The 144,179-nt window shown below is 35.2% G+C and overlaps 1 protein-coding gene and 1 non-coding gene across 4 annotated transcripts; both read left to right on the forward strand.

The window, feature by feature from the left end:
- Window positions 1–9,809: 9,809 nt before the first annotated feature.
- LOC114353651 (uncharacterized) lies at window positions 9,810–120,004 on the forward strand. 3 transcript variants are annotated; one of them, XM_028305713.1, is made up of 6 exons: window positions 9,810–10,176; window positions 20,479–20,961; window positions 91,488–91,533; window positions 97,477–97,603; window positions 117,130–117,239; window positions 117,968–120,004. In XM_028305713.1, exons 2-6 carry the CDS (start codon window positions 20,858–20,860, stop codon window positions 118,316–118,318), a joined length of 738 nt encoding a protein of 245 aa, XP_028161514.1. In that variant the 5' UTR covers window positions 9,810–10,176; window positions 20,479–20,857; the 3' UTR covers window positions 118,319–120,004. The 3 variants fall into 3 exon arrangements, with proteins under 3 accessions (XP_028161514.1, XP_028161515.1, XP_028161516.1); XM_028305714.1 differs by having other exon boundaries at window positions 9,810–10,025; XM_028305715.1 differs by lacking the exons at window positions 9,810–10,176; window positions 20,479–20,961 and adding an exon at window positions 81,476–81,905.
- An 18,977-nt stretch (window positions 120,005–138,981) lies between these two features.
- TRNAF-GAA (transfer RNA phenylalanine (anticodon GAA)) lies at window positions 138,982–139,054 on the forward strand. The gene has a single exon. It is a non-coding gene; the product is annotated as a tRNA-Phe (tRNA).
- The last annotated feature ends 5,125 nt before the right edge of the window (window positions 139,055–144,179 follow it).

The raw sequence follows: 144,179 nt of genomic DNA on the forward strand, positions 1-144,179 counted from the left end.
AATTGGCATTGGATTTCAAAGGCCCTAAGGTACATAATAATATTCTAAATCGATGATAATGAGGAAGGGGTCTCTTGATGATAAAAAAGACAAAAATGTTTGGAATATTAACTACCTACCTACTCTTAAAGCTTGAAAATTAGGCTGAGTGATTGAGTTTTCTTCCTACACTTGCCCTGGCTTCTTTTTTCTATATTCTTAGCGCTCCTGCACACAACGCCGCTACCGCGCCGCCCGGGCGCCCCCACGCCGCCCCCGCGCCGTCGCCGCGCCTTTACACTGTTCATACGCACCGAGTAAAACCGCTGCCGCGCCGCCACCGCGCCATCAAAGCATAATTTCGCCCGCGGCGTGGTGGCGGCGCGGCAGCGGTGTTCACGCGGCGCGTATAAACAGAGCAAAGGCGCGGCTACGGCGCGTCGGCGGCGCGGTAGCGGCGGCAGCGCGGTACCTAGCGGCGTTGTGTGCAGGAGCGTTTAGGCTGGGTTGCACCATCTTACTTTAACTTTGACAAACGTCAAAAATCTGTCAAACTAAATAAAAAAAACACCGGTTATCGTTAAAGTTACGGTCAAAGTTATGGTGCAACCCAGCCTTACACTTTTATCATTTTCACGTAAAAATTCACGCGCTAGGTTTTAAGTAATACTCGTATATCAAGAATTTGGAGAACACTCCTGCCTAGCGACAATCATACACAGAACTATGTTGCATTCATCATAGAGGATCATTGAGGATTCCTTGTCATTTTGCAGATAAAAGTGTATACAGAACTGATAATAATTTATACAGTGCAATAACTAAAATAACTTGTCACGCGGCGTCGCATGATTATGTGATTGATCTGATTATAAGTGTGTTATTATTAGATAATCAATATCAAAGATAAGTCATCAGGTAGGTATGACTGAGGTACGCTGACTTGGAACATTGATAGTAATAAACGAATTTAAGATTTCAAAATTCTTTTGGTTTTTGTTACAGAAAATATTGTCATGTTCAAGCTACGGAACCAAATAGTAATCTATCATCATCATCATTTCAGCCATAGGACGTCCAATGCTGAACGAACATAGGCCTCCCCCTAATGACCATGTAAAATTTGTAGTAACCATGTAAAATTCTATCAGTACTATGTAATTTACTATTACTTTTGCCTGTATAACGAAAAGAAGAACGTTTCGTATCCCCTTCGAACACAGAAATCAATCGTGTAGTCGATACAAACGCGTGTACAAATCGTTAACAAATGAATCGATTTGTCTCGCGCCGCGTCCTGATTGATGGCGGCGCGCGCGCACCCTCGGATTTGGGGCGTGAAGGGTGAATGAATATTAATGTGCCCTTAGAATAAACCCGCAGCTGGCAAATGTTTGAATCAGCGTTAGAACAAGCGTTTGGGTGTTTGATCAAACGTTTGTGATGGTGTGGCTAAGAAATCTTTTGGCCAATTTTAAAAGCAGTTTGTAACCTGATGGTACTCCACTCAATCGATTTAATATAAGATTCAGGACCAATATCAGACAGGGGTACTACTATTAAGATTTATTCCAGATTAAATAGTCTGGCTGTTTTGGTGACAATAGATGTGTATAAGCTCACTAGATGTGATCTAGTCACACAGAGATAGCCATATCCGTACTTTATTTGACTTACACAAGAAGTTTCAGAGACTTTTTAGGGCCACGGTATTGACCATATCATTTTACATCACAGTAATAAGCCTTGAATAAATAAACTCTTAACTAGTACTAATTAAAAATCATATTAGCAAACCATAAATTAATCTGTTAAGAATCGAGACAATTATCCTTTAATTTGTGCCAAAGTACCGTAGCTGATTGTCAGTCCGTAGCAAGATGTAGCCAAAACGTCGTAGTAATTTATTGGGCTACGAAATTTGAGACACGTAGCTTTATCTTGAAAGTTTCCGTAGTAAACAATTTTGCTTTCATAATATATTTTTTTATGCATAACAAGGCAGGTATTTGACCACAATCGCACCTGATGTTAAGTGGGATGCAGTCTAGGATGGTACATATCTGCCCTGTATGTGCCTATTCACTCTCGCCTTGAAGAGGCCCGGATTATAGTTTTTGGGAAAGACAGCAGCAGGCAACGAATTCCAGTCCCTAGCTGTTCGCATTATAAAAGAGTCATCGAAACGCTTAGTGCGAGCTGGTGGAATGTCAACAATATAGGGATGGTACGCTAACCTGCGTCTGGTTCCCCGATGATGGAAGGGCTGGTGGAATTAATTCGTGTAAATCAAAGAATTAAAAAAAAAGTTATATCTATACATAATAAACTATCGTCGGTTAAGTTCTATCACCACGTAAGTAATTTTTTGGCGGTTTTGACATTTTGATGCCATTTGCTAGAGAATAGAAAGACGCGTCGCTTCGTACAATCTCCTGAAAAGTTGCTAAAACTGACTTACGTGGGTATAGAACTTAAACGACGCTATGTATAATTACGAGTAACATCGACTAACATGTAAAAGAGCCAGGGACCTGTGTACGAAAGTGAAGTCAAGTAAACCTAGACGGTCATTAAAACTTAAGGGGCAAGTACTGACTCGTCGAGCGAATCCGAAGGCACAGCTAGGTCCATAAAAATAATGTCAATTATAAATAATATTTCTGCAGCTAGGGTTCCTTATGTGCGGTGCAAAGTTTAATATTACAAGCTTTTTATTACTTTCACATGTCTGGTGTCTGTCGTCAAATCTTGCAACTTAAAATTGACCCACTTCCCGGTTTCCTATTGAGCTGAAATTTTGCATACATGTGTAAGTCCGATGACAATGCAATATTATGGTACCATTGAGCTGGTCTGATGATGGAGTCGGGAGGTGGCCATAGGAACTCCTAAACAAAACGGCGGAAACTCATCGAGTTTGGGTTCGTTGGATTTGTCTTTTCGAGCACTTTAGTGTTAGATAACGTCCAGGGTCCTGAGATTAAGATATAACTAAAAAGTGTAAAATAAAATTATAATAAAAATAAACTTTTTAAAAACAAGCTTTTATTCTGAATTTCGAAAGCTTGTAGCGCAAACAGAGAAAAAGAGGAATAAATTCCATGCGCGATACAAACTTTCGAAATTCAGAATAAAAGCTTGTTTTTAAAAAGTTTATTTTTATTATAAATTTTTTAAGAATGTTTTTAACTTAAAAGTTTTTGTCATGATAGGTACCTACTACTGTCTGAAAAATAGTTGCAACTCTTTAACGATATTTAAGAACATAATTAAAATAGTTGGTATTTTGTATAACAAGGAGTAAAGGTAAGATGTCATAATTAAATAGTAAGTAGTAGATAAATCATAATCATAGGCAAAATCCAATGAAGTGACATGTTTTTCTGGGGCGTTATAACTATGAGTTAAACTTTTTTTTGAGATAAACAATATGGAAAGTAAATAAAATTGAGTAAAATTATACACAACATATTGGGAAACTATCATATTCAAATATCAGATAATACATAAAATAAACATACCTAGGTACTTCTAAATTTGTTTCTTTTAACCGTATCTACTTATACCTAATGATGTAGATAGATTTAAACCTTAAAGATGTACCTACCTACGATTCGGACTTTCCCTTTTCCACCGCGGAACCTTAGCGCGGTTGATTTTGGCGTGGAACTGGCTGTAAATAATACAGCGAACGATCTTTTTATCAAGATCTTTTAGTTAAGTGGCCTGTCGCGGCCAGCGTATCGGATTTCTGTTTATAGCTACTGCAGAAGCCGAGTGAGATGTCCCAAGATCAGATCCCGGATAAGACAAAAGCATTATCAAGCCAGTTGTTTGGTTGTGTACTTAGGATGTTTTCCTCGCGGTTTTCTTTTGCAGTTTATGATTCATGGTTGTGTTTAAATGGACTTGTTTAGATGGAGTTTTAAATCGATGCATGAGTTAAGTAGTCATGGAACATCATTAAGTTTTCGTTTCGATTTTCCTTTCGATGATTCGATAGCTACGATTAAAAATCCTTTTGTTAAACGTAACCATCACTATCAATAGGAAAAATTGGCAATAAAGGCCCTCGCCCACGGCGACGCCGCGACGTTTTCTAGCGATGGAGCCGCGCTGCTGCATGCTGTAGCGCGGTAGTAGCGCCACGTAGCGCGTTGGCATCACTTCTAAAGTGCGTTGCAAATGCGATTAACGTGCGTTAGCAGCGATGCTTTCGCTCGTTTACGAAACGCGCACAAAAAGTCGCCGTGGGCGAGGGCCCTAACAGTTTCAGAGATAAAAATAGGCACAATTTATTACGTAGGTCATCATCACCATTTCAGCCACAGGTCGTCCACTGCTGAACATAGGCCTTCCCCCAATGACTTCCACATCGCACGGTTGGTTGCGGCCTGCATCCAGCGCCTTCCTGCTACCTTTATCAGGTCGTTGTAAATATGAAATTTTTGTAAATTACTAAATTTACAAAAATGTTACATTATAATAGTACATAGAACTGATGTTGTAAGTCTAAGATAGTTTCATTCATATAGTTAAATTAAAAAGCTAATGTGAGATGTCAATAAGTAAACCGTTTTACCATAGAACCATACTTAAATGCAAGTGTACGTCTCATTTTTATGTCTCTCTCGTGTCTATGTTCTCATTTCTCACTCGCTCATAGTATCCAGTTAGAAAACAATTCGTTGCACTTCTTTGAACGCTTGAATGGTTAAGGAGCCAGACTGAATAACGGCCTAAAAACAAACAAGCAGCAATTGTTTTACATCGATGTTACTCATCTGCTAACAAGGATGGCCTGAGCTCATTCATGAGGCACAGTGGGTGCAATTCTTACCTTTATAACAAAGGAGCAAGCATTGTAAGTATTTGGAAACCTTGTTGAATTGGGTGCTATGCAGGTGAGGATAAAAGTGAAAAGTCACAGTTAGACGCATTTACGTTGTTTGGAACAATTTCTGTAACTTGTTTAAATCTTTCAATGGTAACGTCATTGGGTGATTGTTATTGTGTTGAAAGAGAACAAAATGATTGTTTGCGCTACTGGATTGTAATGAAATCAATGGTTACGGTTTCGGATTTTTCGGATTTTGGTGGGAGCAAATGTTGGTGTGAGGCCACTTTATGTCTATTATGTTAAAAGCGAACGCTATATTTATTCTAGTTGTTTCTTAGGTTGGATGTCGAGTTTTTATTTTAGGTAAAAAATATATTTAAACTTCAAGTTTTATGAAAAGTGCATTATCATTATCAACATTCATCATTTTAGCTAAATTTACAGGACGTCTACTGCTGAACACAGGCTTCCCACAGTTTAAATCTGTCTATTATTCTACTATTTTAATTTATGCATTGTATAATATCCTCGTATGTATAAGTATATTATTACCAGCACAGATAGAAATCGAACCGATACCTAAAGCTGTAAGCACGATATTTGTGGGTGAAAATTACTTCAAACGAATGATACTGAGGTACACCCTGCTCGGTCGTAACAGCTTCATTAGTACCTGAATAAAGCCACAATGTCTACACCTAAGTGCAAATAAAGTGCCCCCATGGGTTTTTTCTTATATTTTTATGCGATTTTAAAATGCAGAGATATTTAAGAGTGACCGTATATTTATTCTAGTTCACTTAGTTGCTGCCTGCTGCTGTCTTTTCCGAACATTATAATCTGGGCATTTTCAAGGCGAGAATGAATATTGAATAGGCACTCTACATGGCAGATAACCATCCTAGACTGCGTCTACCTTCTGGCGATTTTTGTCCAGTTTTGTTGTTAAGATAAATTAATAAAATTCTCTCGTTAAATACGAGAATGAATATTGAATAGGCACTCTACATGGCAGATAACCATCCTAGACTGCGTCTACCTTCTGGCGATTTTTGTCCAGTTTTGTTGTTAAGATAAATTAATAAAATTCTCTCGTATTTAATTAATAAATAATTTTAATATTAATAAAAAAAACTATAAGTACGATTCACTTTCTCATTCAAGTTCTATTACTCACTTGGTCGTTCACTTAATTGTAATTCGAGCACCGGGCAGTCAGTCGCTATCCAACCTTTGCCGTGAACGGACGTTTCGAGAGAAGTTTGTGAAGTGTTTTAAAGTGTTTAGTGGTGGAAATAATTACTGTTCGCGAAAGCCAAGGTAAGTTTTTTTTAATATAGCATAAGGAATCTTGTGTTTATAAAAAGTAAATACTTATTATTTACACCCTAGTTGCTTTACTCGTAATTTTATTTTTCTGTTCTCATTTTAGTGTTCTATTTCTTTGTCCCGAAGTGTAGGTACACTATTGTTCTATACGGTAACAGCGCTGAAGTGCGGCCTATCCGGGCGCCGAGTTGTAAACGACGCCATAGCGTGTCCCACTCCTGCGCTCCTTGTGTCCTTACGATATTGCCTTTCTAACTGGGTTAGTATACACCCGAGGTATTGTAACGTAGGATGTGTGAAGTCGTGTAATGAATTGAAAGTACGCTATCAGTTAGGTGGTTATTTGAATANTTTTAATAAAATTTTTTCGTTGTGAGTTGACCTATAGTAAAAGTATGTTAATTTAGAACTAAAAATCTCTACTTAAAGTTATTGACTCTACACTTTATGGTGCTATTTTTTTATTAATTTCATCAAACTATCCATTACATTCAGTAAGCAAAAAAAAACATTTTTTTTTAAAACTAAGCTTTTAAAAAATGCAAATAAAAACAAACATTTTTATTGCCAGCAAGTTTACTGCACTGAATACAAAGTTTGAGGTACAGTCGACGGCACACACATTATAGCATCTTACATTGCATAGGTGTTATTTTGCAACAAACTTGTAGGTACAGTCGGATGTGGTGTACTGTACATTGTTCAGCGACAATACAGCACAGTTGTAAACAGACTGTAAGCGTTGTCCTGGCTCTTCCTGCGTCCTGTTCAGTGGAGATACCGGCTTTGCTGCGAACTGGGTTAACGCTTAGAGTCCTGCATTTTGTTTTGAATTCATACAGGGTGGTTAGAATGCTTTGTTAAATAAAATAATGTAATAAGGACTAATATTTATCAGTGACTCAGGAGCAATAGCGTAACAAGTAAACAAACCGATGCAATTTTTTTTAAATTTATTAATATTAGGTAATATCAGTTATCATAGCCCATATTACAGTACGGCATCACACAAAAAAGAACAATAATACTAACATGAAATAAAATATAAAATGCAGTAAAATTAAAAAAAAAAATAGTTGAATACCGCTTGTAATTCAAGCATTAGATCCATATTAAAGTATGTGAGGAGGCATCTGCGAGTATTAGGATTACTCACCTACCTATTTATTTTGTTCTACCTAAATGTGGTTTATTTGTTTAGTTATTTTAATTAACCATAATTGTAACCTTTAATCATCAGCACAATTTGACAGTAATTACTGAATTAAGTACCAAAGTTTTCCTTTTCATTGATTCGCTTGAATCAGATTTAATTTCCACAAATAATGAATCAGTTTTCCTTAAGCTAAATTTGCCTNTTTGAATAAAATCCTACATGACTTAAAAATAAAAATCTTATTATCAATTTTAGATAACATTATAGAAAGCGCCATAGTTTGTATTAGCACATTTTTTCGTTGTGAGTTGACCTATAGTAAAAGTATGTTAATTTAGAATTAAAAATCTCGACTTAAAATTATTGTCTCTACACTTTATGGTCCTATTTTTTTATTAATTTCATCAAACTATCCATTACATTCAGTGAGCATAAAAAGTATTTTTTATTAAAAAAATCTAAGCTTTTAAAAAATGCAAATAAAAACAAACATTTTTATTGCCAGCAAGTGTACTGCACTGAATACAAAGTTTGAGGTACAGTCGACGGCACACACATTATAGCATCTCACATAGTAATAGGTGTTATTTTGCAACAAACTTGCACAGTCGGATGTGGTGTACTGTACATTGTTCAGCGACAATACAGCACAGTTGTAAACAGACTGTAAGCGTTGTCCTGACTCTTCCTGCGTCCTGTTCAGTGGAGATACCGGCTTTGCTGCGAACTGGGTTAACGCTTAGAGTCCTGCATTTTGTTTTGAATTCATACAGGGTGGTTAGAATGCTTCGAAATTTATTTATCAAAAGCGACTCAGAAGTAAGTGTAAGTTAGTGTAACAAGCAACCAGACCGTTACATTTACTAAATTTTTATTGAAAATGAACTAGCACGGCCCATAATCCTGTATAAAAAGAACTACTATACTACTAACATGAAATAAAATTTACTACAGTATTATTCACAAAATTCAGGCATTAGATCCTGTTTTTACTTTATTAGTATGGAAGTAGGCATCTGTGAGTATTAATTACTCACCTATTTATTTTGTTACCTAAATGTGGTTTATTTGTAAAGCTATTTTAATTAACCATAATTGTAACCTTTAATCATTAGCACAATTTGACAGTAATTACTGAATTAAGTACCAAAGTTTTCCTTTACATTGATTCGCTTGAATCAAATTTAATTTCCACAAATAATTAATTAGTTTTCCTTAAGCTACATTTGCCTAATTAATTGACTTTCAGGAGGTAGGTAGATAGGTACCATCAATTTATGGCGAGTAACAGTTACTTGGTTCATTAATAAATAATTCAGTTCGAAAAACAATAATAAGGTAATGACTAGAAGTTAAACAAAATTTAGGAATTACAAATGTTCTTCTTGAAACTTTACTTCTTAGCTATTTAAATTCACGCGGCAAAATCAGTTGCTGTCAATGAAATAAAAACCCCTTTCAAAATGTTGATAATAATTTGTTCAATATAAACCATACCTTCCTTCCATCATCGGGGAACCAGTCGCAGGTTAGCGTACCATCCCTATATTGTTGACATTCCACCAGCTCGCACTAAGCGTTTCGATGACTCTTTTATAATGCGAACAGCTAGGGACTGGAATTCGTTGCCTGCTGCTGTCTTTCCCGAAAACTATAATCCGGGCCTCTTCAAGGCGAGAGTGAATAAGCACTTACAGGGCAGATATGTACCATCCTAGACTGCATCCCACTTAACATCAGGTGCGATTGTGGTCAAATACAGTAGGACGCCGATTATCCGAACGCCGATTAACCGAATCGCCAATTATCCGAATCGGTCCTAAGCTTAATATAAAAAATTAAAACCCAAGTATTTTTTGTTTTCTATTGGTGTAACAAGTTGGAACTCGCAGGAGTCTAGATATATTTCAACTGAGCGACTTGTAGAACTGTAAACACAGTTATTAAAGTTTATTCTATGTGTGACAGTTCGTTTTTAACATGCTTTTTCTTTATTACCAGTCTATGTCCGATTATCCGAATTTTCGATTATCCGAATCGACCCCGGTCCCAATTAATTCGGATAATCGGCGTTCTACTGTACCTGCCTTGTTATGCATTAAAAAAAAACAGTATTCTGTTACCCACTATTTTTACCTGTACACAATTTGCAATTGAATAGGGCCAATTTTTCAAAATGACAACGCACTTCCGATAGTGCGAATTTGAATATCGCAATAACAATGTCGTACGCACCACAATGGAATACACACACATATTCATCCGCTGTCGCTCTATTTCCCACCCCTAACTCATTCAGACTAATCGCCGCGATTATTCAACAAAAAAAAAATCTAAAATAAACACCATAAAAATTATTAACACGTAAGTATACAGGGTTGTTAAATAATATCCAGAAAAATTACTCATAGTGCTAAATACAGTGAATTATGTGTTCCTGGATGCGTCACTCGTCGCCCGAGCTGTAGGGCGACCGGTCGGGGCGAAAGTCGAGTCCGGCCATACAGTTGGGCCGCGCCGGTACCACGCCACAGTCTCATCTAAGCCTCAGCTATATGCGCACATCCTCCCCATAATAGCCGAATTCCACTCGTCCGGGACCCACGCGCGAAGGTGCGACGCGACCGCGAAACTCGAATCGCGAATACGAATTTTTAAACGTCGAACATTTTTATTTTTTTTCGAAACTGTCAGAAAAGTTGCAGTTGGCGGCAAACGGTAAAGTTGTGTGTTGTGTAAAGTGCATTTAGACGTTGAGCTTGCTAAGATTTTTGTGTGCTATCTCGATGTGCCGAAAGATTCTGTTGTGAAGTGTATTTTTATTTTGTGCTCGTATTTTCATTTGGATTATTTTGCTCCGGAATTTTTGGTTGGTTATTTTTTATTTCTTTTTATTTTTTATTTCTATTTGAAGATGAGTTGAAGCTTAGGGATAACGGTATTTTGTCCACGTTACATGTATGAGGAAAATGAAGTGGCAAGAAAACTGGGAGAGATTATCGTCGCTTCGTTAATATGCTTTGATAAAGTTCCGCTACTTCCTCGATAAAGTTGTTAGTTGGGAATAAAAGAATGAAATGCGACGTTGTATTTATATGTGTTGGAATTTTTCGAGAGTAATCAATGTTGAGCGCGGTTTCAGTTTAATGTGATCAGTGTCCATCAATTTCATTGCGTCGGCAAATGCGATCGCTTTGTATTAACGCGCGCCCACTTAGGCCACACTTGTTCGGACTCGCGGCACTGCTTGCAATAGAAATTACATTCAATAGAGATTAAACAAATACTGAATTCTTTATGAAAAATCGGATTGATTTCGGACCATAATATTAAATTTATTATTCGATGACAAAAAGTAATTTAATTCGTAATCGTACTTATTCAATTTTAAATTGCTTATGATTTTTGATTTATTTATAAACCTTATAATGTATCAATTTAACTCGGTATTAGAATTCTTATTTATTTATTGATAAACCAATTTAAGAAGTAGTTTGCTGCATTAAATCAATTTATGATTGCGTTAAAGTGAAAATTTAAATTATTGGTCACATCGCACTACCTACTATAATTTTTTAAAACTTTTATGTTTAATGTAAAAGTGAAAAGATTTTAGACTGCCGTTTTTTAAAAATACGATGTAATATTTTGTCGTCCAAATGAACTGTATTAAATGCTTAAAAACACTAATCTAATGGAAATGAATTTGAAACTGCTAAAAAGTAAATTTCACATCTTACAGTGACAAAATGTTTGGACCAATCTAGAATTTTCTTGCTAGCTACGAATACACCCTTCGGCCAACTTCTACTTATTACTAAAAATAAGTTTCTGTTAGAAAACATGCTAGTAAGACAATTTCATTAACCAGTACAAAAATAATGGGCTTTTGCAAAATAGTATTTTATTTTTAAGATTGATAAATCACTTAAACGTTAGCTCTAGAATCATATTTTTCAACGTACAGACAATCTACACAAATTTTGCTATATGTATCGACGGGCGCCAGAAGGCGGGTATTAAAGATTAATTTCTAATAGCAACGCGTTAGAAGTGCTCATTCACGTAATAAAATTAATATTAAAATATGTAACAGAGTATACTTTTCACGTCGACACTAGTAAGGTGGTCGGTGGAATTTCATAATATTGGTAGGAGAATATTTTTAACTAGGTAATACAAACTTCATAATATTGGTAGGAGAGAAGTAACTCAATTAAAGTTTACGTAATGTTTTTGATATAAAGATAAAAAGTTAAAAATTAAAGAAGTTTTTAAAGTTTATTGATAAATAAAAAAAAAATCCCTTGTCATTTTAAGGATTCAGGTAAGTATTATAATATCAATACTCAATAATTTCTGCTTAGACATTACCTACCTACTTGCTTGTGTTATTAGAGACTTATATTTTGTAGAAATTTAGGTGAAAAGATGATGATGATGGTCCAAAAAACCTTGATTCAATTTTGTTTATAAATGAGTAACAGTAGTTTCACTGATGGGGTAAAAATGTACATTTTAATTAAACTACTGATACCCATTTGATTTCAATTGATTCTGGGTTTTTATCCATAAATATATGGGCCTTCTTTTAATTCAATTCTTATTGGGACTCAAAAATTCGAAAAAATTCCAAAATTCTTTTTAACAGTTGGGAATGAGTTATTTTCATGAATGATAGGACCAAATCGCTTAAAATTTGTCGATATAATAGTTGCCTATTTAACTAGCTACATATTGCAGAATCTAATGAAAAATTGGTTTTAACCGCCCCGCTTAGTGGTAAGAGAAGTACTTAAGTTCGGATTATTGTCCCAGTTGGGACACAATGACACAAACAAACAAACTCTTCAGTTTTATAATATTAGTATAGATAGTACCTACTTTTAATATAAAATGAACCCATATCTTTTTCGAACATGATTGTATCATACATATACGAGTATTAAGTAACCTAAGTAAATCGATGAAATACACGGTAAATTAATACTATAGAATTGAATTGCAATTTTATTATACAACTGTTTGTTTTCTAAAATAAAATACAATATTAGGTACTGGGATAAGACTCTGAACTTGTGAGTCAAGAGAGTTCATGTAAGATTTTTCACCTCCCTGAAAATCACTCTACAACAAATTTTTATTTTTTTATTCCTTCTGAAATTCTGGGGAATGTGCGTGTATGTTACTGTTACCATCTAGCCCATCTAAACTTTTTAGTTATAGAATACAAAAATTACCAAGATATGAAAAAAACTAATTTTTACATATTTTTGATACACATAGGTGGCTTTATATTGATTTTCAAGTGCCCAATTTTTTTTCCATTAATTGCAATTAATTGTTTCATACAATTTACTACAAAAAATTATATATTATTGTTACGATTTAGGCAGTGTTATAGCTAGGAAGCGGTCCCTCCTACCTACCCGAAGAAAACAGTTGTTTATATCATAGTACGCACCAGATTTACAACTCACAAAATTTTACGTTATAACATGGCATCTTGAAAACATCTACGTTTACTAAGTCGCGTTATGGCGAGTAAAACCATAGTATTTTATAGCTGCAATCCGTAGGGGAGGATGCATTATTATTAAGTTACGTCTCACAGAATGCACCTCCAGAATAATATCAAAGTTGTTTTCTCGTATGTCCTAAAGAATAGTGTTATTGACTTTTACAAAATAACTTTTGGAATAACAACCCCGTCGCAGTCGCAGTTCCACCGTATCTTCATTGTAAAGTTGGGAACTTTGGAAGTATAAGCATTCGGTTTAAAATAGATACGTCTCCGAACTACCTTTAAGAAACAACAGTTTTGCCAAAACGTTCGGACTTTTGTACTCTGAAATACCGTTTAAGTCCAGATTATAGTGAGGTAAAGGTTTGAGAAGAAAGTTTTGTTGGCGTTCGGAAATACGCGATATTTTTGTCAAACATTTCAAAGATACGACTATAGTTTTTGTGAATCATTGTAGTGGTAAATTCTGATTACCCAATCACTTTTTTGATATATTGAGGGACAATAGAGTTGGTAAAAAAGTGATGCTTGAGGTTTCTAATACCTACTATACAAAAACTATGGAGAATCGCATTTTGACATTTGTACTATTTAGGCTGAGTTGCACCTTATTTTAACCGTAACAATAACAATGACCGTTGCTTTTATATGGAGTTTGACAGATTTTTGACGTTTGTCAAAGTTTAAGTAATATGTGGTAATATGGTGCAACTCAGCCTTAAAAATATGGTGTCAACTGCCCCATATCATACAAAGGAGATACATTGGACTTTCCCAGTTTATTTTCCTCCAGTCTTCAGGTCATTGCATCACGCAGTCTTATTGCATAGGTACATACATTAAGTGCACCCAGACATCGTCTTCGTAATGGAAACGCAATTCCAATAAAGCACTTGAAGTCCCCGGTTCCTTTTTCGTCAATAAATTTGGCTAGACCATTGTAATGTATGGGGAGAGACATTACGGGTAATTTATTGTCTGTGCATGCTATTCCTAGTTTATTAAAGATAAGTTTATTCATGTGTGAGATCTAGACTGATGGAATATAAATAGTTTTCTTTTTATATTTTGGACTGGAACCACTGATGTGACGGTCTTGTTTTTGGTAGACTTTCGTTTTCGTGGGAAATTTTGTACAGACGACGGCACGTCAACGTATCCACTGCGGGTTCTTGTGGAGTTTTAATAGGGGCGAGTTTGCAACAAAAAAGGGTAGCCTGATGTGCTGTCGTGTGTACTTTAGGACGTAATCGATCTCAAATTGAATCTTAATCGTGATTTTAGTTTCATGATCTTCGTTACGTCCTAATTACTTATAGAAAGGGCCTAGTTAACTCTTCCACTCAGTGTACGTCGTAACGTATTTTTAATTAGTATAAGAATGTGGACATAAATGATATGGATGAATAATAAGGATATTTAACAGTTTTCATAGCAACATAGGTCCAAGATATTTTGTATAATTTAGCTCACCCAATCCATCATTCGCTTTTTCATAGTTTTCAGTAGTAACATGCAACTGTAGAAAATATTGCAACGTCAGTTTACACTTAACCGTTTCGTTGAGGGTGATAAAAGATAAGAATGAAACTGCATATCAACGCAAAATTCTGGTTACTGCTTAGTAGCTACAAAGATAACAACACAGTGAGCATTTTGTGAAAAGATCCGATTATATGATAAGAAAAATAGTAAATAAAACATTAATCTTAAGAATTGAATTCAATTGTCCAAAATGCGTCCAATTCATATCTACCCATAAGATCTACTTTCGGCAATCACAAGATATGAAGACTGCACTGTACAGTTTCCATTAGATTGTATGTTACTGTCAATTGCAAATATCAGTTACGCCGTGTTTGTCGATTAATCTTGTTGACTGCAGTTATGTCGCGAACTTTTACGTCCAAATGTCAGTTCCTAAACTAGTGATATATGGCAAGTTTGAAATTTTTCGCCGTGTATAGATGGCGCCGTGGAATAGAGAGTCCGCACACTATGCGTTTCGTTGCGACGACGCAAGTGCATTCGTTCAGCGAATTGGCGTGTCGTTGTATGACAAATTACGCATTACAACTTTAGTCTGTAGATTAGTCGCAAATGTGTGTCCGCCCTAAGCAAGCGTAGTTTGTGCGTGCATTTCGTTTGATTAATAAGAAATGAGAGCTGCATTGATTAGTTTGATATCTAGTAGGTACTTTGATACTTTGGGAGCAATATATTTTTGGAAGGATGTATGTGTTTCGCAATAGAACTTTCGATCGGTAAATTGTAGCACTTCTGTTTTGAAGATTTTTGCAATAATAAGTGATATTGTAGATAGAGATCTAAAGTTAGATGAAGAAGTTAATAGCCGCATGCCTGACTGGGGGCGATTCATTAAGGAATTGACTAAAAAGAAAGGGTTACGATTTTACTTCTCAACTATAGGGACTAACTTGAGAGAAGGATGGAGTCAATAAAAATAATAATTGTAAATTCTAATCTATACCTACTCAAAAATAGCCCATGATTTTAAATGTGCCTCAATGAGTTCCTGACCGAATTATGACCGTATAAATATTAATTAAACCATGAGTCAGTAGTATTGACATGTTTTGATCCGTCCAGACGGGACCACCCACTGGGCGGTTTTATGCCAATGCAAATTCGATTAGCATATTAATTTAGTATATTTGTTTAAGTGCGAAAGGTTTAATTTAAGTAGCGATATCGGATCGCGTTTCCAGCTGGGCTATTGGAATATTATGAAGGAGTTTTTGAATTTCCTTTTTTGATTTTTTCAATATTGAATTTTGATCAAATTATGAAAATGTCACTTTAAGGTAAATTGGGTAGGTATATGCCAAAATTTTGTTTGGAAAATTAATAGAAAACATCTGATTAGGTAGTAACACAAAATATTAATTTACTAAGGCTGAGATGTACCACCTAACTTTGACCGTAACTGTAATGGTAATCGGTGCGTTTTGTATGAAGTTTGACAGATTTTTGACGTTTGTCAAATTTAAAGTAAGATGGTGCAACCCAGCCTTATTCTCTTGCGGGATTGAGGGGTTTGAGTTAATTATCAACTAATCAAGCACCTAAGTATAAACAATAAAAAAAGTTACGTATAATCTCGATGTATTTTAAAACTAATTAATTTAATTGTCAGTAACCGTAACCGTAAAAATGAAGTTTTCAAACTGCAAGTTTTGCTTTCATTGAAAAATTTATTCAATATTGAGCATGAATATAAGCAGCAGGTAGATTTAACTCAAAAACTGCTTAAAAGGAAACAAAATTCGAAATCCAAAATCTTTTGACCAAAGTGAAGGCAAACTAACTGCGAATCGGAAATAACAATAACATTACGCGAATTATCGTACAACTGCGCAGGAGTGTCTTGGATAAAGTAGAACTGTATTACAAGCCAATAGGGTTCATAATTAACCTGTAATGTAGCTGATTGTACCACAGTTATGCAGCTACGTGTTTACCATCCAAAACTGCCAAAAACCTCTCAAAAAGTAAAACAACACCTTTCAAAATTTCAAGTCCTTGTTCGGATACAAAATAACATATTTTTGCAATTTCATCTCAACAAATAAGGTCGCTCGGACTTCCTACTCGGTTTTAAAAGGTTAATAGTTATGAGGGATTGTATAGTGACAACGTGATTTTGTCGATAAAATAGATGCGAGATCAGATAACCAATAATATTGAATATCAATGTTGTTGGTTTTGGTAAAATACTGCAGTTACAAATATAGATAACCGTTATTTCTCAATAATAATAAATATTAAGATTAGAAAAACAAAGATCGGTAAAAACTTCTTCGGTCTTACTTCTAAAAGAGTTTTTTTCCTTACATGCAGTAGGTAGAGGAGAATGAACTAAACTAAGGCTAGTGCGTTTTGAATAATACACTTTTTAATTTAATCAAATTCAAACACAATTTTCTGTGTCGCTACCTAACTGTAATTTATTGAATAACTCAGCTGTGAATAACTTTTTACGCTAATTGATTTCGGAACGAATCTCCATTAGCTGCTAATGAGAGAGGAGCCACGATTTCACGGCTCACCTCGGTGCGTCTTTCCATTCTATACATAGCCAGAACGCAAGGGTGTGAAACTAATCGAGTATAGTTTGGATGTGACTTTTTTTACTAAGCTCCTCCAAACTATACACGACTAGTACGCATACGCTGCGTACTGCTCGCGTATAGTTTGTAGTGACTGAGGTCAATTATCTTACTCCAAAATATACATCGTCAGTACGCATACGGACTAATCATGTATGTATTGTAATATGTTCGCGATTACAATAATAATAATAATAAATTTTTATTTCAGAAATAATATTTTCCATAGTGGGTTAGTAGTTACAGGTGTACTTANTTACAATAAGTAATTGGAAGAAAAAAAATTCTATAAAAAATTAAAAAAAAATCTCAAAATTTTTTTTACCTCTTTTTTGTCGATAAAAATAGGTCTAGTTTCATCTATTTTCATATGTACACTTTAACGTGACTCACACTGTATATTTTAAAACTAATTAATTTAATTGTCAGTAACCGTAACCGTAAAAATGTATTATTTATGTATTTATTTATTTATATGGCATACCAACAACATATATATTATACTCTTATGATTAACATTTATGAACATAACATTTCTGATATATATGTCACTTAAGGGTAAGCACAACAAACAAAAAAAAAAAACTAATAATAACAAGAAAAAAAGCGTGCCCTACATCGCAGAACTTAAGTGCTTATGCAATTTATCTTTAAATTTAGGGTGCTTATCGTAAAATACATCTAAATCCCGAACCTAAAAATGAAGTTTTCAAACTGCAAGTTTTGCTTTTATTGAAAAATTTATTCATCATTGAGTATGAATATTGCAGCAGGTAGTTTTAACTCAAAAACTGCTTAAAAGGAAACAAAATTCGAAATCCAAAATCTTTTGACCAAAGTGAAGGCAAACTAACTGCGAATCGGAAATAACAATAACATTACGCGAATTATCGAAAAACTGCGCAGGAGTGTTTTGGATAAAGTAGAACTGTATTACAAGCTAATAAGGTTCAAAATTTAACTGTAATTCAGTTTATTGTACCACAGTTATGCAGCTACGTGTTTACCATCCAAAACTGCCAAAAACCACTCAAAAAGTAAAACAACACCTTTCAAAATTTCAAGTCCTTGTTCGGATACAAAATAACATATTTTTGCAATTTCATCTCAACAAATAAGGTCGCTCGGACTTCCTACTCGATTTTAAAAGGTTAATAGTTATGAGGGATTGTATAGTGACAACGTGATTTTGTCGATAAAATAGATGCGAGATCAGATAACCAATAATATTGAATATCAATGTTGTTGGTTTTGGTAAAATACTGCAATTACAAATATAGATAACCGTTATTTCTCAATAATAATAAATATTAAGATGAGAAAAACAAACATCGGTGAAAACTTCTTTGGTCTTACTTCTAAAAGAGTTTTTTTCCTTACAGTAGGTAGAGTAGAATGAACTAAGGCTAGTGCGTTTTGAATAATACACTTTAATTTAATCAAATTCAAACACAATTTCTGTGTCGCTACCTAACTGTAATTTAATAAATAACTCAACTGTGAATAACTTTTTACGCTAATTGATTTCGGAACGAATCTCCATTAGCTGCTAATGAGAGAGGAGCCACGATTTCACGGCTCACCTCGGTAACGTTAGCCCAAAGACATGTGTAGTTAAATTTAAATGAGCCAAACAGTTGCCTGCGACAATAGGAAGAGAATGCGAGTAGTGTTGTCGACATTTGATATCGATTCATCTAAAATTATCCTAATAAAGAATGATCGATCACAATTAGTTGGTATTGTGAAACCCATCAATCTAAAATTTTTGAATAAATATGTAGTGTAAAAAAATCGAAGTGGTCGAAAGCAATCACAGTAAAATGGGACTCTCCAACAGTAATTTGAAACTGCGTCTCCATAATCGTTTTCATGTTCGATGTACCGATCGATAATATCGATTCTCAGTCGATTTCGGGCATCACTACAAAAGACTGCGTGCGTCTAATCGTTCGGCAAACACCGCGACGGAACGCTGGCGGTGTGGTCTGCAGCCACAAGTGTGAGAAATATTACGAGGATTAAGAGAAGCTGGATGTGGCAGGAAATTCAAGCTCGCTCTATGCCTGGAATTCCAATGCCACTCGAGTTTCTTTGAACCTCGTGTTTGACAAAGTCAACATGACGTTAGTCATGATAAACATCGTATTTGCTATTTTTATCTATAACACAAGTTTCTGTAAAAAAGCTTTAGGATTTTATCAAATAACTAGTTTTTCCAAAGTATTTGCAAGCAAAAGATTCTGTTTATTTCATAAATTCTGAAAGTTGAACTTCAATAAATGAATGCTCTCTGAAATCCTAAACACACCTGTCACATTAGTATAATAATGTGACTTTATACATGTACTGTCAGCCTGGATCCAGATCCAGACTCCAGAGTCCAGACTCTTCTGCGAATTGTGTGATTTTTTCCGAGATCTTGACTTTTTATGAAGTACCTACGTCAACAAAACCGCTTCTAGTTGCGAAATGCGCGCGTTTGCGTCTTCAAAAGTACCTGGGATCCGCACTCAGGACCTTAACCTTTATTTATGTACACTTGGACAGAAATCACCCTTTGCGTCGTCCGCGCCCGCTCCGCGCAAGCGCACAAGAAAGCATTCAAAATGATTTATTGTAAATGGTTTTCTACTTTGTTGGCTAAAATAATAACGCAGCGCCCGGATTGCTGTTCTAAATTCGATATTTTATTGTTACTTTTTTCTTTGCCACACCGATACGTGCTTCTTCGAAAAATTTAATTTGCAGACCCTCTGCTAGCCCATTAGAGTCATGAATGAGTCAGCAATATGGTGATTAGCGGCCGAAACGAAAATTGCAGAAGTCATTAATTAACGCTAAAGAGTTACCTTAGGAATAGTCGTTAAAGTAGCAGCTAAAGACGGCCGAGTTGAATGAGATATCGACAATGCAAATAATAAAAACGTTAAAGGCACAGTAGAGCTTGCGGGTGGCTTTGTGTGCACGCACAATGGCCGACACGTCGAGGCGATTGACGCTTTAACTCCGGAGGTGTCACAAGAATTAGTGGCCCATTATTGCTCCGTAGAAAACGCTGGTCAAGCAGAAAGGAGATAACAATAATTAGCTTGGACGCAACAAAAAGTGACATAAATCCCGCATAATAAGTCCTGCCGAACGCAAAAAACACCGTTTACCTGGATTCCCGATTTTTTGCAGAATCACTGAACGAACGTGGACGATATAATAAACACCTCAATTCCTGGCACGGGCATTGTTTAATGATTTTCTGTTGTGATCTTGCACAATCGTCGGACGGCGTGATTTTTTCGATTTCAACTTGCGAGAAAAATAAAAGTTTTTGTATGTCTTGGTAGCGTTTAAACAAAAGGGGCTCGAGGTTTGTGAAGGTGTGATTTATTTATGACTTTACCTTAAAACCTTTGCTCGCCGACTTTGGGTGGCTTCTAAGATTTCTCGGCGGCTGTTCGCCCCGTGTTTGTGTTCCGATTAAAGCCAATAGCCGATTAACGTTTTGTTTCTTTTGTTGCAGGAACAATATGGAAATGACGCATCTGACCGCTTCACTTCGAGAAGACTGTTAATTCATAACTTTAGACATAAGCCCGCGTTTTAAACAGCCGTTATAAAACAAAGATGCTGGGGTGTGCTCTGAGGAGAGTTGCTTCAGTGTTCCCTTTCGCGCCAAAGGACATTAGCTTCAGCTCGGCTGACGACAGCCGATGCCTAGATAAGTAGATGTTTTAAAGGTAGCACTGTCCAAAAAATTTCGGCCAACAGATCTAAAATTGAAGTTCACAACCTGAAACAAAACTAGTCAAGTTTATAGCAATAGTAAGTTACCAATAGCAGAAGTAGGGAAGAGAACAGAGATATAGTGCGCGCGGTTCTGGAAACGCCACTTCGGTGGTATGCTTTATATTGCCTCTTGGATCGACTGTGCGCTGACTGGTCGCTACGTCACGTGGCTTCCCGGCGCGCGACTGCGGTGCTGGATGCTACTAACTGTATACACGTGAGTACTTTTTTATTTTTCCATGTTTTTCTTATTGTGTTTACATATAATAAGTGTATTATTTGGTGACAATTGAAAACCAGACGAGTAGTCGTTCTTCAGTGGGACAGGGAATGTTTTGAAACAAGCCATATTACATTACATTTATTATCAAGTAATAAAACTTTGGTGTTAATAAATGATTGTTAATACAAAACATTTATGTCACACATATTATTCAGGATTTTACGATGGTATTATTTGCGTAACATCATACTCCTAGTCGACAACTTTAATGACTCTTCCAGTTAATATATTAAGCGTTGGAGATGTAATGTATTTAATGTATTACCAATGTACCAGAGTCATAAAAGATGATACGCAGCCTTTTAGATATTACTCGTATTGGAATTCGGAATGTTAGAATATTCAGTGATTTATACGTGTTTAGAAACGGTTGTTTATGTTATTGAGACGTAAACCTTTTGATAGAGCTCACTATACCTCTTAACTATGATCTAACAAAAAGTCTTGTTATGTCTTCTTCACAATCACAAACGTGTAGATCCTTATGTCTTCACTCGAAAGGCCCTCCGACCTCTGCTTCATGGTCATCAATGTAAAGGGCATAAAACGTGTCTATACGTTCCGTTAAATTCTTCGGGCTGCGCAGGAGTGGCCAGTTACCATTCGATTTACGACTCTCCGTGCTTTTCATTACCCGTTTCTGCCTTTGTAACTCTAAGTGCTTTCGGCAAACGCCACTTTCCTATAATCATCAGCTACGGAAAAGTACTTAAGGGTTATAACTGTGAAAATATTGTTCTTAAATGTCACTGAACTTGTCCTGACGTTTACGCTTCATTTACGGTACTCTATTCTCACGTCTTGGTCAATACTGCAACTTCTGTTATAATAAAAATGCACGATTGTTCAGGGAATTCTGTTTTAACAGACATACAGGTTAAATGAGAACCACCTTATTTGAAGTCGGTTAAAAAAGAAGAAGATCAAGCACACAGACCGCTAGTAGATAATCTTTATATAGGCCCTGCCTACAAATTCTTGCCAGATTAGCAGTAAGTGCTTCTAGATAAATGAAGATAATAGTTCGTTGACTTCGTCGAGTCTTCCTTTTGACCTAATAAGTCGGTCTAGACTTATCAATATTGTTTCACTGTAACCGCGCTGAGCTAACTCAGACATTGGATATTTGGCAACAACACTAAATATTTGTGGACAAGGTTTGTCAAAAACCTCGCGGCAAAGTGTTAAGTCGGCTGGAATGTCACATTATTTAATACAGACCGGCACATCAGCATTGTGATATCTTATGTGGCTGTAATTGAAGGCATTTTGCAACAATATTGTATAGCCTAATATGCTGCTGACTGTATAAAAGACTCCTATAGAGGTAACTTGTGTTACATTAGATGACTATACAATTTGAGCTTTTTTATGATGAGCATTATAAAGGAGTCATTTGTTTAAACGCCTTCTGATTTTATTAACAGCATCAAAACATTAATTCCTAAAATTTTATTTCTGAATCATTTATGTTTCTGTCTGTGAATTCGAATATAAATAACTTAATATTTCATGTAAACAAATACAGACTTACTCACATCTGCGGCTCCACTTTTATTGCCAGATCAAATAAATCGGGCGTTATCGTAAAATAATAAAGTGCCAATGTTTGTAACACTAATATCATCATTAACACTTGCCTTAAATGCATTAGCAGCAAAAAATGTATGGCAATAAACGACGTCACTTTCGGTGAAGAGTGTAAAATCCTTGCCAAGATCATTCTTAGGTTACGAATTTTCTAAAAGGTTTTTAGTTTATTATCTCTTTTAAATCTTTAGGAACACGACTTGTCAATTTAAAGAATTAGTTTTCCATCAAATCCTATCACAAAACTTTATTTATTTCAGATTTTACAATTTATGCTTTAGTATCTAAAATAGTGATCATAAACAATATCTTGTCAAAAATAATAGCCTTGACCGATTCGATCCGCCCACAAAAATTATTCAACTTAACCAAATTGAGAGACAATGGTTAATTAATAATAATAGCCGTCATTGCTAAAGGTTCGGACAAACCAACGCGTGCAGCGATGGCGATGGCGATGGCGACCACTGCGCGTGCAGAAGTTGTTTCACACTGTCGCGACCGCNATAAAGGTTACTAAAAACTTTGTTTGTCACCTGTCATCCGCTTTGCAATGGAGGAAAGTCGAATCTTAACTTCGAACTCCTCCTATGTTCTTCTGATTAAATTCATTGCGGGCCCAATGACAGTTTAACTTTCCCCCAGGACAAACTGGACCTTCACTGGTTGGGTTTTTATTGGCGGTCAAGCTGTAGATCATGGCTACACAGGAGTTGCAGAGGTGGAAACGAGAGGTGGGAATTGTCCCGTATGCACCTATAGGCTTTAGCAGTACTGCAAACAAAATAATGTTTCGAATTCTTGTTTATTGAAAAGTTAAATCAATTCAGATAAAAAAAGCTTGTAATAAAATTGAGATAGATTTTATTCTCAAAATTTCTAAATTATATGGAGCTCAGTACAGGCGCGGATCCAGCCCTCAAAAAAGGTTGTGGGCACAGCCACCAAAAATTAGCAAAGTGAGAGCCAAGTGGTCGGTGGCGGCGGCGTTTTAGTGGAACGGCTGTGTTCCAAATCACGCGCGATTTTTTAAAGGCTCATCAGTCAGCCGTTTTTATCATCAGCCTATGGATCTTATCAATAGATCATAATTAAAACAAGCAAATTAGTGTTGTGGGCATGCCCACAGTGCCCACAACGGTGGATCCGCGCCTGGCTCAGTAGCAATAGTTCCATGCAAGTCAAAATTTAGTGAAAAATAGGTAGGCTGTGTGTGAAATAGAATCGTGAATCCTTGCAACGAATCATGTCAAAATAACATGGAGTAACTAACTTTTTCACACTATTTGACTACGTAATGTAAAATGTATCTAATATGTTATTTATAACAACTGTGTTAAAAGTAATATCGTGCAAATTGCAAGGCAAATAGTCAAGTCTATGTTTAGCAAGTAAAAATGGCAATGCAACAGTATTAGTACATTTTTCGAAATACAGTTGATACTGCGCTTTGCACATTGAACTTCTTACTATTTCTAGCAAATATTGATGTTGTAGGTAACACCACATCAAGGTAAATACTAATTATGTAAGTAATATGAGTACTACCACAGAGTACTGGCGCAGAATAAATACTCGTGATTAGTACTAATGTACGACTAATAGATTTTTTAAAAGGAGTTCTTGGGTTCTCTTTTAAACATCTCAATAAATCTTAAATAAAAAAAAATACATAATAAATTGCCTTCGAACCTTATTATACATAGGTACAAGAAGTTGAGTCTTGCAACTACTTCCATAAGGTACACCGAATAGTCCAGTCAATTTAGACATGAACCCTGCATTAATTCGCATACAGCTGAAAATTGGTACGCATGTTCGGAGCACCATTATAAATTAACTGTGAAAAGTCCCCATCGATCCGACATGTGCTAAAAAAAAAATTCAAGGTCAAACTTAAAAAATACGGGTTTTTGAGATTTTCAGCTAAACGGTAAGTTTTNTAAAAAAGGTTTTAGAAAAAAGTATCAATATCAGAATGTATTTTTATGTAATAAACAAATTATTCTAGTTTTCTCGAGAACCTGCTTCTTCAACTTCATAAATAAAATTGGGATATAATCTGCAGAACAAAATAATTGAGAATGTACATGTCTGCAGCTTTCTCAAAGGCCCTAGAGCAATTCTAAGTATGCCATAAATAAAAACCTAATTAAAGTCATCAAACGTCTCAGTCATTAGTTTAGTGCCACTAGAAACACCTAGTTGATCAAAACTGATGTCTTTTTGTATTTTGGGTTGTTATTAAAGACAAAAAAGATATTTGGACTATTATGTAGGTACTCTGTGGTTTGGGTGCATAATGTAATTTCCTTTGCCTTAAAAAAGTAAATGTCAAGATGACTGTTGCACCAAAAATGAAAATGAAAATTGATTTTGATAGATGTTGTGTTGAGTTCTGTGTAGTTTTGTGCGATTTAACGATAAGAACGACAGTGGTAAAAGGTAATGGGGGCAAATTTTTTCCCTCAAGGAAAAAGATGAATTGGTTATAATCTTACTTGCCCACAAGGATACTGTACGAGCATATCAGCATCGACCGCGACTAGCCGACTGGCCCATGAACCCTGAACGAACGTGCACCGTAGGCACTCTACACCGACGGCACATTGGACTGGACACATTGAATTGTGTACATTATGTAAATCTTGTATATAACAATAGCATAACAGTAATAAACCAGATATCAACGGTCCGCGTTGTGTTTTATTTCCCCCACTGAGGCCAAGAAAGCCTTAGTGCAGTCCTCCTTCCTATCTATCAAACCTTTCTTTAAATCTAATAAAAAGGTATTGTTAGGGCTCTAGGGACTACAAACGAAGCCAGAAATATAGCTTGGTTATGAGTAGCCAATACCTACTACCTATACCGCATGTAATCTTGTCTCATTCTATAATAGGTAATATGGCCGCCTGAATAAACTTGAGTGAAAAAGTGTTTCCACTGTCTCAATTGCATCAAAAGCTCCAAACAAATCATTTTATTCAGTTTCCATTTTGCCGAATAAGCGAGATTGACAATATGCGTGACAGTTGTGGAGACAGTGACAACCTGCACGCGCAGTGATCGCCATCGCGGTCGCGGCAGTGTGAAACAACTTTTGCACGCGCAGTGGTCGCCATCGCCATCGCCATCGCTGCACGCGTTGGTTTGTCCGAACCTTAAATCATAGTGTAGTGAAAAATAAAGAGACTGTGTGTGAAATAGAATCGTGAAACAGAATCCTTGCAATAATCATGTCAAAATAACATGGAGTTACTTCGTTTTCACACTATTTGACTACGTAATGTAAAATGTATCTAATATGTTATTTATAACAACAGTGTAAAAAGTAATATCGTGCAAATTGCAAGGCAAATAGTCAAGTCTATGTTTAGCAAGTAAAAATCGCAATGCAACAGTGTTAGTATATTTTTCGACACACAGTTGATACTGCGCTTTGCACATTGAACTTCTTACTATTGCTAGCAAATATTGATATTGTAGGTAACACCACATCAAGGTAAATACTAATTATGTAAGTAATATGAGTACTACCACAGAGTGCTGGCGCAGAATAAATACTCGTGATTAGTACTAATGTACAACTAATAGATTTTTTAAAAGGAGTTCTTGGGTTCTCTTTTAATCCTTCAAGGCCCGCGAATCTAGGCACAATAGATAATCAATTGTTATGACATTAATTAATGCCGTCTGGGACTCAAGCGGTTAAACATCTCAATAAATCTTAAATAAAAAAAAGTACATAATAAATTGCCTTCGAACCTTAATAAACATAGGTACAAGAAGTTGAGTCTTGCAACTACATAAGGTACACCAAAGGAATTGGACCTGGCTCAGTCTTCGTTGTAAGGAGAGATCCTTGCTACACTGATTTTCAGTCATGCCCAATTCTTCTTTCAAAATCTTCTCTTCTGTTTTCTTTTAGTCGGCAATAACGAGTATAGATAAACTATAACGAACTGTTCCACCCGTGATATTGACAGGGGGCGCCACCGTTAATACTGGATTGCTGGTTCCGATTTTTTCTACGTTGGAAACTAGGTATATGTATTGTATAGTTGAACGATGGTCGCGTTCCCCTGTCAATGTGTTTTGTGGAACAGTTCAGTGTAGTTCATGACATTCTGTAAAAAATACACTTTATAAACATTTTCTTCGTTCAACCATATACGCAAACTTCCTCTTAAGTCGAGGCTGTTTCACGCCTTCGCCGCTCGATCGTGAGGGCCCTTCAAGCACTTCTGTGTCACCCCATCTCGCACTTGACCGTTTTTAACCGAACCGAATGTCAGCTGGAGGTGTAGGTGACTTTGTTTTGAGGGTGGTATCACTTTCATTCCGTTTAAGCTCGAAAGGGGGAACATCAAATCTTATGATTTTCTTTCTTTTATCTAAATATACAGGGTGGAAACGTTAAGTGATCTCACTTGATTATTTCTAAACTATACAAGATATTGAAAAACTGGTTACTGATCCTGAAAGTGCTTCATGAGCTCTATTCAATGGTATCAATTACAGGTTACAGAAAAAACTGGATCTATGTTATCATGGGCTAGTGTCGGCTCATATACCCATTTACCTAAAACCCTTTTATTTAAGATATTTTATGACTCTATGAATGATAGAAACTATACTAAACAAGAATCTTACAGTTTCTTAGCCCACTTTTAGCTTGGTCTACGGGCCAAGTCACTAGATAGAACATTTAAATATGTTTTCTTCCAGCAACTGGGCTCACTCCAGATTCTAGAGTAGATTTTTGTTGATTGGTGTTAAAATTAATAAAAACATTTAAGGTGGGCTCAGTTAGTTGTAGATTTTTTTTAATTCAATTTAGCGACTTGGCCCGTGGACCAAGCTAAAAGTGGGCCAAGTCAATGGAAGACTTCTATACAAATTGCCTTTCGGTTCAATTTTCCTTCTGTGTTCGGGGAAGTCTATTTGCGTGCGGGTAACAATGGAATGAACTAATAGAATAATACCGAACTAAATAAAACTTAAATCGTTACATTTACAATGGTACAATTTATTCCGATTATACCTACGTTAAGAAATCATCGAATGCATGTGGGCAGTATTGTTTGAACTCTAAGGCCAGGCGTCGAGTTACCGATATTACGACAACGTCTAGACGTTGGGAGACCTTTTTTGTTTTGCCTCTCGTCTGTGGGCGGCCTTATTCGTATTAATCATAATCGACGCGAGTTTGTCTGTCGTATTACGGTTGTGTCTAAAATTGGTACTTGATGAGAAATTCAATAGTAGACATGCAATTGACTTTTGACAAAGCTAAAATTTGGTACAAATAAGATATTGTTTTGCTATCGACTATATTTTTCGTCTTTTTCAGCGCACATCGCAGTCATACACACAGTAGAAATTCATATTGTAAGGCTATAAAAGATTTTCTCAGGTCAATTAAGCCTTCTTTTATTGTACGTTACAGCCTTCTTTTATTGTACGAAAGCCGAACTCTCTACCACCACTTTTGTGAAACGTGGAGATAATTAAAAAATGCCTTGTCTCAATATTTATGTAACACTCAGAAAATATCTAATTACTAGTAGAATCACCCTTACAAACCTGGTCTGAATCTTTATTATCTGGAATATGAATTCGTGAATACCATTTGATGTCAGCAAGGTCGATGTAACAAACGGTTAGGTCATGCATTGTTTGATAAATACACAAAAGCTTTAAAAAATCTCGCACCTCGTCTTATTCACGTTTCGAAACTTCAGAATTTCACGAATTTCACACTTAGTTACTTTCATAATTCGTCAAGCGTTGCCAGAAAATATACATTGTAATATGAATAACATGCCAATAATACACCTGCCTACTATTTGTCTATAGATGTTTATTACTCGCAGAAGGTATTAACGCGAGTTCACATGGCTCGTGGTAGCTCGCCATCGCCATGCGACCATTGTGTAGCCGTAGCCTAAGCTTTTGGCTAAGTTATTATGTGTACAAAATGAATCCATATTTACGTATGTGTAGCTTAAGTCTCAAGTAGATTCTACGAGACGTTCAAATAGTGAGTGTCTCTAACCTCATGATTACATATATACTAGTCTTTCCACTTATCAATCACGATTGATTAGTTGGATCTATCTGTATTTTTATTTAGACAAGCATTGTACCACGTGTAAGTAAAAAGTTATTTTTCAGTCTCTAACATTTTACGAAGTAGGTTTTCTTATTTGATTGCAATTAGATGAATTTCAGTCTGTGTCTGGGTCTGATTCAATTTTGTTATTATGTCTGGCCTTCGATTTCTCGTTTTCTAAAGAAACCTCAGTTCAGGCATATTTAATAGCTAAATCGAAATCTATACCGGATTCAAATAATATCTCCGTCAACAATGGAAACATATCCTGCAGTAGTATTACAGAAGTGCGAAGTAACTGTTGCTACCAAACGACCAAGTCCATTGAAATTCATAATGGACCCTAATTATGCGACAGTAATGTATTTAATTATTTGTTCTACTAATAGGTGGTCTTGTGGGAGTACAAACGTCTTTATAGACGAGTTTTTATACAGTATTATTTTATGGTGCTGCAGACACTAATTGTTAGTAAAACATTTTGTACCATGTTTGGTTAGTTGACAAAATAAAACTAGTTTTTAGATTGGTAATGTTTTTGTGTCGTCTGCGCCAATACAAAGCATTAAATGCTTATTAACAAGATTTGAATGAAACAGAAACTAAATTACAATCCCTGAATATATTAAAAACAGTGTAAATGTTAGTCAAGCGTAACAAATTGTAGTGATCCAGAGGTTGACTTACTAAGGTATCTAATTAAATTGGATGTTACTAAAAATACAAAATATGTATGTAGGTGTCTTATGTAGCGCTAAAAATGGTATAATAAGTTCTCAAGCGCATGACATGTAGAGCAACAAAATTCAGTTTCTGTTTAACTGTCAAAGTTTTAAAAATGCGGATGCTCGGTACTTTACACTGGTACAGTACTAGCAACTGGATATAACGCATAAATTACCAAAGCAAGACGCAACAGCCCTTTGTTAAGTTGTCACAGAGCAGGTACAATTGCATTGGAAAGCCACTTTTACCGTGCGTGGGCGCAGCATTTGGGACGCGTTTATTTTTCTATGGCCATTTCTGTGATGTATTGCTTCTGGCACTTTTTATAGGCACAATAGATGTGTAATTGTGGTTTTTAATCGAGTTTGTCATTCGTTACGTTCTAGATTGCTTGATTCTTTGTTAGGTTTTTGAAATGTGTTTTTATAAAAGACGACGGTTACGGTATTATGCTTAAGGTTTTCTCTACATTTATGAAGGTAATTTATATGTTTTTTAATAATCAATTTCCGAGTAGATATAAATATTTTGTCAAGCCATGGATTTATATTGTTACGATATTGTTGGAAAGAAAAAAAGACATCTTCTATCTAACTAAAGAATGTTAGACCTTTGTAACTTAATAGAACTTCATTAAAAGTTAATAACAAATATAAAATCACCCTGTGAAACGAAGATATAAAGATAAAACAGAGTCACTTTATGTTTTAATAAATCCGTCAATAAAACAAACACCATCCGGCATGCGCAAGCGATGTTTGTTTTTCAATAACAACGGATCTGCCGGTCACCGTACATAATCGGGTCCAGGGTTTGACCCCCGGCGGGGCTTGTGTACAAACAATAAGCATCCGTGGGCTCGAACGTGACAATAAATTAATTAGCGTCTCCGATCAGCGTCCGGGCACAATGAAAATAGAAGTAGTAGGTTAACGCCCGTATTCACAAACGATGCTTGCATAAGTGAAGCGGCAAATCTAACGCACAGCGTTGAATAGAGCTCTGTGATTGGTTCGTATGTCACCCTGTGCGTCCACGCGCACTGTGAGACCTCATAGTAGTTTGTGAATACGGGCGTATGTTTATTTTTAAGTAATCGCGCAGGTTCGATTCTCTATAAGAGCTATGTGAGTGATTTTTAGGCTGAGTTGCACCACCTTATTTTAACCGTAACTATAACGATGACCGGTGTTTTTTGTATGGAATTTTGACGTTTGTTAAAGTAAAAGTATGATGGTGCACCCCAGCCATAATAAGAATTTACTTGGCCGAGAACACAAGGTGTGCTATTTTTTTGATGTTAGGTACGTCATAATTTCAATTTAAAGAAGAGTTTGTAAAATCATGCCAAAGATTAAAAAAAATGCAAAATGAAAAAAAGAAGAAGCTTTTAGCAATTATAGTGTCTTGCAATACTTAAACAAGAACTAAACCTACTGCATCTATTTCTCTTGTTCTTGGAACTATATTTTGCTTTCAGAGAAACTTTTCGACGACCTAAGGTTTCTTCTTGTGAATTTGAGAGTGTAAATTTGAATAAAGGCTAAGCCGAAGTTTGGGTCGTTCTAAAAGGTTTTGAATAACATTTGGGATTTTAGATTGAAAAGCCAAAATCGATTAGGTATTTTCCATACGTTTAAATATCGAATACGATAAGAGTTGGTGGATACGAAAAGTTATATGAGTACAATCGAAGTGTTGTTATACCCTTAACCTTGTGAAGAATGAAATTCAGAGAAATTTTCGCACTCGCATGCGAGTTCTTTTGTTTCACCAATCATTACATTGTCGAGAATGTAGTAAACCCCTTGACACACAAAATGTTGGACTTCCTAACCTTTCTGTTAATTAATAATCCCAAATCTATGGGCACTCCTTACTTCCTTGTGTCAGGTGGTCCCACTCAAACCAATGAGAGGGAAGTGAATTTTTTGTGACTTTCAAAGTCCCTTTTGTACAAAAAGGAAGCCATTATCTATGCACCTTTGTATGCTTCTGTATTATTAAAAAGTTCAAAAGATGAAACGATTATTGATCGTTGAACTTTTACTTCAAACGAATACGAGAATCTGTCAAATTAACTCCCGTTGAAAATGCCAATAGAAGAGTTCGTATGTATACAATTTAAACTCTAGGAATAACTGGTATGTAGAGTTTCAACTCATAAGTGCAATGAACCTATACCTACCAAAAGCAGTAAAAAAGGTAATCTCCTACTTTTAGTACCTAATACCTACCTAATAAGGCAAAAATCTAACATGGCAAAGTGTCAAAAAATCTAAAATTGTACCTAATCCAATTAAATCAAAGTTAACTCTCGATTATCAAACCAATCGTTTCCATCTCAAATCCAAGTCAGCCGCGTAATTAGCCGTCTATTATTCGTGTACACATTGTTTATACACAATTAATCCGGGGTTAACGTTTCGGGCTTTAGCAACACGTCAAGGGCCGTCAAAGCTAAGGTTCATTTGTAATTAAACTGCTATTAATTGCGTTCAAAGTGTATAGCACTCGAATTGGGTCAGTTCACAAAATGTGAAAGAGGGTCGTTGGTCGCGACACGGCTTTGGAACGGAGTTCTTATTACCATAGGAACGTATGGTAAAATAGTTTGTTCAGTTTCCAACGTGGTTGTTTATCGTAGAGGTAGAACACACAGGTTTAACTAAGTTCTTTGTGTATGTACTGTCTTTGCATTTTCGATTTAATTCTGTTATTTCAGTATGATGAATTTTTTTTTAGAAATCAAATTAAGACTGAGACTTTGTATAGAGACTCGCCCTCTTTACGGTTTGAATTGAAATATTGAATATGACTGATAGAAATAGTAATTTCTTAAAATAATAAACCCTTCAATAAACCTGTACCTACTATTATTTTAATTCCTAAACATCAGTAATAGAGAGTTTATGGTCTGGATTGAGTTACCATTTTACTATCATTAATGTTAAGTTATCGTTACAGTAATGGGTGTAGTAATCACCTCGCAGATTAGTGTTAGTGAAAGGGTGGTTTACTATAACGTGCGTTTTGTATTAAACGGTTGATTATCTTGTGTAATTCCTTCATCTTATTTGAACACACTGTTAAACTAATAATTAAAAATAATATACTCGTTCTTAATCTCTATCATCACCATCTTACTTTAACTTTAACAAACGTCAAAAATATGTCAAACTTCATACAAATAACAACACCGGCTATCATTAAAGTTAAAGTTAGGGGGTTCAACTCAGGTTCAGTTCTGCTGGCGTAACATTTGGCTTTATTTTGATGCATAACAAGGAGGGTATTTGACCACAATCGCACCTGGTGTTAAGTGGGATGCAGTTTAAGATGGTACATATCTGTCCTGTAAGTGTCTATTCATTCTCACCTTGAAAAGGCCCGAATTATTATGTTGTCTTTTATTAATCTCGATTTTGGTAAGAAATCTTCACCTCCAGACTTCAGAACCTTTAGCGGTACATCATTGATTAAGTTTTGGTGATGAAAGTCCTTATCTTCCATATCTCACGATAACACTTTCCTTAATGCAGGGTTAATAGCGAAATTAAGCGGCTCGTTTTAATTTGGTGTACGTCATAATAGCTGCGCCGGCGCCTTTGATCTGGTCGTCCAATATGCGTAATTGTGGGTTAGTGGTAAACTGTTTGGTTCAAGTAATAAGATGTAGCGGGAGAGCAATCATCTTGATGAAGAAGAAAGTTGTATTTAGTTGGAATTTTCTTTCATCTTTGTCAAAGTTTGGATTTTTGTTACCTGTTGATTTGGATTACCTGTCTGAACCAAAAATTCTAGACTTCTAGTAGATGACTGAAAAATAAGCAAGCAAAGGTTATTGTTTCGTACGAAAGATGTTGTTTTTTATTTACTAATGATGTAAATAGAAGCTCAGCTTTTAATCTGAAGGCAATTCAAATCTTCCATAGCTTTAATTACTTTTCCATGAAACATGAAGAACACCATGCCATTGAAATATGAAATTCACAAGCCTTTACTTAGGTCAATTTTCTTTCGACTTACGCCACCGCTTATGACTATTGGAGTACAGCCCGCTACATCTTTTGACGTATACCACTAACTGCACTTGTTTTTTATACAGCGCAAGTATTTTTAATAAATAGGTATTACATTAACTGGAGGCTGGATTTTAACATACCCCTGATGTCTTATTACAGAGGGCCATCAATGTTGCGCCTCGATTATCCATGAAATATATTCAGCGTTAAGGATTTTAATTACCTACTTTTTTACTCATATTTTAATGCATGTCATGCAACATTTTGGTATTTTGCCATTAAAAAGGTAATGGCTATGTACTTAAGTTTTTTGATTAAGGGACTTTACGGGTATTGTAATAACCTTTACTTTGACATCTCAGTAAATTTTCGTAGCAATCTCAACAACAACAAAAGAAAGTTTTTAGAATTTTCCCGTTCTCTTTTGTTACCCCATTTTGCTTTTTATTGATAAACACAATAGGGTTGTCTATTTAATAAAAATACGACCGATTGAGAGGAAACATCCATTTAATAGTGATCCTTAACACGGTCTAAGGAATTTGAATAACTGATCGGTTAGTAACGAGGGATTAAAGTGTGTCTAAACGGTGGGAGGAATTAAAGGGTCTTTAGTGGAACGGTTATTAAAAAGCGGGAAACGATTATGAATATTTAACGCATAGTTTACAGGCTGTTATTTAACTATACCCTGCTTTCTTGTTAGAAAACGGGCATATGTTGAACGTAGTATTATGCTCTTTGTAATTTATTATTTACCAAATTCATGAATACATTATTACACATTTCAGGTGGTTTTTACCGGCAGAAAGCGAGGTCTATCAGAGAGCCCTAAAGGTCATTTTCTCCCTTACATTTTGGAAACCCTTTAGACGTAATAAGTCTTTAAACATCTACTTTACTGCAACGCACTTTAATTTATCCCCCTTTGATATGATACCTACTTGTATTGAAATCTAGACCAATCACAGTCTCAAATCTGTGCTTAAGTATGAGTCGAGCGAGTTTTATTCTATCATTAATTAAATGTAGAATTGAGTTTACAGCGTTGTTAAAAGCCTAAACCTGACTCTACTGGTTTGCGTAAACTGAACAAGAACATACGGTTTGTTTACATATTTATTTTATTTCAACACTAAATACGTATTTATGTTTTCATAAATTGTACTTTAGTTTTAAAGACACATTCCTAATGCTCCATGAATTAATTCAATGTATTTTAGAATATTACCACCATCCATATTAACTTCGTTACTTTTACGGTCATAAAAAGGGACTATGTTTTAGATAAACAACATATATAATTAGCTTTTAAAATAAATATACTTAATCTGCATACTTATGTGTCATCTTATAGAGATCCCAGCGTGTGTATCTATGGGTTCCTCTCGATAAAATGTAATTATGCGTGTATTATGTAACTATAAAGCGAGAATTATATAAAAATGAAAGTAATGTGTGGCCAAGTGCGAGACTCAAACTTCGTAAGTCTCTCTCAAAAATGTTTGGCAGTTTTAACTATTTGCCTTTTCATAAGGTTAAGCTATGGTTTAAATATAGGGGCCGAAGACATAATTTTATGCCCTTAATTTCATAATTTTTCATCCTGTGGATTTAGACTTTAAAAATAAGAGGATAATATTCTTTTGGCCGTTGGGGCAGGAAAGTTCTCGAGTGGCGACCACGGGCTGGAAGACGTAGCGTGGGCAGGCCTCCTACTAGGTGGACCGACGATCTGGTAAAGGTCGCGGGAAGAGCCTGGATGCGGGCAGCGCAGGACCGTTCATTGTGGAAAACCTTGGGGGAGGCCTTTGTCCAGCAGTGGACGTCATTTGGCTAAAAAAAGAAAAGAAAAAAAAATTCTTTTGCCCAGGATCCACAGTTAAAGTTATTTAAAATAATAAGAAAATAGACAAAGTAGCATTCGTGACAGTTTTAATTTCGCGATCGTTTCGCTCCGTATGTCTAGATTTACAAAATTGCCGTAGTCAACTGGCGCAAACTGAAGTGGCTTTAGAGCAGGGGTGGCCAACCGGTCGATCGCGAATATTAGTCCAGTCGATCGTGGATTAGTCCAGGCAAGGCAACAAATACTACATATATGATTGTGTACTAAATTATGCTGTTTCATTTAAGATTTCAAGAGGTATGTAAGTGTTAGATCGCCCAGGGTTTGGTTAGTAATCAGTAGATCTTATTTCTAATCAAGTTGGCCACCCCTGCTTTAGAGACTTCTCAGTCAAATGTTCCCGTTAAACTGGGAAACCGGGTAATTGGCAAACATGAAGACACTACAAGAGCTCAGCTAATTTCTTGTCTGACTTTGGCCTACAAATGATGGTAAAAAGCACACTTAGCTGTAATAAGCAGTGTTCTACAGTTATTGATAGCTTTATTTATAGTAAAAATAATTTTGACACACGGACGTCATAATAATATCCTTAAAGATGATATTGGAACTGTAGCAAAGGGACTGTCATGTTATTCTTGACTTGGATTTAATTGCTGTAATGTTAAATACCTTCTTAAGTAAAAGTATGGTTTAATACGAATTTGGCAGCTTAATATACTGAACCTCAAAAATTAAGACATGTCAATAACTGTAAGTAAAAATTAATAGCACTTAAGCCGAATGTACTGTTGAAAGCTCATCAGACTTTACATTTTAGTGCCAAAACAGCTCTTATTACAAAGCTCATAAGATTCCACAGTGTTAGCTCGATGTGTCGTACACACACACTTGCCGACGACACGTTGAGTAGATCAAAAACATTTTACGATTATTAAACCCTCCGATTGACAACCGGGAAGGCATTCCTGTCGTTCCCATATTTTTATTGCGTGTAAACCCGTCGGCGCTTTTTTATTCATTTCTTAAGTGACATAAATTCTAATACAAAGTCCATTTGTGTATCTCGGACGTCTTAAAAGGTATGGGTATAATCGTTTTTCTGCTTTTTACAAGGAACTCATTTCAATTATCGGCCGATTTGATGGTTATAAACCCGGGCTCGCGGCGCCCCTGAGGTGGTGGCTCCCTGCGTGAGTTGACGTTTTTTGATTCAACCAATGCTAATTTAATTAGGAATTCTTTTTTCAAATTTTGTTGTTTTGTCAGTTGTCACACAGCTGTATCCTGGCAATAACCATAACGTTTGAGTAACGGTTCGTACTTCTACCGTTTCATCGAGCATTTTTAATTAGTGGCGTACTTGTTCAATGCTTTTACGAGCTTATTGATCGTAAAAATTAAATTTAAATACACAGGCTAATTAGTAACTATGTCGAGAGTGAATTAAACAGTAATTAGCTCCCCCATCGGTCTTCCGAGATCGAGATACGGTCGCTTATCTAAAATCGTCATTGAATCTGAATGAACTCAAATTCGTGTATAATTTAATCTGCGCGTGGGCAGTTGACAGATTGCCTCTACGTCGTGTTAATGTATGAATAAGGATTATTTTTCAAATGTCTGATTATTTTACTTGTGATATTATTTTGTTTAAAGATTTTTAATATTTTGATTGAAGTTTAAGTATGGTGTAAATCAAACCATAGCAAATTATTCGTCATATTAACTAGATTATTGACCTCATAAATTACATACACAATACCTCATACCTTAAGCTTATAATCTTAGAATTAATACAATCACCTGTTACATTCTTAACTCTTAAATGGACACAGAAAGATATATTTTTCATTGTTTTAAGACCTTCAAATAAGGCATTAAGGTTCATAATAAAAGGATATAAATTACGAGTATTAAACTATGTTTCTTGTCGTATCCAGTGACAGCAAAAGAATAATATCAGTCTAAAGAAACGTCATTGATACAGGATACTTTTATTCCATAAAATGGCATTTATACAATACGACACTGATGATTTATTTTTTGGATCCGTAAACCAAGTTACAACCTCAGCCTCAGCCCATTCCAAACAATAATTTAATGTAGTAAAATAAGTTTTAAACCATTGAACCGATTTAGAATTTGATGAAGTTGGGATGAATTTATTTAGATTGGAGCCCCGAAAGCGACTTATGATATTGACGTCATTTAGACTCATTCCAATTAATTTCACACAATATTACATAATGGTCTTTCCTTAATATTTTTATTTAAAGGTTCCACGGTATTTTAAAAAATCGTAACGTGTAAACGCTACTTTCTATGCCGTTGCGTTGAAGGATGGTCCTTTTTGTGGTCATTAGACGCGTGTACCGTTACACGAGTTATTAATTGAGATCGGGCTTATTAATGTCCTTGTCAATTGTGAATGACTCATCACCTTTCTTTGACTGAATAAGTAGACACTGAATAATTATGATATTTATGATTTGTACCAAAAATTCAAAAAGATTTATTTTAATCTAAGGACTACCGTTAGTTTGAATTAGTTGCTAATGTCCCATTTTTGTAGGGTAGGCACATAAATGCATACGTAGGAAGATACCGCGGCATCATCTTTTTTCCCTATAACTAAATGACTCTTCTTTGACACAGAAGCCCAACTTAAAAATATGCATTTTTGCTATCTATCACATGTATAATTATTTGCCTACTTAGTTGAAATAATTTATTCGAACTTAAGCAATAGAAAGCCAAATAAATCGTCAGTAATATAGTTGTCAACCCAAAGGTACACATTTAAATGATGTTTATTCTCATCGATACATAAATAATGCAGAAGAAAGCGAATAGCGCTTCAATATATCACTCGTGCGCATATTTCTCATGAAATTGGTAGAGTGACCATCGAATTAGATCACCTCTTTTGTAGCTTTTATTGTAGAGTGTCTAAGGTTGATTTTCGTTGGTCATATTAAGGGTTAACTGTATTCAGAGCACAGAAAGACAGATGGCTTCTACTTATATTATAACAAGGTGAGTGGAGCGATTCATCAACAGTTGTCAATTATTCTAGTAGCGTCGGGAATGTTGGGTTTAATTAGAATTTATACAGTTTCGAGCCAGATTCACGAGTCACAAATAATGGTTTGTGGGACAGTGTTACTTCCGATGGGAGAAAAGTCTTAATTAGTCTGGCGACAGCTGCTGTCAACTAATGTTGCTTTTCGACAGCAGATGTCAACGAATTTTGGATGACACTCAAACTTGACAACTGACAATCGTCAAAAAGTTTACGTGGTGACACAAGGTTCCATAACTTTAAATGCAAATAAATGAGCAGTGCCTTCATACTAGCTTATTACAAGTGCAGTTCTTAGCAATTACCAGACCATAACTGTTTGCAACAGAAAAGAATTAGTGAGATGCTTTTACAGGCAGCCGAAATATGTAGTGTCCGACCGAATATGGATTTTCAGCCAAAAACGGAAACGAAAACGAAGTATCGGCTGCAGTCTCATTTTCGGCCGAAAACGAAAACGGAAACGAAAATGACCTTCAACTCTCAAATTTCAATCTGAAATTATGTAAAAACTTTGAAAACCTTTAATGTTTTGACCAAAAACATAATGACGTTTGACAGTTGATTTTTATAAGGATTGATTAAAGAACACCGGCATTAAAACACTAAAAATTTAATTATGAATTTTAGTAGAATATTATTTCCGGTGTACATTGAAATATTGGGAAGTGAAGAAGAAATAAAGGGTGTCCAGTGGGAATTTTTCAACTTCAAAAATGAATACAATTAAATCTAATGATTTTTTATTATTTATTACTAATGCAAACTGGAGTTTAACAATGCGGATTTAATTTTTTATAGGCAATGTCGTTTAAATGACGCCCATTTTACTATAGGCACTCTCACAGCCGGACCCTTACATTCGCAACTATGCGAGAGCAAATCGCGCTAATAATTTTCCTGCAACTTCACGGCGGATATTTTCTTACAGAACCTGAATTATTAAGGATTGTTTGCTGTAAACTTTTGACTTGAAATATCCCCAAAAGAAATAGTCGCATGGGTGAGATCTGGTGACCGAGGTGGCTCACGGTATATCCCTGTACTTGCTGATCATTTATTTGAAAAAAAAAAAGTCCTCAGTGTCTCCATCGAGGTCCTCTCCGTGTGTGGTGAGACACCTTCTTGCTGAAATAAAGTTCCGTAGCTGTCCGGGATGTAGTTGCAGTTGTGGTATCAGACATTCATCGATCATTCGACAATACATTTCAAGTACTTATTTCTCAATTGCGAACGCTCTGTAGGCTCCCGCTGGACACCCTTTACAACGTAACCTCACTTCACAACTTCAAAAGAGTGTGACAATACCGCGTCTGTTCAAGTCTGATTGGAACCATGAGAGCACCAGATTCACTCCCGAAGATATCGGAACTTAAACGTCACCATATTATTCACGTATTTCTGATATTCGGTTTGACCGAAGCTTCGGCTGGTTTTTGGCCGAAAACGAAAATATGGCCGAATGTCCAGTTTTGGCCGAAAATGGCCGAAAACGAAAACGAATATTCGGTCGGTCACTAGAAATATGCAATAGAATAGCAATAGTGTTAAACCCATTTAAGACAAAGTGACATTCGCTAAAGATTTTTTGTTGCAATCTTTTCGCAGCCTCTTTTTTGGTTTCTGATTACTGAGGGAGCTGATATCAAAACTATATTGCGAAATAGGCCTCTTGTTCAACAAAATAAATTCATAGATAGAAATGAAAGAACGGCAATTAAACTAACACTTTATAGACAAGCCCAGTAGAGACGCTTTCGATTCGTATCGATAACGTCATCTTATCAGTGATTGATTGGCCGTCGGAAGCTTTCAATGAAAGCAAACACGATACTGTGCCTTCTAATTAACGAACAGGTGAAATCGCTAATTAATGGTTAAATTAATTTATTAATGAAAAACTGTTATGGCTATTCACACAAATATAAATTAATCACATCACATTTAACACCTTATCTTTAACAGCATTGTGGTTATGAAGAAAACGTGGAAAGTTAAACGTAATTGCTCGTAGAATTACCTATTACATAACTGAAAATGATGTAGGCATTTGACCTAAAGACTTAATGATTACTAAATATTATTTTGCAAACAGAAAGAAATGAATAGACTATTATTACATTATTATTAAATTGTTAATATTTGCATGCCATTATAGTAAGGTAAAACATGAGCACTGTTATTATTATTATCCATCTATATACTACCATGTTTTAAGCAAATAAATTTATTTGATTTGATTTGATTTATTAATTTCATGAGAGAAAATCTGCGGTTTTAATTTGGGATTTATCCCAAGCAATCTGTGTCCTTTCTTTTAACATTTTGTATCGTATCAAGTAATACAATTGTTTCAACACGGCCGCAAGCATATCTTTTAATAAGCAAAGCTTTTAATAAGCAAAACAAGCATTTTATGGCCGCTCGTATTCATAGGCGTAAAACAGTTTGTTAATTTAAATTAAACAGTAATTATAATGTACGGGGAAACGGCTTGTCGTTTAGTTATTTACGTGTCAGATTGGAATTTTGTAAGCGAAAGATATTTTGAGAGAATTTTGCTTAAATGTCTTAAATGTTATGACAGAAAACAAAAGACGATTACGACAATATGACTTTCAAGTAAGTAGTGGTGTACTCGCATAAGCAATTTTGATGTGTTGGTTTATTATCGATAGAATAATGTTACAAGTGACAAATATCGATAAATTGCAATTGCTATTGGTTTTGACTATCGATTTCAAAAACCAATAATTCAAATTTTGTTTATTTATGATCTCGATTTTTCGCTAGCTTCGATTCTACTGATCGAAACACTTCAGTATCGATTACTGTATCGGAATATTTAAACTGAGTCTCTAAGGCCAGCCCTGACCCGCTTGCTGGGCTATCTAGACCCTCGATCTAGCTCGCTTATCGTTCCACAGATCTTGTAGGGTTACGTAACCTCAAGTTCAGCCTATTGATTTGACTATACGTTGTGGAGGGTTAATATTCGTAAGCTAAACTACCAAGTCTAGTCACTTAAGCATAGTAATATGTAGTTACATAAAAATAAAAGACAAGAATCAAATTGAATCGAGAAGTCTAGAAGCTACCTATTTGTATTATTTTTTTGTTTAAACATCATAAGATTGTATTCACATAATCAAATCATTGGCTACATACATAGCTAAATTGCTCTTGTATTATGAGTTTAGTAAATGGACAAGTTTTTGAATCAATAAACTCAATTGCCTTGCTGGGCTACTTGGTCACCTTTTAAAGTCAAAGTCTTATTAGACGTCTGTGTTTGTTTAGACTAATTTGTAGACGATTACGAATCTTAAAAAAAAAAACAATAATATTTTTAAAGATAGTACATATCATAGTTTTTTTAGTCTAATTTAGTTTTGCTGTATCACCGCTTCGAAAAACTTGCCAAATGCTGAAAAACTGCAGCACTGTAATAAACTCTTTCATCACTGCACTGGTCAAAGAAAAAGAAGAAACAATAGTACACCATTGAATCAGAAACAGTTCTCTTTTGCCATGCATTTTTATCATCTTTACAAAAATGTTAATATGAAATAGTTTTTTGTAGAAACAGATGAAGATCGCCTATCTCACGCAAAACCCGGTACTGATGATAGTGCTATGTAGCATTATCACCACGGGACATACACTTGCTTGTCCTTAGCTTGTTAAATGGTAATCCAATATCAATCGCAGATGTAAATGAGGCGAATTAAGACGACATGAAAAAATGGCGTCGCAACAGGTACGACTAGTTGCTAATTAGTAAATGCGCCTGCGCCAATGATGTGATAAACTTGCATCGATATGAAATTCTTTTATAGGGAGTGGCTTAACGCTTGCATATCTTAAAAACTAGAGATCTGTTGCTACTTCATCCATCATACTTTGGATATCAAGACTTATGAAACCAAAATTATTAAATATTGTTATTTCTAGCTTCTGCGACGTGACCCGCTATTTTCGTATTTTCGGGTTTGTCTTGAACATCATTGTTGCTCATGATTCCATCTCGCATTGTGTGAAAAGGCATCGCATCTTTGAGATGAATGAGAGAAAACAGAAGTTTTCAGCATTTTATTTGTAAAATGCTGAAACATTATGTTTTCGACATTGTAGCTATGTTACATCACCACAGAGACACCACTGATTATAATTAACTTAAGAACATTCTAAAGTTAATGTTCTCCGAAAGTTTTACGTTTCTAGTTCTAAGAAGTCAAGTACGAAGAAGAACTAGTCCCGAGTGAAATTACAAGTCATGATGACATCAGGTAACCCATTGACTCTGATCATGTCCCAACCCTACTTATTAATTAGCGCAAGACTTTTAAATACCACGTAACTTACTTATCCATTGGTTTATTCAGTAGCGATCAATTTGTAATCGACATGTCTTCGGCGATCAAAAGTGTCGCTTTTAATGATAATAAAATACTGACTTTATATCTCCACAGGCAACATTAAAATTATAATGGCGAGCTTGTAAAAACTTTACAACGGGAAGGAATTTTTATCGATCCGATTTTATCTTACAGATATAATCCTTATCATATGTTTTGCGAAACACAAAACTTAAATGTAGACATGAGTGTAAATAAACTTCATTAATCGAATAAAGCGGTTTTCTTTTGTTTAATTAATTAAAACTGATGGCAGTCGGTTCGCATTAAGCAATTAATATTTCGACCTTAATATTAATTGGTTTTAAACAACTTGTTTCCTTGTTTTAAGAATGTTTAGAGGACACGTAGTGGAAACTTTTGAATATATAAAAATTGTTTAAAAAGGATGTTTTGAGCTCGAAAGTATAATGTTTATTTATTGCGGGGCTGTAGAGTCAGCAAAATAGTTTAAGGTTTAACAAGAAATGGAACGTACTCGTAGCTGTTCAAATTACTTTTTTACAATAAGCGAAAAAGTCTAGAAAATCTGGGAAAGTCCGTAAAGAGATCGCAAATATTGTAATTGTAATTTTATTCAAGACGGTAAATATTTATTTGTACAGAACCATGAGATGAAAAATTAATTTAACTTTTTTTGGTTAAGCACGCAATGAATTAGAAAATGAGCTTTCATGAAACATTGTTCGCTTTGAGAAAGAAAGTATTCAAAGTTATTCTTTCAGATAAGGAGTATTTTTTAAAATAAAAAAGACAAACCAATTATTCCAATACTAGTACTTATAGCTATTGATATTGAGAGCTTTTTAGACTTTTTACGTCGTCACTTTTGAGGCCAAGATTGAAAGAAAGATTTTTGTTAACATTAATAAAAAAGTCCCTTTTTTGCTAACCGTACAACATTCAATTAAGGCCGGTATGGAGGATAATATCGAGGAGTCAGTGGCAAATTGATAAACCGCCCAGCGCCGCCCCTGCCGACTTAGCCCGTGTTTTGTAAGCTCGATTACTTCGCAAATAGAAAACTAATACGTTTTGCGTGTTAGTAGTTACTTTTTAGTTTTTTAAGTTAGTATTATTTTGTGAGAAAGTGTATATTTTTTTGTGTAGAAGTAGGATTTTTGTTACTGTCTCGTTATTTCGATAGACTTTTATAAGTTTGGGGAACCTTTTTGTAGCTATGTATTTTATGTAATTCAGTATTAATAAATAAATAATTAAATTAACACAACTCGTAACACAAGCTTATTTAGCTTAACACGAGGGGCTAATGGGACTATTAGTAATTTGGGCAATACTCAGCTATTCTTAATAATACCTAATAATAATAATAAAAGCATGTGCACCACTTTCACTTTTGTCGATTATTTTGCGCTTAAAACGGCCTCTACGTGTTGGATCTGTATCCCCACGCAAGCCTTATAAAGGACCGGGCCACTTTTGACCCGTGAGCTCCAAAGCGTACAAACATAATAATAATAATAATAAAATGTTTTATTTGACAAAAAGGGCGACATCACATTAAAATTTACACAAATCCTTCTGCTTTCAAGTACGAACTGTAGAAGCTGGTTGATAATTCTTCACTTACCTTTCAAATCGTCAATTATTATGTGCACAATAATGAAATGGGTACCTACTTGACACAGATTACGTTTTGTGTGATGGTCCCACTAACAGCATAATTTCTCATTACATAAAAAATGTTATCATCAAAACGATATTAGCTCTCTGGGCGGTTCACGCGTTACAAATGGCAGACCTAATGAAGAAGAATAGCGTGCGATTACAGCGTTTACAATATAAATTATTTCGAATCCATTGTCTAATGGCTGTTACACTGCAATAAAATTAATATACGGCTTCCTGATTGGAAACGTAACTGCGTAAGGTGTGAAACTGCCCGATAAATTATATGTCTATTAAGTGTTCTGCCCTTATAGATCAATATTCAAAATGTTTTGATAAATTGGATCCAAAACGTGGCTAAAAAAATACTATGATAGATTAAAAAAAAAAACTGCTGTAAAATATTTTGTCACATGACCAAGATGGCTACCTGTACGTCCATTATTATCAAATCTTTCAATTGCAGTATTTTCTTGTTTATTTTTTCAGTTTTTTTAAAGTAGGTACCTACTGCATTTGGTTAAATTTGACGTTTGCCATATTTTTAAAATAAAGACAATAGGAGGTCTATCGTCATAAATTATTATAATTTTCCAAATTACAATAAAAGCAATATCCCTAATAAAATTTAATCTGTAGCGTAACTCGATTTAGTCGTTGTCCGCGACTATTATTTCGAATTGAATACAATACTGGTTCCTGGCTCGGATCGCCTCTTTACATTGTAGAAGTAATTGTTCTATTGAATATTTTAGTAGTGATGTCGTTTGGAAGCTGGAACGAAATCTAGTGTAATGGCATTTGACTCAGGTTTTATGTTTGACTTAATAGATAAGAATGTAGGGCAGAAGATGACATAATAAAATTAATACTACCTTACCTTTATTAATTACTAGCGTTACTACTACTTTGGAGTTGAATTTTGCAAAATCCTGTCTTAGTGAGCACCCACGTTCTAAAAGGAACCCCCATGCAAAATTGAGACTACTAGCACCTGTAATTTCTGAAATTTCGTTATGAGTCAGTGAGTCAGTCAGTCAGTGACTTTTCGCTTTTATAGATATAGACTAGCTTTTGCCTGTGACTTGAACAGCGTAAAATTCAGTTTGTTACTAAAGACTGACTGATAAATGACATCGATCTTGACAAAAATGAATAAACTATACTTACTTTTGTCACTTGAGATTTACAAGAAAGTAATTTAAATAAGATAAATAGTTTGATATTAAGTAGTCCAATCAATCCGCTTTCAATCAACAAAAACTCATCCGACAGCAATAACAACTGGACTAACAAATTGTTTAATAACAAAGCATTAACAAACAGTTGAGTGATCTTGAAAAATGCGGAAGAGAACAATCAATACGAATTCAATATAATATAATGATCGTGCGTCAAACAAATGATTATGAAACTAATATTGGACGGAAAGGAGTAAGGTGTAGTAGATCCACGTCCATCCATACCAGAAGAAGCTTACCTAAGAGAAGTTCTTCTTGCACAAAACTGCGGTTTTACTTGTCAGATTTAGATTGCTAAGCTTAGATTTTTTATTATATAAAGTATGTAGTTTAAATTTTAACAATTCAGCCTAATCCTACATGATTTAATACAGTAGGCGCAGAAATAGAACATTAATTAGGTATTATTCCCACGAATCGGGCTGTATTGTTAAGACGACGACATAAAATTGTAGCAAAAAGACGTGCCCTCTTCCATTGATGCCTATTCAACTACAATTTTTTAACCTAATTTATTTTAAAGTAGGTGAACCAACTGTTACCACCTCTATTATGATATAAGTTTCACTAACACCCGTCGGCGATGGTCACGATTTGACAGACAGACAACACTACTTAGGTTATTGTCGATAAACAACTGTACATCACTTTTTGTTGGCTGCCAATATTGGGCAATACACTTTTTAATTGTTTTGAGTTCATAATATTCCATATTTGAAATCCCCTAGGCGAATGACAGTTAATAAATGACGATTGCAACGATAAATGTTTATTATTAAAAACAAATTACGATCTGGATGTTTATATTAGTATTCTTTTGATGACAGATGACATAATTCAACCTTAACTTTGAATATCATCGGTCTTCAATCAATTGATTGAGCTATTTATGTAATAAAATCTTACAAATTATTGGTCAATCATAAATAAGTTGTAAATATTTGCATATTTTCAACTTTAATAATCCGTAAATCATTGTTATTGCACTTTTCACCTTGATTCTCAGAGGCGCGATTAGTGTCAAAATAAACTAAGGTCTTTTTAGATAACTTCACAAATCACTCAATTTTCACTGGTGAAACCTGGCCTAAGTTGACATGTGTCAATGCATACTCGGCATAATAAACTGTATAATTAATAATGTAGACCCAACGGTGGTTTGGCATAATGAGCGCCGAGGCAGAGGTTTCCAATTCTCTAATGTTTTCCGTTAGAAAATTACATGGAAGTTGACATCTTGTAGACTGGGTAAGGATTAAATTAATGTCTTCTTTTAAGAATTTCAATTAAGTTATACAAAGTTTACTTTGAGAAGTTTGATTAACCCTTAATATGTGGATTTTCTTGAAGGTGGAAAATGTAAAATGAAGAGAGTTAAGTACGACTCAAAAAGCTTCTTCTTGAATTCTTGTAGACAGTGTAGAAAAATATACATTCAACTCTTGATATTTTGCCTATAGTGCGGAGTGTGTTTGACATTTCTTTGATGTCACAGAACGACCCAGTTATGACCCAGCCTGAGTCTCATTATGTCGCACGCCCCGCGGACGCCCCGCTGCATGTGAATATCTCTCAATTCAAAAGTGCGCATGTAAAATTCCGAAACCCACACAAAGCGGATTGGATAACTTAATAAGGTGTTATTGCAGCTTTGCTTTTACAATAAATCTCTTTTATCCCTTTCGCGAAACGACACCTTTATTGCTTCCGAACCGACTTATTTGCAATAATGAAGACTTTTGAAGTGGCTGTAAAGGACTTCGGAGAAATAATGCTGTCTTATTATAAAAATATCTGCTGTAATATTTTTGTAAGGAGATAAATGTGCTGTTCGAACTTAATTATCTTGTTAGCCGAGAGAAACAACCCTCATCGTTTTTTTTATCGTTATTATGCAGATCCATCGTATTTTATTCTCAAAATGTTAATGTTTTATAAGTGTTTAACATTACTGTTACTACTTACCTCAAGCAACCGTTTGTGTAGTTCAACAAAAGCCTAAGAACTCGGAAGTCCTTTCCATGGGCAGTTCAATGGAAATTATACTCACAATTGACAAGTTACAATGGAAAATACCAGTATGTAGGTGACAGGGCGAGAATATGTTTGAGAATAGGCGGTGACACACGGGCTGGAAAAGTGGAAAATGGTGCAGTTAAAATTAAATAAACGTTGAAAAGTAGAGTCTACGGGGTTTCAAGTCGAGGTCAGAGGTTAGCAAACCTAGTGGGTCATTTGATGGATCTTCTTATAACCTCAATAAAACGACTGTAATTGTTCAAATTAAAAAAGAGACTGTGCTCAATGGAGGCTTAGGTACGCCCTGCAGTGAATTGATTGATAAAAAATATTACTTTCTTTAAAATTTCCATAGCTATAATAAAAATATATAAATTTAACAATCATTATCATTTCAGACGCAGGACGACCACTGTTGAACATAGGCCTCCCCCAATAATTTCCACATCGCCTGGTTGGTAGCGGCCTGCATTCAACGCCTTCCTAGCATTTAACAGTGCTATAAAATAACTTCATAGTACTAAATATATAATCATATATCCTTGGAGCAGGCCTTTGTACAGCAGTGGACGTCATTTGGCTGAAATGAACGAACGAACTAAATATTATTAGTATTAGAAATACACATGTCACACGATACGCCATGACAATTGGGAGGAACGTAATTCTGGCGTGGCATGTAAGTATGGCACAGAGTCCTGGGAAGTATTTAGAAGTAGCTTTGTGCCGCTATAACCGCTTGTCGTAAATCTACGCAGCAGTAGGGCTGGCAGTGTCTTTGAATAAAATATACAACGGCCGACGATGGGCGACTGTCCGACAGTTTCTCTTTTCGTCTTTTATTGATGCAATATAGACCCCTCAGTAAAATATATTCTGCATAAACACTTTAGTATGGCACTTTAGGGCGACAAGTAGGTAACAAACTATTTTTATTTTATACCTATCAATTAAGCTTTTTTATACAGAATTACCAATTGCACTTTTTATAGGTTAAATGTTCTCTACCATGGTGTTGACAACCCTGCCTGTCGTAGGGGGTGGTTCGCCCGCTTTCGTACCATTAAATCTTCCTTCAACTCACTTTTTATCGCTTGTGAAACTTTACTACCTCCGACTTTACTTTTTCCGATTCGCGTTCACAGACAACCCACGTGCCATAACTTATGCAATCATGATATAGAAGGGAATTCTTCAAAATTAATCGTTGCATTGAAAAGGCGGTTCATTTCCATATAAAATCAGTCATTAATCAACGCCGTAAGTTTCAGGGTAATTAACTCATCGGACCGTTTAGTTACATACCACTTAAGTTTAATGTCTCCTTCTCATGCCAATCTTGGACTATGATCATGCCCCGGACTCGTCCTATGCCTGTATAAGGCTAATTACATAGTCCACAAAAGATGCACCCTTATCAAGATTAAATCTTAATCGAACTATGAATTCATAAAACAATTTTAATTGTGATCCTTTGCATAAAACGCATTGATAGTAAATTGTTGATGGGATGACGTGCGCTCGCGCAGCGTGTGCGCAATACGTCATCTGATAGAGCTGTAGGAAACAAGTCGAGTGATGTCGATACGACGTGCATACTTAGTGTGGTCTAAATGGCTTCTTGCTTCTATTAGTAGGCATTTGTTGGATAATTTTTCACGTCTATTAAAACGATGTTTACATCCACTGATAACAGAGGATATTCGTTTTCTGACTCCTATATGTATTGTACATGAGATCCGTGTCAAATCTTAGGCTGAGTTGCACCACCTAACTTTGACGGTAACTATTACGATAACCGGTGTTTTTTGTATGGAGTTTGACAGATTTTTGACGTGTCACAGTCAAAATAAGATGGTGCAACCCAGCCTTAGTAGTCAACAAACTGTGCTCCAGTAGTTTAGCCACTCGAATAGTTAGACGTTGATTTTCAAAATTTGTCGATTATTTATCGATTGTCCAACCGATTCCTGGACATCACTACCCGTCGAACAATATTTATACAATGCCAGCATCGAAGAGTGGACACTCGAAACAGCGGGAATAGTTAATGACATTTACTTCTTACTCACACAATGAGCGTATCGAGTATGTTAATGGGAGATGCCACTGCCTCGTTTTTGAGTCACGGTCAATTAAGAAAAGAAAAAACTGGCATATGATCAGCTAAGGCGGTGAGCTCCAAAGCACAGACTAAAAAATCTTGATACAGTTAAATTGTGATTGATGCACTGCCTGTTCGCGAGCACGGCAGTAATTGAATTAACGTGCCAAATTAATTTTTTCACTTAGAAGCCTGTCAACATTTTTGAGATACCGACTGAGTGGGTAGTTTTTAGAGTTCAGTGCCAATATGAACTACATAAGTATTATAAATTACAGAAATACACCTTGCAACTAATACTCGTACCAACTCTGCCCCACATAAGTACTTATGTTTAAACTACAAATAGTTTACACTTTAATCTCTTTGCTAAAATACCCAAGATTAAAATTATAGGTAGTTTCTTTTATTCAAAACGAGGAAGCTCTTGTGCATCTTACCTTATGAAAAGTGAAAACAATTTATTATTTTGTGAAATCCACATATTGTTCATCCAAGTAGACATTTTAGGCAGTTTCTTACTACAAAGTACTTTGAGTGCAGGTATTTCATGTTTCATACGGAACCCCCAACAACAGAAACCAATAAGCACCAGTATCTCAACTAACTCGTTGACGTCGGAAGTCTGTGCCGGCTGATCATTAATTTGCTCCGCATCAGCTCAGCCGGTGCGTGATATGCAAAACAATCGAGATACCGCGAGAATCATTGCTTATCGGCTGTGGGCACACAGAGAGATAGTCCACTGGGACATCTCTAGTCACTGGACTACGCCTGTTTCTTGCGCCATATGCTTTGAATTTTGTTAACACGTTCTTAAAAAAGGAAGGTGCAATGCATTGTATACTTTACCATCACGTGATCTACATGCAATGCTGCAAATTTTAAAAGCATTTTAAGGATATCATATATTTTAAAAGAAATGATTACAGTTTGGAAAGAAATTAAATAAACAAACTTAAATAAATCTAATTAGGGTACTCCCGAGAGGACGAAGAAGTTATGGGGTCAATTGAGTAGGTACTATGTTTTATCTATACTTACGAGCAAAAGTATGGAATCACTCGATTGTGTTGTGTTTGATTCCGAGTGATCTTAAGAACTGACTATGCATGTATCTATGGTATTAATTTGAAGTATATAATATTACCTTTAAAATGGTACCATTTTTATTTGTCTTCTATTAGCCGTTTAGTTCTTACGATCGCTCGAAACTCATAGGGTGATTCCATACTTTTGCTCGCGAGTGTAGAATGCAAATAACTCTAGCAGTAACTTTTGGTGACAGCTGCAGCGTTATGAAATATTAAACTTGATCTTGTAGTACAGTGTGTTTAATTTCATAAATTAATGCGTTGTCATGTTATGAATAGTTACACAAACTTAATTGAATTACTGACGGTAAGAGAACGGCTTACATTAATTATCCATAATAAATGAAGATTAAATTCTATAACAAATCGATTGTCGAAACCAACCCAGTAATTTTAATAAAATAAATATGTTGTTTCATAGTTCTTTTAACCTATCGATTAATGTAATATAACATACTTAATTCGCATAGATTTTCCTAATTAATTTTATTCAGCTGATTGAATGTTGCAGGCACGAAATATTATAAGTTGTTCGTTACAAAAACGTATATGGACGACAATCAATTTAATTTCCATTAATGATGCTGTTGGAGCTGCAATCAGTAATTAGATGATACTTATGGCTTATAATTTTTCTTTTGAAAACATGAATTTCCCATCAGACACTATACATAATTCATACTTACTAATTTATACCGTGTAAGACGGATTACTAATGTTTGGCCAAAAAACGTTTCCCAAATTATCACATCGCAAACAACGTTTCGCAAATTTTTATTTGGCAAATTCTCATTTGGCAAAACAACTTATTGCAAACTTTTAATTCGCAAATGTCGTTTTTGGCATATTATTGTTTAGCAAATTATTGTTTGGCAAAGTATGTTTTGCCAAATGTTTCATTTGGCAAAAATATTTCACGATAAACTATTTACAAAATAATTTGATAGGTGGATAGAATGGAATACAAATTAGCTTGTGGTTATTATTTTGTTTAGTGGGTAGTTAATATAAAATTTGTTCTAAATTAATTTTCACATTTCATTCTTTTTATCGAAATTTCCAAAAGATTCATTAACAATAGAGGTGATTCTAGCGCTCGGCGGCCGCTGCCGCGGCACGCTCACTTCGCTCACTTCGCTCGCTCCGTTCGCTCGCCTTCGCGCGTTAAGGGTCACTGTTCTAACCTAACCTACTATTTTCTGCAAAACCTACTTTTTGCAACCATACTTTTTTCTGCAATCTCTTTGTTTTACATAAAATTCTTGTGAAAACCATGATCATGTGCCTTATGCTTTGATTTGTGGGTAACGGTTGGTAAGTATGTGAAGTGTCAATTTGACCAAACAAATTATTTGGGATATAATATTTGGCAAAATAAAACATTTGCTATATAAACATTTGCCAAGTAAAATTTTGCCAAATGATAATTTGACCAAATGTATTAGTTGCAAAAAGTACAGTTGCTAAAAGTTTATTTGGGAAATGAAACTTTGGCGATAAGTTGTTTGCGAAGTGAAATTTGGCGAAAAGTAATTTGGCCAAACGGAAGGATACCGTGTAAGACAGATGTAAGTGTTATTATAATAAAAATGAATACTTAATTTCATTTAAAAAAAATCAGGTTAAAAAGCATCAGTGATTGAGATACACTGACATATTTTATATGTAATTTTAGTTCCATACCGATTTTCCTTGTGTGGAACCTACAGCTCAAGCTCTTTGTATATTTTTTATTAAACTGTCGTTATATCAAAAACGTAGTGTCATATAAATAATGTTAATATGTATACTGAATATTGAACAATGTCTTTGACATCAGTGACAATAAAGCATACTATAATTCATTACTAGGAAACCACAAAGGTTAGAGAGTTGAACCACAAATAGAGCGGAATCAGTAGACTCAAAGATCTACTATGGACGAAACCAGCTTCTTTTATTAAATTAACTCGCTTAAATTCTAGTAGATGTTGTTTCCGACAACACATGTATAGCTTTGCTGAATTACACGTAATTAGGAGTAGGATAACTGTAACCCAAAAGTTTAGGATTACCGCTCATTGGCAGTTCGTTACTTACGTTGTGCTAGAGTCGCTTGATGTTACCTACAATATAACTAAATAGGTTTTATAACGGTTCTACCGTGTCTCTTTACATTTCAATGTTGACAGTAGGCATTAAGGCGTATCCGTGCGTTTGCGGATAATTCTTGAAATTTTCCGATTAACGTTGTTGTGCCAATGTTAATTGTCACTGAAGAGTCCTCGAAGTACTCGTAGGTGTATTGTAAAGTAATTAGTGTTTCGAAGGAACGACCGGAAAATACGAGGATTCTTGTTAAGTGTAAGCATGTGGGAAGATCATAATATTATTGTCCGGCTTTGATTCTAAGTACCTAATTGGTGTCGTTATAAAACATTAAATGCATACTTCCTCGATTGAGATGAAAATTTTCCAAAAGACGTCGTTTATTATATTATCTGCACGTCAGTGAACGCCTACCTTAAGAAAAATAGACTAATGTTTAGATACTTAGCATTAGAGAGCTAGAACATGAAATAACAAAACTTTTCGCGTAGATTTCTGCTTTACCTAGTGATGAGGCTTTTAAGCTTTTAATTAAAGTTTAAAAGCAATCAGCTGTTTCGTGTGGTTTTCCTTTGCCATATTAAATCTATGGTAGAGTCGGGTTTGACAGCTCTTTTAAAATGTTTGTTAATTGGCTAGTATCTACAATCCTGTTTCACAAATAGGTTGCTCCCAGTGTATCCCCAGCCGTGCCGAATCCGCGGCGCATCAAAGAACGTCGCGCGATAACTCGAGCGACTGTGGCGCCATGCGCAGTTTGATAGACCTAGGTATACAGGTATAATGGATAGCACTGGTAGCTCATCAAATTAAAATGATGTATTTCTCAAGGTTTTTTTCGTGCCTTCTGTGTCTTTGGAATAAGACTTGAAATCAATCAAGAGTAATTTTCGTTGGGTTTGATTTGCGCTTGAGTAGGATAGGTATGCATCATATAGGTATATAGTAAACAACATAATTTTTAGTCTTACGATATGCGAACAACGTAGTACAAACAAGTTTTAGATTTCGTTAAATGTCATAGTTTATTATAGGTAATAGCGTTATGAGTCCAAATATTTTAATAATTTATAAAAGTAATTGGATAGAATAAATAGATAAAACAAATCACAAAAGTAGCTGGATAGGTGAAGAAGGACAGAACATTGGATTATTTAATGGTTTCTACGCTTTCCTATGTCCAAGAGACCAAATCCGAAGCTATGTTCTTGCAGAGCGAACTTTAACGCCCGCATTCACATACGATGCTTGCTTAAGTGAAGTAGAAAATCGAATGCACAGCGTTGAATAAAGCTCTGTGATTGGTTTGTGTGCCACCCTGTGCGTCCACGTGCACTGTGAGACCTCATAGTAATGTTTGTGAATACAGGCGTAAGTAAGTTACGCATTGTTCAGAGGCCCTAGTGTGAGTTTTTATTAAACGCGCTCAAAATTACATTAAATGTATGACGGATTGTACAGCGCCCCTAGCGGGAAAAGTTCAAAAACTAAAATTTTCATACATACTCACACTCACACTAAGCCCACAGGAGTAACTTTTAATGAAGAAGTAGAGTAATACAATAACTCGTGCTGAAATCTAAAGATATAATTGCAGACGTGAGGTAGGCGGTGTATCAAAGAGATACCGATCTACATACCATATTATGACAACGATCTAACACGAATGTCATATCGATTGCAATTTTGAAGATAACTAAACGATTTGATTTTTATCTTTCAGTTAAATAACATTGCTATCTTGCATACCAGCAGTGATCATGCGCCGGCGTCCTAATTGTTTATGATTAACATATACAGGGTGTCCCAAAAAAGCGTGCCAAACTTATGGAAATCATAGACCAATGGTTGACCATCTATTCTAATATAAAAAATACTTTAGTAAAAGTATCACCATTTCAGAGATACGTATTTTTAATTCCCAATTTCTAGCCTAAATCTTGTTGCTGTGTGTACAAATGAGCAGATATTTTTCAAGACGAATAAGAAGAAGAATAAGAGAAATATCTACTCTATTGTGCATCTATTTTTGTCTCTATTTTTGTATCAGTGGCCATCTATTAGTCTATCATCTCCCTAAGTTTGGCACGCTTTTTAGGACACCCTGTATATTTATATTCTTTATTAGCGTGTATTTCATCTCGTGATTACTATACCTCACCCATCATACCTTCCGTGTATACTCGTATGTACTTCCTCAAGTAACGTAATATTAAAATAATGCTAAAGACGATTATATTGCGTAATATAGACGTCTTCATCAAGGAATAACAAAGTGCATGCATATAATGCGAGGAATGCCTGACTTTTACGATGTTGTTTTAATAGGTTTAATCTTATTATTGCCTGTATTGGTTGTCTGTTTGACAGAACATTTAATGGTTTTATTGCAACCGTGATTCTTGAGATAGGTACCTAGGTATTTACTTTGCTTACGTTCATAACTTTATGTAGAGTCCTACAGCGTGAATTATTCGACCTTTGAAAGTATTCCATCAAAAACCTATTGATGAGACCATAATGATTCACATTGGCATATCAGGGGCCAGGCCCCCTTGAAAAAGAACCCTAGTTACGCCAATATTCGCATTGTGAAAAAGTTCTTAGATCTCATATGTAGAGCCAAGCTTCTAACTCTACAAGCCCTAACTGACCAAACTCTACAGTACTCTACACCTTAGCCAAAATATACAGCACGGCCGTTTCGATATCGTCACATGGGGCGTAAGGTCCGGGCCTTTTCAAGGCGAGAGTGAATAGGCAATTACAAAGTCAAAGTCAAAATTTCTTTATTTGTTTAGACTAATAAATAGTTCTTACAAATCGTCATTTTGCTCTTAAGGAGCCTCTACATGTCTCATAATCTTTTTACCCTACCAGCGCTTCGAGACCAACATTTGGCAAGTGCTGAGAAGAAGCGCCGCAACAAACTCAGTCACCAGGGCAGATATGTACCATCCTAGACTGCATCTCACTTAACACCAGGTGCCATTGCGATCAACCTGCTTTGTCATGCATAAAAAAGGTGAAAATTATATTCAAGCCGCTTTGCCGTAAATTATATCAAAATGTATTGAATAACGGATAGACAAATCATCCTTTTAACAATGAAGCTTTCATTTGTTTGGACTAATAAACTATACATAACTTATCACTACACCGCTAACAAGAGAGAGTTATCAACTAATACCAGTTAAAATTATACCAAATTTAGTTCATTTTCACACGTACCCACGTGTTTAACATTCAAAACGCGTTCGTAACTACAAATTGATATCAGTTGTAAATCGGTGGGGAGGCCCTGGAGGCATACCGATGTGGACACCGGCGCTGTATGGAACATATTGAATACAAATGAACTTTATTCAGGAACGATACTGCGTTAATTCGTTTAGTTATTCATTTCGAGTCATATATTAGTTTTATTACTTGGAGGCTATAGTAGAAGAGATATAGTTTCAAAGCATTTATTAATAGCACGTATTGTATCTGTTGTAGGTGCAGTTTAGCACGTGAATTGGTATTATAATGCCTCCAAAGTAGACATGTGCGTAAAAATACATGTGTATAAGGAAAATCGAATGAAATCTGCTGAAATGTTTCAGCGATATAAACATTTTCTGTTTTAATTTACATGTTTGTAGGTATATGACGTATGTATGCATGTACAAATGTATCAAATTAATAGTGAATAGGAGTTCAGTGTCAATATTATTTCAAGATTGTCTATTGCTAAGGATACGTCACTATTGTTGAAGAAGTGCTACCGATACCAAGCTTACTGTGTCTGCCTCACACTTAGGTATTACCTATAATAAGATACATATCCAAAAAAGCTTCAGACAACCTAACTTATTAGCTGCATTCTATTTTAAAATGCATTATTAAATGTATTTGGTAGTCAACCGTGCATGTAAATGGTCAATTATTCAATGAATCCTAAAACTGGCGACGATTGATTTTTTCCAAAACAAAACACAATTTTATATCGCAAGACACATAATACAAACAAGGCATGCCCCAGTATCCTAAAACAGAAATACCGTATCACAGTGATATAAAGATAATGGTACGATAAATACATCGATATTGGTGTCCGTTGCTATGCTCACAGAAGCTCCGTAGAATACATCAGCTCTAAATCACATAGCAAGATAAAAATTCTAATAAAATTATAGTAATTGGGCGAAACGGCTCACAATATTGATTGTAAATGGGTAATTTACATACGATTACGTCTGCTGGTTTAATTGTCGGGTTTTTGTTGGCCACCACTTAGTTATAATTTATGGCGGCCATTTTGAACGTCATTGTGTACGTCATTATCATATACTATGTTCAACGACGGTTGTAAGTGACGGCGATATTATGTATCTATAGACCATACCGCACGTAAATTCCATTTGATTTAGGAACCAATAAATATTAAATGTACACTTCGAAATACATTATAATAAAACAGCTTTTGGTGATTCTAAATTATGGTTCACAGGTAAAGTTACTACTAGTTTTTGTGAAATAATACCAATGTACCACTTTTAGGTGTTTTTAAAAATGTTATGGAAAATTTTATATAGGTTCAGTACCTAACTACATAAAATTTTCGTATAATGTGGTATTTATTATAAAACCATCTGAACAGTAATAAAATAAATCTAATCCATTTCAACGAACTGATTGTCAGATTAATCGGAACACGGATTTTAGGACAGTAGTTATCTTTTGTCATCGTGTGTTAGATATACAGACATTCCGAAATAAAACAATATAAAGAGACCGATGAAAATTCCGTAAAACCAGCTCAGTCGCCACTAGTCTTGATATTAGCATAAATGGACAATAAATTATTGTTTCGACAAATAGTTATTGGGTAGATACACGGAGGTAGATACATATCGCGGATTTTGCAGTAATATGTCAAATAAAATTTAATTAATTGTCCGCGCCTTTGTCTCTTTGGAGCATTAGCAATTTTAATGAGGACTAGAGCGTTGTCTCGGAGATGCGGTTCTTGATAACGATACAATAGGAGTAGATGCAGCAGTCTCTCAGACAAAACGGGACTATTCCCACCTCTCGTTCCCACCGCTGCAACTCTTGTGTAGCCAGGATCTACAGTAAAAACCCAACCAGTGAAGGTCAAGTTTTTCCCGGGGGAAAGTTAACTGTCATTGAATCCAGCAACGAAATTAATCAGAAGGACATAGGAGGAGTTCAAAGTTAAGGTTCAACTTCCCTCCATTGCAAAGCGAATGACAGGTGACAAACCAAGGCCGTTAGTAAACCTTTAAGAAAAAATATGCACAACGAACAATAATACAACAATACAATTATGGGGACCTAATGTGCTATTAGCTACCTGCCAATAATATTTTTCACAAAACCGGTTAAAAGCACGGAAATTTTTCTTTGTCGCGACAAGTCTTTAAAAAAAACGATCTCTTAGAATTTGAGACAGTTACGTTACTCTATAGAATAAGCTACAGCGTGCGGTTCTGCCCTTCAGTGTTTTGGTCTGTCACAGCTTCAGCACTTTTGTCTCCCATCCCATCATGAACAATCTAACATGAGTTTCTTGCCAAGAATAATAGTAATAGTTACTTAACTTCTTATTTAAACCCTAACTTTTTTTCGAGTTAATCTACTTAACCTATTTCCATTGTTGTACCGAAACTGCGAAGTAAAGTTGTTGAAAGAGTGGTAAAAGTCACCAATTCACTTTGAAACCTCTGTCACGTATAAATCAGTATCTGTAGTGTTATCAATGTCACCAATGCATAATCAAAAGAAATGCGAAGTTGGATTTTGTTTATAGAAAGTTCTCGTAGCAAGTATTTATATTTTAAACTCGGTGTTTGTGATAAAGTAAAAACGATTGCACAACAGCGTTATAATAACATCAAGTAATGATGTACATTCTAAGGCCCGTATTACGAAACGATGTACAAAATTCGATTCAAACTCATGTATAGGTTGGTCTAATTCGACTAATAAAGGCTTTTACGTATGTCTTGATCAACAGGGATGTTTCATATAACGGGCATAATCGCAATGTATTCGAGTAACTTAGGCTGAGATGCACCACCTAATTTAACCGTTACTATAACGAAAACCGGTTTATTTTGTATAAAGTTTGACAAATTTTTGACGTTTGTTGAAGTTAAAATAAGATTTTGCAACCCAGCTTTACTCTCTTTTGTTCCTAAAATAAACGAAAAAACAATTGATAAATGTTATTGTTATGGCTCCTACACTACTTAACCTGGAATCCAGTGAAAATATGATTAGTGAGTATTCAAAAGGGAAATTACACTTTCACAAAAGACCTTAACTTTTTGAGAACAAACGTTGTTAACTCCAACTATAGATGGTCCCTACGCGCGATTTTGACACTCAATATTTATCTTAGAACTAAAACTAGTCCAATGACACATATAATATACAATTGCCTTGTGGGTTGAGGCCATAGAAAGTGACATCGCAGCGTTTTGAGGAGGAAACCATTTTTCTGGCTTCGTTGTAGTCATCGTAGATTTACAAATCGACATTTGCATTAATTTACGATGGCATTCCGTGGTTTTAATGGCTAAAGTTAATCTTACGTTGGAATTCTGGTTTAATCGATTTTTCTATGGTTGTTTGTTTTGTAGATTGTATCTGGTCCAGACAGAGATATGTTATCTTGGCGTTAATATCGATTGCTTCATATCTTATAAGCGGTTGTTGAAATATAGCCTTAGATTGCATTTGTTGTCGTCAGCCAAATGACGTCCACTACTGGACAAAGGCCTCCCCCAAGGATTTCCATAGCAACAGGTCATACTTTGCCCGCATCCAGGTTCTTCCAGCGATCTTCACCCGATCCAATCGCGTGTTCAAATCCAGGGACCAGTTATGTATATCTTTGAAAAATGAGCAGTTAACTTTTTATCCGGAGTTGTCAGTGGTTTTGTATACTCAGTCGTGATTATGTATATTATACAGTTTTTATTTTAGTTTGTTTTAGAGTATTCAAGATGCGACAGCAAAAGCTTAGCCTAGTTTTATTCTATCTAAACAGACATTTATAATTCTCTCTCTCTCTCTCTTTCTTCTCTCACTCTCAACTTTTTATGAAAACTATTTCAGTACTTTCTCTCTAAGTATAATAATCATTACATTCCCTTAGAATGTAGGTCAAAAACGGTATATAACGGTGTCCTACGGGTGAAATTGAATTACCATAGCCGTGCCTTACACGTCACCGGCTCGACTGGCATCAGACGTATGTATTGGTCAAGGTTCTAATGAATATTCAAGCAACTTCAACAAGATTCTTTTATCTAATAGTGCACAAATCTAGTAAAGGTTGGCTGTGAACTGAACTAAGATAAGTAGTGCCTCTTTTAGCCTAGGCGCAGACCACCGATTTTTAGTTGGCCGATAGTTGGGTCGCCGGTCGGGCTGTTAATCATGATTGAGTGTGCGCACATTACACCGATTTGTTATCGGCCGATTCTTCATACAAATTAGAATCGGGCCCAACTATCGGCCAACTAAAAGTCGATGGTTTGTGGCTAGGCTTAAAATTTCCCGAACACAGTCCAAAAGACATGAACAAATTCAAATCGAAATTGCCCGAAAGACGAACAACTTGTGATTCAAAACACATCAAATGGCAAATTTATTCATCCGTCAATAGTAAAGAATGCTTTGAGATATTAATAGTAAACTATTTGAAGACAATAGCAAGCTGCTTGAAGGATGAATCTAATTAAGATGTTTGAGAATTTTAACTACAAAGATATGTTTCGAGTAAGGGGCGTTGGGTTTATAAGTTTATACATTTGTATCTTTTGAAGATAATATGGTAAAATAAAAAGTTGTGATAGTGGTGTTTGCTACAGCCGTGTGCTCCCATATCCCTTTATTTTAATAAGGTTTGCAAGGAAATTACAGGTCATGTGATATCAGTTCGTTAACAACCTTTAGTGTTTAGTACAAGACTGGAATGATTCTCCAGCCAGTTGGGTATGTTACGTTAGCGAAATCAAATATTTGTGTTTAAATTCAAAATTATAATGCTCACTGGCTCTATTAAATGTATTATCGTAATATTGCCCCATTAAAGAGATACATATAAAATTATCTGAAGCCATATGGATTAGTTGGCTCGTCTAAGTGAATATATGAATAGGTTAAGAATGACTAATGTAGGAAATATGTCGCCCAACTTGCCTATTTGTCTGCTATTTCCAACCGTACAGGTTAATGAAGGTTTTAAAGTACTTTTGATTTTCATTAACAGCAAATACGTTTGTTAAGATTTACATTTATTACCAGCGAATTGGTTAAATTAGTTTTTAAAAAAAGGTCTCGCTATGGTCAATGGGCATAGGGCAATTTGGACATAGTAAGCTTTTCAGGATCAATCTGAGCAATAATAAGTTCTTATTTGTCATGTACTTAGACAATTTCTCATGTAGATAATACTTGGGCACTTAATGTAATCCATATTTATTATACGAGTAATATCGAAGGAAAGGGGTAGAAAATATGTCTTGATTATTTTATCAACAATTCGATTTGATAGTACTTAACGTACAAAATATTGAATTGGAAATTCTTGGCACGTAGTCACTTGAAGCTGTCTTAGGCATAAATTAGAATGTTTAAACACTCAAAATATTTAAGCCTAATAAGGGCACTAAAACGGTGGTGAAAAGCATAAAAAGCAACATTACAGTAAAACGCTAGTTCGCGTGATTGAAATAGGGGTCGCTGAATCCGGGTTGCGGTCAGTCATTAATCCGATTGTAGGAAGCCTTTGAAAACTGAATCGAGTCTAGATTTTATATTGCCTTGCGACAACCTTGTGATTCGATGGCACTTGATTTTAGATCAGATTTGTTGAGTTAAATAACATGATTGCATTGCCGCTTCGCGTAGGTATATGCTTGGGCAAGTCTTCAGAACTGGGGTTCTTATGCCCGTTTTCACCATCAATCCCTAATTTTTAAGTGACCCCTATGGTAACACATAACAGAAATTTTGTCTATGAAATATTTTGACTATGAAATCCAAGTTTTGATCAGTGAATATCATTTTGATTATTCAGGGGTAAACCAGACTGGGAATAAACACTTATTATTTATCAAAGTCTGCCTTTTAGCAAAGATAATTAATCTTTTTAAACATTAGAGACTATGGACACTCTTTTAACCCTGTGACTGAAAAACTTTTTGATTTTCAGAGTGAAAATCGGTTTTGTCTTCTAATTTTAAATAATTCATCTTGACTTAAACTGATGAAGCATTATTTGAAGATTTCGCTTTAAAGTAGATTTTCAGCAGAATCATTTAGACGTAATCCTAAAATATAACTAAACTAGTTAACTAAACTATCATCATAGTTAACTTATCATTTTATGATTGTTATACAATTTAAATGATATTCAATGGCTTATAAAAATAGAATTCAGCGAATTGATACGATGGAACAAGTCCATCTGACATTGTTGTAATCGTTCCATACAAAAACTTTGTTTGAGACGGGTTCTACGAAACACTGTATCGTAATTACATTACCTACGAAATTGTGAACTTGTGGCGACGCCACTACAAACTAGTGACCAACAGATGGCGCTGGTACTACTTCACTATGGCACACTCCGCCGCTCATACAAACCTGCATCGCGGTGACGGAGTTTTATATCCTGCCAAGTAGGTATATATAGACAAACCAAGATGGTGTAAATTGGACCTTGGTCCCCGAGCATAACACCCGCTCGGAAGGAAGCACTAACATCTAGCTTCCTTATTGTGGTTGAGCATCATATCCCACAAACTCATTACCTAACTAGGGATTTAAGAAAAACCTAAAATGTTAACGTTAACATAAATATGGAAACGTTCGTGCCAATTCCTCCATTTGTTTCTGGTACCTACCTAAACTTAAAAGGGTCGTCCTACAGTGGATACTGTTGTCGGTCGTTTGGTGTAGTGGTTCAGAACGGACTACTATGCCGAGAGGTCTCGGGTTCGATTCCCGGCCGGGCAGAAATTGAAATGATGAATTTTAATTTCTGTGACGGGTCTCGGTGTTACTATGTATAATATGTATGTATTTAAAAAAAAGTATATAAGTAGTATATCCGTTAAGCTAGCACCCATAACACAAGCATATTAATTGCTTACTTTGGGGCTAGATGGCGCTGTGTGAGATTGTCCAAAGATACTAAATTACCTGATGATAATGATAAGTTTTTGTTTATTACGAGTTTGATCTCATTAAGGGTGCTGATGGGGTTGCCCGGATACTGCAGCGCATCGGGCATATTTGCAGAGGCGCGAGTAGATTGTTTTTACGCGACCATGCGGAAGAGGTGCGCCTTCCTGGTGCGCAGGGTTCGGGGCAGCCCCAACAGCATCCTGTCTATGATAGCGAGTAGACTAGACTGCCATTATATTAATTACTGCTGCACTACATCCGCAGGAGTTGTGCAAAAAATAATAATAAATAGATAAGATTTTTCAATTATTACTAAAATATGGTAAGTCTTTTATAACTAACAAATAATGAGTCATATTACTTGAATAAATAAATTATAGTATTATTAGAAACGGCAGGCTTTGTTTAAAATCTAAAAACTTTTGTCACTGAAGTTTTAAAGCAAAACTTTTGGCCTTGATATCTTATATTTAATGCTACTCCATCTATTTCCCTACAAATATTTTGCTAACGTTCGTATTTCATGTTACATGTTTGACAGCAATGATTCTAGCAAATTTTCCGTTCGTCCTAGTTGTTTGTTTGGTTAAACGGGCGTGTCACAATCCTTCAGTGAAGGCCAATGTTACAATACGAGTACCAAGTGTTACGTGGGATCTCTTGAATTTATTATTCCTGTATTTGATACAGGGTTACATAAGAATTGAATAAGCAGTGTGAATGCAGCTTTAGGACGCATCTCTATCGCTGCGGTTTCGTTAGATACTCCCAAGTAATTGTTCTGGCGTGTGGTTGCGCAGTGCCATCTTAATAACCATATTTTCTTGCACTAATATCTTGAGCCTTGGGGTGTTAGACGGAGTGCGTCATTCCAGACCGGTATAAACCTGTATGCTTGAATGGTTTGGAGATTTGAAAAATACCAGCAAGAATTGTAGTCTTTCTGAATCTATACTAATATTATAAAACGAAAGTAACTCTGTCTGTCTGTCTTGCTTTCACGCCTAAACCACCACGATTTTGATGAAATTCGGCATAGAGATAGTTTGAGTCCCGGGAAAGGACACATAGTTTTTATCCCGGTTTTTGAAACAGGGTCGCGCGCGATAAAGTTTTTCTGTGGCAGGCAAAATTCCACGCGGGCGAAGCCGCGGGCGGAAAGCTAGTTATCTCTATAGAAAGAAAAATGCAAAATTTTCTTTTTCTTTCTGTTTATTCCTTTTCCGATAGCTTGATTTTGTTGAGGGTTGTTATTTACGTAGCTAGTTAATTGAAACACAGACGTGATGATCCTTTAGCTTTGTATTATTGTCGACTGACTTTTTTTATTAATAAATTATGATTAATTAGTTAACTTTCAACAAAAAAATATAATTTTACCACTACTTTTTGTATTTCAGTTTTTGAATGATGCGCGTGAGTGTTTTTTGAGACAAACTGTAATATTACACGTGCGGATCGAGCAAACTCTTGTATAAAGTAAATACTTATCTACGAATGTGTAAACACTGTTTGACAACGTTTAACATAGTAAAAAATCTGTTGTTGATGTGAACAAATATGAATGGAGTAAAAAAATTTGGAATGAAACTGGAACATTGTAATTCCCCAATGATATTTGTAAGTACCTAATTACTCAACTGGTATATAAAGTGCTATGTACTTATATAAATATGTTTTGTTTGATCGCGTTATTTGCATTATAATTTGGAGATTCGACTAAACTAAGCCCTGAGTCGGAGCGTGCGCGCGCATTAATGACTTACTTAAGTTTACTAAATATTTGCCGAGAAAATTCCGGACTACATTAACATTATGTCTGCAGTTAACCTCATTGGCATGTGCGTTTTGATTTGAAATACGCTTCCATTTTGAATGCATCTGTGCTACGCGTTTTGAGTTGTTTATTTGCTAATAATATTTACATAGATACTGAGAATTCGTTTGCGGTTGTCATATCGAACGTAGAAAAACCAATGTAGAGCGTGAAATGTTAGATTTCGTAGAATATTGTAGGTAATGAGGAAGTTTGTAAGGTGAGTATGGATGGAAGTTGTTCTTATGTCTCTACATTCATCTAATCATCACATTCGTGTGGCTGATTTGGGTCTCTTTGATATTTATGTTTCAAACTTACACTGCGGTTGTAATTCCTACTGATTAAGTGTAACATACGATGTACTCCATTTAAGTAAATATTTTACTTACTAAGAGTTCTCGCACCCGAAAATTATACTAACATGCCTTATGTAGGTAGTAGGTAGGTACCTACCTAGTTTTAGTACATAAAATAATTTTGATACGAGTAAGTACTAACAAAACTCCGACCCTTAGAAATGCAGTTCAAACCTCGATTCAAGCCAGAACTGCTTGATTTTGAAATCTTCAAGCAATGCTTTTTAAGTAGGTGAACGACTCACATTTTTTTAACTTCTTGCTATAAAAATAATAGTTCCTTGTTTTGACGATAAATCCGTTATTTACCTCGTGCCACGCTCCCAGCAGCTGTTCGAAGACGCTTAAAAGCCCAAACACACGAGGCACGACCGGTACTGGAAAATCAGCACGGATCAAGACAATATTTGCACACTATATTCATTAACGTTAAGTATAGGAAATTTTCGGTTGCGCTCTAAAATTGTATTCATGAGTGCCAAAATATTGGTCTATACTGAATAATAATATTTTTTATTTTGATTGGCTTGGCTTTTTTCAACGTGTACCTAGTTCGGATAACAATAAAGGCGGTAAAAATAGAATGAGTGTTTTCGCAAACACAAATCATCTCTAATNGCGTTTGTATTTCATGTTATTTATGTTTGACAGCAATGATGCTAGCAAATTTTCCGTTCGTCCTAGTTGTTTGTTTGGTTACACGGGCGTGTCACAATCCTTCAGTGAAGGCCAATGTTACAATACGAGTACCAAGTGTTACGTGGGATCTCTTGAATTTATTACTGTGTCAGAAACGTGCTACCTCTTGAAATTATTAGGTACTGTGTCAGAATCAAATCTATGAATAGACAACCCTTATTAAATTGCAGAAAAAATATTTTACTTGAATGTTAGTAGTTTATTTGTTAAGTCTAGTCAAATCAAGTTAGTTTAGTCAAATTGTCAACAATAGCATCACTGAAAAATTGTACACTTTTGAAAAGTTACCCAAAAACTTTCCCCCTTATTTTGACCCTATCATTAAGTATTTTTAATTTTGCAAGTTTAATGTTAATGGTAATAGTAAAGTAACATTATTGAAATATTTATTAAGCCTACACAGCTTATTAAAATAATGTTCTTGAGTTATGATGACTGAACATAGGTAAATTAATTTCAATTCTGATAGGCAAGTATGCTGTTGAGTGTTCGCAGAAGCACGATCGTTACAATATTTGAAAGGTTATGTTGAAGTTTTCCTATAAGAAGGATATATTAGGCGTTATGCACACTATGATAACCTTTACAGAGGTTTTTATGGTACCTATTTAGGGTAATCTATAGTTGCAAGAAAGTTCAGGAAACTACTGATCTGTGAATAGTCCTAAAAATGACAATAATTTTTATTAATTACATTCATTAATACATGTAGGTACTTGGTATCAGATCAATATCATTATTTTATATCAAAGTGTTGACAACACTATACATAATACTTGACGTACTTACTTACTATCTGCTTGCGTAATAGATATTTTGTCTGCAGAAGAAATAGGATTACTAAATAAATCACAGAAAAAAATCAATGGCTTATACTCAATATGCTGATACGAGTGTGATAAGAACACGATTAAGATTAATAAATACTTTCCCGGATGTGTGTGTAATTTGTGTATAATATATGTTATGTTACCTACTTATTTAGTCTTCATAACACATTGAAAAACATTATATAGCTACATTAAAAATTACAACTTTTTTCCTTTTGAAATAACTACGACTCATTTTTTAAGATTTAACTTTTTTTTAAACTTTTTTTCATATTGGGCCTTTTTAAGAAAAATATTTAAACACAAAAAAAGAATAAAAAGAAATTCTAGCAAAGCTGGCTAGACGACACACATTGTAAATTCTTATGTTCTAAGCCTAACCCTGTATTTGATACAGCGTTACATAAGAATTGAATAAGCAGTGTGAATGCAGCTTTAGGACGCATCTCTAACGCTGCGGTTTCGTTAGATACTCCCAAGTAATTGTTCTGGCGTGTGGTTGCGCAGTGCCATCTTAAGGCGNTCATCTCTAATATCGTCTGTCAATTTTTTTTTGTTACGGCTCATTCATAAATTGCTGAATTGATTTTGAGGAGTTTAGATAGTTCTTTAAGCCCTTTACTTATTCGTTAAAAATCGACGCGTAGGTACGCAGCGCCGTAATAAGTTATTAGTAGATCCATTTACGTGTATTAGAGAAAATATGAATGTAACATTTGAGATGTTACACTTACTTATATTACTATGTAGTATCTGAAGAGTGTCTACATCTCGCATAGTAGATCATCCCATAACTGTCATCCAAAGGTTATTGTGAATCTGAAACACTCGATGCTAAAGGAGTCCTTGTTAGCTGCATTTTGACCCCAAGCTGATGCGAAGGTTACAATGTGCTCATAATATAATGCAGGCTCCTACTTGACACTGTCGACAGGTAAGGTCGACTGCGCGTGCGACTATACAGGCTGTTTGATTTTCCGAATAAGTCAAGTCATGGGTGTGGGGCAAAAATACATAATATTATTATTCTGAAGCAGTAGGATATGCCAGATGTGGGGTGGATATTGATTGTCATGATGAGAGCCTAGATAAAAGATGATGCATTATAAAATACTACATTTTGACCTCCGCTTTGCCTTCGGTCTGAGACAGAAATATTATATCGCGCATTTTCAAAGTATCTCTATACCTCATATAAATTAGTTTTTTGGTTCAAAGCGTGAAAAGATAACAGACAGATGGATGGATTTATGTTGCTTGCTCACACTTTATTTCAGTGCAATGGACTTTTTAATAATTTTCTACTATGACTTACAATAAGTTCCTACCCCGTATAGCGCTGTTTGCGGAGCAACTGCAGGGCCGAGGTGGCGAGGTATGCACTCCACAAATAATGCTCGTCAAACCTTCTGGACACGATGGAAACGTTTCTTATGCGAAAAATACTTTAAAGGAAGAAGGATTAATCTGAAGTATGGTTAAAAGTATCTAAATTCTATTTTTAAGGAATTTGCTAATCTGTCTTGAGCTGACAGAAATCGAGCGAATTGATATGAAACACTAGTCTTCATCATCAAAGTCAGTCATGTTCCCAAAACACATGAACTAGTTTGATTGATTTCTATTATTTTCCAATTGGAATACATCTTCATGTCGTTGCTATTTCTTACTAAAAATCATCCTACTCTTCGATTCCCGGCATCCACTTAGTAATACCAGGCCTGTTCATCTCCGCGAGTTTACATCGAAAACAAAACACACACGACGGCCCACCTACAGGATACTATTCGACAAGGCCTCACATACGAGCGAACATTGACTCACGCACGCGTATTCTTGTGTATGGTGGAAGAAAATAAAGAAAATGGTGTACTAAATACTGTGCAGTATTTAACTGCCTAAATAATAATAAAACACAGAATATACTTTTTTAAGTTGCCTCAAGACACTGAAAGGTAAATAAGTAGTTAATATTGTTCATGATAATTCATGCTAAATCATGTATTTCCTCCGCCATTTTCCGCAGCTTGACACCTCACGTCACATCATTTTACTGAAGTCAGCCCTATAGCTTCGGCGCAGTGCCGATCACTGACGTTTGTCAACAAAATGGTGCTTGACTCTTGAGTCAAGCTAAATTACACCATATTGTTAATGACATTGAGCATACATTTTTTTAAATACCTTCGCGAAGTGAAACTTCTGTACGTAGTACTTATTATTATTCTGTGGTAATACTTAATAGTATCGTTTACGACGAATGACATATAAAAGTAAAGAGGTTTTATTACAGTCCTAAAATTATTATCATCTGTCACTATTTCAGCACCCAATAAAATCATCTAGCGTACTAACTAGTTGATTAAACACTCGTAGCAACAGTTTTAATGAACTTGCCAAAAGTTTAACGATTGTTTTACAGCCGCAATGTTCTTGACCCAATAACGGCGTTTACAAGTTTCTGTGGATATAATTACTAAACTGTTAATGTGATTAACAGCTTCACGAATGAGTAACGCCGTCAGTTTGGGATTTGCTAAAAGGTTGACGCGATAAGCCCTTCGTTTCAATTTTCATTGTTTGAGGGACTAACGAACTCCCGGTGGACAATGGAGTTGGGATGAAATCTGGTGTGAATATTCAGACAATTTAATAAACATATTCACTTAATACTCTTTTTCTAAATACTAATGTTTACGATAACCTTTCTAGGTTAAACGGGATCGAGCTATTAAACCTCGAGTCAGCAGCAAAATATTTAATTAAAATTCATAAGGATAATATCTACAAAATTTCGTGAATCTGAACAATAAATTCAATATGACCAGTCTTTTGAAAATTTAACCAAAGGACTTTCAATTTTAGGTATTTTACATACCTACCTACCTAAAAAGGGGCCACCTAGGTTCTTTCTAAATTCGATAAGTTCTGAAGAATGATAAGAAGCATTAAAAGATTAGGAATGACTGTTACTGGTAATTGTGTCACCTAATCCCCATAATATCTAATTTATTTGAATGTAATAATTTATGATCTCATATTGTTAGTCATGTTTCTCTTGAAATGAGATTATTACTTATTAGTTTTCATTATGAATGTTATATCCCTAAAAATAAAAAATAAGAAGAAGAAAAATCTAAGTTATGGACAAGAAAATTTAAGGATGTATAATTTTTATATTGCTACTCTATTTGTTCGTTTTACCTAAAAAAACATAGGATAAAATAATTAGTATTTTTAGCATAGAGTGGGACTTCAAATTGCGTACTGCCTTTACTCAGAATAAGACAGGATGTAGGTACTCATACATATTTGAGGGAAAATTCTTGCAGGCCAAAAAGTGTAGGTACTGAAAATATCAGACAAGTGCTAAATATTAAGCTATTTAAGCGTCACCATTCCCATCGCCAATATTGCTCGTACAAAATGGACACTTCGTTCCCATCCACTTGCGTCACAACATTTGAATGTCTTTCATCGAATTGGGACATTAATAAGTTCATTGACACATTGATAGACCATATGACTGTCAATGTCGTCACACTGCGTCTGCGATGCTCACATTTCGTCAACTAACCTTGCAGACTGTCACAGAGTAATAATTCTATGACTACTGCACTTCCAATGTGACCAGTACTCAAAATCGTCCCACTGAAATTATTTCGACTGTGGACATAATGTCATCCATGTGTGTAAATGCAAGTAGGAAGATTGTTTATGCAATCGTTTCACTTATCTGTTATTTAATTGGCGCTTTCAGAGTTAAGTGGTTTGTTTTGTATGGGTTTCCGATATTGCGACAGACTGAACTGTTTACGCAGGTTTATATTATTAAGCAGCGTAGGTACTCACCTGAACTGCTTGAACCAATTTTGATTGAGATTAAAGATAGAAAACTTGCAAACTAAACATACCCGTAATACTGGCTACATATAAAAATGGTACAGTGTGTTAAAAATATAGAAAAACATACTTTTTTAATTGGTAGCAAATAAAATAAGTTTGGTCACGCGATAAAGAAAAGAATAGGTATCTTTTGTTATAAGTTTTTGGGAAATACAAATTACTTAATTAGACACTGAGAAAGTATTTTTTCCTGAAAAAGCTGATGTCATTTATTACGTGAGGTCTGACTCAATCTAATTTCACTCAATTATGACTGAATCGAATTAATTTTCATTAATTGTGTGTTGATAACAGCTGTTATATTACACATGGCGCTTGATAGGCGTGGTGCCACGGCTGAGTGTCGTTTAATCGATTGATTCAAGTATCGATTTCTGAATGATATCTCTGGTGTTTTATGTTCAGTGCATAGGTACTGTGATTGGGTGATGAATTAGCATTCTTTTCTAAATCTTAATTCGAGGTTTGATAGACTTTCTTGTTATGTTTCAGGAAAGCAAACAAATATTTTCAGATCGAAATTTATTAGATAAAATTATTTAGATAATAACTTCAGGACCTTCTAATTTAAGAGAAACTAGAGAAGTATTTAACCCAAGAGACCGCAGTCGTTGCCTGCTTTGTTTCATTATAAATCTAGGCACATAGCTCGTAGAGACGATGGCCATTGGGGCAGAAAGGTTCTCGAGTGGCTACCACGGGCTGCAAGATGTAGCGTGGGCAGGCCTCCTACTTGGTGGACCGACGATCTTGTAAAGGTCGTGGGAAGAGCCTGGATGCGGGCAGGGCAGGACCGTTCATTGTGAAAAGCCTTGGGGGAGGCCTTTGTGCAGCTGTGGACGTCATTTGGCTGAAACGAACGAACGAACGAAATCTAGGATAGGTAGTTATTTTTTGTTTTATAAGAGACATCATATTATTTAAAAGTTTTTGATGCATGCATTCACACAATATGTCAGTAAATATTACATACACTGACAACACACTTTCGCCACACTTCTACACCTAAAGTTCACTACACACATATTGACTGTAGAATCCGTAAGGCCATGGTCACACGGAGGTAGAATTGTTATATAACGAATATGTTAATTTTTACGTAAATACACGTAAAAATATTTATTTACGTGTCGAACTTAACCCTGAAATATCTTAACGGAACTCGCAAAATTTAAACAAGTTCAGTGTTGTACTCATAACTGACTTGTACTGTCAACAAACATACACTGAAAATATTTTCAGCCACTCTGAAATAGTTGAGGTTGAGTAATCTTTGTTCAATGTACTTTATTTTTAAGCCATGATTTGCAATCTGTTGCTGTACCTTAATAAAAAAATAAATAAATAACTACTCAACCTGTCAAAGATTTTAAAAGCAGTTTCTTAGTTTTTATTACGTAGTACTACTTTTATAAATACAGTTTGTAGTGTGAAATAAACCATGTAATAGGTACTTATAACATGAACTTTTTTCGTTGCACCTCCTTTGGATTTCAGTACTTACCCAATTATACGCCATACTTATTTAATTTATTCTTCTGTAGTAATCGACATCTTTGATAATACAATTTGTTTGAATGGCATGCAAACGAGAAATACATATGTATGTTCTAACCTTAACATCTATATGTTCCATTAAATATATACGAAGTCTATCCAAAAAGTATCCGACCTAACTACATTAATTATTATCGTCGATTCTAAAGGCCCAAGAAATCATTATTTGCGCCGTGGATTTAAGAAAGTAATTTTTTTAAGTCATCAGTTTCAGAAGGTTTCAAGTAATTTAATTATTTCTTAGTAATTAGACGAGTCTCTTAAATCATACTATCGTAAGCGCCTTATTGGCGTAATTCTCTCCCTTCATCATACATCAAATGAACTGTGACCACTGTTTAGTGTTAGAAATAAATTCTGGTTCGTATTCTGAAAACTCGATTAAAACTGAAAAAAAAATTATCAAACTTGTGATTGGTCAAAATATTGATATTGAACCAATCACAGGGTTGAATCTATACTTGAGTTTTAATCGAATTTGTTTGATATATCTTTTGATGCCTGACAAAAACTCAGGCCGGATATTTCCCGGACAGACCGCACTCAAGTTTGCCATGGTTGTTTGTCGTCGGCGCGATGGCGCCTCTCGTGTGTAATTGTTCGCACAAACACCCGAGTGCCGGAGCCTGATTTACTAATGTATCCAGTTTTAGCACTTACTCAAGCGCTGGATTAGCACCCAAACATAATGGGGCACATTGGGAGGTGACATTATCAATTTGGGCGTTTAAGATTTACGGATCCTAATTCATTAGATGTCAAACCTAATTTTATTATAAGCAAAGATTTGGTTTTGTGTGTGGTAAATGGTGGATATGACGTGGTTTTGTGTTAGTATGACCTATTAGAAACTCTAATAACTATAAGTCATCTATTTTGGTTTTTANGTTTTTTATAAAGACTAACTTCTGCCGGTGGCATTGCTCGCGTGTATTTTGTATAAGTTAATATACAGGTTTCATTTCGCTACAGCAAGGCTGTGGCACCCCTTATTTAAATAGTGACTATTATAACCGTAACCGGTGTTTTTTGATGGACTTTGTCAGACTTTTGACGTCTGTTAAAATTAAATTAAAATGGTGCAACTCAACCTTAGTAATTTACGCGCTTTTTCCAGATCAAAATTGCCAAAAATAAAACTCATCAAAATCGGATCAACGTTTTAGAAAAAAACAGTTGTAAAAGTACAGTTGTACAAGCTACACAGCTTCATTTGTGACCACCAAAACATCATTTTTTATGCAGCACAAAGCATTTGACTGCAATCACACCAGATGTTATCTAAGTGAGAATAGTGAGATGCAATTTATGATGGTACATTCCTGCCTGCTTTTCACTAAAATTATTTCATAGCAGTGACTTCGCTATACATTTATCTTACGCTAATCACAATATAATTGGTTAAGTACCTAAGTAGGATATATTTTATCTTCCGTGTAATTCAGTATGTCATCGATTCCGTAATGTTACGCACTCGGTGCCTGAATCTTATCGAAATTGTTTCGCAGAATGTATCTTTTAAAGGAAAAACTTCGCAATTTAATTGGCGACATACTTAGATGATAATGCAAGATATGCAAGTGAATAATTGAGCGTAATGATTTATTTTTAGAATGACGTTACTTTGGATGCAAGTTTTTTTGATTCCTATTGGCTGTTTAAGTTTTGAAATGACGTGATGAAAAAGCATTTAAAATTAAGAAAAAAAGCTCCAAATTTTTGGATTTCTTTCTTCTCTGGACACAACAAATTACTTCCTTGTAGTGTAAGTTTGAGGTTGGAGAGAGATGTTCACAAAACTTTGATTTGTGTCAAACTACAGTTGACAAGTACATAATGTTGTAAAACTTTGTGAGCTCTATTTACAATAATTCCATTTGCCACAATAATTATAATTTTAACTTCATTAATTATATTTTAACTAGCTGACCCGGCGAACTTCGTACCGCCTTAGCGTAGAGATTTTCTTTATATTTTTTTCCGTAAAAACCTTGTACAGAGTATTAGAAAACTACAAAAAAAAAATCAGCCAAATCGGTCAAGCCGTTTCCATGTTATGTCGTGACAACGGAAAACGGGTTTCATTTTTATATATATAGATGTTCATTCCCCTTAGTAACTCGCATTGAAATTAAAAGCCTAACACGTTAACTGACAAGCCCAAACAACAAAACAGCCAAGCAACACCAAAGTTCAATCGATCTTTAAAAAAAAACACCCACTCCACGTTTTAGTTCAAACATCAAAGTAAAATTTTCCTTCATTCCTACGAACGTTCTTGAGCTAGGAAAGGCGTGATCAAATCAATCATAGAGCATCATTGACGTAACGCCATTAAAAACGCAAGAATTTCCGCGTGCACGCATGATCGATGTCACTTCGGTGGAGTCTTCGAGTTTGTTCTCGTATTTAAGGCGGAATATATTGGAAAATTAATTATTTGGTCCTACTGTCTAGTATGAAGGCTGAAACAATAGATTAGTCGATATTTTTTGTAATGCTTCATAATAGTTCTATAAATATACCTGTACCTACCTAATCGTCAGTGAAGTTGTAACAGTGCGTAAGTCAATTTTGACGGTTTTAACATTTTGATGCAATGGACGAAGGAAGATCTCGCTCACGAGCGAGCCTCTCTGGCTTCGAGGGAACCCCCAATCCCCTCCTCCAGTTGTTTTTTATAGAGGTTTTCTCCTCACGGCCCTGGTACAACAGGACCCCTGGCCCGCCGTAGTGGGTTACGGTCTGCTCTATGCCTCTGCTAGGTCAGCTCTGCTGATCAGAGAAGTACCGAGAGCGGCCCTCCAAAGAATGGGCCCGGGCAAACGCCCCGCCAGCCCCCACCTGTGGGGTTTTTTTTAAGATGTCCCCTGCATCGTGGCCCGGGCAAATGCCTCGACGGCCCCCGGCCCACTCAATTGTGGGTTACGGGTTGCCCGACAGGCCCACCGAGTTGACGAGACCTGCCGCGCAGGTGAGAAGTTAGCCGCCCGCGTGAACAGACCACGCGGACGTTGCCCAGGGTGCACCACGAGGAGGTCCCTCACCATCGCACCCCTGACTTACGCACATGGTGGTGCAACCCAGCCTAAGAGGCTGGGTTGCACCATCTTACTTTAACTTCCTGCGGTGTTTCCGGACGGATACGACCTGCAAGCTTTCAAGAGGAGAGCGTATCTTTATCTTAAAGGCCGGCAACGCACCTGTAACGCCCCTGGGTCTGCGGGTGTCTATGGGCGACGGTAATCACTTACCATCAGGTGATCCGTCTGCTCGTTTGCCTCCAATCACATAAAAAAAAAACTTTGACAAACGTCAAAAATCTGCCAAACTTCATACAAAAAACACCGGTTGTTGTTATAGTTACGGTCAAAGTTACGTGATGCAACTCAGCCTTAGAGTTTCACGGACATAATGTGTGTTTTACTTCATTGTACAGTTCTCTCTTCTAATACAATGTCTTGACATTAATTAAACTGTACATACACGTACGTTAAATCCAACATGACACTATGTTCATAACGTCATATAAATAAATAGCCATAAAGAGTGCGATTGTCAAACAGAAATTAAGAGGTAAATCATTTTGAATAATGAAACATTTGCCGTTCGATGATGCCGTCCGACATGACAATAGGTATTGTACTAAAACAGACAAAGATACCACCTCTATTAGTTTTCATACCTCTGTGTTCTATTGTAAATTACCTTTTTGCGGGGAGTAACAAATTATAGAGGTGTAATTTGATTATGAAAAATAAAACGTCATTTTCTTATCTTCCGAACTGTTCTTTAATACGGTTAGTGTCTGGAATTGGGTTTAAACTCGCAGGTTTAAGACCTTAAGGATTTTACTTTACGCATAAATTGTCGAAGTTGTCGGTTGTCGCCCGGTTGACTTTGTAGTGGGTAGTAAAATGGGAATGAGACGTCAGCTAGAAAGGCTGCCTTTTTATTAGCGTGTGCTAAGTAAAGGTTTGTGAGGTATGCGGCTAAATGTCCTTCAGACAGGTTTATTTTCGTGTACAGCGCTGATTACAGCCTTAGTAAGGGTCGACTATTCGCGTACGTAGACATACTGGAGGCTACGCTTAAAGTATTTTATGAGTAGGTACTCACTCACCTATGCTAATGTAATTTTATCAGTTTATTTCTAACGTTACGTTAACGTTAGGCGGGAACGCCTGAATACATTTTGGTGAATTACGGTAAGTACAGAGAAAGATTGGATCTTAGAAAATGAAATCTGAAACGGGTTGGTCTAGCGGATGAAAATATTGTAATTTTTCTCTATCTTAAGAGAGATTTGAAAATTCAGAGTTCTTCTGAAAATCCCGAGAAAAAGCGTTATTGAAGAACCGCCGTTATCTATCCGTGATAGTTTAAATAACTTTTGATTCTTTTTATTTCTCTAGACAATTTTTAAATCTCAGACACTATCAGCCAGTCACGCCAGACACCTTCCAACCCCTACGCTCTTACTTATCATGACAGTAAGTAAAGGAAATGGGCCAATACGAAAGGTCGCCGTTTATTGGACAGACGATCAAACGGTCACTCAGCCCAGGTCAAGGCGAGTCAGTACAGTACAAGGAAGTCAAACAGTAACTCAACTTTGAACAGCCGTAACGTTCCCCGAAAATAATACGCAGTTGCTTAAGGTCAACAGTTCAGCTATGAAAATATTTTTGTTTGGTTCAGGCGTTCGACCTTTAACTATCATCGTATAAGTTGACTATTAAGTTTTTGGAGGTTATTAAAACATAAACAATTTGTTATCGCTGCTAAAGATGTGGTGAATCTTGGATCCATTGAAACACAATCTTGATTAATTTGTATAGACTGCATAACATCATCACCGTGGCATCTTATTTATAATATTTTCTATAAAAAATGTATAGTATAATATGCTGTTAACGGTAGGTACTTTACAAAAAATATCCGTTTATGCAATGATGATTAATGTTGAATTTTTGTAGAAAAGACACCAAAAATACCTACAGTCCTTTCTTATCATTTCGTACTGAGCCTACCGAGGTTATCTTATACTGTGTCATGAGATCGTCCTCAATCTAAACAAGAAGCGGGAAAATTAGTATTGTGGTCATAGGAAGTAGGAAGCAGAGTTTGACAACAGATTCATGGTTTCTGTAGTGTAACTAATTAGGGAAATTGCGTGTACTTCGTGCTTTACGGTGCTTGCGACATCAACTAATCTTTGGTTGTTTTAGGCCCGTATTATGAAGTTAGATCCATACACAAACTGAAATCTGACTGAAACACTGTACTTATAACTGCTTAGATTGTAAGACCTAATGTGAATTGTGCTTATGTGGCTAGGCAATATTTGGACCAACCAAAGGGGTATGTAATCTAGTTTAAAGATGTAGATTCATACTTGAGTTTCATTTCATGATGGGCTACAAAGAATCATAGTTAGTTAGTTAGTTAGTTTTGCAGGGCAATCGAATGCCGCACTTAGCCTCATGATAGGGCCATTGTGCGCGATTTGTGGTTTATCTTCCTACTCCAACCACCCCAGATCCCCCCAGAAGGCGAGCAGCCCGTCCAGGCTGCTGCAGGCTTCCTGTAGCGACGACGGTGATCGAAGAAATTGAGCCCGTTGTTCTTCCACGCTACTGCACTCCATGAGCACATGCTGCGGTGTTTCCTCTGCCTCCATGCACCCCCTGCATAGTGGGCTGTCTGTGACACCTATATTGTATAGGTGCTTGTTGTGTGTGTACAAAGAATCATATATTGAATAATATTTAATACGTCGAAACTTTCACAAACGATTCTTGCTTAAGTGAAGCAGCAAATTAAACGCACAGCGTTGAATAGAACTCTGTGATTGGTTCGTGTGTGACCCTGTGCGTCCATGCGCACTGTGAGACCTCATAGTAATGTTAGTGAATACGGGCGTAATATTAGTTTAATAGGTACCTAGAATGTTAATTAGACGAGAAGATTATCATGACAAATTAAATTATCTTTTTCTCTACTCATAAATGGGTTAAAATTAAAATTGTGTCATCTCCGAGTGATCTCTGCCTTCCTAACTTCCTTGATCAGCTCTTGCATCAGCATTCCCAGTAAGACTTCCTGCCGTGCATCCTCACTCTTCCAATTGGAAGTCATTTTGCATGCAAATATGCGAGGAAGTGACACTTCCAGACTCCAGACTTGGAAGTTCCTGGATACATTATCTCTGATTTGAGACTTATGATTTTCTATCTACAAATTGACGTAGACGAGTATGTATGTGGTTGGTATGACTTTATTAAATCGATCCGTTTTAATTCATCACGTTTCCGTTTACATTCTCTGTCGATGGAGATGATTATTTCTTTGCCGAATACTTCATTCATAATAAAGCTCTGAGAGTTAGAGCTAAATAATACTAATGTATAGTAGGCAAAGAAGAAAAAAAAACACTTCAAATAAATGCTATTTTCTGAATATAAAATGGTCTTTATTTAGTCAGTAAAGTAAAAACATCATTTATTACTTATTCAATCAAACTCTGTGAGATTTCGTTACATTTTTCACGATCAAATTTTCCACTCCCAAGTTTTCTTTGCCAGTTAGTACGCAGTATTTCAGCGTTTACCCAAGACGTAAAGAAAGGTCAAATGTCAAGGTGGGGAACCTGCCTAGGTCACCTTTTGTGGAACTTCAAGCTTTCGTGAAATTAAGCGCTGGAACGCTTAGAACTGGGCCTTTTACGTGATTAATGTGACGCAGTTAGTGCGGTGCTGTATGTTGAATGTTTAACGTTAATCAAGTTAATGAAATCATTTATTATAAGACAATGTTGATATAAAATTTCAGTTTTGCTACTCTTCAGCAGTAGCGGGTATTTGTTTTGAGTTATTTTTTTTTGTATTTTAATTTATGATACTTTGAGAAAGGATTATTACTATTTCAACTAAACTTCATCTTGTCTGAATAAATTAATTGATTTCCTTGTCAACACACTACACACGTTTAATTTTTAATGTCATAATAACTAATCGAATCTCATTGCAAAATGTAAGTGTTATACACTTATGCCTACGCAACGTGAAGAGCCAGCAGAAATATGATCGTGTCAATTCAACAATGACATAATTTTGAGCACGCCATCCAAACATCGTTAGGCTGGTATGCAAAATGCAAATAAAAACACATCCACAAGGTAACTTAATGTGAAACTGGTGGCAAAACGAACGTAAATTAACATTCTATGCTCTAACGCCGTTAATATATTTGGAAAATTATTTCCCACTTACACAGTGGGTCAAAGGCAAAAGTGCAACCAGTTTAAATCAATTTTCATCGTTATCAGATATGAATAAAGTCGGGTTTCGAATAAATGGCTAAGGCCTAATGAGTACCTAGAATTGCTTTTGAATAGTAAAATTTGTAGGGTTGCATGGCGCATAACTTTGTAAAGGTTGATTTCTGCCAATAATGTTTTATGTCTTAGTTATTAGCTGACAAGTACGGGAAAACATCTAATAGGTATGTTTGTTTATGTATAACTTGGAAAATAAACATAATAAATATTCCTTTATTACTTATCATTAAATTAGTGGTCAAATAAAGTACCCAAGTGACTTGATCGTAGAAATCTTTTGAACTTTAAAGCCTTGGACCGAATGGAAATTTCTTTATTTTCTTTTTGACGGCCATAAATATTTTTCTATTCTTCAGTTGCTGTTATCTTTGTCTGTCTTTTGTGATTTCGAAAGCAAACATTCAAAAATATTTGTTTTCTTACTGAATCCGGTTTCGATATGCTAAATTGTGTGATAAAATTCGTATGAAATTTCGATTTCATCTGTCATTAAGATATTCAAAACCAATATACCGGTGGTTTTGAACATTTCACGGTTACGTCACTAGCTTTATTGACGTATAGTTTCGGTTTTGTGGTAGGTATACGGTTGTACAGTCTACATCGATTTTTGTTCCCCTCAAAGTTGTGGGTTTTCCTTGCGATGGTTTAAAGTAGGGGTTCAAAACGTAGCAATGTCATTAACATACTGTCAGGTGAATGAATGTAAATATATTTTGTCGACGCCATATTTTAGTTGCTGAAGTTGTGGCTGAAGTCAGCAACACGTTTATTGCGTCGTGCGTATATGCATGTGCACGCTACGTATTTGTTTGTCGACTATAAGATGTCTGGCCTTCATACCTTTAGGCTTGCGGGGTCAAATGCACATCAAAAATATGCTACGACGTAAAACCTATTCATTTATTTCGATTCGATCAAACCTATAAAGCGCACGTCACGAGTGCGTTCAGTGTGAACCACTCAAACAATAACAATAACTCCGACTTGAGCGATTTCTCGTAGTGTGGAGTAAAGTATACAGTCTACAGCAGTTCTAACATTCTACATTTCTCCTTTTAGCCCTTGACTGAAGGGTCAAAAGCGGTCATTTGCTCGCTGCCAACTGTTCCACCACATTGACCCATTTCGATAAACCCGCACATAGATTACGCTTGAGCATTTTACTCAGGTGCTACGAGCGTGCAGTTCGATGGTATTTTTTCTTTTTTTGCCATAAACCAATGATTTTAATTACTTTTTACGGCTTCTAATTCAGATTCCATAATTACTCATGCATGAGCGTTAGATTAATGCAGTCTTTATTAAACCATATCCGTTGTTTTCAAATCAAAACGCATTGAAAATTCAATAATGACTAACAAAATCCGAGAACGTCTAATCGATTCTATTTCTAGTAAATTTTAACTTGTACTAGCTGACCCGGCGAACTTTGTTCCGCCTTAATGGCAATAAATAAGCAGACTTTTTTTTTAAATTTCGAATGGGATAAAAAGTATCCTATGTCCTTCTCCTGGCTCTAAACTACCTCCCTGACAATTTTCAGCTAAATCGGTTCAGCCGTTCTTGAGTTATAAGCGAAGTAACTANCATTTTTCTCAAAACACATCTCATAAAAATGTCTACGCAAGTGAAAACTTTGTAAGGTCGCCGACAAAGCCTCGCGTGCACACCGGCTTAACGCACGCACACCAACAAAAAGTTTAGCTTATAAGTTTATAATCAAGCGAGGTTTTTATCTCGTAGTCGATGCCCGCACGCCGCACCGCGTGCATGTCGCTCGGCGAAGCCTACGCGCGTCAAAAAACAACCACCGGCGCGGGAAAATAAAAAAAACTCAACCTCGATTGTCAAAGCGTTTGACGAAAGTGTTCCATTTTTTTTCAAAACTGCGCGAGTGACGTTCGGAAAATTATGAAAGTGATGTGACACATCGTGTTTCTCCGAGGAAAACGTTTAGTTTTTCTTTTTTAGTGACCACAAAAGCGATTGTTTTTGGCCAGTAGCAAAAAGTATACATTTTCAGTGTTTTGTTCTATTGAATGCGGTGTGTTTTGGAAAATTACATAAAAGTGGTTTGTTCAGTTTTGCTACGGAAAAGCGGCAGGCAAATTCAGTTAGATGTATGTTCCACATAATATACAACGGGTCACAACATGACGGCAAAGTTCGGCTATGTAAGTAGACTTTTTAACCTACTTATTGAGGGCTAAGTGTTTTCGTTACCTGGTTTTATTTCGCATAATGAAAATGAAAAGTTCAAGCGAGAATTTTCATGAAGTTTAGTATCTTTTAGTAACATGATAAATTGATTATTCTTCTCAATTTCGAAATAATGAGATGCTAAATTCGTAAGTAGGTATTTGCAATAAGGGATTATTTACTGTATACGAAGTAGTGCGTTAATAAATGAGTTTTCGGTCAAAACATTTATTTTAAAATCCTCATTCTGTATTTTCAGGAAATTATAAAGCAATACTTTTAGCGCTCATGTACTTATTCGCATTGTAATTTAGACGCCGCGCCGTGTCGCTGATAAGTTCCAGATAAGATCATTGGTTGTTAACAATTATCGATGCCAATGATGCTAATTGATAATTTTAAGTCCTGTGGTGTTTGTTACAGATAATTTATAGACTTTTGTTATGAATGGAAATTTATAGTGCTTTAAAGATATAAACAACGAAGATTTCGATTAAGTATATTGTGGTCGGTAGAATATCATTATCGCATTGGTAACATGCTTACTTCGTTCGTAAAAAAATNATAAAATTAAATCTAATATAATATGTAAGGCAAAGGTGACTGACTGACTGACATAGTGATCTATCAACGTACAGCCCAAACCACTGGACGGATCGGGCTGAAACTTGGCATGCAGGTAGATGTTATGGCGTAGGCATCCGCTAAGAAAGGATTTTACGCAACTCCACCCCTAAGGGGGTAAAACGGGATCCACGCGTAGGAAGTCGCGGGCGGCCGCTAGTCGACGTATAAAATGTTTATTGTACCTACTATTATTTTTAGTTTTATTATTAAGGCGATTAGTGTCCTCAATCCGCGCCAAATGGGCATTTTGTAAAGCCTACTCCTCTTTTACTGCTGGACAGAAATAGTTGAAAAAAATATATGTTATACAACAGTTCAAGGACTACATTTGTGACGTTTGAATTTTCGCTAAGTCTCTTTGTTTTGGATTAAAAAAATAAATACGGGACATCGATTTTTTACTTAAATTCCCTACTCCTCCAAAACGGCTATGTTAATTTAAAAGATTTTTGCACGAATAGATTGGGAATTCTTTAATCTTTAAATGACACGTTGCGTTTTTCAATCGAACATTACTTTCATTCATAAATTTTACTTTTGATAAATTCCGAACGTTTTGCTGTTGAGGGGGCCCTCGCGGGGTGCGGGCGGCAGTCGGCCGCTGGCCTTCAGACGGGGAGGTTGTGTCACTCGCTACAAACTGACATTAGCGATCAAAATGAATTTTTTCTTTGGCTAAGTTGCACCACCTGACGTGACCTAACTTTGACCGTAGCTTTGGCGATAACCGGTGTTTTTTGTATGGAGTTAGACAGACTTTTGACGCTTGTCAAAGTTGAAGTAAGATGGTGCAACCCAGCTTTTGTTCGACAATAGATTTTATGTCAGAATTGTTCATAGAGTACGTGCAGTCAGACAATACAATTGAATTATGACGCGCTCAGACGCTATTTTCTACCTGAATAGAATCTATTAGTGTAAAAAAACTATAATTGACTCCAAAACAACTGCACTAGATAAATACAAGTAGAAAAATTATTACGTTATTTATTTACTAGGCCTTTGCAATCAGTATCCAAATTAGGAGCTAGTCAGAATCTGTAACTTAATCGATTTACGTGAAGAAAACAATTTATATTTTTCATACTTATTAGAATTAGATTTTAAATATGTTTCTTCGCGAAAATACCACAATTAAAAATAACACCTGTAACGCCCCTGGGTCTGCGGGTGTCTATGGGTGACGGTAATCATTTACCAACAGGTGATCCGTTTGCTCGTTTGCCTCCTGTCACATTAAAAAAAATTAAGATAAAGTGGTATTGAATTGTTCTATAGAGCTTATTAAAAATTTGGATACTGATTACAAAATTAGCCATTTTCGGAGTCGGTGTCGGTGTCCTACCTTTTGGTGATTCGTTTTGGAGTTGGTTTTAATTTTTAGTGAAATTAATCTATTTCATGCCTTTAGTAGACTATAGGTACCCAGTAGACCTTGTTGTTGCCACTGAAGGTGCATAGGTACTCAGTACATTGATACCATATTTTTCATGTTAAGTGCAAATAAACTTCCCTAAATTACCAAACCATGAAACGTACCTATATTATTAAAAAGTTTCGCAGATAAAAACTAAAATCCTCTTATAAGGTGATGAATTTTAGGAGCATGTCATGAAACCAAAATTATTAGCATAAAAGAGCTTGTTTTAAAAAAAATCTTTTTATTTATGATGGGGAATTTACTGCGGCGTAGTAGCAGAGATTTTCCGTTTGTAGATCGTAATAATTTCGAAGAATAGGGATGTTTCGTGGATAAAGCAAGAAAGTAGCAAGAGTTTGAATAAGACCGTCGGTGAACTTACCAAAAAAAAACTCTAAATGTATTTTTCACTTTTTTAAACTTATGAAAATTTAAAGAGATGAAGCGCACCAAAGTTCAGAAGATGAGGCACATGACGTCAAGGCATGCTTAAAAATGTGGCGATTTGTGTCGTCACGCGGAATTTCATCGCATCATTATCTTCGTAATTACTTGTTTAATTGAAAAATAAAAATATCCTGTGTCCAATATATTTTGATAATGTATTATTGACGGACCAAAAGTCTTTTTTAAAGAAACTAGCCTATTCCTATGGCCACATTCCAGATCCATCATCAGACCCTGCAGTTTCCCTTAGAGAATTGAAGAGTCATGATTTTCAAAGTAGCGTACCTACTTACATAACATTAGGTACTTGCTTATACAGGGTGTCCCAAAAACAATGGATAACCCTTCAACCATCGATAGGCCTCGCCATGGTCGGGAGACGTCATTTTGACCCCAGTAAAAATATCACCGTTTTCAAGATTTTTAAGTTTTTGTGCATTTTTAGAAAATTGTAATGAAATTATTTAGGTATAATAATAAATAAATACAAATCAAACGAGCCTAAACTCGATGGAATCGTTTATTCCCGGAGTTGCTATGGGGCCACTGGCATTCCAGCTCTACCATCAGATCAGCTCCATGTCATCACAATATTGCATTGTCACCCGAATTACACGTATATCCGAAATTTGAACTCAATCAATTGATGAAGGATTTTTAATAAAAAGACAAATACATTTTCAGTTTATTCTTCATAAGTGATAGACAAAAGCAGAAACATTTGCTTTTTTAGGCCATAGACAATACTAGGTAGGTACTAATGCGTTCCAATAGGGATGATGACTGGGTAATGAAATCGAACCGTCAGACAGATAATTAGAAAATATTAGACTCATATTTTTTTCCATAATCGAATAATTACAGTATTATATTGAGTTGAAATGTCGCGTGACGTCACATTTGAGTAAAAATTCTACTCAAGCGTGGCGTATCGCGCCATTTCAACTCGATGTAGCACTGTTATTATTTAATTATGAAAGAAAATAAAAAATATGAGTCTAATATTTTCTAATTATCTGTCTGGCGGACAAATAATTGAAATTTTGTCATCTAGCCTAGTTGTCGTCAGGAAGTTGGTCTAACTAATTCAGCTTGCAACTAATTCAGCTTGCAAGATTCCACCCGAACAAACATTTATGTAATTACCTACATACATCATAAATTGCAAGCTAAATAAAAGCTTGTAATAAAGTCGGGTTTCTTCAAATTTCGAGAACGACTGAATCGACAAAAGCATTAGAAAATTTACAAAAAATAAAATAAAATTTTATCCCGCACAAAATGTTCATGGATTTTGTTATTTTTATTAAATACCTTTACGCCTGAGTTAAATGACACCGACATCAAGGTTCATCAATTTAAGTTTAAAATAATAGGCAGTAATGTATGAAGAAAGAGCTTCTATTCTGTATCTACCTATGCCCGTGTATTTTTGATCGGTGTCAAATCGGAGTTTTTGGTGCGGGGTACGCGGGTGTTGCTCGCGGCGTGAAGGTCAAACGCCCAAGGTCATTGAGGACTCTAATCGCCTTAAAGAGATCGTATACAAGTTGGTTATTGTAGATGTCATTATTACACGACAAATATACACTTTTATCTTACAATATCAGCATTGTCTTTGGAAAGTATCTCAAGATAAATGCAAAAATCGATTTCGATTCGATACCACTTGCTGCTAAGCGATCATGAAAATAAATCGATTTATTAGTTGTTACATGGCATAGAGGTGTGCTTATTCCTAGATCTAGGTTTTTCTTTTATGTGACAGGAGGCAAACGAGCAGACGGATCACCTGATGGTATTCCCTGTGCGTAAATGTTAAGTAGTAAATCTTCTGTCTCATATCTTAGCAGTTGAAAATCTTGATATTAACCTAATTGCAATTATTGGTCTTGGTTATTAGCATTAACTTATTGAATACTTATGTAAAAATACGATTTTTGAAAAGACAAGGTAAAAAAATGACTGAAAAAAGCTTGTTTACTCTTCCTTTATTTCAGTGAGCTATCTTTTCCCCAAATTGACTGGAAGAGATAGCTTCCTAGTTTCAAATCCTAAATTATACTTTTCTCGCCTTCTACGCGCTCACGCTAGCTGTGTGTCAGAACCTTTAAGGATATGTTTGTTTAATGTTTATGTTAGTTTGTACTATTTTATGTGTTTCATTAAGTACATTAGGTAAGCAACATATTAATGCGATGCGTTATCGATTTATTGACATTCCTTACTCGATAATTGACATTATCGATTAATAACTTATAATTAAATGGCCGAGTTTAATTAGTATTTTTACGATTAATTCTTAATGCTTGCATGATTGGGTAACCTTGATAGGTTTAAACACTTCTGTGCGTAGTGTTAACTGTTGTGTAACAAAATTACATTTAGTAGGTCCTATAGTTTGATCCAATATCCATACGTCATACCAATTTATTCTCGTGTAACAATGTTTAACACAACTCCACTAAAAAGATTCTTATAAAGTCAGTAGGTCTGAGAATAGGTAAACAATTTTTTAAACCCCTAGGTGATATGGGCTTTTCACGCGTATGAAGGGCACGGCTAGTAGGTACAAATAATATAGTAGGTAGGTATATACTATTGTCTTTTATTCAGGGGTGGGAAAAAAACTGTCTGCGAAAGGTTTCAGTCTGGCCCGCTAGCCTTTCAGAATAGATGTGTATCCATCCATGCCTTCATAATAAAATGCTTGAATAGTGTCGCTTATAAAGAAGTAAAATATAGAGAATATTTTAAATGTACCTATTTACTCAATTACCTGCTCATTACATACCTATAAAGAATATTTAAATATGACATCAAATACCTTTGTTCTAATTTTCAGCATGATTTTTGAATAGTTAATTGATATTAGGTTCTTTCTACAGATTTTAATTAATCTTCTAATTTGTGTCAAATTGTCTAATCGTATATGGACTTACTCGAGTTTCCGTTATGAATATTTAAGCCCCTTATTTCACCCCTTCAGGGAAATAATTTCAGTGCCTGGCGTTTTAGTACAGTCGGCATCAAAAACATCTTCACGAATTTCATACAGTACAAACCCATAAAGTTTACTATAATGTTTCTGATCAATTCGACTGGGTTAGACAATATAAAAAAATATTACGTGTATTGAAATAGTGACTACTTCTCTTGCGCTACTTCTTTTCAGCATTGGCTTACAACTAATATTACAAATGCGAAAGTTTGTATGGATGTTTAGATGTCTGGATGTTAACATGTTTGTTACTCTTTCACGCAAAAACTACTGAAAGATTTTTGATTAAACTTTACAGTATTCTTTTTTATAACCTAGAATATCATATCTAAATATATAAAAGGAGAAACTGACTGACTGACTGACAGATCAACGCACAGCCTAAACGGCTAAACGTAGGCACTTGAAATTTGGAAGAGACGTAGCTTAGGTACCGTAGAGGTGCACTAAGAAAGGAATTCCCGAAATTCCCACGGGAACGGGAATTAGCGGGAAAAACGGGATTCACGCGTACGAAGTTGCGGGCGGCCGCTAGTAGGCTATAATTTATGACGATCTGTGACAAACTAAATTTCACGCGGGTGAAGCCGCAGGCAAATGGTTCTATAGTAGAGTGAAAAAAGTGTTATACGTTGGAAAGTTTTAAGCCAACTGAGAAAAAAAGTGCGTGATAACACAATGCTTGTGTTATTATAACACAATGCTTGTGTTATCACTTAGCCTGTAACGGGATATCGTTTTTAATAATAACTTGGTTTCGTCCTTGCCTAACCCGACTTCTATGAAACTGTGACATCATTATTACTATGCAATTGCATTAAACAAAGTTAAGAAATAATACATTATTGCACAATGAAATACTTGTATATGTATTGTATACTCAATGCATTTTTCACGGCGTGTAAAATTACGTTTATACCACGCTTCGTCATTTACAATTACGATTGACTACTTCCTCTTTGAATTTCCATGTTTCTTTGTTTTTTTTTATCGTAAGATTTGAAATTTTAACTTTTAATAAAATTCAAAGCTTAATGGAAGTTATGTCTCATTTTTTTCTTTGAGTACCTACTTTTAGGTGTCGGTGGTTAGTGGTCCTGAAATTCAGGGTCGCCCTAGTTTAGGCTCAGTTTAACATAATTATCCTCCTAATATTTATGATTAATTAATTTTTTTGAAAGCATTTTTACTATGTCCATTATTTTACAATAAAAGAGCGTATGTGCAAAAGTACCTATGTGTAAAATGAAATCTTTCGCGCTGTAATGGGCTACAGACTAATTTGACTGCTTTTATGGAATAGTCGTATCTATCTATGTAAAGAATCGCGTATAGAATAAAAATCAATCATAGTTATTATTGTAACGTTATTTTGTAAGAAACTTAACGCCATCATGATCATACGTATTAGAGAGATAGTTTCTAAGTTCTAAACAAGTAGGTACACAATAACAACTATATGTTACTACTATTTAATGCAGTCAACATTGCTGAAATAATTTGTAGCAATATTATCAGTAATTTAATTTTAATAGGTATTGAATGTATGGACTTAAAAAATAAAATAAAACTAGTTTATACAAACAACTAATAACGAAAAAAATAATACTAAAATAGATATTAGCAGTTTATTGAGTACTGATGATCTTGTCGTCTTGGCGTTTGAAACTAATCATTGATTTATTGCACCAATATTAGGATCTGATTTACATAAAAAATCGATAACACGTTGTCTTAACTCTGAATTATGAGCGAATAAATCTGGCTTGATGTCTTAATAGTTAATATGTGATTATTGTGACCATCCCGTTAATTTCACAATATTTTCAAAGGCTAATGTTGCAAGTGAAGATAAACATCGACTCTTGCGCATCTTACGATCGTTAAACAGTTAATTGTAATTTAATCAATGTTTTATTATGATGGAATAGGGTTTCTATTTTTTTTTTCTTACATTAGCCTTTTGATTTCAACTGGGCAAACGATGAATTTATTTAAGTATTGTTGTTAGGCGGTTTTGGAATTGTATGCATTTTAATTGATTTTCCTAATTTTTTGACTACAATGTAACGCTGCGTAATCAAAAATTGATTGTAGTTTTCAATAAAACGACTTCTCAGTACTTAAAAAAATGTATTCTGATTTATGTTGTCAACTGTACCTGCTCTAGATTTTTTTAAACTTTATTTAACAGTAAAATGTCATTGTCTCTTAGCGTCAAAAGGCGCCACTTTGTCATTCTCAATTTGTAGGTACTATTAGTAGTACAAACAATAACACGTTTCAAACCAGTGTCATAGTCCGCAATGATCTAACAATGATTACCTACATGACCCGTGACCCCCTCTTTTTGTAGTGTCTAGTGATACCTAGGTATCATATTATGTGACATGACAATGACAGTATGATTACATATGATTGATAGAGCGATATAACACAATTTCATTTGCAACCTGTTTTGTTATCGCCTCACTTATCGATTTTCTATTTGGATCATTGGCACGCGGTTTGTTTATTGTGTTAGGTGTAATGTTGACATTAAAAATATTGTGTAAGAAAATACTAAAGTAGAGATTCAGTTTCAAAGCGAAACAGAAAAAAATCTTAAGTTTTTTTCAGTTTAGTTAGGACATTAAAACAACCTGAAAAAATAATATTTCGTGCTTCTGAAAGGACGCTGAGCTGTCACTTCAACTGATTTAAGAAGCAGATGTTTAGATGTATTTTTTTAGTTATAATTTTTGCAATCTTAAGCTGAGTTTCACCACCTAACTTTGACCGTAACTTTAGCGATAACCGGTGCATTTTGTATGGAGTTTGACAGATTTTTGACGTTTGTAAAAGTTAAAGTAAGATGGTGCAACCCAGCCTTAATGAAGAAAATTGTGATTTTAATATGAATTCATTCTTAACTTTACGAAAGTAATGATCAATCAGCAAAAAATCCATTCAACAAGTCGAGAAGACTTCCACTTAATAACGAACTTTTCTCCGCAAAGCTTAGCAAATCATCTACTCTCAAGGTTGCAATAGTCCATATTCTTCCGAATCACCATCTCAACTGTTTTAGTACAGCTCAAACACACTTAGACATGTTTACGCTTTCCACTCTCAAGTGGTTCGGCCAGAATGTATTTGGTTGCAATAAATAAATCTACATAATTACGCGTTAAAAGTGTTTTCGCATTAGACCAAGAGCTAGTGAACGCCAGACCTACGTCATTTTATAAAAGCTGAAAGTTTGTCAGCGTATGCTCCCAATATAGCTTAGAATGTTGATGCATTATGGAGTTTGGGTCATCGTGGCTTTGGCAGCTACCTTAAAAAGATTGTCTGGCAAGGAGTTGGTACGGTCAAAACTATCTGGCTGATGAGGAAACAACTTCAAATCATTGCCCAAATATTATACCAAGTTGCCAAAGCTACGATGACTCAAACTTCATGATGTATCAACATTCTAACCTATATTGGAAGCATACGCTGACAAACTATCAGCTTTTATAAAATGACGGAAGTCTGGCGTTCACTAGCTCTTGGTCTACATGTTTGATGTGTAAAGCGAGACTTGAGTGATAGGACAATGAGTGATCAGTACGCCTCCCATTTGTGTTTGTGATAGTACTTTGAAAATATTTTGTTTTACATGTGGCTATGACTTTTGCCCTCAATATCATCTGAGGTTGAGGTCTGAAAAGACAAGCTTACTTAGAAAATTGAAGATACCAGTCGTTTAAGTGCGGTACCTATGACAGACGGTGGAAAAAGTTCCTTTACTTGGAAATAGTCCTGATAAACTTTCCAGCAATAGAAATGCCAATGTTTAGTCAGCGGAAAATATCGAATTAGGGTTTTTTCAACAATAGTATCAGTACTATCTAAAACCTGAATTAGAGTCCAGAGTATTAATCTTTATCTATTGTAGCATGGTTTTTCCGAACTCGAATTTGGTCGTCTGTCCATCGGGAGACTAATGATGATTTCAGATTTATTTTATTAGTTTTTCTATTAATTTACTTGGTATTTGTTCTTCCAATAATTAAATGTATTTTTCTTTGGTTTCAGGTTACCACAGCTTGCCGTCTCTGCGAAGATATTGTGCCTCCTGATGGTAAGTATTATGTTCTAGATATAGTACGTTTATTTATTCCTATAATTTTATATTAAAAATACTATAAGTACCCACAAAAAACATTCTGAAAAGAAATCTGTGCATTACCTGTGCAAATTGCCAAATATTGCCATTTAATCGTCTTGATATTCATTTAAGTTATTTATAATAATTATAATGCGGTAATTTTTCGTATTTATTAAAGACCTTTTAACATCATGACACAAATTAACTTTATCATATTGACATCGAACACGCATAATTATATTATGAATATGATTATTTAATCAAAATCGTGTAAATCATATTTATGTAGGTACCTACAATAAATTCTGGATATTACTGAACATTGGTATCTTATGCAGTTGTAATAAGAACTATTTTGCCACAGCTATGTATAGTCTGATGTGCTGCCGGCCTACTCTCAAACACGATATCCGAAGTTTCGAATGTTACCATCCCTCTCACGCAAAGAGAGATGCCATCATGAGCGACAGTGACAGACAGGACTGAAACTACGTAAACGGCGTTACGGAGTAGGCTTGGTAAGAAGACCGTAGAAATCTCCAGCCGCCGATGTCTGTAGGAAAAGCCAACAACGACCGTGAAAATCAAGAAAATGTAATATGTGCACGTACCTAATATATTTCTAAAAGTCAAGTCGAGTGGCCATAAATATGTATGATTAGTATCTAATTAATAATAATAATAATAAATACTATTTATTGCACACCACATAAAAAGAACAGAAAGAAAAGGAACACATAAGGTACAATTAGGCGGTCTTATCGCTATGAAGCGATCTCTTCCAGACAACCTATAGCCTAATTCTTAAACTGAGTCAAGATTTAAAATTTTCTTTAGCCATCAATACCAATTTCAAACGCTAACCCAAGAAAATGTAGTAAGTGCACTTACGATATTTCCAAGAAAAGTCGAGTGGCCATAATAAATACGTAAATGATAGTATCTAACACAGCTCATCACCGGCGGGTGTTTAGCGAGACCCTATCATTTGCTGAGATTGCCCCACAATATACGCTTCAATGAAGAAATTTTCCTTATTGAATATTGTTATTAAACGTACCTTTGTATGCAACTGGATATAGTTTAATAACCTGGTGAGAGAAAGAAAATTGTTCAGCACTTTAGGCAGAATAAAATTAATAACCTACGTAATGTTCTAAAAAGGATACTTAGATGCTCAGTATAATGTCGGCGCTAGTTGTTAAATAGGAGTAAAAAGTTTAGACTCCTTATTTAAGATATTATCTGGATATTTTTGTCAAATTGACAATCGTTGTTATTAGATATTCTTAATACTGGCCTTGATTGCATATTGAACATAAATTAGTTTCTACTTCATTTGCCTTATCGCCCATTGAATGTTTAGCTTTAGAATAAAAAGACACATTGCTTAGGTGTCGCACTTTTATGTCGCTTTGGTCCGTTCAGCCAATCAAATGGTGACCGAAAAAATCAACAGTGGGCCGATATGGCACGAATAAAGGTGTTTTATGAAAATATAAGCACATTCTTTACATTTTGATTTTATTGTGAACGTAAAATGTATTATCAGACAGGAAAGGATTTGATCAAAAATGCGGACTAACGAGATATATTTTTGGTTTGGCGTAAGAATTTTAAGGAACAGTGCTTTTTAAAAGACTCTAAAAAAAACCATTGAGAAACAATGTTTTGCAAGCATTCGTTCTTTCTCGAATCAAGAGTCTTTTCGTGAACACAGTTTATATTTACAAATCTCTGACATTAGATTGTAGGTATGTCATTAAGGCTGGGTTGCACCATCTTAATTTAACTTTGACAAACGTCAAACATCTGTCAAACTCGGTTATCGTTATAGCCACGGTCAAAGTTAGGTGGTGCAACTCAGCCTAAATGTTTGTTTCGCGAATATTGTGTTCGAGATTCGGATGCAAGCAGAACTTTGCGAACGATCGTTCGAGTCACGAGAGTCTTCTATCGGTCGTCTTTAGTATAATTTATATTTTATTTGGTTTGATTATTTAATAAACAAAATACCACCGAAATGATATAATATCTTGTAGCTAAGGTAACTAATTTAATCCTTGAGCTGAGGAAATAAAAAAATGCAAGTATGATAAGCTATCTTATAATATGCACTTATTTAAGGAAATTTTAGATTATATTATAAATTCGTAGCGCCATAATGATTGATAAGATTGTTAGGTAAAAATCACGTGTGAATATTGTGAAAAAATAAACACCTAAGAAGGCAAATCGTTTGGAGGAGGAAAAGCACCATAAAATATAAGCCACCCTTATGGTTTCACAATTAGCCCATCGAAAAGGCAAATGAAGATTCATACCTTTACTCGTTTAAGTTAGGCACCGTTTGATTTTGATGACTTTCACGTTGGGATCCTTGTGTCGAGTCTATATTACCTATCATATAAAAATCGTAGAGAATGAGTGTAAAAATAGTTTAACTTTAAAAATTCATAAAAGTCATTTATATTTGCAAGTAGGCTTTTAAAAAGCACTTTTACACGTCCCAGTCACGGTCCCAGTATTAACCCTACCTAACACCTAAAGAAAGATGGAGTATTATTGGATAGAAAATCTACATAGGTTACCGAAAGTGCCAGTACTATAATTAGTAACTTAAGTATAATAGAGATGACAAAAATCGTAGTATGCAGTTTGCATGACCTCCCACAAAAATTATAACGAACCTACCTTCGTAGACAAAATCAATAGATTAGTAAAATGTTTGATGTTCACACGCTGTGAAGATTTCCGATACACTTGTCGTGGATAGTCTGCGGTCGGGCGTCACTAACTCGAGATAAACAATGTTGGAGTGACCTCCGATAATGCACTGAACTGCTAATTTGGAGATAGGATTGTACGGAAATGTTTACAGGTTAGTGATAATTACTTGTAAACACTGCTTCTATCATGACTATCAGTCTATCTTTCATGGGGAAATTACAAGCTTCATCAATCGAAATTTCCAAGAAAAAATATTAGGTATGCCATGTTTCGGTAGTCAATTGGTCACGTTTAGTAGTTGCTAGTTCTTCAGTATAATGATATTGAACTGGCCAATGGCGTTAGATAGAAGAAGAATTAAAATAAACAATGTAGAGATTTTGATATAATGCAATTCAATTCATTAACGTCTTTTACAACTTTATTGCACACTATAAACACACAAAACAACAGCGGAAAATAATGCATTGAGAATTCTCTCATCGCATCATACTCATAATGAGTCGTTAACTTGGCTTATCCCCAATTTACCTTAAAGCAAACCATCGTAATTTATCTTTACAACAAATTCCGCTGGTTTCTGTATTTGACAGAGTAATTATTTCATCAACTAGCATAATTATTAGTCTCAACAAAATCATCTGCACAAAGTTTAATTGCTGGAACTAATTGAGATAAAGATGCTGCTATTTACTCACAAACAGTTGTAAATATAATTAAAATCACATGTAGCGAAGCCGACGTGACCAGTCATATAAAATCTGCATAAAAATTTACTGCTTTATATGTGTGCTACGGGACTTTACGCTTTTATGCATATTTCTGTAACTCTATTTACATAATTATTAACACTATATTAGACGTATGATCGTTAGCTTTATAGTTTATTTTGACGTGTTATAATTGTGTTTATTACCCGAATGGATTTCCTAACATTTTGAAATGTTTACTGTATTGGAACCTTTTACGCTGTTCAAGCAAATTAAGGGTAGCATTCCTTAAAAGTCAAATCCAGGTATTGTTTACAAAAAGTCGCCGTGAAACGCAATATGGCTGAATAGTGACCGCGTCGCGGTAGCCTATGCTTTCCCACTTGAATATGACACCACAGCAGCAGTTACAGAAGGTCTTATAAAAGCAAATGATCAGAAAGAAAAATTAACTTTTGTAGACAATAAAATAGAATGTAAAATCGTGTGTGCCCCAAAGAATGAACCCCAGCCCGACGGATTAGCTCAGCGCGGTTGACCCATTAAAACGATCGATTGTTTCCTTATTGTACTGCTTGGAATGGTCGGTTCTAGTAATTATTACAAAATCCACAGAGATTGTGAAAGTGTTTCTTTTGACGTTTCGATGACCATTGAATAATCTTATGTAAATTAACAGACAATTTATTAATATGGCAGCGGTTGGAGACCACTATAGAATTTCAATTTTTCTAATTAAGCACCTGGGAACGTTTGGGAGCTGTCAGCGGTCTTAATTGAAGTTCAAAACGGTGGTAGCTTTGAGGGTTAACTGGTAAATATTCAGTGGTTCAGTTCGTGAAGTTCAGGAGGTCGACGAGATAGGCCGTTGATCAATATCTGCGTAATGAGGTGTTGGTACAACAGGCGCCATTAAAACCCGGTGAAAGCACAGTAACAGTATAAGGAAACTAATTTAAACCAATCAACACTAGCGGCTAGTGTGATAGGATTTCACTGATATAGGCAGACCACCGCGGAGTTCAGTGTGGTGATTGATACGTATTTCGATCACACTTCGTTGGTAGCGACTTTAAAATGATATTTGTATTGTGCAAGTTATCTTTTATATTGGCGTGACTGGTATAAATATTGCCTATAAAAATGTATCAATTTATACCTTTAAGTACTTTTATGACTACAAACAATAAAATAGATATTGATAGAAGTAATTATTTTCATTGGCCCCCATTTTTTTCCTGCCATGCCATGATGCCTGTAGCAACTCTTTGATACATCTCAGGGTGCGAACTCGAATGAGAAGTGGTGGAGAATGAAATCTTATCATCTTCACCCGTGCGTGTCTATCGGCTAGAATGCAGATTACATCGTAAAAATTGACGCATGTGGTTTTATAACCTCCTTTGTTCAAAAGTCCGGAAGGTATCCAACGTAACACCTTTGTGTCATCTATGGCGTCAGTTCGGACTCAGCACTAGTGAGCAGGGATGTTATGGATATCCGTAACCGTAACCGAAACATTCGGATATCCGAAATAAAAAAATATCCGAAACCGTAACCGTAACCGATTCAAAAGTTTCGGATAGTTTCGGATGTAGGCAGTTTAAATTGTTTTTTGTATAGCATAATATGTAAAGACATAACAGCCTGATTTACCTTTATAATGCCATCTAGTATCAATTTTTTTTTTTATTACTTTTTATTTGATGTAAAGTGTGCGGCCATGAATGAGTCGTGGTGGACAACTATTGCAAATTGCATTCTAAAGCACAGATATCCGTAACCGTAACCGAAACTTTCGGATATCCGAAATAAAAAAATATCCGTAACCGTAACCGAAACCGGTATAATATAATTCCTATATCCGTAACCGTATCCATAACCGAAATTACATATCCATAACATCCCTACTAGTGAGTAACCCTGGCATAAATCAGTGGTTTACAGCCCACTGCGTTATCGCAGTTGATTTAGCATGACCATTAGCTGTACGCTTGTACTTACGTTTAGATAGACCTGTACATGGCAATGGAATTAGTCCCGCTGCATTTGTACACACGCCCATCATGTTTCAGCATTGATCTGGTTTACTTATGTTTTTGATGTTTTAGATAAGTGTATGATCTAGGTCAAAAGATATTTGAATTTTAAAAAGACATAATATCCTCATAATATAGCCATATGTAATGCAATTAGTGAGTACTATCATCATCGGGTGCCTAACGTCCTGATGCGTGCGTGCCTTATTCTGTGGCCCGACTTTCGCCTGGCGCGGCAGCCAAATAAAAAGCCTAACAAAAGCCGGACAGGCCGGACATAGGTTATTTTGGCCGGACACGCAATCAAAAAGCCTAACTATGTCCGGCTTTGTCCGGACGCCTGGCAACCCTAGTTACGGTTAAAGTAAGGTGGTGCAACTCAGCCTTTGTGACTTTTTAATTGAATTTTCGGTGAAATAACCTCATTTAACATCCAGGTGGTGATCTGCGGTGCGGTGCCGTCGATGGTCCGTTCAGTGCGCCTCTTCAGCCAGTGCTCCCACCGGTACGTCAACGTGTTCCCAAACGGCACCGTCATGGCCCACTCCGATGGAAACGACCAGTGTGAGTACCTTTATTAAGGTTCGGCCAAACCAACGCGATCAACCGGCGTGCAGCGATGGCGATCAATGCATTTAGGTCTGGTCGCCATCGCTGCACGCCGGCTGATCGCGGTGTGATCGCGTTGGTTTGTCCGAACCCTTACTGAACAGCTCGTTCGATTTTCAAAATTTTAAATGGTCAGTGCTCTTTTGTTTTAAAGTTTTCATGTTAGTGGCCGGTGTATTTGTCTTTTGAAGATGTTTTATTACTGGCCAGTGTTCTTTAGTTTTGCAAAGTTTTCATATTATTATTGACCAGTTTTTTGTCCTTCAAAGTTTTCGTAACACTGACAACTGAGCAGTGTTTTTTTTTGTCCTGAGATGTCTATTTGCATAGGGGAATGGTAAATCACGTAGGTACCTTACTATAGGTACGAAACATTCATAAGATAGACATTTAGTATGGCGAAACTGTCCCTGATTAGAAAAATAGATTAAAATCTAACATCCTCAATACCTTTATCAATACATTCCTTTGATTACAACGCGATTAGCATTGTTTGAACTCAAGGTTTACTATTATTTTTTCAGTTAGTAAACGAGTAAATAATGAACTAACTTATCAATCAAGTATCGTTGATAGACATACTATGGCAGATAACTGTTGCGGTACAGGATACAACAATTGATTTATTAAGAAAGTGCTTATTTGTTACTAAACGTTAGGTGTTTACTTATTGTGCATTGTATTAGCATCAGTTACTGCAAGCTGTTATGTAAGAGGTGCATATTACAGAACAAGTCACGCCTAGATTAAGGCAATTTATTGGTTGAATTTCAATATTTAGAACAGAATTCATCATTGAGATTAAAATTAGTTTTGAGTCTTGTTTCATAACTAACTTTTGCCCGCGGCTTCACCCGCGTGAAATTTAGTTTGTCACAGATCGTCATAAATTATAGCCTATATGTTATTCTGGGTTATAAACAATAATACTGTAAAGTTTCATCAAAATCCGTTCAGTAGTTTTTGCGTGAAAGAGTAACAAACATCCAGACATCCAAACTTTCGCATTTATAATATTAGTAGAATTAGTAGAGGAAATTAGATATCTATAATTTGTCTAACAGACAGATGCTACTGAAGTATTAGAGTTAGAAATCAACTAGTCAGTAAATTAGAGTAACTGTGATAACAATGCTAGTGTTTTTACAAAGGCGATAGGCTTAGGGCTAGCTAGACGTGAGAAACTATAGGAATATGTCAATACCTGGGGTCAACGGCCAGTCACCACAGGTACGGTCCAGCGATATAGTAGCAGTGAAATGATGGAATGCCATGCGTTTGTGAATGACGAAAAGAAGCAATATTCAAAGAAACTAGCAAATTTTTCTTTGTAAAATGCACTTTCTTGCCTTTTTAATAATGCTTAAAACAATTTCTGCGAATAAGTAACCGTGAAATGACGGAATGCCACGCGTTTGCGTATGAAAAAAAAACGATATTAAAAGAAAAGAAACATATTTTTCTTTGTAAAAGGCACTTTCTTGTCTTTTCAACAATATTTAAAATAATTTAATTTTAATTTTAAATAAAATTTGTCATGCCGGATTAATTACACCATTGATGCGATTTTATATTGCTTTAAATTATATTATGACGTTTCATTATCCGGTGATTTGTTTACGCCCATAAAACTTTGAAACGTGCAAATGACGTATGAAGTGCGTAGTTGGTGGCCTACGTATTCTTATTTCATTTTATTCAACGTATATTTAGTAATATCTACTACTTACTTTCTATTGATTTCTCAATTATTAATGGTATGTTTGGATAGCTCAGGCCTTTAGAGCATTTATGGACTGACGAAGGACAGAGGTCGTTCGATTCAAAACTAATAGAAAAGTTATTGTAAAGGTCAAATTACTTGCTTTGTCTATTATTATGAATAAGAACACTTTATGTAGGGCACCAAAACAAATAATTCTTAACATAAATCGCTATAATGTGCACACGTTTATTTTAAAATAACAGATAATCTTTCTTTTATGCTTAATCTTGTAATTATTATTGAAAAAATAAAAAACAAACATAAACATCAACGTCGGTTGGTCCTTTCAACACATCTCAATAAAGCTGGTAATTACGCAAACTTGTCTCAAGTGATAATGTTCGATGTATTATTGAATGCCGTAAAACATGTCCACTCCGAGAAAAAGGTTGAATTCTTGACGACAAAAAGCGCAAAAAGTTTTCGGCGTCTCTACTATAAATCTCTATTCTTTTCTCTTTTTTATTGCCTTTTGCAACAAGGATCCCCAATTAACTCGTCACTCGACTAGTTTTTAGTTTTTCCTTTTATCGGCGAAAGCATTCGCGAATATGTAATACTTATTTCTCTTGCATTACTTAATATTTGCCGTAAGAGTGTGTAACTTTTAGCGCGACGCTTGTCCAAATAAAGCGTGCTTTCTCCTTTTATTTTGTCTGCACGTTTGTGGTTTGTTCAAGAATTATCGCAGATTCTTCGAGTTCAAAGACCATTTCAGATGAACTATGTATAGGAAACAAAAGACGATCGTTCTAAGTAAAAGGTAATTTTAGCATTTGTTTTATTTCGAATGAGTATGTAAGAAGCACTTGCAAATACAAAAACGCCTTATAAAGTAACTAATGCCATAATGCTAATGTACCAATTTAACTAGTACTTTACTAGTAGAAGTGCTCTATGATAGAGAAACTTAATTGAAATCAATAGATATTATTAATGTCAACATTAATGAAGAAACCCCATTGTTAACACACCTCTTTTTATAATATCGTATTTATAAGTACCTAAGGGTATATTATCCGATGCTTCTGATGAAATTGCAGACGGGATTATTATGAACCCTAAATCGATTATAAGATTTTGATGAATCGAATTATGCAGGTTCATTGATTGGCTACCAATTAAAAAGTGTCCTTAGTATTGTGCCTTGATATGCCACTTTGAACTTTAAACCTACATCATTACTGTCTTAATTAGGTCAGCAGTTTCTTGGATTAGAATGTGATGTGCGTACGTGCGCCAAGTCTTGAAGTTCACATTACAAACGCACTAGAAAAAGGTTCTGTCAACGTTTTTGGCCCTAACTCAATGTCGTAAGGTTGCTATTGGTTTAGTTTCTTGCGGTACACTGTAACTGCTTAGTTTGACCTAATACGGGTGACAGTTGCATATCAGCATTTGGACACGTAATTAATAACGAAGATATTATGACCTACAATGATGGTTTATTGCATCAACCGATTAAATTGAAGTTTGCGATAATTTTGGTCAGTAAGTACGGAAATACGCACGTAAGATTTATTTTCCCATATCCAATATCATCGTACCTTATCTCAGTCTACTGAGTATGGGCCTTCCCTAAAGCTGCTAGCAAACCTTTTTTTCCTATATGTCGCTCTATCGTGCACACTAAAACTTTGCTTGGGTAGTTTTAAAATCGAGTCTCGGTCTGGAACTGTAATCCACTTTGCTTTTTAATTGCTCATTAGTAATTCAACATTCACATCAACAAAGTTCCCGAACAAGCCCAACGTCTAAATACCATTACAAGTGATTTAGCTCCAAAAGTGCCCACAGACCAAGTAGGTACAGCCCACTTTCCATAAATAAATCAGCGGCGACCGGGAAGCTATTAATCGAATAAGAACAATAATCGCGTGAGAATAAACATTTATTTGTTGCCGAAGAAAAAAATTAATCACTTGACCCGTGTTAGCATACGCGTTTAGTTGTGAAGCAATAAAAGAAACTACACGGCCAATATTAAATTTAACGATTTAATACTGCATCGCCACTATCGTCTGATCTGAGCTTCTTAAGTTCACGAAGACAGTTCCAAAATGAATGGCAGGTCTTTTTACGTTTGTGAGTTAGCGAGTTTGGGCGAGTTGCACCGCCTACCGACGAATACCGCGTGAAATATGTGACGCGTTTTAATTAAAATTAGATTTAAAGCCGCTGATAAACGAATTTAATTACAACAAGTTAGAAATATGACTGGCCGAATAACGGTAGCGTTGCGAGTGCAGCGGAAAAGAAAAAAGAAAATGGAAATTTTGAAAAAGATAAAGCTCCTTTTTTTAATTTCTGAGGTTGCCAGTGCGTTTTGCTTAAATCACGTGCAGTAAAAAAACGGACGAAGTACCGAGTGAGGTTATGAAACGGCCTAGTTTTTATGCTAAATGGCTATAACGCTACTCCAAAGTAGGTCAGAGAAATGTAAAAAAATATAATCTAAAATGGAAAACCTCTGCTTGTTATTATTTTACAATAACAACATTATCGACAGACGATTAAAGCACGCTTCATAGTTATCTTATAAGTGGTTGATTTTTTGCCTGAGTCCATCGAAATCGCGTTTTGAGGGACGGAAATTATATTAAATCAATCGACTTGGGCGGCGCGGCGCCTTCCTAATTGAGTTGTTATAAAAATATAATAATAAAGACCTCAAAAGCTTCCCGTTTGCAAAAAACGGTATACCACACGCATTCACCCTCATTAAGGCCCTATTATTTAATAATAACGGAATAATAATCGGTATGCGTTCGGATAATCGATTCGGTTTTAAGGTAGGTTGCCCTTGATTGCGACTATCTGAACACTGCCTAAATTGAACTGTTTTCTTTTGTTCCTAGAATTCGAAAATGNTATTTACAATAATATTTTTTCGTTAATTTATGAAAATATCAAATTAGCCCGTAATCCTGGTACATAAAGTTAGCCTATTAATAACACAGGTACGACTGTACTCAGTGTTGCACTATCAAATGCAATTGAGGCGCCTCTATGCCAGGGTTTTTATGTTCCTGGTCAGGCTATACAATTTATTTATATCGATTGGAACGATAGAGCTCCACGAGTAATATTTAAACCAAAACAAGTGCACATATTATAGTTAATATTGTTTTTGGTTTTAACTAATTAAATAATGCTTTTTAAAAGCATCTTCTTACATGACTGTGAGCCTGTTTCATACAAGTATAAATTATATATTTTTAACATCTTTATTTTTTCTTTCATCGTCTACCTGACCTTAAGAAATACAAAATAGTTTTGATTCCACTTCAGTCAGTTCCGTTTTTTATTTCACCTAAAGTTTTGAAGAGTTTATTCTTGTATTTTATAAAAATAACACTTAAATTGATCTTGAGTTTTTATTTTTGTCCTTTTAACTTTTGCATTTGTATAATCGTACGGTTTTTGCTACTAATTAAGGTTTGACCACTTGTATTCTATTGTAAGTTATTTGTTTTGATAAATTAGAGACTGTTGAGATGTTTTTATACGATAATTCATACATTATGTAACTAAAACAGTGGGAAAAATAAGTTAACAAATATTGAGCTTCAAGTAAATGACACGAAGCAAAAATTAAAACATTGAAAAAATTATGAAATATAATTTTCTTCTATTCACATCTTGCCTGGATTATTAAGGAAGTAGATTTTTACTGGCCGAGGAAAACATTTCAAGGAAACCAGTGCCCAACAGTGGCATGCTTTGCATCTATATGCAAAATCTATATGCCTATGCAAATAAGACAGTGCCTACCTATACCTAGCAATAGAAGATGAAAACTGATCAGCCAAGTATTCTGATTTTGACACCTAGCAAGTGATTTACTCTACATAAGTGTAACGAAAAAAAAGTTAAAGTTTTTATTTCACAGTTCATTAAAACTGTTATTTTGCCCCAACATGTTATGTGTGGTTGACCCCTCTGATAGTGACACAATTTCAATTGGATCCGACCTTTCTCTGATAACAAACTAGATTGTACCTGCTGTAGTAAGAGTACTATGAGTACAGTTAGCTTAAAAAATATCACTTCTATTCTAAGTAGAGACGGCGCATGATCGGGAAAGCGACCCCATGTAACGGGATAAGGCGAGGCAGAAGAAGAAGGATATTCTCAATAGAGAAGCTTAAATTTTATCAGCCATGAAACTTGTTTTTTTAACCCAAATCGTCACTATTAATAAGTTCTTCACTATCACTACATATATAAAACAAAGTCGCTTTGCTGTCTGTCTGTCCCTATGTATGAGATCTTTAAAACTACGCAATGGATTTTGATGGGGATTTTTTTTAAAGATAGATTGATTCAAGAGGAAGGTTTTGAAGTATAATACATTGTACCTGCGAGAAGCAGGGGCGGGTCGCTAGTTTCTATATAAAAACAAAATAAATATATTATGTATTTACACCGTAATTTTTTATAAAACATCTTCTTTAAAGTCACTTAATTTTTAAAATCAAACTGACACAAAATCTCTATTAGCGAAAACTTCTAAACAAACTGATAGTTAATAATATGACGCTTATCATATTGTTGCTCATTTTATTGCTGTAATTAAAACATCTGTCCATTGCGCCAGTTATTACCAAAGTTATTTGTTATTATTAATAAAATTATTGTAGCTAAGAAAAACAAACACGCGATTGTTCTTGAATGGAATTATAGCATATTTTTTAAAAAGTTAAAAATTAATACTCCTTTTATATGGTGTGTGATCACAATATTAAGATGAAAAAAAAGTTTCTTAAGATCACTTTAACAAAACACAAGGGGGTGATTCCATACTTTTTGGAGGTCATTTTACAACAATTAAATTTACATAAGTACACATCTGTGGTTTTAGTCTATTTATTGTGATTGTAACAAAAATATTGATTGATTGACAAGTAAATCCACGAAACCTCACTAGTGCTTTACAATCTAGGTGGTCCAGTGTTGATGTCGCAAATGTAAAAAAATTAACCGGCAAGCTCTGCAAACGTTACAAAGTTAATGGATTGTTTCGTCTTCACTTGACACTGTTTTTGTTCGAAGTATATTGTTTTATTCGATCGGCTAATGACGACGGTGGGATGGAAATCGAGAATGTTCGCTCGTGTTCTACCTTTTTACGAGGATCGATATGTCTTGAGCCGATTCTGTGTCAATCAGACGTTTTAGGTATGTTTTGATAGAATTTTAGAGGATCTAGGTTGGAAAAACGGCTTCTCTATGTTTTAATGTATTAACTATTCTTTGTCCAGCAGTGATTTTGCTGAAACGAATGTACCTACGTACTATTCTATTCTCTTTCAGAAGACACATTCTTTCTAGATTAATTAATAATTGATGTGTGCGTCTTCAAATTGATTCCATCATAATGATAGATAATTACATCTCAAACAAATTCGTTTGAAGGTTAATATGAAGTTTATTCCTATTTTTTAATAATTTTATTTAAATTACTTAATTTACACATTCTATTTCAAAGCTTTGCAGTTTTTTTAGGGTTATAGATTCTTTTTCTTAAAAAATGAAAATGGATTTTATTCTTGGATACATTTTTAGTAGGTAATTTTTCTTTTATTGGACCTACTTTTTTGGGTGCTTCTGTGTTAGGTTTATCACAACTATTATCGCTTTCTTGATATCGGATATCAGTTAACGAATTAGTTTGACCCGATTTCGATTTCGATAAAAGTCTTTACCGAAATGATAAAATTAGTAAACATAAGGTTTCGTAGTTCTTCGCACATGGTATTAGGGGTCATTTTGCTTTAGAATAAGTATTCGAGACATGTTTAAGTGTGTCAAGATGTCTTTTACTGTATGTCAGACGTTAATGCTATAAATCCAGACTGACGTAAAGATGCTTCAGCGAGTAATAATCGGGTCTATTAACTTTGCATCTAGTTAATTTTCTGTCTAACGCCTACGCCATCGCGCATGCAGGTTTTTAATTATTCATGTTTAAAAATGCTTACATTTCGAGAAAATGGAGAACTGAATGGTTATAGGGCATCCTTCTGACAACTTGGTTGTCCTGAAGGCAGATATTTTAATATTGCCATAAAATGTCTTTGGAATACAAAAAAATTCGTGACAATTAGTGTAGACATACTTGTAAATTAGATACACACTGAACCGGTACAGATACTAAAACTACTTGTACTCGTACAAAGTCTCTTATCCATTGTTTGGACTTTGGAGTTGAAAGTGGACTTCAATTTAATTAGATCGATAGATAAATCAAATTCAAAGCTATCGCAGAACTATTAGACTTCTGGATGGCACAAGTTCAGCTATCGTACACAAATCGTAATAGTATTGGACTATTGGTGTCATTGCCACAACATTTGTGGTCGTATCTAACCCGAGACGTAACTCGATAATAATCGAGACACGCAATGTATCTCTAATTTGCGTATCGTATTGAGAAGTTCAACGGAATGTGCGTTCAAGGAAATAAATTGTAGTGTAGGTATACGAGTATTCGATGTCTTAAATGATGACCAAAAATATTCCTCGAATACGAGTATATTGTATGTACCTATACTATATTGCTAAAGTTTTGTTTCTGGCAGCGTCTCCGATATAATTTTGATATTTCTAACCTAACCTAACCCATCCTTTGTGGCTTTATCTGCTGTATTCTTCGTAAAATTGACAACCAAGTATATAAATCCTTAATTACTAACACACCGCGCCAATTAGGCCCCAACACCAGTTGCACGATCCCAAAATATTAAAGTTTGTACTTGCTATGTAGCGAGAACAATCTTCCAAAGACGTCATCTGCCACGAGAATCCACTTTGCTACGTTTCTTTACTTTACGGTAATTTGTGATTTGCTACGTGTCGTAAAATATATTACCTATTACGTTTATTTAGCGAAAACATAGGTGCAAACCGGTTAAACGCTTATATTTCCTACTTTTATGTTACCAGAACATTTAAACTATTGTTATCAATAAAATTACGTTAATATCGTAATTCGATAATGACGGGGCCCCGATAATGATTGTAGGTCACCCGGGTTTAAGTGAATCGTCCAAGTGATTACTGAAATAATTTGGTCTACGGACTTTACTTCAATTACGTTATTTATTATCTTTGTGTACATCGTCTGTGATGTGTGACCTCTTGTCAGTTCACTTCGTCAGATTAAACAAGTTTAAGGTCTTAACCCATGTTTTGTTGCTCTGGAAATTGCCAAAATTTGCTGGTATTTAAATTAACTTATTGAGTTAAGAACATCATCGTCGTCTCGTTATTGTAAAGTTAGTCCTAGAGTTACAGTTTTAGTCTTTTGTTGGTCTAGAATTGCTTACCTAATGACTATATTAGGAGTTTTGATAAAATTTTGCCTCTTTTGTAGTAAAGCTATGTGAATGTTTTCGCCTAGTTATTGTAGAGCCTGTCAGAGTACAGTTCATCTTGTTGGTAAGGATCTAAAAAGAAATGTAATTTTCTTGGACCTCTTTCTTTCTTTTTACATCATTTACGCCCGTATTCACAAACGATGCTTGCTTAAGTGAAGTAGAAAATCCAACGCACAGCGTTGAATAGAGCTCTATGATTGGTTCATGTGTCACCCTGTGCGTCCACGCGCACTGTAAGATCTCATAGTAATGTTTGTGAATAGGTACGGGCGTTAGTCTTCAGTGCCGGAGCACGAAGTTAAAATTTACCAAAGTCAAATTAAGTATTTAGCCTACACTCTCCACGCTGGTGTCTTTACACTGTACTCGTAGTAAAGAGAATAATAGAAAATAGTTCAGATATATCTATTTTGATTAGCTGTTAAAGCATGTCCGCGATTAAGATAGATTCGTGCCGAGTGCGGCGTCGCTTCTAATCCTCTGTGTGCCGACCGTCGCCGGGAAGTTTATCCTGGGGCAGGTTGGTTTCCATTGTTTAGCCGATAATTTGACGTAAGTGGGAAAAATCAATGGAAAATTAAAGCGTGTGATTGCAATCTTCGTGATAAGTTCGTCTTAAAATAAACTTAGCAGTGCAATATACTCGTAGCTAGCTATGCTTCTTTTAAAAAAGAACTTATTTAATCACCTTAAGTGCCTGATGGACAATCTCTAAATCTAGAGTTACTTAATATGTTTTAATTTCCTCCTCAACCGCAACTGAGTGCTTACTGAAAGTCCAATCATAGGTAAGCAGCATGATGTTGGCATTAATTAAAACCGTTAAGTTTTAGGACGCATACTATGTTCCATGTTGAATCTCATTCTACTTAATTCAGACCAAAAACATTTTCATGTAAAATGTTGCCAAAATGAACATTACTATGGCTTGCACTCTGAAAAAGTTATAAGATCTAATTTAGAGCTAAGCTTCTAACTCTAGAAACCTAAGTCAAAATATGTGGCATGGCCGCACTCGCGTGCCCCAGATATTAATTATCTTCAAGACTTTTATCGTGCAACTTATCTGTGGACAGTGAACACCAACCCCCAGCTACCAAGGAAGCTGCAATCCTGAGATTCCCGGTACCTACCGCAGCGCCATCTCGCGGGATTTGTGAGGATTACGCGCTCATCCGCGTCTCCAGCCGTTTGTCGCTCTGTGACGCCTTACTTACCGCCAGGGTTGGCAGAACAGTCACAAGTTGACTGAGTCATGAGTTTACAGTCTTTTTACCCGACTGCGCCGGAAGGAGGGTTATTACTTACTTTCTTTTTGTGAGCATTGAGACAATAATGTTAAATGGTGATTAGAATGTTTGCACTTATTAATGCTATTATATCCGTTGTCTAGTACCCATAGTGAAAGATTTGCTTAGTTTGGGACTAGAAGAGTAGTGTAAAATGTCCAAGGATATTTATTTAGTTATTTATTTTTTCGAAAAAAAAAGTATGACTTAAAAATATTTGATGATGTTACTGAGTCTAAAGTTTTCTTATCTTAGTCTAAGTTTCATGACGATATACTTTATATGTTAAAGGTTTTTACAATTTTGTATTTACTTACATATTTATGATCGTGGAACCACTCACAGTATTTAAAAATAAACAGAAAATTACACTAATATTCGAAGTGTATCGTTTTGGTTATCATGAAAGATTTCAACGCAACTTTAGGTACTGCTTGCATCGTTACGTGACACCGAACTAAATTCATAGCTCTATCCAAATCCTGCAGCTCTAACAATTCTGAAACTAAAATAACATGAGTCCTTGTTTTCAAAATAGGTCAACATTCAGAACTTTCAAGTGACAGCCCTAAGGTACACTTACATGCTGATTGCACTTTATCTTAACGACCGAATGTGGATTAGGAGGAAATAAAAGCTGTTAGTAAATATGGAGGCATCGGGTGTCGGACATGTAAAGTTATGGGTAAATATAAAATTGAAATAGTTCACGACTATGGTGTTTGTTCGTTCGTTCGTTCGTTCGTTTGAGCCGAAAGACGTCCACTGCCTCCCCCAAGGATTTCCATAAAGACCAGTCCTGCGCCGCTCTATGACTATGGTGATATAAAAAATCAGTGGTGACTGAGTTTGTTGCGGCGCATCTTCTCAGCACTTGCCAAATGTTTGTCTCAAAGCGCTGGTAGGGTAAAAAGATTATGAGACATGTAGAGGCTCCTTAAGAGCAAAATATTTGACGATTTGTAAGCACTATATTATATAATAGTCTAATACAAATAAAGAAATTTTGACATTGACTTTGAATAGGTTTTAGCAATATTAACTTAATCGAAATTGGTAAAAAAAACTATAGGTAAAGATTAAAATGAGATATTATCGACGCCTCTATCTCGTACGTGGATCAACGTATTACTATTGTCTTGAATTTTGTAAACATCTCCAATACTTTGAACATTATCCATTTGAAATTTTACATAAACTGCTCGAGAGACATTAATAATGTAAATATTTTTCATGGCACGTGTTACGTATAATAAAGTCACACGTCCAAGTAAATTTCACTAATCCGTCGTCAAACATCGTCTGTAGAATTTAGTAGTTTTACGATGTTAACTTTGACTGTGACGCAAATTACGTACAACTACGCTGTTTTGTTATGAAATATGTTTTTGATAGTTTCAGGACCGGTCTCGTATTTTTCTAGTGAGAAAAACTAAATAATACTGAAAAAAAGCTTCTAATAGACTACGGGACCTAGGTATCCATATATTTGGAGATTTACTACTGTGCTGTGTTATCCAAACTGTACAATACATACTGGTACATCTATACATACATATAAAATCGTAAGGTGACTAACTCATCACGAAATCTCAGAAATTACAAGTGCTAGGAGTCTCAAATTGTGCATGGTTCCTTTTAAATCGGTGCTCGCTAAGACGGGATTTTGCATAATTCAACCCTTATAGGGGTAAAACGGGGTCCACGCGTACGAAGTCGCGGCCGCTAGTAATATAAAATTGTATATGAGTATTGAGTAGAGATCGGTTAGAAGCAGTTGCCTGAAAAGCCAGCGATATTTCCTGATTCACATAATAATATGCAAACACACTCGATATCTGTAAGCAAATGTATTTTCCAAATTGGTGCGCTCTTTACTACAACTACTTCTTTATTACAACAAGTATTATTGTAGTAGCAATTTGAAGTTGGGAGTGTCCAACGTCCATAAAACGGGCCATAAAACTAACTCACCATTGTGAAGATGCTAGTCCATCTTGTATTTGCTTTTAATGACGAGAAACATGCTAGTCTATCACTCTACGAGGGTTGCCAGATACAAATTTATTAAATACGGGACCATTCTACTAGGACAACGGTATCGGGTTAAGGCTATAGTAAAAAATATCCTGTTTTAACCGACTTCAACAAAGGTTCTCAATTCAGTTGGTATGTTTTTTTTATTTTCAAAGGATTATATTTGTATTTGAAAAGGAAAATGCCATTTATTTTCAAATACCTTTATTACATAGGTATGTGAGACTCACTTAGTAGGATTCACAGGCAGGCCAGCCGTGTAATTCGTTGTTAGTTTATTTTGTCACAAAACTATTAGGTTTTCGGAATCTTAGTACAATTTAACTAAGTACTGGACAAGGGACAAGACGGAAAATTCCGGGACAATCACGGATTTCCCGGCCACCTGGCAACCCTAAACGGTGTTAGATTTTTATTATAATGACACATGTGTTATTGGTTTGGGAGTTACTAAAGAAATTAGCGACTCGATCATGTGGGTTTTGTGGGTAATTCGGGTGTGGTTATTATTACGGTGATGTCAGATATCTATCTAAATATATAACTCAAAGGTGACTGACTGACTGAGTCTGACTGACTGACATAGTGATCTATCAACGCACAGCCCAAACCACTGGATGGATCGGGTTGAAATTTGGCATGCAGGTAGATGTTATGACGTAGGCATCCGCTAAGAAAGGATTTTACGAAATTCCACCCCTAAGGGGGTAAAACGGGATCCACGCGTACGAATTCGCGGGCGGCCGCTAATTTAATACAAAGTAGTAGCTATTATTATTGTCCGTTGAAAATCAATTGTAATTATATTTTACATGTCTACAAACGAGAGGAGTTTTTGTTGTGTTTATTTGTTCTTTTGCGACCTTCTCGCGGGATTTTAACGTGAGAAGTGTTATCATTATATTTGTCTTTGGATTACTTATGTAATAGTTAAGAAAAATGCGCTTAGTACCTAATAGAGTTTTGATGGTTCCTTATGTCTTACAATTTTCAGGTACAATAGTTGAAAATTAGGTAGGTATACGTAGGTATTTAGTTTTTCCTGAAAGTAAACGTCACTTAAATTATTTAGTTTATTATCATATTGATTAAAATGATAATAAATAGATTAAATTATTGTTTAAATAAAGCCAGATAGATTAATAAACAATAAATATAGCAAATGATTATCAAAAGGTTATCTTTTAATTTACAGTGAACGGAAATTCGTAGGTAATATATTTTGATATTTAGATAAAATAACTATAAATAAATGCGTATCAACTATCAATATCAAACATACTGAAGATTTTATAATGAAAGAATTCGATTAGCACAAGCTATCGAAATGAATACTTTGTGATAAATGAAAGTTTTAATTTCATTGCGGAAAAAAAATTAAGACTAAATTATAAAACTATTTATTTAAATCTTAAGAGTAGATACAAACACAATATAGGCCTATAATATGTACTATTAAGACTACAATTTTCCATAACAGTAACAATGACTGTGTAAGCCTTATCTTAAATCTTTTATTATAATGTCGTCTCATCTTTATTTCTAGTTTAGCATGAACATTTATGTTTTTATAGAAAGTTTCAGGCCCTTGTACTTTATTACACTAAATGGACGAACTTGTTGTCCAACAACTTGAAAAGCTAATTTCGTTTGCGCTCGGATCGGATAATTTTAAGAGTTTTGGAACAAAATGTTGCAACGTCACGTAGGTAGATTGAGCGTTGACATATTTTTTCCACTCAGTACCTAACCTTACCTTGGTGTTTTGCTGATGCAAACAAAACCCAAGGCTTTCCTGAGAGAGCTATCTGAAACAAACAACACTTAGGCTTAGTTGCACCACCTAACTTTGACCGTAACTATAACGATAACCGGTGTATTTTGTATGGAGTTTGACAGATTTTTAACGTTTGTCAAAGTTAAAGTAAGATGGTGCAACCCAGCCTTAGTAGTGTATTCTAGTTGTAATTACAGTGTTGGAATAAAATTAAGGCGACTCGTGCGTAGATTACGCCGATGGAGTCACTATCAGTAGCGATAATCGGTCAGTGACCCCGCATCGGCTGGTCACTCAGGCACATTCGGTCCGTACTACTTCGCACTTAGACGTACGTCAGTGTAGTTTACACTTGACCACTGATGCGAGTCCTAGGTTAGATGCCCAGTCGGGTAAATTTAGAAATTAATTTTTACAGAAGTCGTTGTGGGTATAGTTGTTGCAATTCATGAAGTCACTCGCCTGCGTGTGTCCTGCCTTTACATGTGTGGTGGCTCGTTACTATTCGCTTTTCAAAAGTTTTGATAGACATTACACTATCGTTATGTGCATGTACACGTACACACACAAGTAAAACTCACTCGGCTTCGTGAGTTGCAAGAACTATACTAGGTGCCTTCTACTGCTTGACTACAATAGCGAGGGGTCTGAACTTTCAGTGATAATAGTATAAAATGTCCGAAGGGATTTTTTATCGCTGCTACCTATTTGTTTTCTAAACTGTAACAATATTAATAACTAGCTTTCCGCCCGCGGCTTCACCCGCGTGGAATTTTGTCTGTCACAGAAAAACTTTACGCGCGCGTCCCTGTTTCAAAAACCGGGATAAAACTATCTTATGTCCTTTCCCGGGACTCAAACTATCTCTATGCCAAATTTCATCAAAATCGCTTCAGTGGTTTAGGCGTGAAAGCTAGACAAACAGACAGACAAAGTTACTTTCGCATTTATATTATTAAAGTATAGATTCCTATCGTAAATAATATTTATCATCTACACCCTGTATAATTTGTTTGTGGGTGGTAGAGTGTCAGGTTACTTACTAAATTGAATACTTAGAAAATACGCAAGTAATTTGATTACAATTAGGCGTCAGCGTATCAAAACAATTGGAAAACTGTCTGTCTTTCATTCTGGGAATTACAGTCATTCGTAAAGTATGGCAATCAAATACTTACCTACACTGATTAACTTTCATTTGAAACGCAAAATAAAATAATACCTAGGTATTGTCAATATTGTTGTCGTAGTCTAGAAGTTAAATAGTCTTAATAGGAAAATTCCCGGTTAAGGACATAAGAAAAACAAAACACTTTACTTACAGGATCACAGTTTCGTTAGTCGGTTCGGGCTATCAGCATGGACATGAACGAGAGTGCGCACATTACACCGATTTGGAATCGGCAGATTCTTCATACAAATTAGAATCGGGTCCAACTATCGACCAACTTAAAGTCGGTGGTCTGCGCCTAGGCCTTGAAACAACTCAAGTTCATAAAGTCTGACAGTTGACACCAAATTAGTGACAGCCAAATTATCACTTCAAAATTTTTGTTACGGAAAATCTTTTTCAAAATCGAAAACTGTACTCGTATAAAGTACAATGACAAACACAAGTGAAATGTCGGCTCCTCAAAGGGAGTTTGCGTTGCGCGAGATTATGTTGTCTTTACAAAATTAGCCTTCGCCTATTACGGCGTTGAGCAATGTTGGCTGGACAGTTTCGAAATGACGTTGACGTAAGATGTGTGGTCCTGAAGAAAGTTCAAACAAATTGGATAAGGTATTTTGTGTGGGACTGTACTTCTAGTGAGGTAGCTATAACGCTATAACGGCTGTAGGTAGATAGGCAGGTAGTTTTCTATTGTTTTATTGACAGACGACTTATCACTTCATCTTCTTATTTATTGGGTAGATACTCAGCATCTATCGCAATGGCTCTCACTTTTATATACTAACTTACATTGTAGACCTACCTATCTATTTATGAAAACAGAAAATTGTCTCGTATGACCCTTTGTGTAAGCCTGTGACGGATCTAGTTATGAAGGTTATATTATTGGAAGCAAAAGTGACTGCTGCCTACTCGTATCTTATCATTTACTATTATTTCTGCCACAAAAAAGTTTTGGAAAGTGGAAATGAAAATTCGCCACCGGAATGAGGCAAAAAAGAGCTTGTTGAAATTCACCCATAGGCAATTACTGCACATCAAACATACCTACATTATTAATGTTAATCTTTACCTCTTTATCGTTAAATCTTTATCTAACATTAACTCACTGCACTAACTTTATGGCCACACAAAGCGTGGCCAAGTGTTAAGCGCAGAGCTTAGCAGTGGATCTACTGAAAAAGCTAAACTAAGCGCTGAGCTTAGTGTAGTCACTGATACTAAGGCCACACAAACACTCATTTGTTTCACAAGCGGTAGACTGTATAAACTAAGGCTGGGTTACACCATCTTACTTTAACTTTGAGAAACGTCAAAAGTCTGTCAAACTCCATACAAAAAACACCGGTTATCGTCAAAGTTACGGTCAAAGTTAGGTGGTGCAACTCAGCCTTAGGTAGGTAAGTAGATACCTAATTAACAAAATGCTTCATAAATGTTCGTTGACTAAATATTCCTTTCGTAGAAAATTACATTTTCTTTCTATTTTTGCATTTGTAAAAGCGCTTTAAAAGTAAAGCTTTAGTAACGAATTTTATGACTTTTTATTGATGGACAAAAGCACTTAATATTTTAATGTAATCAAACAAATAAAAAGTAAATAAACGGAGATCGTATATAATTTGTAATTAAACTATAAATATTGATTACTCAATATAGTCGAACACACACGATATTGATATTCAAATATTATCTAAATATTATCTAGGTATAATAAATGGAGATAAACTTAACAAAACGTTTCTAATTACACTATACATATTGATTACCCAATATAGTCGTGTACACTATATTGATATTCAAATAATATATAATCTAAAGCTATCTTCAAAAAATTATATCGGACTCTATCAGCGTCAGCTCCCCGTAGTGTGATAATTTGACGCGTCTGCGATAGCTGATTATTATGTAAGTAATCGAAGTATAAATGTACTGATAATTCAGCAAACAAATTGGCCCATTATGCTTGAGTGATCGGCGAAATTGTTTTAATTATACTTCGGATAATCTTTCATCAAAAAAGGATAATGAATATTTTTATGTAAGTATTTATTTGGGTGATTTATGAAGAAAACAAAAATATTTAAAACCAATAAATATCTAGCGTCGGATAAAATAGATTTTTTTATGAATTATACCATCGTAACTCTACTTGGGCCTTTATAGTTTTTTGTATCTGTTCAGTTTATAAAATACAAATTTTTAAAAATACTTTCTTATCTAAATCCAATGAAACATTACCTTAATAATTTTATTGTTCAATGACTTACACAGTAACTGATCCCTTCTTTCAATTGTTATCTCGATACTACATCATAAAATAATTATATCACTTTCACCTTTCTGTGTAATTCGAAATTATAACGAATTTATGTTCCTGGTGCAGCCAGCACGCTCCGACACGACGCATTTTTATTTCAACTAATGTTAATTGAAACGACATGACTGGTGTCGCAGACCATAATATGTACTTCTCTCCAATTCAACACTCTATCACAGGGGATTAAAGTAGAGATTGTAAAGGAAGCAGGTTCGTTATATTAATTCTTATTATTCGAGTCCCATCGCTTTCGGTCATCGGATTCCATATTCGAACTTTCCACTTTTATGTTTCCTATCGATGGACAGACATGGTTGGTTTACATGACGCCATTTGCTTATTCTAATGTCAATAAGAGATTTTTAGTATGATTGCTCTTAATATGGCAAAAAAAACCTAACCTTTAGGCCTAAGCCTGAAACAGCGTTTCAATTCAATATTGTTTTGTCTTTTTTATCACAGAACAATATTTGACTAAAAGTGACTAAGAATACGTCATGCTATGTTTGTTTTCAAAGTAGATAGTTTAAGGTAGAAGACACCGTATCATAAGAAAAACTCAATAACCCTTTTACCATGAAATGTAGAGCTTCGTACACAATGAATGAATAAGACGAATTAATCTTCATGTAAACAGCTCCTTATTCTTCAAGTATTGAATATCTAGCCTGTAGCTGTAGGTTAATATCTATGGTCATTTTATTTTTATACTTTATTAGTCTTCAAATATCATTAACGATTAGTTTGTCGCGCTCTCTATCTCTCTCTACGGATATTAATGGAGTGTATTAATGTCTCTCACTCTATCACATTAGTAATTGAATTTATCACGTGTTCATAGTGAGCGTATGCGCGCGCGCCTGTTTTGATGCTATTGAAAATTCCTCGAATATTTACATTATATTTATTAGTACTTGTACTTATGAGTTAATTAATTCGTATGGGTCCGGGCGGTCGAAGAAAGTTTCATGTTCAATTAGTTCAAGAAATATTGGGTTCTGGTACACCTACCGTGTTTAATGTTTATAGATATTATTTTTAGTTTATTTTATTAATATTATACCAATAATATATATTCATGTTATTGTCATTATAATGAATTAAGAATTTTGATACCTACTCATTAGTCATCAACAGGGCTGTATTTAATTTTTATTGATCGTCTATCATTAAGTTGTTAAATAATGTGTAAATTTTTTTGCAAGTTAGTTATTGAAAGTTTAAGCGAAACTTTATTCTCATTCCCAACAATTAAACAATCTATCAGTATTTAGTGAGCCATAATTGCTGCTACTTATGCATTAATTTGACGAATCCGCTAATGATTCAACGTTTTAATGATTCAATCACCGCATTTAAACGTTCACATTACGGGACTGCTTTTTTGTTAGTTTTTACATGGTAGGTAATTAATTATGTAGTCTGTGCTTTCAATTGAAAGTATGTATATACGTTTCATATACACTTCTCACAGTATTTTTACAACGACCACTACGTGCCCTGATCAGCCCCCTTAGACAAGTTGCAAAAAAAGGCATTTCCCCCACTTTTCGACTGGTTTGCGATTATAATATGCACTTTGTCTAGACCCACTAGACGTTTCCTATGACCTTTTCCACATCGTCGCGACACGTCGGTTCGGTCTTTTAATTTGATCCATATACTATTTACATTATTACGTGTATTGTTTACGTTATGTTTACCTACATAATTGATATGTATTTCTGTTTGTTACAGCGAATCTCACCATCAGCACCCGCGGCTTCAGCCTCGAGCTGCTCATCCACTCGCCCGTGCACGACCTGTATCTATGCTTCAACCGATCCAGGCTGGTCGGCAGACGACTGGTAAGAGCCTACTATTCATTTATCATCATCATCCTCATCACTATCATCATCAGCATCAGCATTAGCATCATAACTACCACAATCACCATCAACTATCATTAGGTCACCACTGCTCCACTGCACTCCACTGGATCACGTCCTCTCTAATTTACAATGTCAATTTTATTCTTAACTTAAAAGATATCCAACGATTGAAAAATCAGCCCTTAGTTTGTTTATTCTAAAAGTAATAAATTAACAAATAACTTATTCGAAATTGATAGTCTCAATGTTAATAGAAGATAGCCACAAACATNACAAACATTCCTTTTTTTTTTTTTTTTTTTTTTTCGACTGGAAAATGCATGAAACTGCATACTCACCAGCCCGGGGGAGCCAATGAGTTATGTGGGGCTCTCCAGCCACAAACATTCCTATGTTAATCTTGCGTTTAGCGATAAAATGTCCGCCATGCTTTAGACTAGAGGCTCTAAGTAAATAGCTTCTAATGCTCGGACAAGAATAGTTTACGCTTCGCATTATCTCCTAAACACAAGTAGTTGGCGTAAATGATTTCGATTTAGTTCTGATTGTGAACGGTAAAACAAGAAACTTACTGAAGCTCTTGGTTTATTTGGGACATTGTTTCGTCCATATTATCTAGACCACGTTTAATGTACATGACATTGTTGTAACTACTTGATTGTCTAGATGTATAGAGTAAAATATTTTTTCTGTTTTGCCCATAGACACGATTCCAAGCGGAGAGACAGCCCAACTGTCTTTTCAAAGAAGAGTTTGTGGACGGCTACAACAGATACCGTTTGACGAAGAACGAAGACCGCTACATAGGGTTCAACCGGCGGGGGATGCAGCTGCGGCGCGGCAAAAGCCGTCTCTCCGAGCGGTTTCACAAGTGCCTGTCCTTCATGAAGGTGGCGCACGACTTCGACATAACCAGGCACAACAATGTGCTCGCAGGGGACCGTCCGCAGCGTAGGCACCGCGCCTCCTCACCCAACGCCATCAAAGCCCCCTGCCATGGCATCCGCCACCACCACGGCAGGTATCAGAGGCGGAGAAACTGCGACGGAACGTAGACCAACCCCCCAAAACTTAGCAGCTTCACGCTTAAACGCTTCGCGCGTACCGTTGCCAGCTGTTGGACATTGTGAGTGGACAGAGTATTAGTCAACTATCGCAGTATTATTACAGTGACGAGGACTGGATAGCGTTAGGTTAGCTCGGTGGCCGCATGAATGGTAGCTGAAGCGGACGAGTAAACATTTGAATGGGGAGAAAGAGCCACGCCGGGACGACGTCCGGAGCTGTGAAATTCCTTAAGGTCGTGTAACATCGGAGCGCTCGTTTGCTCTTGCCTGCGGTCGGGCTCGTGCTCTAAAAGGAAAAAAGGTTTCTGTAGAATGAGCAAATAGTAGTCGCTGGTCACGAGGCCGACAGACCACCGCTGGACGAGTGTTTGAGGCCGCGCCGCCACCTCGGCTCGCACGGTCCGGCTGGCTTGCCATAAGTGTAGCAAAAATGCCTTTACGTCAATTCTCAGTGTGTTATTATTTAAAACGCTTTACTCTTAAATTAAGTACGGATCGTGTTATGCTTGTAAATATTATAAAAAACCTATTTGTGTTTACTTATTTATCAAAAAAGTTAATCAGAAAATTTGTAAACGTAGATGTTAGTTGTAAAGTTGTATTAAAATGTTTTTGTATTTAATTATGGGTATTTAATCCGACCGACCGCTCTCTCTGATTAGCCGCAGTTCGTAACCTAGATTTTCTTACTTCGCGTACTGAAAATTTCAATTAATGTTCATTAATATTATTCTGTTTTTATATTGATTGTATGGTTTGAGCGTTTTGTAAATATTATTTTAAGGTTTAGCATGAGAGTGATGGTCATTGAATCTCTGTAAGTCTTTAGTCTGATTTCTCGCTTTCATCAAAATGCCTTGAGATTCCTGTATTCATTTTAACCCGAACGACCCGATGATGTGTGAAGGCGTGATGTTTCTAATGCATTCCTAAATAATAGAACATGTTAATCTTATAGTATCGAGATCTGTGCCATAGCGTCGTGGCGGTACGACTTGAGTTCACATTGTAACTACTAGAGTTAAGTTTATGTCAGTAAACTATGGGTAGATAAACGATGTTTAACATAAGGAAATAACTGAATTAATTTTCGTTGTAAAGATGTTGCAATGAGGGAAGCGACGGTGATCAGGTTGGATTTGGTTACGTAAAGCTTTGCTTGCAATACGCATTTGAATAAAATTTTCCCGAAATGTTATCGTAAATACACTTTGGCAAATAAATTAATGTCACCGTTTTCCCTTTTATAAGTATTCGCAGATGTAGTAAATTATAAATATGTAATATATTTTTATGTCATGTATTATTCGAAAAGAAATTAGACACTATACTGAATATTGTGTCGTCTTACTTTGCAGTAATTCGAAGAATTCATTTTATATTTTGACAAAACAATTGAATAGATGTCGCTGCTGTCATTCAAAGTGAAATTCGATGCTTTACATTCCCCCATTATTCCATGTATTTATGTAATAAAATACCCATGGATTCCAGTCGATGACACCACATTCCACAATGTAAAAACAATTACAAAATATGCGCTTAAAAACATAATGAATTTGTTAAATAGTGTGACACTGTCTTTATATTACTGTGTCTTATTATAAGTTATCAGATGCTGAACGAAATCGTATAATTGCTAAGAAAAATTACGAAATTAAATATTTAACTCGCTGTTTTTGGTTTTATTTCTGTGCAATAAGTTTTATAATTCCAGTATAGTGTGATATTATTTTGTAATTTGAAAGAATTTTAATCATATTGAAGTACGAGTATAGTTTTAACAATATGAAACACGCTTTCAAGCTAATAGAATACTAAGAGGCATTCAACATTGTTTACCCTAGTAGCGGGCACAAAAAAGGGTAAATTTCCAATGATCGGCCGGAAGAGTAAGTGAAAAGTAACGTTTAGAGCAAACAGGGTAAGTGAGGCTAACTAGCGCGGCGACGCGCGTGCGCATGTTATTTAGCACCTGATCCACGTCCTGGACTAGAGCGAGACAGATATACATTTAGTACAAAAATTGAAAGAGGATCCTTTTCAATTTCGGAGCTTTAATTCATAGTGAGGTTGAATATCGTGTGCAATATTCCAGGATTTAACAAAAAAAACTTTTTTTTTTAACTGCAAGAATACTCGAAAGATTTTTTTTTATTTAGGTAATTGTAGGATATGCTTTGGGTTTGTGTGTTAAATACAATTTATAGTTCAGAAATCCGAAAAATAGGTAGGTCCTGTTGACATAATAAGGTTTGTTTTAAGTAGATTGAGCATAAAACTAGGTTAATAGTCCATACTTTTTAAACACATTTCAAATAACTTCAGTTGGAAAACAAACTGTGATATTGCATCATTCTAATGCACACGTTTGAAAATGCATAAATTGCATCATGCTATTGTATGAGAACACTTACAAAATGCTGACAGCAAGAGTTTTGCGTTTCATTCATAAAGCATGCCTAGTATTTTTTGTAACTTTAAATCAGCTTTATTAACAACATTCCAAGGACAATAATATTTTGGCATTTATTTCTTATCGTTAATTGTACTTCCGGAAAACAATTGAATACTGTTTATTTTAAAAACTACAGGGAAAATCATTTCTACTTAATAAATTACAATAAAATAAAATTACACTGTCTAAAATTGTGTGTTGAATTTCTTTAGGACTTTCAATTGACGCGGTGGACTGACAAATTGCGTCACAATCTGTACGTCGTCGGACACGCACGTGACTATAGAAAATTAAAATATCATAAACAATATTTTATTTTGCATCAGAGATAAAGACTGTATGATATAGTAACTAGTCAAAGTACGAGATTTAAGTATATTTAATCGTTAAGTATTAGCACTATTGGCATTAATGGAGCCAACTAAAGAACTTTACTAGAGCTTAACTTTAGTTTTTTTGCTTCATTGAGCCACTGAGTTTCAGTGATATAATAAACCCGACCCTTATCAAAATTTACTTACATAATAAGACGCTCAGTAAAGAGAAGTGTTCGATTCAACTGTTAGTAGTTAAAAGTAGATTTTTTTTCAGGTGAAAATTAATCAGTAAGCTTTCCATTATAAAATCAATAAAATTGTTGAATATTGTCAACTGATTTTATAAAAATAAGGTTAATGGAAAAAAAATTTTACGGGACTTTTAGTTAAATGACGCACCTAATGACATTGCGTAGGTCTTTGTTAAAAAAACAGAACTTGTAATAATTTTTCCTTAATCCAAGTCAATATTATGATTTTTGTTTGTTTAGATATTCGCTAAGGTTAGTGCCACTTTATTTCTGTGCTTGAATTCGCCAAAACAAAATTTAGACAAAATAAATAATAATATTAAGTAGGTACTTGATAATACCTTATTTAATTTTACTTGAGACAGGCAATGTCAAATCCATTAAAACGTATATTTTTTTATCAAGATTGTACATACACTGTCTGTATCCATCCATCTAAGCGACTAAGGCGGGGTACACACTCTCGTATTTAAACACACTAAGGCACATGATGTAAGTGCTAACTAGCGGGCACAGAGCGCCGCCGCATGCGCGCCGCAGGTGTTTGGGACTTCGGAATGTTCACAAATATTGGGTAAGAACACTAATTTTAATACGCATGTGATTACAATTCCGTTAATTAGACATGGAGGCAAATGTTCCTGCTTACGAACAAGTTTAAATACAACATTCTGTAACGGACAACTTGGTATTTACATAATGTCAACCCTGTAACAGTTTTAGTGTGTTTGGCCAAAGGTTGTGGTTGCGGATGTGGTTGGCAATCGCCAGCTCTCACTGATCATAGTGTGCTTATTTACTTCTTTGGATTGACATATTTTTCTGTAAATGATTTACTTTCAGTTCAATATCAGTGACTAAAAAAAAAACCTTATCTTTATATAAATAATAAAGCGTAGCGAATATAATTAAGCGTATTTACTAACCCAACGAGATATACAAGGGCATGATAAAAACAAGCAAAAGAACATATCAATTATCGGAGTAATCGAACACCCGAACGAAAAGCTACATTACAATGTAGAGTAGACACTTAAATATTGTGCAAAATGTCAAATCCCCCCGGTAGTAGACAGTCTTTAAACTACACTAACCCAGTGAAGTCAAAACCCAGAATCAAACTACATAGGTGAGTGACTATAAGGAAGATGATTCTATGACGCCACTGCAGCTACGGAAAAGCCTCTATCGAACAAAACAAGACCGATTTAATTGACATATAACTTCTGATATTTATCGCCGTTCAGCCCGTCTAGACTAGTCTTTACAATTATGGCCAAGAATGTGCACTATCGATTGTGATTAATAATCGATAGATGACACGTGAACGCATCAAAACGTGATCGAATTGAATACTCAAAATATTACCTACACTTTATATCATTTCCATTTTCCTATTAATCAATAACTCAAATAGTTTATTACTTGGCTACTATAGCTACTTGAAACTTGATACGATTGGTATGTGGTATTAGCAAATTGGAAATATTTTGGATGGACAAAATATGCTATAAGTTGGTGTGTCTTTATTGTGTCGTTTGTGGACCCACCGCAGCGTTTGTGTTTTTTATTTGGCTGTTGGTTTATTAGGACAAGGTCGGATAAAATGTTAATTAGTTAGTAGAAGTACTACATGGATTTCCATCAGTGGTGTTTATTTAGTTGTGATATTATCAGAGCACTAGATATCTGAAAATTAGTTCAAGTTCCTTTCCTACATTCCTTACAAAGATTAATATAGGAAAATTTCGAAAAATCCTTAATTGATGTTCATAGATATCTACCAAAATTGCAGTAGTTTTGCTGTGCGTTGATTCACTCATAAGGACAAACGATTTTAAAGATGTAGGTATATTTCACTTATCATAATTTATTCAAAATGCGTGAATGTGCCAAAACCTATCAGATAGGCGCCATAAACATAATTTATAGCACCATAAACAGAACTGAGGCACCCTCGCTTACACAAAAATATCTATGGCGCCACATTGTCAATGAATAAAAAATATAAATTAATCATATTATTATTGTGTTCAAATTAATGTTTCTTTACAAGATTGGTAAGACATGAGGTAAGACACCATTGGTAAGACCGGTCGTCGTGGAAATACTTGGCAATGGAAATACTTGACGTTCAATGCTGGACAAAAGCGGGAGGCTTTTGAACGTCATTTGGCTGAAACAGACGGACCACGCATTGAACTAGGTAAGTAATCTGAATACCTATTATTATGAATGTTGATCAAACCAAGTAGGTATGTATGTACCTACATAGATGTGTGTAAATATTAGAAGTAAAAGTGCATATATAAGTCAAAAACATGAAATTTTGCAATTTTTGGAACAAATGGTATGAATGTAAGTATTAAACTCATCTCATCCCAAGAATGTCCATTCTTCAAAGTCCGTTGAATGGAACCACAAAAAACTGGTCCAAACGTTAATCGATGCTGATGCTTCCAAGTTCCAACTAGTTGGCCAACCGGCTATGCGATAACCATTTGACCAAACATTGGCTAAGCCGGCCTTTGGTGCAGCCATGAATTGACCACTTTTGAATGCATTTGATGGACCTGCATTTTGTTAAGATAATTATTAGGTATGCTCAATGTATAGTTAACAGCATATTGGACTATTTTTTTTTGTTGTAAAATAACAACCATTACTGCTTATGATGCTCCAGAGAACAGCTTGATATTCAGCCACGTGCACCATGTCCAAATTTCATACATGAAAGATAGGTAAGTTACTTTGTAAATCGTTTGTAAATTGTATGGAAATGAAGTAATATGATGATGAATGAAGAAGAGAGGAAGACTTTAACATAAAACAATTAATCAAATCAATAATTGATAAATCGTATCAGTTGGGCAAAGTTTATTTAGACAAAAACTAAATAGAAACAGCAGCATCAACAAATTTGTTCCATATAAGTTAAACTATCAGATGCAAAGCGATAGAAAAAGTTCTCAAAGAGCATCTAAGAACTAACTGAAAACGTTAATCGTTCTATGATGCTTCCAACTAGTTGGGTCACGTGCTAATTGCTTGTCCACACACCAGCCCGGTCCATCCTACCTGGTAAACCATGGATGGAATTGAAGTAACTGCATTTAGGAATAGTAATAATATATTTTCAGAAATCCTCATCTCTCATATACAAGAACCGATTAAGAAGTATGATGGCACTGATTTGAAAATGACTCAAATTGTAATTTTGCTAAGTACAAAAATCCTAGGCTAAAATAAAGGTGAAGATATTATAAAAAATGCTAAAAGAATATCCTAAATTCCAGTAGGTACTACACTTTAAAATGTGAAAATAAGAATAGCATTTTCTCCATTATTGGCCCTTAGGGTTAAGTTAAAAGTAAAAAGAACCATTCTTTTTTTAATCCACCCTTTCTGAATACTTACAAAAGGGCTTAAGATCATTGGCAAATAATGGATCATTTGAACCTGAACTGTGTGATACGGATTTAGCATATTTTTCTAATACCTAATAACAGTAATAATTTAAGGTGTAGTTTTTATGAATGACAAGTTGTTTTTTATTTAGCTCAGTTTTAATATTTGAATACATTTAACTTGAGTGACAGTCCATTATGAAACCAATTTTATGAAAACAATCATAATTTTCAATTTCAACTGGTGTTTCTTTATAAATATTCTATTGTACACATTTTTTATTTCCCTTTCGTCCCAATCAAAAACACTTGACCACAAAAGGATTAGTTCAAAGTGGCCGCATTTTGTATTCTGTCCAAACTGAGCTGATGTCATTACAACAAAGGATCTATTATTACATCTTCGGTATAATTTCCAGATTCCTCCTCCGAGGCCTCTCCAAACACGCGCCATTCAACCCTACCACTCGGGCTTGACAAAAAATACTCCACTTTGTAAATATTGGACGGCCAGCGTCTAGACGAGTGGTCCAAATTGAGAAGAAAAGCGGGTTTATAAAACGAACTTTTTCAAGTTTTTCAGTTTTCGTTTCCGTGATAAGTTATTAAATTAAGACTTTTTACTACTTTAAGTTCTCTTCTTTCTCTTGAAATCTAGTGAGTACCAAATCAAATCTTGAAAAAATCAAGTGCCCTTTATGAGAGTAGAAGTATCTGATTCAAAATCAGATTTAAGCTTGTAATGTCCTATATGCTTTAAAATACTCTCCAAAAAATTTAAGGAAGCCAATGGTTACAAAATTCGCTTCCAATTCTTTTTCCATTTCCAACTTTATGCCAGCACCTCGGCAGTTGTTATTCCAAGTAAGATCATATGTTTCTGACGTTCGACAATGTCCTCTTGTAGTTTATACCTTGCACCACATTATAAGATCGTATTGTACAGGCCCGTGGCCCTTTTAACGCCACTCTGGTGTTTGGACTCGACGGGTATTACCAGTCCATTAGCTTCACTTGCGGATATGTCCTGGGCCCTTTCTTGAGATGACCCATTAAAATTCAGGTTTGTATTGTCACCTCTGCCCTATTCATGGTCACACTTACTTGGGCCTTTAGCGAGAGACCTCTTTTGAATTAGTTAGCAAAATCTTCATAATGTGTCTTGGGTCCTTTTTGATATGACACATTAAAATTCAGGTTTGTATTGTCACTTCTGCCCTATTCATGGTCACACTTACTTGTTCGCTTAGTAACGAACCGCAAAATTATTTTATTCCGATTGAATTAGTTAGCAAAGTTTTCGTAAGAGGCAAATTATTCCACAGTTATGTAAAGTCCCTTATCATCGAATCAAAGTAGATGATAATCTGTTAGTACAAAATTTGATGCCTAATCTTTTCTATTTAAGTATTTTAGTCAAAATTTTAGACCTACCACGCCAATTTTTGTCAAATACTATCAAACGTACAGAACCGCAACAAAATCTACTTGGAAGCATTTATTATAACATTAAATGTGTGTAATCATGAAATTAACAAATAAGTATGAAATATCACGAACACTAACCACCTGGAGTCCGTAATAAGTTTATTAACTAGAGATAAAGACTGGCTGTTAACGAGGCGATTTGTCCGACTAACGAGAAGTAAGCATGTTATTTATATTAACTTTATGTTTATTCGTTAACCGTTTTTGCACGTACCTAATAATAGACTGAAACTTCTCACTAATATAAATTATGAAGTGAAACAGAATATTGGTGAAATAAAATTGTTGCATGCAAATGATTTTGCTCGTAATTTCATAAAAGAGATCAAATTTTAGAGTACACTAATAGTACAGCTTTTTCAGTAGGTGTTGTAAGCTCTAACAAATGATAATCCAATGACCTCATGATTCCAATACCTACAAAATCCTTGCTTTCTCAAAAACATAGCCTATTCACTACTCTGATTTATTATCGTTTATTTTTTTCAAGAATTTTTTGCCTAGCATATCTATTTTGACTGATGGCAGTCTAACTGATATTGACCATTGTCGATTTAATCATTGATAGCTACATAGTTTTGCTAATTTTGCCGGTAATTCACTCTTATCATTTCCTCATTAAACTGATTAAAATCTTCTGTAACTGAATAGTCTTGTGACACATCTTGTTTTTGTTTACATAATTAAAAACAATTTGATAAAGAGAGTATAGTTATTAAAGTCATAATTACCAAAAGACGATACTTTAATCTAACTTATATTGCAGTTCACAATATAACCTTGAAGAATCAGTATCCACCAACTTACAGTAGCTTTAGTAAAATGTATAGCTCTAACATTTGCCTCAGGTTTCAAAAGAGTACATACCTACACCTTTTCCAACCAACTTAGCCATCACTGTTTGAATTATAGATCCTAGTATTGTAGGAGTGGACATAACGAAAGGTAAAAATAATCCAGATTGATTTGAGATGTGAGATCTTTTGCAAAGGACGTCTTTTGGCAAGAGAAGTTGAAGATGAAAGACATCGATTCAAAGTCTCCCCAGCTATTTATTCAATAAGCCACGACCAGCGGAGCGCCGGTCCTCAAACTGTATTTTTATTTGTCTATCCCCATTACACTTTTGACAAAAGACTCAAGTGTTTGGCCGGCCCCGAGTGGCGAGCAAACGGGCTGGACAAATACGGGATGTTCCCACGAGTCGGCTGACCTGGTGTGACCTGGCGCTGATTTTGGGGTTGGGTGATAAGAAAACCTCCTTTTGGAGTCTATGGAAGATGATTAGTTGAATTTTGTTTCAGTAGCCAGTGTCGGTAGTTCTGAGGAAGGAGTATTTAGAAGTGGTATTCTACTTCATGACCACGATAATGATAATGATCTTGTTATGGATTGTTAAGAAGGGAGTGCCCACTGAGTACCTATTTCATTACCAGAATCATAAAGCGACGATAACCAAACGGTGAAGGTGTCAAAATGGCCGACTCGCCGACTGGCCAATGTAATATTTATAAGCACATTTAGCTTACCACAAGGGTTTACCTTTAAAAAAATGTTGATGGTCTTAGAGTCGTTAGTACCTATACAGCAGACTCTTTCTAGTAGTACGTATAAGATGCCACAGTGATCCCATTATAAATCCGTCATCCGTACATTACGATGTATTTAATGAATATGGCAAAACTTATGGTTCTTGGTAAAAAAATGATGCAAAAAATTAAAAACGAAAATAGTTTTTTGTTATCATTATGTAAAACAAAATTCCATGAATTCAATTGGAAATATACTAGACATGCATAGGTGGACAGCTGTCAAATCAAAAGGTACATAACCTGAACTATTTACACGTGATTTTGAAATACCAGCTTAATCATTAATTGTTCTAGAAACGAATATGAATAAACAAAAGCCAACCAAGGTCGTCAGAAATGTCTGAACACCGGCAGCTCTTCAAAACAATCAAATAATCATAGCACAGGCAAATGGTAAAGTCAATCGTTCATCCGATAACGTTAAAGAGTGCTCGTTGAAAACAAACTTATCTTGATGAGACATTTGAAGGAAGACACTCCATTAATAACCCCGTATAAATAATAACATCATTACTTAAGCATGGACCACCCAAAATCTACACCTCTGTTATAAATACGGGGCTTGTCCAAAAAGTATCCGGTCAGTTTAAAAATTTTAGAGCTGGTTCCTATGGAGACATCGCGTTTTTTACAGGACCCCGATTGCAGTGTCCCGCGAAAAACCAATCCGTTCGATTTTGTGATACGAATTCCAATGGCACACATTATGTTTGATTTATCTTCTGTATTACTAGATCTTGCAAAACTGAATTGTAAATGCTACCTACAGCATCAAATCGAGTACTATAGGAGATTTAGTTGAGTTTTGTGACGCGTGCGCATCAAACTTTTTAAGTGTAAGATCATGTGCGTCAAATAGGTGTGAAGTGAATGATATGATACAATATATTTCACGAATAATTCAACATTATTTGTATTAGGTAGGACTATTTTTCAACGCGTCATCTCTGTTTCGTTATCTTTACTTACTTTATGCTCATCATCTTTGATATCTTCGTTTACTTACATTTTAATCTGAATAGGAATTTATGTCAAAATATTAGCTTCAGAATCAACACTTTTAATTAACATTTTAACCTAATTAATTCGGTAAGCAGATTAACTATCTAAAGGTCGGATACTTTCCGTACAAACAATGTACCAGGCTATCATAAACTTGGTAGATAAGAGAGAAAATGATGGGAAATGAGAGACGAAAGGTAAAAGCCGGCACTGCTTTATAATTGTAAGCTGAACCGAGGGCCAATTTGCATACGATATGAGGCGCTAATGGTTGTAAAATACGTTTTTTTCCAAATTATTTTTTGCATAAACTTGCACAATCTTTATTAACATAGATAACTTACGAAGATGTAGAACATTTTAAGCGCGTATTCTGCCTATCCTGAAATCAATGTTCAAAGAATAAAAAATCTTAAAATTAGTGACAGCCAGTATGAAAAGAACTTTGAAAACAAAAATGGCAATTTACATATTTTCTAATATATTTTTATTCCATGCCTTTTATAGCAGAAGAAATAATTTAATAGCGGAATGGTCACGATGATCACGACTTACATCATTAAATCAGACTAAAAAGAACTGACATAAAGTTTCTATAACGAGTCAACGTCGATTATAATTTATTATCTGTAGATTTCATAATGCAAAGGTTATTGTCACACTGAGATGCCCTGTCTTCGAGTACCTATAGCATTGGTTAACTATTTTCCGTTCTGCGTTAAGTAACTTGCTATTGACATGCTTGGTTGGAATATAATGTTCATAAGATCGATTATTATTTATTTATTTATTTTTATTTCATTTAGAATCAGATTTTTAAGGTTGGAAAACTGAATGGCATCTAAGTAAGACATGACTCCTAAAATAGTGAAACTTAAGACGACTGAATACAAAGCAAGCTAAAGACATTTATGAGTTATCAAGTTAACGTTTTACTGAATTATAGTTTATTTTATTGATTGCTGTTTGACTAGATTATTATAATGGGAAAATCTACTACGTTTCTTATTTAAACCGGATTTAATCGGTTACACACTACAAAAAAGAAATAAGAAAAAATATTGTAAGTAACTGCATCCTTGTTGATTTAAGGTCAAGATTAGGTCTGAATTAAGCACTTTTTAAATGTTATTTACTTTTTAAATATATTAATTACAAAAAAAATCTATACTTAAAAGGATTATTACCCAGTATTATTAAGGTTCCATATTAGTTCAGCTGCCTTTCTGCGACATACTTATTCTTTGCCACTAACTGTACTCAAAGGCGCTACTAAAATATGCATCGACAGTTTCGGTAGGCGTTCCGATGTAATGAGCATATTTAGCGTACATTATTTAAAAATAATTTATGGGATGAACTCTTAAGGCGAATCTGTATGGGAGCGTGTAATTATCTCCTATTACGCACTATTACAGAATGGGGCAAATTACATGTAATTGTAGCACGCTGGGTCTGTGCAGACTGATCAGTGCCTCTAGACATTGTAACATTCGTTATAGATTTCTACTCTATCAGAAAGATTTTTCATTTATCTTACTGGTAACTAGTTAGATTATAACCTGATTTTTTAATCGAAAAATTGGCTGCCATATTAAGTCATGTGCCCACAAGTTTTCGCGATTTAGGGTATGATATGGTCAAGTCTAATAATCGTTCAATATTTTGTATAGAAGACTACCGTACTTTTCAATGGTAGGTGGTAGCTATATGTATAAACATAATTTGAGTTCCATAGCACAGATCCTGCTCCTCAAGTGACGTCAAAAACGTGAACGCATAATTAGTTGGTAATTAACACTGCACAGTTACATGTGTAGAAAGGATTTTCTAGTTAATGTTAGGTAACGTCTAGAACAAAACCCTCTTCAATAGAACATTTGGTTAAATGAACTATGCCTTTAGTAGGAAAATGGTAGGAANTTGGTAGGAAAGGTCACGAGTCGCGTAATTTGGACTTTCACCGAAATTCACTTAGGTAGAGCTGGAGAGCTAGTGTGCTAGGAATGTACGAGTAACATGCAGTAGATACGTTCGTTCGTTCGTTTCAGCCGAAAGACGTCCACTGCTGGACAAAGGCCTCCCCCAAGGATTTCCACAAAGACCGGTCCTGCGCCGCTTGCATCCAGGTACCTCCCGCGACCTTCACCAGATCGTCGGTCCAGGTGGAACCAGGTGGAACATGCAGTAACCTCATTATATTCCTGCCTAGGTAGATTTCGGGTAAAAATCTCTAGAGATGTGAAGTTTTTGAATGACAGTAGACAGTGATGTCCATTTTCAGATAGTGCTTTTCAGTTTTACGCCAATGGCAAATGGCGACTAAATTTTTAAGTATTTCAAAATATTGGCAAATATTGTGCTCAATTCGACAGCTTGCCCTTATATTCGTTAAGAAACGCGGTTATTGATTAGCCGAGAGGAGATGTAATCGTTCAATTGGACACGGCGCTTACGCCGCCGGCGCCGAAGGCCTAACATCTTGTGTTTAATATTTAATTAATTAAACATTTTTCGGTTTGATGCACCTGGACTTTTGAAGTACAGTCGACGTAACACCAAAACATTATCTAATTACTTTAAGTAAGTACTACGAGTATTAATGGTATGTTTTTTAGAAATGTTATTTCTTTACAGATAAAAGGTACGCCGATATTAAGAAAATAATATTTCCGTTAAAATAATTTAGTTTAATTAAATAATTAACATTTAATAATTATTTTTATGCTACTTGCATTATAATATAAGCTGTATGTTTTCCTAATATAGAAAATAAATAAAAATAATTTGGTAAGCTCTTAATGTAAGTATGTATTTAAAGAAAACTAGCTTTTGACACCTTTCCAATTTACCAGAGGCCAATGGTGGAGGTGGACCGACGATCTGGTGAAGGTCGCGCTAGGTGCCTTGCTGGATGCGGGTGGCACAGGATCGGTCGCTGTGGAAATCCTTGGGGAGGCCTTTGTCCAGCAGTGGACGAAGCGAAACGACGACGACGAAAATAGAGGATATGGCCTACACTCCCCACGCTGGCCAGACGGGTTACTTACAAACATACCTTAAATTTTTATTTGGTTTTACTCCTGTGAAAAAATAACAGACATTTAATATTGTTTAAATTATGGATTTAAGTGTTTGATTGATTTACTCTTTACTATGAACCGGCTTCTAGGGATTTAAATAAATGTTTTCGATTTGCGTAAATCAAAACATAAAATTTGACGTCATAATAATTAATTAAACACAATACACTTTTTTATCTTAAAAGGTTAATCCGTAATCTAAAACCAGTTAATCTTCTGTTAGCTACCTTTTTTCTATTACTTAATTGTTATTCATCGTAATATTTGCATACAATATACCTAACAAGTTGGTGGCGCCGGTCACGCCTACGCGCATCCTAAAATAAGTAAGGACTTTGTCAAAATAGTTGTGTATCATCTCTCAGTGAGATGTTCAAAGGAATTATGGTGTTACTTGGTGTGATAAAGTTCTATTAGCATAAAGAATTAGGTTGTAAATTTTGGCTGTAATTAATTGTTTATGAATACCAGGAGTAAGAGCGATTTCACACTGAGGGTTGATCTGTATTTGCAATAATCAAAAAATATATGTATAAAAAAATTAAGTGCGACTGCAGAGATGCATTTTCTCTTGCGACTTTTTTTTGAGCCATAAAAAAACGATATGCCTGAATATTGCTGCCAAATCGTAAAAAAAAAATTGTTAAGTGTTAGAATTAATTAAATTGCTCGTATTTAATTAACAATTTAATAAATAATTAAAATTTCTAAAGTATTGCATATCAACTGACATCATATCCGGCAACTCACTCCGTCGATTCACTCATTCAAGTTCTACTTACTCACTCGGTTGTTCACTTTATTGCAATTCGAGCACCGGACAGTCAGTCGCTATCGAACCTTTGCCGTGAACGGACGTCTCGAGGAAAGTTTGTAAAGTGTTTAAAAGTGTTTAGTGGTGGACTGGAAGGTGGAAATACTGCTCGAGTAAACCAAGGTTAGTTATTTTTCATGTAAATTAATTAAATTTTTCATGTAAAGGAATTTTAGTCATTTTTTATTTTTATATCATTAATATTTTCATTGTGAAATATATTGATAGAAATTTGGTAATTATTTACGCCGTAGTCTTTTCACTCGTAATATTACTCTACTCTTGAACCCCTTTTAGAACTACCTAGTGTGAACATGGCTTTACGTATAAAATTCGCACATACTGTTATTTCGTCAATATGCAAAAAACTATGTTTTCTGTGAAGATTTATTCGCATGCTAAATGTTTATTGCGGCAATCATACAAATCCATACAAATCCGGGTTTTGAGCGCCTATTAATTTGATGTGACACTGTCGAAACATTGAATTTAATGATGTTTAATATAGTGACAATTAGCTATGTGACACTAGGATGCTAATATAAAAGTCTATGCTTACGTAGACCAATTAATTTAAAAAACGCGATATTTCGAGCTTTGACTGATTTTTTAAAATATTTTTCAAACAATGTTTAAAATACATTTTTTTTGTTTCTAGGTAAGTAATACTTATTCGGGAAAAAATCCTGCTTTGCTGCGAAGTGGTAAGTAATTCTTTTATTTGCTTGCTGGTTGTAAAACTATTTTAATAAATGACATGTAGAAGAAAAAGTATAAAAAGGTTTTTCGCTATTTATCCGTGTTTTTTTGTAAAACAAAAAAAAATGTGATTCGAACAAACCGTTATGTAACGCTAGGTTTTTAAAAAATATGGCTTCGTGCTGCTTGCACATTTATGTACATATTAAAAACTATGATACACATAAAGATTTCAATTTCATCAGAGTTTTTTAATAGTGGTATCATACCTAAAAAATATAAAGCGTAGACTCCACCTCCACTCATTAATAGGTGAATATTATTAATTATACATCGGTAGATATATGTATATGATGAGTTATGTACTGTGCAAATGGCGAGCGTTGCAATTAGTCGGAATAACATTACAGGACTAGGTAATTTATGGTCAGTAATGACCCACGGTTAGGGACGCCATTTTGAAAATAATTAACGTAACAATTGTAAAAAATCGGCTTGCTGACAGTTTGATCATAATTACAGTTTATTACAGTTTGATCATAATACAGGCAGATTTTTAATGTGGGAAATTGTACATCAGAGAAGTAAGTACCTATCTTAGTTCTCCCTTGTACGGTTGATATGCCTTCATGATTTTGGAAAACGCAATAAAACAGTTAACTGATAAAGGTTACGCAGAATTGAGCCTATATAAATTGTACACTCAGTTACTTCTAAATATAAACTGCTACATTTTGCGGGTTTTGTGCCAGTTCCTATATTTTTTTGGAATCAGTCTGATGCCAATAAAATATTTTCTATTTCACACATAATCAGGGATACTTAATACCCGTAACAATAAATCTAGGATAAGATTCCCCGTTATTACGCGGAGTACCCACCATTTACAGCATCACTTTCATTTATCGAATCCTCTTGTAAAATTGCGATGTATTAATGTTTAATGATAGGGCGTGTGTGTGAAAATTGTAAGTAATTGATATCAGCCATAAATATACTATTGAGAAGAAATCCGCGGCAGTAACAACCAAGCAAGATTCCGATTCAAATAATATGTTTTAAAAATAGTTGCCAATTGGATACGGTGTGTTACTTGCCTAAATTCAAGTTTACGTCATTCTAAAACGTTCCATACTTACGTTATTCGTTTGTTTTTGTTTAGTTAACTTAGACTGAGTTGCACCACCTAACTTTGACTGTAACTATAACGGTAACCGGTTTTTTTTTGTATGGAGTTAGACAGATTTTTGACGTTTGTTAAAGTCAAAGTAAGATGGTGCAACCCAGCCTAAGTGTATCAAAAATTGCTGTACTAAGATAAATACGGGTGACTCTACACGAAGTTTCCTGCAGTTGTTGCAATTCACGAAGGCGAGTGAGCTTTAAAAGACGTGTGGTGGTTCGCTACTGTTCGTTTTTCAAAAGTTTTGATAGAAATTATACATAGATCGTTATGTATGTGTACACGTACAAGCAAAACTCATTCGCCTTCGTGAGTTGTGAGTTGCAAGAACTATACTAGTCTATGACATAAGATGCCACAATGTTTATAAATATTCTGTGGTTTACGGGTAAAAAAGTCCCGTTTTAATTCTTCTTGGAGTTATTATTAATTACAATAGAAATAAATAATGCCAAGTAATTCAAAACGGATACAACAAACACATATTGGGTTATTAATGTCACATTGTTTTGTGTTTTAAGTACTTATTTACGTAATAATTAATTTTAGTTTTACTGTCGAGTATTGGCATATTTTTAACCGACTAAGCAAATGCTAGTAATATATATATATTCAGAATGTACAAGTAAAGCCCTTTCAAATGATACCAAACACGGCATATTTATCTTAACTTTATTTTTTTACTCTGTATGTTTTGTCCGCTAGAGGGCGCCACATTAGATTTTGTGAAACCCCATGTAGCCTATAACCAGCGGACAATTAAGACGCTTCTAATGATATGTCATTTGGCAAATTCTGATAAGTAGTTTAGAAGTTACGAGGGAACAGATGAACATACATACATACATACATACATACATACATACATAGCCTGTCAAAATCATAACCCTCCTTTGGCTTTGCCGTAGTCGGGTAATAACCCTCCTTTGGCTTTGCCGTAGTCGGGTAAAAAGTCAATGCTTACGTAGACCAATTAATTTAAAAACGCGATATTTCGAGCTTTGACTAATTTTTTAAAATATTTTTCAAACAATGTTTAAAATACAAATTTTTTGTTTCTAGGTAAGTAATATTCGGGAAAAAATCCTGCTTTGCTGCGAAGTGGTAAGTAATTCTTTTATTTGCTTGTTGGTTGTAAAACTATTTTAAAAAATGACACGTAGAAGAAAAAGTGTAAAAAGTTTTTCGTTATTTATCCATGATTGTTTTGTTAAACAAAAAAAAATGTGATTCCAACAAACCGTCATGTAACGCTAGGTTTTTAAAAAATATGGTTTCGTGCTGCTTGCACATTTATGTGCATATTAAAAACTATGATACACATAAAGATTTCAATTTCATCAAAGAGTTTTTTAATAGTGGTATCATACCTAAAAAAATAGTAAAGCGTTAGACTCCACCTCCACACATAATAGGTGAATATAATTAATTGTACATACTCGTACATTATGAGTTATGTACTATGCGAATGGCGAGCGTTGCAATTAATTGGAATATTACAGGAGTAGCTACCTATTTATGATCAGAAATGGCCGACAGTAAGGGACGCCATTTTGAAAGTAATGACGTAACAATGTTGGTAGTAAAAAACAAAACTCTCCTTTTGGAGCAGTCGGGTAAAACACCGGCTAGATGACAGTTTGATTTCCGTTAGATTTACCATCCTAAGTCATCGTTAACGTGAGTAATTGTAGTGATAGCCAAGCAAGAACTAAGTTCCCCCTTGTGCCCTTCAATATTTTGGAAAACTCAATAAAACATTTTAAACAAACTGACAAGGGCATTTTAAGTCTATACGATACGATTAAAATATAGTAGAACGCCGATTATCCGAATTAATTGGGACCGGGGTCGATTCGGATAATCGAAAATTCGGATAATCGGACATAGACTGGTAATAGAGAAAAACGAACTGTCACACATAGAATAAACTTTAATAAGTTTAACAAACAGATATATTTCTACTGAGCGTTATTGTAGAACTGCTACAATAACGCTCAGTTGAAATATATCTGAGATACAACAAAACAAATCAAAAATTACTTGGTTTTAATTTTTTATATTACGGTTAGGACCGATTCGGATAATTGGCGATTCGGATAATCGGCGTTCGGATAATCGGCGTTCTACTGTATTACATATTAAACTCATTGTATACTCGTAATGTCACTGGCCATCATTAATGTCTGTATACATAAGACATTTCCTAAAAAGTCAGTCGTTGCAAATCACCTTTTGTTTCGATAGTTCCCATAGTAGTTATAATCAGTTTTATGCCAATATTTTCTATTTCACACATAATCAGGAATACTTAATACCCGTAACAATAAATCTAGGATAAGATTCCCCGTTATTAAGCGTAGTACCCACCATTTACAGCATCACTTTCATTTATCGAATCCTCTTGTAAAATTGCGATGTATTAATGTTTAATGATAGGGCGTGTGTGTGAAAATTGTAAGTAATTGATATCAGCCATAAATATACTATTGAGAAGAAATCCGCGGCAGTAACAACCAGGCAAGATTCCGTTTCAAATAATATTATGTTTTAAAAATAGCTGCCGATTGGATACGGTATGTTACTTGCCTAAATTCAAGTTTACGTCATTCTAAAACGTTCTATACTTACGTTATTCGTTTGTTTTTGTTTAGTTAACTTAGACTGAGTTGCACCACCTAACTTTGACTGTAACTATAACGGTAACCGGTTTCTTTTTGTATGGAGTTAGACAGATTTTTGACGTTTGTTAAAGTCAAAGTAAGATGGTGCAACCCAACCTAAGTGTATCAAAAATTGCTGTACTAAGATAAATACGGGTGACTCTACACGAAGTTTCCTGCAGTTGTTGCAATTCACGAAGGCGAGTAAAAAGACGCGTGGTGGTTCGCTACTGTTCGTTTTTCAAAAGTTTTGATAGAAATTATCGATCGTTATGTATGTGTACACGTACAAGTAAAACTCACTCGCCTTCGTGAGTTGTGAGTTGCAAGAACTATACTAGTCTATGACATAAGATGCCACAATGTTTATAAATGTTCTGTGGTTTACGGGTAAAAAAGTCCCGTTTTAATTCTTCTTGGAGTCATTATTAATTACAATAGAAATAAATAATGTAGGTAAAGTAATTTAAAACGGATACAACAAACACATATTGGGCTATTAATGTCACATTGTTTTGTGTTTTAAGTACTTATTTACGTAATAATTCACTTTAGTTTTACTGTCGAGTGTTGGCATATTTTCGTATTTTATTTAGCATTTAGGTACGTAAATAATTTATTTCATGATCACCTGGACCGGTGGTGTACAAACTGAATTAAAAAGTACTTAACTTGCGGTTGTGGGTTTGAATCTCAGAGGGGCAAAGGTTATTAGCACGAGCACTTATACCCGAAGATGCTTAAAAAGGTAGCGTTAATCAGGGATTATATTTTTAAAGTTGAATAAAAAACATTTGTACATAGCATAAAATAGAAAAAAACTACAACTTTTTTAAATACAAAAAAATCGCAATTTTATGTGCGCAATATTCAGACAAGAGTATTTTGTCATCTATACTTATAATAAATCTGTAGAGAGGTCAATTCTGTACATGAAATATATTTTCAAAATAACTATCAAGGGGTCATTAGTGATCGATACTGATGCCAAAAATGCAATCAGTAAAATTTTTGTCTGTCTGTCTGTCTGTCTGTCTGTCTGTCTGTCTGTCTGTCTGTCTGTCTGTCTGTCTGTCTGTCTGGCCGTCCGTCCGTCCGTCCGTCCGTCCGTCCGTCCGTCCGTCCGTCCGTCCGTCCGTCCGTCCGTCCGTCCGTCCGTCTGTCTGTCTGTATGTTCCTCATAGAAACAAAAACTACTCGACGGATTTTAACGAAACTTGGCACAATTATTCTTCATACTCCTGGGCAGGTTATAGGATACTTAGGAATTCCCACGGGAACGGGCATTAGCGGGAAAATCCTTTTGTATGAAAAATCTAAACCGCTTAAGTTAGACGCTTGAAATTTGGCATGCAGGTACCTTAGTAAACTTAAAGCTTAGTTGCAACAGGATATTGCGAAATTCCCACGGGAACGGGAGTTAGCGGGAAAAAACATTTGTATGAAAATATAAAACCGCGTAAGATAGATGAAGGGGGTAAAACGGGATCCACGCGTACGAAGTCGCGGGCGGCCGCTAGTTTTACTTAATTCATTAGTAATTTGCAGTCAATACATTAAAAAAATTACCGAGAAAAAATAAAATAAATTGCGCTAAAGTAACACCAAACACGTCAGTAAAATAAAAATGTGATTAAAAAAAATAAAAATAAGATATTGGAAAGTATCTCATAGTTTCGGCATCACCCACACAAGCCGAAATAGCTCAGTTGGGAGAGCGTTAGACTGAAGATCTAAAGGTCCCCGGTTCAATCCCGGGTTTCGGCAAGAAATTTATTTTTTATTTATCTCTAATACTTCTTTTTGTTTTAATTTTATAATTTTCTGCATCAATTCTAAAAATAAAAATTAAAAATATTTCATGAGTAAATAGTAACAACAACAAAACTGAATTGAACTACTAATATTAAATTGACTTCATACATTTTTATAGTGAGTGCACTTAGCAGTTATTCGATCCCCGATCCATTCAATAATTTTGTCGGGTGGCAATTCAGAACAAAAAAGGCAAAACGTTATGGGAACACACAGGTCGATCCATAAACACCCACTGACGCTACCTCTCAGAACGTTTTGATATGAGGCACTCTTGTTACGGACTGTACATTCGGTACAGAATTTATAGCCATGTCATTATCTGGATAATATAATAATTATCTAGAATTTGAGGCTTATTTATAGAAGACACTGATAAAAAATCCGACGATTCTGACGGTCAGACACCGACGATTATATTACTATTTTTACCATGGTTACGTAATCTTTTAACAATAATTGATCACTTCGATGTAAAACTGTAATTTAAGTTAAAAACACAAAGTAATTACAATCAGCAGAACTTAATTTAATTATTTTCATGTCAAAAATGCGCTTGTTAACAAATGTTTGGTCGGCCACAACAGAATGACCGTAACGGGAAAAACTAACCAAAAAAACTCGAAATTCGTCTAGCTCCTCATTCAGCTAACCACCCATTTTCATCACGATCATAGGCATAAAATGTTAATAGGGCTATTACTGGCGATACTCCACGCCCCATCATTACAGGGCGCCATTAATAACAGCCGTAATTTTAAGAATACCGAATCCGTTTTCCTTTCCCAGAGTTCCCGAAGCGTGTAAATGTCGTGTATTACACAATTTCTTAAAATATATTATGATACCTAACTAGGCAACTTCTAGGTTGGAAATCTATGGAATCACTGATAAGATGTTTCCAGCAAGTAAAAAAAAAATAATCAGTAGTGAAATGTTCTTTCTCAAGAGACGTAAAGTTTGTAGAAAATTATTTTTATTTCAAGATTCATCGTTCGTTTCAGCAAACCGTTTGATTAAAACAAATTTCATAATTATATATGAGAATTACTTACATTACAAGTGTCCAAAATCACAGGCTGATTTTAAAGATTACGGTGGTTTAATTTTTTTTGAGCCATCTTAATATAGCTCTACATATATTGATTCGTAAATCTATTTTTATAAACAATTAACTTTGGATATGACTTTATTTTAATTATATTTTCAGCTTTGTATGTTCTATAAAGTGCACTCGGCCAGAGAGCCTCTCAACATTCCAGTGCCGTCTCTGTGATAATAATTCTATAAATATTATTATGCATTGTTCAAAGGCCCATCTACACTGGCCGAACGAAATGGCAAACCACCCACGGAACCAGAGCATCAGTGTAAATTCAATTTAACCCTTCGATTAAGACGATTCACTTTAAAACTTACATAACCCTGCGGCACTTAAGCAGGATGTAGGGTTGCCTATTTCTTTAAACTAATACTAGAGTTTTGTTGAACTTTTAAATCACCTGTATCAATGGGCGATGGTTAATATTTCTAAATATTGTTTTTATGTTGACAATTTGGGTGTTTTGATGGTTAAATATTTCTAATTAATATTTTTTTTGATATGGAGATCTTTCAACGGGTTTTCCGGTTTTGGTTTCTGTGGGGATCGCACATGTTCAACTATACAAGTCCATACTTTTACTGTTTGATGTACTATGTCCAAACACAAGCACTCTATAAGTAGAGCTTTAGTTAATAGGGGTGATTTGCAACAACAAATGTTACTAATGAGCTGTAATTTTCAACAGTCCTCGGTACAAAGCAGCTTTACTTATTATTTTACTTTTTATTAAGAAACCTAGTGTGGCAGCCCTGTGGCCACCGCCAGAATTCCCCGTAAGGCTATGGCCACTACCCTTAGCGATCAATTTGGGATAAAAGAGCCGCAGGTAGCCATTAATTGACTATTAAACACGTATCGGCACAAAAAGGCATAAAAGCTTAAAAACAATGAATTTCACGAAAGTTGATAACTCAATTTTGAGCGGCTGTTAAAAAAGGAACAGGAGTGGATAGGAGTCGTTCTTGTCATTTTATTTTAATGTATAGCCAGAACCTTGTGTATATAAATTTTTTATATTTACTACAAGAATGATCTAATTCTATACTATACTATATATACTATATACTATAATGAAAAGAAACCATCCATTTCTATAAATTCCAATTTTTACCATCATTCAGGTGCAATTGAAGTAGAGCAACGTAGTAGAATATAACATAATTTATGAATAAATAAAATAAAAACCAATCTCTGCATTAATTACTTCGGCCAGTAATGAACTTGAGATCGGTAGTTTGCGTTGAATTTTATACTAGAAAAACAACTAAATATAAGTTATTGAATGAGCAAAATTACGTACTTAAAATGCATTAAAATAAATAGCATTAATTTATGAATACTAAGCTGCCAATCTAACTGCAGACGGAAATATCACAATTAATTAATCGATAATAAATATCATGAATTAACATATTTCTTTAATCTAATCCTATTGACACATGTAAGTTATTAATATTAATACTTCTTAATCGATGCTGGACAATATTAAAATTAATATTAAACCAATTAGCTTTATTTATTTTCTAATGGATGCGAGTCTACAGTTTCCCTGTTCTATGATGTCGGTGTCTTTGAAAAGGACGCAAGATGAATATTGATAGTGACAAGAATAATATTAATATAAAAAATAACGTTTTGCGAGGAATCACGGACAAATTAACAATTATTCAGATCTTGCTTGGGGCTACTTGCGATGAAAAATGATCCAAAATTAAAGTAATTAAGAAAACTGTAGGAACAGACATTTTGGCTAACGTGAAATGGTTTGAAAAATTATAGGGGCCTATTAATTCAACTATATGCTTTTCTGTAATAATCTCATTTGCCTTATAATTGGGTACTGTGGATGTGTGTATTTGACAATAACCAGCACTTAGTCTGACTTAGGAAAGAATAATCAAACCCAAAATATTGTTTTCATCAAAAAATTCAGGCACCTTTTGTTTAAAATAGTCAAAAACGCGTCAGTCGTTAACGTACCTCATTAATATTGATCAAGTTAGCTTAACGCTCTATTTTTTAAGATAATCAACAAATGTTGCTAATCAAAAGAGCCCCTAATGACCGGTTATAAATCTGTAGTTTACCAGTTAATAGGGTAGCGCTACTAAAAGGGGTTTAATTGGGTGATTTTAGGGCTCTCTCAGCTGAGAGCACACTCACAGTTGTTAAGGGGAAGCTATACTTATAACTAGAACTAAATAGTAAAAAATCTACGGCCCGTAGGTATATTTGAACGATGCTCAAAGCAATAATCGTAAAGAGATTTTTGAGCATGATTTATTAATACAGGGCCACGACTTAAAGATTTATCTGAAATTATTAAAGCTTTCAAGTTAAGACTAATGTTGTACTTACGTATGCGCAAAAATAACAAAAAAATCCTTAGCATTCCCATGATACCTTAAAAAAAACGTGCAAAATTTTCAACCCGAGGAAATTCTTCAAGACTACAAACTCTAGCTAGATAGTTAATGCATGAAAATTTCAAAGTGTGAAGTTGTAAATTACTTTAAAAAATTGAACTTGGTCATAGCCTTATGACCAACTTCATTTTTTGGAACTGGCTGGCATTTCAAAATTTTTTTTGAACTGGTCAACTGGTGGAGCATAGGCCTCCTTTTAAGTGCCCTCAAAACTAAGATGTGGGGTCAGCACCGTTTTAATAATGTGATTTATTTACAGCCAGCCCTTGTCCTTAGGGGTGGGACTGGGCGGCGTATCAAAGATAAAAACGTTACTAAACACCAATTTGTTTTGTTCTATAGTAACGATGATGAAGCAGTTTAGCGCGGAATATGGATTGATAGAGGCGTCATGTATTCTGTATTAGAAGCTGTGTATTGGAAAATAAATGAAATAACTATTTAATTTTATTTTGTTTATTATATTATACCCATGTAGGCCAGCTATTTTATACGCGTTTAACTTTAGTCAATCAAGACCTCTAATGAAAGAAAAAGCCTCCTTGTAGTTTTAGGTAGAGGAGATAGATATAGGGATCTAATTAAGAAACTACTGCCTGTTTTCACCATCAATCCCAAATTTTTAAGTGACCCCTATGAAAACAAAATTCCTGTTGTGTGTTACCATAGGATTCACTTAAAAATTTGGAATTGATGGTGAAAACGGGCATACGGGCTTCACTGGTTCATAATAGAAAGAAAGAAAGAAAAATGGTTTATTTGGTTCAAACAAACGTTTTACACAATTTAAATTACATACATAATTTATTAAACCAAAATGGCTCCTACTCAGCTTGTATCATGTGCCATTCAGAACATGAATGCTGGTATTCTGTAGGAATAAAACTTTAACCATAGAATGACATTTCATAGGACAATAATATTTTCAACTTAATGAACTTTCATTTATTGGAATTGTGGAAGTGAGCATCAGTTATTATTAATACCATGTTATTATCAATTTCATTATAACAATTTAACTGTCGACACCTTGGCCTAGTGATTGCTAAATCATATTGCTCGTGAAGGTCGTTCACAGGAAATCATTATTTCATACCGCACGTGGTTGCTTCAGTAGGTATAATCAGAAAATTATATGAAGTCATTACCTATACACATTTAATAATACAATAGGATTTCAACTATTTCCACGGTGAGTAAAAAAGAAGACGAATGTTAGGTAATCAATTATTTTATTCTGTGACGTAAGTATCTACTTACCGTATATTTTTGTCATTAATTAAGTATCCCAACTAATATTATAAATGCGAAAGTAACTCTGTCTGTCTGTCTGTCTGTCTGTTACGCTTTCCCGCTTAAACCTCGCAACCGATTATGATGAAATTTGGCATAGAGATAGTTTGAGTCCCGAGAAAGAACATAGGATAGTTTTTATCCCGGTTTTTGAAACAGGGACGCGCGCGATAAAGTTTTTCTGTGACAGACAAAATTCCACGCGGGCGAAGCCGCGGGCGGAAAGCTAGTGCAAAAATAATTTTACAATGTA

The sequence above is a fragment of the Ostrinia furnacalis genome, unplaced genomic scaffold (assembly GCF_004193835.3).
Source record: "Ostrinia furnacalis isolate ACB-3 unplaced genomic scaffold, ASM419383v2 OfSCF1780, whole genome shotgun sequence".
Taxonomy (NCBI): domain Eukaryota; kingdom Metazoa; phylum Arthropoda; class Insecta; order Lepidoptera; family Crambidae; genus Ostrinia; species Ostrinia furnacalis.

Bases quoted from the DNA above. Each gene is read 5' to 3' on its own strand.
- LOC114353651 (XM_028305713.1), top strand. From the start codon at position 20,858: ATGCTTTATATTGCCTCTTGGATCGACTGTGCGCTGACTGGTCGCTAC. The intron at 20,962-91,487 runs GTGAGTACTTTT...CTTTGGTTTCAG, and splicing joins ATGCTACTAACTGTATACAC to GTTACCACAGCTTGCCGTCT. The intron at 91,534-97,476 runs GTAAGTATTATG...TTTAACATCCAG, and splicing joins AGATATTGTGCCTCCTGATG to GTGGTGATCTGCGGTGCGGT.